This window comes from Callithrix jacchus, chromosome X, assembly GCF_049354715.1.
Source record: "Callithrix jacchus isolate 240 chromosome X, calJac240_pri, whole genome shotgun sequence".
Classification (NCBI taxonomy): Eukaryota; Metazoa; Chordata; class Mammalia; order Primates; family Cebidae; genus Callithrix; species Callithrix jacchus.
The window spans coordinates 133,089,610-133,233,788 of record NC_133524.1 but is presented as its reverse complement, the minus strand read 5'-3'; the positions used below and the strand labels follow the sequence as shown (position 1 = coordinate 133,233,788).

Genomic DNA, 144,179 nt, shown 5'->3' with positions numbered 1-144,179 from the left:
ATAGGAGGAGAGAATTAATGAGGATACAGTCTGTGAATCCCAAGGGCTGGAGGTGAAAGTGAGTTATGACTCAAGGCAGCCAGAAGCAAAAAGAAGCCAACATACAAATCCTTAATGAGTACTGAAAATCAAGCCATGGAATCCAATTCATTCACTGTACCCACCAATAGCAGTGGCATGGAAAACGGAAGACAACAACTGGAATAGTAAGGAAAGAAGTTTGAAAGCTAATTGAGCAGGTCTCCAAGTGCTGACTGATCCTTAGAAACCTTAACTTGGCCTTTTGAGTGCTCCAATTTCCCATCCAACCTCCTCTCACATCATCCTCCCCTCTTCTAATGACATGAACACAGCAAGCACTTCCATATCTCCAAGGTTTTTCCTATGCTGCCCCGTCACCCGGAATGCCTTTCTCCCACACCTTCAGACTTTGATGATGAGCTCGTCTTCCAAGAATCAACTTAAAAATTGCTTCCTCTGTGAAGCCTTCCTCATCCTCTCCAAATTAGCATTAGTCACTGCATCGCTGTGTTGTCATAAACTTTACTTATATCCTTCATAGCATATAATTTATATGTTGCTTTGCAGTTATTTGTGTCTGTGTCTGTATCTCTTACTGATGTGTAAGCTCTTCGAGGGCAATTTTGTTTCGTCCTTATACCCAGTTCCTTGAGGATAGGGACTTTTAATCTCTGTCTTATTTATCATTGTGTACTCAGGGCCTGGCAAAGAACCTAGCACAAAGTGAAGCTCTTGATAAATGTTTATTGAATAAATGAAGGAATGATTATTGAAGGATGAGTTTATGAATAAATGATGGAGACAAACCACAGCATGTAAAACACCAAAACAGCAGACAGGGGAAAAAAATCTCTTTTATATAGACACCATCTTTTTCCAGAAAAAAATAATTGTGTGACTTGAAAATCATGTATGCCTGGATTAGGGAGGTGTTTGAAGAAGACAGCAAATGAGTGATTTTGTGGTAATAACTAATCTCTTGTTTTAGAGCAATAAGAAATAAAATACATCTTCAAAAGTTCATTATTTTTGGCTTTTTCACTCTAAGCAGAAGCACACCACCTTCAACAAAACAGTGATGCTCTCAGAGGAGCTAAAAAACACAGGATTCTGACAGACATGTTGTCCTTTTTCATTAATTTTTTGTTATTCCTTTCTCAGAGCTAACTGATAAAGGACACAGGTGAGAAAAAAATATCAAGTAGAGATAAAGAGAAGTGTCAAAAAGAAATAAAATTTCAAAGTAAAAGATGAAGTAATCTTTGCCCACTGAGACACACTATCAAGTGAGTCATATGTCCTTAAATCTAACAGCTACAAACGTCTTTTTTTAATTTTTATTTTTTTAATTATACTTTAGGTTCTGGGGTACATGTGCAGAACGTGCAGGTTTGTAACATAGGTATACACGTGCTATGGTGGTTTGCTGCATCCATCCCCCAGTCATCTACATTAGGTATTTCTCCTAATATTAGCCCTCCCTAATCCCCCCAACCCCTGCTGTCCCTCGCCTAGTCTCCTCACCCCGCCAGCAGGCCCCAGTGTGTGATGTTCCCCTCCCTGTGTTCATGTGTTCTCATTGTTCAGCACTCACTTATGAGTGAGAACATGTGGTGTTAGTTTTTCTGTTCTTGTATCAGTTTGTTGAGAATAATGGTTTCCAGCTTCATCCATGTCCCTGCAAAGGACATGAACTCATCCTTTTTTATGGCTGCATAGTATTCCATGGTGTATACATGCCACATTTTCTTTATCCAGTCTATCATTGATGGGCATTTAGGTTGGTGCCAAGTCTTTGCTATTGAAAACAGTGCTGCGATAAGCATACATGTGCATGTGTCTTTATAATCGAATGTTTTATAGTCCTTTGGGTATATAACCAGTAATGGGATTTCTGGGTCAAGTGGTATTTCTAGTTCTAGATCCTTGAGGAATCACCACACTGCCTTCTACAATGGCTAAACTGATTTATGCTCCCACCAACAGTGTAAAAGTGTTCCTATTTCTCCACATCCTCTCCAGCATCTGTTGTCTCCTAATTTTTTAATGATCACCATTCTAACTGGCGTGAGATGTTATCTCAACGTGGTTTTGATTTGAATTTCTCTAATGACCAGTGGTGATGAGCTTTTTTTAAATGTTTGTTGGTTGCAAAAATGTATTCTTTTAAATAGTGTCTGTTCATATGCTTTGCCCACTTTTCGATGGGGTTGTTTGTTTTTTTTCTTGTAAATTTGTTTAAGTTCTTTGTAGATTCTGGTTATTAGCCCTTTGTCAGATGGGTAGAAAAAGGAGTTGAAGGGGCTTATGTTGAGAGAGAGAGTGAATACAGGAATATGGCCAGGTGAGTTAAAGACAAAAAAAATCTGCAAGTCCACAACTCCATCAGAAAAGGAGAAACTTGTATGGACTAGGAACTAAAGATAAAGAAGTCACTGTAACTGAGTGTTGAAATTTGTTCTGGCCTTTCTGGAAATCAAGAAAATAATTCATGATGGGTTATAAATCTCTCCTTGTGTAAAGAAAATGTGTCACTGGGAGTAAATCATCAACTCTGAGCTATTTCTTCAGAAGTGAGAATGGTTTCTGTTTGAAGCCCTCCCCACTCGCTTGGCCAGCACCTCTGTGAGTCATGACACATACTGGCAAGGTTGGATGTGACGTTAGAATTGACAGAAGCTGAGAGGTCTACAGGGGACTGAACATGTGGCTCTTACTGAGCTGCTGAGTTGTGGACTCTGAAAAGTGGTAAGTAGGAAAGCTCCTCATTCCAAAAAAACCTATTTTTTAAAGCGAAAATCAACACTTAAAGTACAATCATCTAGATTATTTACCTGGGTTTCTTTCTTTTTTTTTTTTAAAGAAAAACATTGAGAATTACAGTCAAGGTTTATTTGATTTCTTAATTTAGAAAATCTTTTCAGAATATAGAGAAGTAATATTTAAACTTTTCTATTTGTTAATTAACTTTTCCCATTACCAATAACTTAAACCTAGTCCCCTCCTCCCCAGCAAGACAAGTTACAGCTAACGCTTAAACATTCATCTTCCTCTTCTAATTGTTGTGTAGGAGTAATTCTGTGATTCTGGAAGGAAACTTCAGTGAATAGATGAACGACTCTCTCATTTGCTATTTGGAAGTTATAAAAATTACAAGACATCATTCCATTATATTTCCTCATTTCCTTGTCATTGGGAAAGGTTCCAACCTCTCATCATATTAAAAAGCAATTATCAAAATGTTTTATTCCATAATAAGTTTGACTACTAGGAGAGAAAGTATTCAGAAATCAAAATAAGGGGATTCTTTTTAGCATATAAACAGGTGAGTCAACCCTCCAAATCTGAAAAAAAATATATATCAGTAAAGATTACCCTTGAAACCATCTATATTCGGAATTTGGTGTCTTTACTTTGGTGTTTCTATACTGCCTAATTCCCATTAAACTGTTGTAATCAGATTGTAGATGTTAGCTTCTTGCTGACTATGCAGGTTGATGGAGTTGAGTCACAGTTCCTACAAAAGTTAGCATACAGCACTATTCACCAAGGTAAGCTGGGCTTTGTTAGAAAGAATTGAGAGTGCTCATGCCTGGGTCAGTCAACCAGTAGTGGGTGGGCTCTGAAGCCACCACATGCACTGTGCTCAGGAGCTGGGGAGAATTACAGTGGGATTTAAAGATATGCCACCTAGCCCCTTTGGTAATAATTCTTAACTTTGTACAGAACCTTACAATTTACAAAGGATCTTCCTGTAAGTTACTGACTTTGATCCTTACAATAACCTAGAGAAGGCAGTAAAGTAGATCTTACCAATACTCATTTGATAAGTGAGGAAACCAAAGCTCAGAGGGTTTATGTGCCTTGCCTATAGTCAGTCATGGAGTTAGTTTAAAAAAAAGGAAGGCCTTTGATGATGAGTGCAGTGCTCTCTTACATCCTGTTGCTTTTCACATATTATCAAATGCAGGTGTGCACATAAAAGAGCCAGAGCTGAGTCAAATCACCTATAAAACCATCCACCTGAAGGATCAGTCAGAAAGGAGCAAAGGATAAATGGTAAGGTGGGTTGGGGTATCACCCATGGCCAAGGCTGCTGGACCATATGGCACATTTGTATGGATTAGAAAAGGTGCTTCCTTCTGATGCATATAGTCCTGAGGGTGCAAGTAGCTCACAGAACCCATGTGGGAACTGGAACAAATGGGGAAATATGCCCCCTCCACCCACTGGATGTGGCCGGAACCAGAGTGCAGGGCTTGAGTGAGCATGGTTTAGATTTCAGCCATCACTGGTTTCCTTTGCGGCGTGCTTTGGTACAAAGCATTTCCACATAACCATTCATGATGGTCCTGACTTAGATGACTAGAAGACCCAAGAATAGGCAAAGCTAGCTGGCGAGTTTGCTACTGGAAGTGTGGTTCTTGGACTAGTAGCATTGACTTTTATCTGGGAGCGCGTTAAATACACAGAATCCCAGGCCCCACTTCCAAACCTACTGACTCTGAATATGCATTATAATAAGTTCCCCCGCATGATTTGAGAAACCCTGGGCTCCAGTGGAAAAATAAGTGACGAGCAGAATCTCTGGGATTTAGAGCAATGTGAATCCCTGATTAGCTGTGGAATGGCAAGGAGGTTTGCCTGGCTGGAGAAGAGGGCACTCAGAGCACAGGTGAGCCCCTGCCCTCTAACGGCACTCTGATTGAAACTCAGTCTAAAGTCTAGCATTACCTTTTACTTTTCTTTTTCTTAAATATTTTTTTTCGAGACAGGGTCTTTCTCTGTTGCCAAGGCTGACGTGCAGTGGCAGAATCTCGGCTCCCTACAACCTCCGCCTCCCAGGTTCAAGCAATTCTCCTGCCTCAGCCTCCCGAGTAGCAGGGACTACAGGTGCATGCTACCATGCCCGGCTAATTTTTGTATTTTTTGGTAAAGACAGAGTTTCACCATGTTGGCCAGGCTGGTCTTGAACTCCTGACCACAAGTGATCCCCTTGTATGTCGGCCTCCCAAAGTGCTGAGATTATAGGCGTGAACCAGCGTACTTGGCCACCTTTTATTTTTCTTCCGTTACTTGATTTAACAGAAAAGGTTTCAGCCATCTCGGATGCAGGGAGCCCTACACATCTAAAACTCAGTATGTCACAGTCCATGTTCTCAAGGAGGTCACTGTCAAGAGATAATAAAGAGCATTCAATCCAGTGCAAGGAGCACCCCTATAAAGATGTACACAAAACACGAAGGGAGCACAGAGTACCAGCAAACAACTCTGCCTATGATAGTTGAGTTAGGTGTTGAAAGATGAGAAACTGCTCACACGGATAGAAGGACAAGAGTGTCTGTCTATTCAGAGGTGTCTATCTCCCTCAGTAAACTGTGGACCTTTTAAAGGGGGTCTGGTTTCATTTGTATCTCCCTCCCCTTCACCTATCTCAGGGCCTACCACAGTAGTGAATGCACAGCAGTTAATGCTTGCTAACTCACTGATGAACCAACAGACTGACTGAAAAAAAATGTGAATGAATGAGTTTGGAAAGAGAAGTCCCACAGACTACCATGGGAGATTAAAAGACCTTATAATGTCCCAGGAATTATGTGGTTAAGATCTACAGTTGTGCTCTGGCTGGAGAAATGAGGGAAAGAACTAAGAAATCGTGTACTGTGCTAGGGTTTCTTGTCTGAAAGAAAAATGTCACAATGAGACAGAGACTTTAAAAAATACACCTTGGTTAGATCTAAATAATTCTTAACAGTGAGCTGAGTGAGCCTGCAATCACAACTATCCTCTCCAAATGGGCCAAGTGGAGGGCACCGGGAAAGGCTGCTGCCAGGGAATTAAGCCTGATTTCTCCAACTCACTGTGGGGTTCCATGTTGCTTTGGGTAAGAGAATGGACATTTTTTTTTAACGGATTTCCATTACACAGAGCAAGACAAGAGTTCCCAAATGAAATCCAGTCGTTAGTCTCCCTTTTAAATAATCTGCATAATACTTCCAGAGAGGGGCAGAGGGAGGGGGTCACAGGCAGGTGAGCCAGGGACCTGAAGGGGCTCATTTGGGCCCTGTTAGTGCAACAAAGCACATTGTAACCCATCAGCCCCAGAGCCAGCCTCCATGCACTGAATATTCAGTTGCAGTGCATAACTGGCTTGGAGTCTGCGTATACTGTAAGTTGAATGCAGGTGACATTTTCAACAGTATAACAAATATATTTCAGAGAAGTAGGTTAGACTCTGTTCTTTAGTGTAAAAACGTTTATTGGGCATTCAGGGAAGGAGGCTAAGGATCTCAATGTAGTTAAAGTGAGTACAGGTGGTAGGGGCTTGGAAGGGGAGGGGAGATTTCATGTAAAAGATTTAGAGATCCTTAACCAAGCCCATGGAACATGGGGAAGAGGAGAGGAAGGATTTCAGAGGCATTTCAGAATTGAGGAACAAATTGAACGTGGGTGGCCAGAGATTGGACAGAACTGAAATTGACTCCCAGATCTCTAGTCTGGACACTGGCTGGGGGCTAAGGGGATGAAGATCATTAGTTTGAATATAAATATGTTTAGTTGGAGTGTTTATGAATAATGTAGGTGCTGATGTTCAATAAGAGTTGGAAATAAAGGGCTGGAGTTCAGTGGAGGGGTTTGGGCTGGAGATATAGATGTGAAAATTATGAGCATATTATAATGAAAACCACATAAGTAAATTATGTCTCCTAGGGAGAACACAGAGAAAGGAGAGGAGAAGACTAAGGAGAGGACCCTGGGAAAAGCCAACAAGAGCCAGGACAGAGTGGTATCAAGGAAGCTGAGAAAGTACAGAGTTCAGGATGGAGTGGGTTGTCAAGAGTTTGGGATGCTACAAGAGTTTGCAGAGGATCAGAGTTGAAAGGAAATCAGCAGATTAGTCAGTTACTAAGTCCTTGGTGATCTTCACCAGAGCAGTTTCAGCTGCACTGGGGAGGAAAGCTCTAAGCTGCAGGAGAAGAAAGAATGGCTGCAAAATGAAACACTGAAGACTACAAGGGGTTTGGTGATGGAAGAAAGAAAAATGAGTTGGTGTCTTGAGGAGGAGATAGATTCTCAGGAAGAACTTTTAGTATGCCAGAGGCTTGGGCATACTGACCAAAGCAGGACAGATTTGGGTGAGGGGAGAAAAAATGGCATTAATGGAGGTAGGTCCCTGAGGAGGTGAGGGAATAATGTGTCTTAGAAAGGAAAGACACCTTTTCCTTTGAAACAGGAAGGAATTAACAAATAAGCAAAGAAACACAATAGAATGTGTTGTTTTTCTCAAACAAATCAGCAAGAAAAAAAGATTCATCGAAAAGTTAACAAATGACATGAATAGACATTTCTCAACAAAAGATAATACAAATGGCCAATAAACATATGAAAAATGCTCAACATCACTAATTATCAGTGAAATGCAAATTAAAATCACAGTGAGATACCACCTTATTTCCACAAGAATGGCCATTACGAAAAAGTCAAAACCCAAGATAGTGTGGATGTGGGAAAAAGGGAATGCTTATTACACTGCTGGTGTGACTGTAAATTAGTACAACCTCTATGGAAAACAGTATGGAGGTTTCTAGAAGAACTGAAAGTAGATCTACCATTTGACCCAGCAACCCCACTACTGGCTATCTACTCAAGGGAAAATAGGTTATTATATTAAAAAGACACATGCCCATATGTGTTTATAGCAGCACAATTCACAATTGCAAAGATATGGAACCAACGCAAGTGCCCTTGACTGACGAGTAGATAAAGAAAATGTTTGGGGAGATGGATGCAGCAAACCACCATGGCACGTTTATATGTATATAACAAACCTGCAAGTTCTGCACATGTACCCCAGAACTTAAAGTATTATAAAAAAAAGAAAATGTGGTACACACACGCACACACCATGGAATACTACTCAGCCATAAAAAAAAGAACGAAATCATGTCTTTTGCAGCACCTTAGATGTAGCTGGAAGCCTTTATTCTAAGTGAAGTAAGACAGGAATGGAACACCAAATACCATATATTCTCACTTGTAAGTGGGAGCTGAGCTATGGGTACACAAAGGCATACAGAATAGTACAATGAACTTTGGAGACTCAGAAGGGGGAAGGATGAGAAGAGGATGAGGGATAAGAAACTACATATTGGGTGCAAGGTACTCTCCTTGGGTGACAGATGCACCAAAACCTCAGACTTTACCACGATACAATTCATCTATGTAACCAAAACAGTTTGTACCCCAAAAGCTATTGAAATAATTTTTTTAAAAAAATAATGTGTTGTTCAGAAAACATTTTTGTCAAAAGAAATACTAGCGCTTGGAGAATTAACAAAGAGGAGAGATGCAATCAGCCTCAGTTGTGTAAAAGAATAATTCCAAACTCTCACACCAGCCTCTTACCACTTATGCCTGATTAACACATGGCGCCCTAACAATTATGCATATCAATGTATAGTTGTCAGAATAACTTCGTTTTAAGATTTGATTTATTTCACAACTTAACTCTCCTTAGGTTTGCTCAGCTTTCATAAGTTGTAGTTATGTAATATTGTTTGTTTGCCATCTATAAAAGATTTTGAGAGCACTGGTTTAGGTAGGAGAAAATTAGTCAGTTTACTTCTATGACATTTAACTTGGCAATTAGGGAAATGAGAGAGAAAAAAAATAATGTGTATACAAGTAATAGAAAAGGAAACTTTACGTCCATGTCACACTCAAGAGATATGCTTGCTCATGGAGATGCTTGTCTCATTTTGAGAGAAGGTTGTGTTTTTGAAAAAACCTTTTTTGCTTTTTTCCCTAGACCTCTGGTAGTCACATGTAATTACTGCATCCTTGGGAGCACAAATGTGATGAAAGCTCGGCAGATGTGTTCTTCGGAGGTCATCCTGTCAGAAGTGGTCTGATGTGCACTACAGCAAAACTTATTCTGTGATTTGTTTTGCTCCTCCACACAATGACTCATCTCTTTGTCTGAGACATGGAAATCTGTATGGTTTTAAATGGTATCAGAATATACTTTTAACTCTAGCATAAACATTATTAAAATAATGGCTACCATATACTGAGCGCCTACTATGTGACGGATATGGTACATGTATTAGCACAGTATTCAAAAACATTTTATTGACAATCTTTTTAATTCTTTCAGTAATCCTAAGAGATGAGCAATTCTACCAATATATTTTTTATGTAGGAAAAAATTAGGCTTCATCCACCAGTTGTTTCCCCATTTCTTTCTTCTTATTCACAGCAAACATCGTTAAAGCATTGTCTCTACTCTCTGTCTCCAATTCTTTCTTAGAGCCATTCTAGTTAGGCTCTTGCCTGTACTAGTTCACAAATACTGCTCCGGTTAAGTCACCAATAACCCGCTCATTCTCAATCTGTAAGTTGGCTTCAAAGAAGGGCTCAGGGCACCCCTACTGATAACCACTGCTCCATGCTGCCATATGATGGAGTCATCAAGGGCATGGGCTTTGTTATGTGAGAGGCTGGAATTTGAATGCCAGACCTGTCACTGTGTAACTAACTTTTGGCAAAAATACCTAAATTTTTTAATTGAATCCAACAAACATTTATGAGGGCTGCTATATGCTGGGTACTGTTCTAAGTGTTTGTGGGTAATAATCTTCCTTGACCCAGAAGCGGCGTTATAGACATTGGATTACTCCCCACTCCTTCACACGCTTTCTTCACTTAATTTCCAGGACATCAAAATCTAGATTTTCCTCTAACTTCACCAAATACTCCTTAGTTTCCTTTGCCAGTTGTGTTTCTTTTCTGACTATTTTATTTTATTTTATTTTTTATTGCATTTTAGGTTTTGGGGTACATGTGAAGAACATGCAAGACTGTTGCATAGGTACACACATGGCAGCGTGATTTGCTGCCTTCCTCCCCATCACCTATATCTGGCATTTCTCCCCATGCTATCTCTCCCCAACTCCCCACCCCCCACTGTCCCTCCCCTATTTCCCCCCAACAGACCCCAGTGTGTAGTGCTCCCCTCCCTGTGTCCATGTGTTCTCATTGTTCAACACTCACCTGTGAGTGAGAACATGCAGTGTTTGATCTTCTGTTTTTGTGTAAGTTTGCTGAGAATGATGGTTTCCAGGTTCATCCATGTCCCTAAAAGGACACGAACTCATCATTTTTGATGGCTGCATAATATTCCATGGTGTATATGTGCCATATTTTCTCTGTCCAGTCTATCATCGATGGACATTTGGGTTGGTTCCAGGTCTTTGCTATTGTAAACTGTGCTGCAATGAACATTCATGTACATGTGACCTTATAGTAGAACTATTTGTAATCCTTTGGGTATATACCCAGTAATGGGATTGCTGGGTCAAATAGAATTTCTATTTCTAGGTCCTTGAGGAATCGCCACACTGTCTTCCACAATGGTTGAACTAATTTACACTCCCACCAACGGTGTAAAAGTGTTCCTATTTCTCCATATCCTTTCCAGCATCTGTTGTCTCCAGATTTTTTAATGATTGCCATTCTAACTGGCGTGAGATGGTATCTCAATGTAGTTTTCATTTGCATTTCTCTAATGACCAGTGATGATGAGCATTTTTTCATATGTTTGTTGGCCTCATGTATGTCATCTTTTGTAAAGTGTCTGTTCATATCATTCGCCCACTTTTGAATGGGCTTTTTTTTTCCTTGTAAATCTGTTTTAGTTCTTTGTAAATTCTGGATATCAGCCCTTTGTCAGATGAGTAAACTGCAAAAATTTTTTCCCATTCTGTTGGTTGCCAATTCACTCTAATGACTGTTTCTTTTGCTGTGCAGAAGCTGTGGAGTTTGATTAGGTCCAATTTGTCTATTTTGGCTTTTGTTGCCTATGCTTTTGGTGTTTTGGTCATGAAGTCCTTGCCTACGCCTATGTTCTAATGGTTTTGCCTAGATTTTCTTCTAGGGTTTTTATGGTGCCAGGTCTTATGTTTAAGTCTTTAATCCATCTGGAGTTAATTTTAGTGTAAGGTGTCAGGAAGGGGTCCAGTTTCTGCTTTCTGCACATGACTAGCCAGTTATCCCAACACCATTTATTAAACAGGGAATCCTTTCCCCATTGCTTGTTTTTGTCAGGTTTGTCAAATATTGGATGGTTGTAGATATGTTGTGTTGCCTCTGAGGCCTCTATTCTGTCATTGGTCTATATCTCTGTTTTGGTACCAGTACCATGCTGTTTTGATTACTGTAGCCTTGTAGTATAGTTTGAAGTCTGGTAATGTGATGCCTCCTGCTGTGTTCTTTTTGCTTAGAATTGACTTGGCTATGCAGGCTCTCTTTTGGTTCCATATGAAGTTCAAGGTAGTTTTTTCCAGTTCTGTGAAGAAAGTCAATGGTAACTTGATGGGGATAGAGTTGAGTCTGTAAATTACTTTGGGCAGTATGGCCATTTTCACAATATTGATTCTTCCTAACCATGAACGTGGAATGTTTCTCCATCTGTTTGTGTCCTCTCTTATCTCTTTGAGCAGTGGTTTGTAGTTCTCCTTGAAGAGGTCCTTTATGTTCCTTGTTAGTTGTATTCCTAGGTATTTTATTCTCTTTGTAGCAATTGTGAAGGGCAGTTCGTTCTTGATTTGGCTCTCTGTTAGTCTGTTGTTGGTGTACAGGAATACTTGTGATTTTTGCACATTGATTTTGTATCCTGAGACTTTGCTGAAGTTGCTTATCAGTTTCAGGAGACTTTGGGCTGAGATGATGGGGTCTTCTAGATATACAATCATGTGGTCTGCAAATAGAAACAATTTGACTTCCTCCTTTCCTATTTGAGTACCCTTTATTTCTTTTTCTTGCCTGATTGCTCTGGCTAGAACTTCCAACACTATACCGAATAGGAGTGGTGAGAGAGGGCATCCTTGTCTAGTGCTGGATTTCAAAGGGAATGCTTCCAGTTTTTGCCGATTCAGTATGATACTGGCTGTGGGTTTTTCATAAATAGTTTTTATTATGTTGAGATACGTTCCGTCAATACCTAGTTTATTGAGGGTTTTTAGCATAAAGGGCTGTTGAATTTTGTCAAAGGACTTCTCTGCATCAATTGAGATAATCATGTGGTTTTTGTTTTTGGTTCTGTTTATGTGGTGAATTACGTTTATAGACTTGCATATGTTGAACCAGCCTTGCATCCCCGGGATGAATCCTACTTGATCATGGTGGATAAGCTTTTTGATGTGCTGTTGCAACGGGCTTGCCAATATTTTATTGAAGATTTTTGCGTCCATGTTCATCATGGATATTGGCCTGAAGTTTTCTTTTCTTGTTGAGTCTCTGCCAGGTTTTGGTATCAGGATGATGTTGGTCTCATAAAATGAATTGGGAAGAATTCCCTCTTTTTGGATTATTTGGAATAGTTTCAGAAGGAATGGTACCAGCTCCTCTTTGTGTGTCTGGTAGAATTCGGCTGTGAACCCATCCGGACCCGGGCTTTTTTGGGGTGGTAGGCTCTGACTTCTTAATATTGTGAGGCCTCAGGACTCAGTTATTGGAGTTCTTCTCTAGATATATTACTTCCCAGGCAGTCTCATCTGAGCTCATGACTTTATAGGCCCTATAACTCCCAAACTTATATCTCCAGCTTGAACTTCAGACTTCCTACTTAATATCATCTCCACTAAAATTTCTTTCTCTTGCTTTATTTCTCTCTTTCTTTCTCCCGCCTTCCTTTCTTCCTTCCTTCCCTCCTTCCTTTCTTTCTTTCTCTCTCTCTTTCTTTTTTTTTCCTTTCTTTCTTTTGACAGAGGCTTCACTCTGTCACCTAAGCCAGAGTACAGTGGCACAATCTCAGCTCACTTCAACCTCCACCTCCCAGGTTCAAGCGATTCTCATGCCTCAGCCTCCAGACTAGCTGGGATTACGGGTGTGAACTACCATGCCTGGCTAATTTTTGTATTTGTAGTAGAGACAGGGTTTTTCCATGTTGGCCAGGCTTGTCATGAACTCCTGACTTCAAGTGATCCAACTGCGTTAGCCTCCCAAAGTGCTGGGGTTACAAGTGTGAGCCACTGCACCTGGACTTCAACAAGGATTTCTAATAGGCATCTCGATATGCCCAAAACACTGCTCCTGATCTTTCTCCACAATGAAAAAGTAAGAAAGCATTATATGCATATATCATAACATCACTTTGTACCCCATCAATATAAAAATTATAATTTGCCATTTGCAGTTTTTTAAAGGGTAAGAACAAAGGAAAGTCTGCTCCAAACTGTACCCTTCCTCAGATGTAGGTAGTGTCTTAATCCTTGTGGATATTCTTGACATCTTTCTTTTTCATTCACCATACAGAGGGTATCATGAAATCAGGATGGATCCAACTTCAAAAATCCACAAGTCAACCATTCCTTACCACATCCTCTGCTACCTCCACATTTCTTGATCTCAACAGTAAGGCTTCTACCTACTACAGATGGCCATGTGACGAGTTCTCTTTTTCCCTGTACTCAGGTGTCACCTTCTCAGCAAGGCATACCCTGATCACCCTGTTTGATACTGCAGCCTGTGCCCTCTCTCTGCATTCTCCTGTATGAGGACCCTGCTTGACCTTTTCTTTAATCGATGACACTTACCCCCTCCTTGCACATCACAGTCTACTTATTTATGTTAATTGTTTGTCATTTATCTCCCCCTCTTAGAACATAGGCATCAGAAAGGCACAGATTTTTATCTGGTATGTCCACTACTGTATTGCCTAAGCACCTGGAACAGTTCTTGGCATAAAATAGACCCAATATGTGTTTGTGGGATTGAATTAGAAAGCTTAAGTATCTTGCCAAAGGCTGCTTACACAGTGTCAGGTCTGGTATTCAAAATCCAGTCTCTCTGATACCTAAGCCCATACCCTTGATAACTTCATCCTATGGCAGGATGGGGCAGTGGTTCTCAGCAGGGGTGCTCTGAGCCCTTCTTGGAAGCCAAGGAAGCAATATATTTTTGCTACAGTCAAGCGTGTAAATATTGTGATGACTCTCAGAGAATATTGAGTTGAACATGTCACTCGATATACTGAAGTTCAACTTGATGTGGGGAAGAGGTATGCAGCAACATAAAGTAAGTGTCCAGGGGAGGGAGGTGGAGTGTGGATTTGTTGTTCAATGGGTATAAAGTGTCAGTTATGCCAGATGAATACGTTCTAGAGGTCTGCTGTATAACATAGTGCCTATAGTTACCAATATGGTATTGTGCACTTCAAAATATCTTAAGTAGGTAGATCTCATGATATGTGTTCTTACCACAAAAAGAGAGAACACACAAAAAATGTGAGGTATTGGATATGTCTATTACCTCGATTGTGGTGATGGTCGAGTTGGTGTGTGCATATGTCCCAGTTCATCACATTGTACACTTCGAATATGTACCATTACTTGTATATCAATTATACCTAAATAAAGCTGTTAAATTGGTTGCTTTTTTAATTTTAAAAACTCAAATGTCGCAAAACACTGTCACACAGGTATGCAGAATGAATGCCTGTTCTCTTGCCTCATGGGTGTATAAGTGAGCATGGTTAGGGCAGGCAAGTGTTCTATTTGAACTATGACACAAGGCCAAGGCATATTGATAAACAGCAATTCTTTGCTAGGTCCTGTGAGATTGTTACATTGTTAGAGTACAATAGAGATGACATTATTATTATTATGACTGAGTTGTTTATTGGGTTTTTTAAATCCTTTGAAGTATACTAACAAAAAGTCTAATACTCAACATTGAGTCAGAGGGTTTTTTTTTTTTGTTTTTCAGATGGAGTCTCACTCTGTCACCCAGGCTGGAGTGCAGTGGAGCCATCTCAGTTCACTGCAATTTCCATCTCTGGGGTTCAAGTGATTCTCCTGCCTCAGCCTCATGAGTAGCTGGGCTTGCAGGCATGTGCCACTATGCCTGGCTAAATGTTTTTGTATTTTTAGTAGAGACAGGGTTTCACCATGTGGGCCAGGCTGGTGTCAAACTCCCAACCTCAGGTGATCCACCCATCTTAGCCTCCCAAAGTGCTGGGGTTACAGGCATGAGCCACTGTGCCCAGTCAATGTCATAGGTTTAAAAAATTGTTTAGCACCCTTGGCATGAGGTAAACTTTACTGACTTCAACCACCCTTCCCCCATGTAGGCAAGGCAGGACAGCACAACTGTTTCCTGCTTTTATTTCTAAATTTAAAAACATATATGAATGATGCAGAAACCATAGAATGGATTTTAATTCATTTAAGAAGCAAACAACAACAACAACAAAACAACCACAAAACCAGTGAGATTTTTCCTGAGAGGGTATGCATGGTACACAGGGGAAAGAGTAGTAGATTTCCAGAAGACCTGGGTCTAGTCCAAGCTTTGTAACAAGATGTGTGACTTTAGCCAAGTCATTTCCTTCCCAGGGTCTCAGTTTCCTCATTCATAAAATAAGTGATGGGGTAAAAACTAAAAATAGAACTGGTATATGATTGAGCAATCCCACTGCTGGGTATATATCCACTAGAAATGAAATCAGTATATTGAAGATATATACCTGCACTCCCACGTTCATTGCAGCGTTATTCACAATAGCCAAGATATTCAAAATATCTTAAGTGGGTAGATCTCATGATATGTATTCTTACCACAAAAAGATAGAGCACAAAAAACTTGGGAGGTATTGGATATGTCTATTACCTTGATTGTGATGATGGTCAAATGGGTGTGTGCATATGTCCCAATTCATCACATTGTGATAGGGATCAACCTAAGCATCCATCACGTGAATGGATAAAGACAATGTACTATATATACATAGTGGGATATTATTAGTCCTTAAAAAGAAATAAAAAATGCTGCCCTTTGTGACAGCATGGACAAACCTGGTGACACTATGCTAAGTGAAATAAGCCAGACACAGAAAGACAAATATTGCGTGATATCACTTATAGGTAATAGGGTAATCTAGGAGTAGACTGGGTTAAGGAAATGGGGAGATGTTAGTTAAAGGATATACATTTTCAGTTATAAGATAAATCAGTTCTGGGGATCAATTGTACAGCATGGTGACTATAGTTAATAATACTTGAAGCTTAATAAGAGAGTAGACCTTAAAAGTAGATTGAAACTATTCTCACCACACAAAAAAGGTAACTGTGTAAGGTGATGAGTATGTTAATTAGGTTGATTTTGGGAATCATTTTACAATATATATATATATATATCAAAACATCACACTGCACACCTTGAATATAAATTTTGATTTATCAATTATACCTCAATACAACTGCAAAGAAAGCCTACAAATCATGAGGTGAGGGGTAGCCCTAGATAACCTGCACACTGTCCTCCAACACTGATCCTATGTGGGCAATTTGTTATGGGTTGAAGATAAAGATGTTGCTTGAAACAAAATGGACCAGAGGTTAGAAAAGCATTTCAATTCATTTATTTATTTCTGTATTTAGTTAGCGCCTTAGGTGCAGAGGATTGAGTTAATCAAACTCGGCTCATGGAACATTTATCATCATTGATAACTTGCTTGATTGATTTATTCCCTGTCATCACCACACTTCACTCAAATTCTCCTCCCTTCCTCATTAGTAACTATTCTCTTCCGCTTAATTATGATATTTTTGTTTGCATCTGTTCTTACAAAATATGTATTATCATTTTGAATGGATGTCTTTTGAAATTTCTGTAAATTTGTATTGTGGTATTGTGTTATAGATATTATTCTGCTTCTTGCTATTCTTTTTTTTTCTTACCCAGCACTATGTTTTAAAAATCTATACGTGTTTCTCTATGTACAGCTAATCTCTTATTTCCAATTTCTGCTAACTACTTGAAAATGTGTGTCCACCACATTTGCCTCTTCACTCTCTTAGTGATGGATGCCGGATTGCCTTCAACTCTCTGTCACCACAAATAATGCTGCAATGAGTGCATTCCAATTTAAAAAAGAATTGTAGGTGAGGGTGCGAATAGGGAGCTGCTTCTGAGCTGTGACTAGAATGACGAAGTGCTATGTTAGGGTTTCCTTTTCTCCAGCATGCTGTGGAACCTTGGGTAATGGAATTAAATCCAAGTGCTTCAGCTGGGGCGGTTATAGAAGTTGGGCTCTTGTGGTGTCAAGTAATTGTGCTACTGTTTTTTTCACTGAATTGACTAGTTATTTGAATCAGTTAACCCATTTGATGAGGAATTTTGACACTGTGTAGATGCTCCACCTCTGCCCTCACTCACAGGGGATGATCCCACACAATCTCTCCAAATCATGCAGACCATGGCCTCCGACCTCAAGTGGATCTTTAAGGAGACCTACAAATGTTTCTGTTTCCCTATATATCACTTCCTCCTGTTCTCTATAGCAGCTGTTTTAAACCTCTCCATCTTCTCACTCTCTTCTCACTCTCAGCAGGTTGCCTCACCTCCTACTTCACAGAGAAAATGGAAACTACCAGATGAGAGCTCCCTTAAATTCTGATTGCCAAATCCATGTTTTTTCCTGCATCCACACCCACCCTTTCCTCCTTCCTTCCTGTTACAATGGAGTGCCTCACCTTCTAAGAGGAATCGTTCCATCTGTGCCGTGAACCCCATCCTCTCCTTCCTTGTTCTATTGGCTAAATTATGCCCCCTCAGTATTTCAACCTTTATATTTCCGCTGGCTACTTCCCTTAACCATGTAAATATGTTCATCTCTCTCTTATCTTAATACTACATTTTAAAAACCTCTCTCAACCTCGATCTCCTCTACCAGCTTCTGCATCTTAGTGGCTAAATGTATTCAAAGAGCTACACTGCCCTCTTTTCCTTCCTCATGACTCAACCTCTTAGATATCACCAAAATTTCCTTGGCTTGCATGGGGCCCCATACCTCTGGTTTCCTTCCTACCTCTCCAACCATTCCTTCAAGATGTCCTTTGTAGGATGATCCACCTTTGGCTGCTCCTCAGTGTTCCTCATTTCTGGGCCTAGTTGCTTCCATTCTTCCTCTACGTACTCCCCCTCGGCAATCACATTCACCCTAAGGTGGCTTCGATTACCACTGATATTGCCAAAATCTCCATCTCCATCCCTAACCACTCTTTCCTCCTCCAGACTTAGATATCCAACTCCCTTCTAGACATCTCACCTGAATATCCCACAGGCATCTCAAAACCAGATTTCCAAGACTGAATTTATCATCTTTCTCAACAAACACCCTTTGATTATTTTCAGTTACTATCTCAGGGAGATTCATCACACTCCATATATTCTGATTATTACTAAATTTTAAATTACAAAAGTTATAGATACTTTACAAAAATTAAAAATATACAAAAGTATGTAAAATAAAAAGTGAAAGCCTCATCACTTCTTCTCCCCAGAGGTAAATTGCTATTAACAATGAGGAGTGTGTCCTTACTTTTTTCTGTGTATAACTATGGACATGTATGCACACACAAAGTTTTGTTTTTACACATACTTTATCATGCTACATGTACTGTAGTGAAAATTTCTTTATAGCAGAAAAATATATTGTGGATATCTTTGAATTCACAATCAAATTGATATAACTTCTTCTTAGCTGCATATTATTCCATGCTATAGGTAGCCCACATTTATTTAACCCTTCTGATATTGAAAACCTTTAGCTTATTTCTAGTTTTTACTATTTCAGGGTTGCACTGAATAACCTTGCCCATAAATTTTTAAATTGTTGAGCTAGGATAGAATTCTATAAGTGGAATTTCTGAGCTAAGTTTATGTACATTAAAGTTTAGTTAGACATTACTAAAGTGTGCTTAATAGCTTGAATGGGGATTTCCCTCTACTTTTAGACTGAGAGACAGCACACTATAATAAGATGCATAAAGTACATTTTTAAGTGGGCAACTGAATGAATCTTTATATGTGTATTTAGCTGTGAAAGCACCATTTCCAGCCTCCCAGGAGGCTCCCTTTTAAACCTTCTCAGTACAGACCTCTCCCTGAGAGATCACCACTATTCCAATTTCTATAATTTGTGTGTGGCTTCTTTGATTCAACATGTTTATATTTATCCATGTTGTCGTGTGTGTCCATAGTTCAGTTTTTACTGCTCTATAGTAATCCATTGGAAGAATGTCCCACAGTTTGCTTATCCATTCACCAGTTGATGGACATTTTGATTGTTTCTGCCATGTTGGCTGTCATGAATAAAGTGGCTATGAACATTTGTCTGCAAATATTTTGGCGGACACGTTTGCATTTTACTAGGGTGTACATGCCTAGGAGTCAAATTGCTGGGCCATAGGGTTTGTTTAACTTTCTTAGAAACTACAGAACAGTTTTCCAAACAGGCTACACCTGTTTGCCCTGCCGCAGTTGTATAAATAGAAACCTGCTAGCATATGAAAGTATCAAACACTGTAATATTACTGCACACATAATTGTCTCCCCAAATAATTTTAGGAACTGTCTGTCTTGTTCAGTACCTCAAACATAGTGGATTCTCAATAAATATTTGTGGAATTAGACTAGTAATTAAGTAGTTACTGTTTGTTATGCTTCAAAGTCTCTACCCACATTCACCCAAAGGCAGCAAAACACATTGCCATGTGTGTACCTATGCAAATGTCTTGCATGTTCCACACATGTACCCCAAAACCTAAAATGCAATAAAAAAATAAGAAACTGCATTCTCTCTGCACCTCTGATTTATAAGGTGAGTAAATTCTGTAGCAACACTACAAGTGCAATAATGTATATGAGTGTGCTGAACACATAAGAAATACTATTTTTCTCTTAAAAAAAAAAGTCTCTACCATACAATTTGAACAAACTGTTGTAGACACGGATGTTTCGTTACACCAAGGACACCTCATTTTCTTGTGGGTAGGACTGTGGCCTTTACTTCATTGTATCCTCTGTGGAGATGAGCATAGAAATGGGCACAGAAGAAGTGCCTGTAATGACTAGCATGCTGGACTTGGTGAGCTACCAGATTCAAAGACTGCCAAGCCTCTCTGAAACCTTTACCTGCTCACATTTCTGGACTCAGGTCTAGAGGAGGCAGAGAGAAGAGAAAAATTCTCTTCTATTCCTCACTAGCTGCACTGTCACCATCCCCAGTTTCGTAGGTTTCTAACTATAGATAGTTTTCACCTTCAAAATGTTAGCCAGCTCATTCATCTATCTATCTATCTATCTATCTATCTATCTATCTATCTATCTATCTATCTATCTATCTATAATTAGAAAACTAACTGTCTATAGTTAGTTACAATCTATCTATAGTTAGAAACCTGACTTCTCAGGTCCACTAAAGACCCAGATCATGCAGGGTAGGAAAGTGTGATCCATGATAAAGTGTATCTTTATGTCTCTCCTTCTGAAAGGGCCAGTGCATGAAGATTTGATATAGCCTGTTACACTAGGTCTTTATTCTTCCCCTGTAGCTGTCTCTAAAGTTCTCCATTCCTCTGGGAATTTGTGAGCTGAGGATGTAAAAAAAGAAAAAAAATATTTCTTGCATGAACTAGGCTAGGCTTTCATCAAAATTCACTGCAACTCAGACTCATTCCCATTTCTAGTCCCATTGCTGCCCACAACCAACTGAGCATGATGAATGAGTTGGCTAACATTTTGAAGGTGAAAACTATCTATCTATTAATCTAACCATCTATCTAGCATGTCCCCAGATTTGAGTGTCTTCACTTTATTAAAGTAGCATATCTTTCAATCTTGCCTCCCTTCACATCTAAGTGAGGAGATGTAAACAAAAATCCTTACCCTTGTTTCTACGATGAATACTAGGTTAACATAAGTAAGTTGTGGAAACTTGGGAATTTGCCAGTCCCAACTTTTTGTTTAATTTACATTATCATTTACATAGGACTGCATATATTAAGGAAAATCTGTACTTTTCTTATGCATTTAGATGCGATGAAGTTTTTTTCAATATTTGAAGTTACTACTTACTATTGATTTCTTCTGCCTCTCCCTTTTTAGGAATCTCATTTTGTGAACATCAAGCCATCAGCCTGGTAAGATAAAGAATGGAAGTAACACTCCTCCTAGCTTTCCTTCTCAGACAAGAAAGCACTCCTTAATCAGAGCTAAAGGAGCCTGGAAATTGGAATCATAATATATTTTCAAATATTTAAGAAAGCTCATAAAAAGCTTTATGAAAAGCACCTTTAAAAAGTTTAATTTAAAAATGCCCTTTCAAGTGTAGATACATAAAGGTATACTTTATAATGAATCACACTTTCCCAGCCTGCGTGATCTGGGTCTTTATTAGACCTAAGCAATTAAGTTGCAGAATGGAGATTGGGGGAATATTTCCTAGTACTGGGGCTGAAAACGTGCTTGTCTGGAGAGACATGGCAAGGTGACAATGTAAGCAAACAATGAAGCTCGTTTTCATATATTGGTTTTTCTTAGAGTGAGGCCAACTTGTGCACTCAGGATCTCTAAAGATCACCTTTTCTAACCGCACTCTTATCTATTATTCTGGGACGCTTATCTTGAACTCTTCAACTCTCTCAGCACATCCTGATTCACCTTAGCCTTAAAACACAATTAGTGAACACCTGAATGAGGCCTCCGCGTAGGGGAGAGATCTACTCTTCCTAGCACTATGGCACCCTCACTGAAGAAGGATGCTACTGAATTAGCCATTCGTTCAACCAAAGTATATCCAGTCCTATATCGTGTGAGGTGAACATATGTGGGTTTTTTTTTCCTACCTACTCATTCATTCCTAATAGCCTACTTTCTTTTTGTAGAATGACTTCTCCCTTATTGTGGATATTCTTGGCGGGATGGTAAATTCACACTTCTATCCTACAACAATCAAAAGCAAAGTGCTCCTGAAGATTTCTCTGCCACATCCCTCCTCTCACTGCTCAGTAGAGCACAAAATTTAAGCTCAGCTGATTAGATGCAGGCTCACAGGACTTTGAGTTTTAAGCTAGTAGCACGAGCATAGAAGAAATTACTGTTTATTCTTTCCAGTAATGGTGCCCATATGAGTCTCCTCTACTGCTAGGAGACAATCACTATGGTTACTGCTTTGTAGACCTCGGTCCTTTTTCAAGCCCTGATATTTTTTTCTTCTTTCTTTTTTCTAACAACTTTTAAGTTCAGAGGTATAAGTGCAGATTTGTTATACAAGTAAACTTGTGTCATGAGGTTTTGTGGTACAGATTATTTCGTCACCCAGGTATTAAGCCTGGTACCCATTAGTTGATTTTCTGATCCTCTCCCTCCCCTGACCCTCACTCTCTGCAAGTTCCCAGTGTATTTTGTTCCCCTCCATGTGTCCATGTGTTCTCATCATTCAGCTCCCACTTATAAGTGAGAACATGCAATATTTGGCTTTCTGTTCCTGCATTAGTTTGCTAAAGATGATGTCCTCCAGCTTCACCCTTTTTTGTGGCTACATAGTACTCCATGGTGTATATGTATCACACTTTCTTTATCCAGTCTATCATTGATGGGCATTTAGGTTGATTCCTGTCTTTGTTATTGTGAATAGTGCTGCAATGAACATATACATGCATGGGTCTTTATAACAGAATGATTTATATTTCTTTTAGTATATACCCAGTAATGGGCTTGCTGGGTCAAATGGTAGCTCTGTCTTTATATCTTTGATGAACATCACACTATCTTCCACAAAGTCAAGCCCTGTTCTTTAACTTTCCCATAAATGTTTTGAATTCCCAAAACACTTTCAACAAGTTCCCTTGGTTAACTAGAATTGACAATAATGCCAGCTCAAAGACATTTGGTTTCTGTGGCTGGCAACCAAAGAACCTAGAGTGAAACACTGTGCTAGGTACTGAGAGTACAGTGGTAAACATGACAAACAAGGTTATTGCCCTTATGGAGTTTATGTACTAATGGAAAGCATAGGTTTACTCAGCACTAAGATAGCAAACCCTAGATGAAGAAAAGTCAGCATTGCTTTCCTAAGCTCATATATTTTAGACCATCCATTCACTCATGCATGTGGCAAATATTTATGGAGTGTCTGTGAGTTACCAGACATTATAAGTATAAATTTATCCATTCCATTTGTTTTGCCTAATCAGCAGAGGTATAATTAGGTCTTTCCTTCATTTCTCCAAGCTCCTTGTGTCCCCTAAATGCTTGAAGGTCAGGACCAGAAACACACCATAGCCTTGAGCTATTAGAGATACAAACCTTACCTTCTTTTAGCCTTCTTCCCCTCCCCAACCTTCCCATATTCCTGGGTGCAGGGGAAGTGGGCCATCACAGGTGGGCACTGTCATCCTTGGGACTTTGGACAAAATGATAAGGATTAGGATTCTGGGCAGGAGCTTCCTCAGACTTGCCTCAGAGAGAGTCTAGTCATTCAGTGTTCGCCACTTGCCACAGAGTACCCAGTGTGCAGCAGAGAATGAAAAGTCCATGCCCTGAAGCTCCAAAGGGCTGTGTAAATTTGCTGATCAACGCTTAATAAAGACAGTTTGTGGTATTAAGAAATAGAGTTCTGTCTTATTCAAACTGCCACCCCCCCCCCACACACACACCATTGGCTCCACCTGGAATACCCCACTCTCAGCCTGACTAAATCCTCCATGACTTCCTGCCTATAAAGCACTTTTCTTTTATCATATCCTTGTTCTAATCACATGCTATTCCAGTGTGTGCATCTGGCCTCTCCAAGTAAACAGTAAGCTGTTGGAGGTAGTGGCCTAAGTATGATGTGTCAGTATCTTTCCCTCCATGTCAGGACTCAGTGAATATTTGGCAGTTGATTGTTGATTGAAAGCAGTCCAAAGTTTCTAGGGTTTTTTTTTTTCCCGAAATTACTTGGGTCCATCTTGACACAAGTGTCAGCCATTTCGTGTGCCCAGGAAAAACAAGCCAGAGGATGCCAGCAAAATATTTAATCAATGTTTTCCCTGCAATGTTCAAACTGCCTTTGAAATGGCAGAAAACCCAAGTTTCCTAATTAGCAAGGGGTGTCATGGCAGGAATCATGAATTTTTCTATAAAATAATGTTTCTGTTCTCAACAGTCTGTCAGGTCATTAGAGATAGGCTGTACATTTATCACTCCAGCAGCAACAGAACAATCAAGGTTTTATTACTTGTTGAACATAAATACAATCACGGGCATTTTCACAGCCAAAATGATCCCCAAATCCAACCACCTGCAGACTGCATTTATTTGTAAATGTGCTAAGTGCAACCAAGTCTTGCTCTTAAATCTATTTTTGAGTGAAGGTGACTTAATATCGTCAGTTCAAAGACATATAACATTCAAGATACTTGGATCATTATTCAGCTTAGCCCCTTCACACACACAGGCATACAGAAAGACGACAGACACACACACATACATGCGCACACACATTCACTCCCTCACCTTCTCCTACCAAAATGTACACATGAAGCCACATGGAGAAAAGTGGATTTGACTCTGATGGCAGACATTCAGGGACCTGAGGGCCAACCTACTTTTTTATATTATGTGAGATGATAGGGGGGACAATGGAGGCCTAGGAGCTTTATACCAGGGACTGGCACCAGTGCTGCAGTCTGTGTGGTAGTCAGCATTAAATTTTGCTTAGAAGATCAATGTGATAACTTTAATGGGGTAGACATGGTAGACTGGGGCCATGAGGGGATGAGTGGTAAGCTGATGGGGATTTGAAAGAGAAAGAAATGAAAATGTATTGTGTTACACTATGCTAGAACATTTTCCGACCTCACCTTATTTGAATTTCACTTCACTTTTAGGATGCATCTATGATCATTATTACATCATGAGGTTGCACATCTAGAAAGTGACAGAGCTGGGATTTGAACCCAACTCTGCTATCTCTACAGCCCACTGCATCATACATACTCACAAGGGTTCTGGGGAACTTGATTTTTGGTATTGAAATGCAGGCATTTATCTTTCTTACTGGAAGGGGCTGGTTATCTTTATTTATTTATGTATTCATTTATTTATTGCTCCAAGCAGTAATATATCCTTTCAATACAAGATTCAAAAGATACAAAGAGGTATATGGTGAAAAGTAAATGCCTCTTCCTCCTTTGCTTCTAGACACCTAGTTGAAGGCAACCACTGATACCAGTTGCTTGTGTATCCTTCCAGAATGTTCTCTCTTTACTTATTTCTACCCAAGGACAAATGTGAGCAGCACACCTGACTGGGAAGCCACAGAAGGGAAAGCTGGTGAAATCCGTCTTCATTGTTCACTCTGTTGCCTTTGGGTGGCTCTTCTTGCCTCTGTCTCCCCACTGTTCTGCTCACCCCTATCTCGTCTTTCCTTCCTAGAGAGAACCACCAGCTTTGAACAGTTTCTGTTCTGTTTTAATCCTCAGGACCCTGCTTGCTGTTCCCTAAGGGGGTGTCTTGGCTGAGAAATTCACCCTTACTAAGGAATTTGTGGGTGTCTGTGGATTGATGGCCCACCCTTTTCACAAAACATGTTTGCATTTTAATAAGAGCTTCAATCAAAAGTATGACTTGAATAATGGGGATCTGAAGGTGCTTTGTCATAACAGGCCAACAGGGCAGAATATTTTTTCCAAAATGTATGACCTTGTGGCTCTTCCTATTTACTTCCTCCGTGGGTATCAGGCCTACTGGGTATCCCGAAACTGACCACCTGAAATTGTTTGGCTTCCATGGCGGGGCAGTAAGGATCCTGGTCTTGACTTTTTTTTTAAGTACACTTAAAGTTTTTAAAACACAATTTCCGATGCTGTAGACATTTCTCCTCTAACTATAGCCTGAAATCTTATCCAAAAAAGAAACAACTATAATGACAAATAGGAGAATGATTCTGACTTTAATATTTACCAAATGTTATCTTATTCTTCCCCTTTTAAAATAATATTTAAAATACAAGGTTGGAGCAGATTGTTTCACAAATTCAACATTTTCCCCAGTCAGGGGTTGGGAGGAGGCAACTATCTCTACTGGGATTTATTGAAAAATTCTGTTTGTGAATGGAATTCCTTTTGGGATTTTTGTTTTGCTCTGTATTATTAAGTTTTTTGATTTCCATAGGTTTCTGGGGGAACAGGTAGTATTTGGTTACATGAGTACACTCTTTAGTGGTGATCTGTGAGGTTTGGGTGCACCCATCACCCGAGCAAGTATACACTTGGAATTCATTTTAATTTCCACAGGTGTTATATTCTTTTTATATAATTAGGCACAACTTCACAACTCAAGGAGAGGAACAGTAGGTATCTTTGTCAAAGTCATCTGCAGTAAAGAAAAAAAGAACATTTTCAGCTGTGGCATCAGGGATTTTGCATGTAGTAGAGGCAGAAGAAAATTTCACTAAATGAAGGAAAAAAATAAAGAAATTAGAAGAGAAGAAAAGGATGCGGTGCCTTCTTTGGACCATTTTATATGAAACTGGGGTGAATTAATTCATCCTGATAGAAGTGTTCGGGCAACTAGTGCCTATCTTCTTCCTACATTGTGAATAGCAGGCAGCATTATTGACCTTAACCTTAACCTAGAAGAGGATATTTATGCACAAACCTTGGAGGCCTTCAAGAGGAGATGATGTAAAATGCAAACACACACACCTATATCCCTTACGGATTTGATATTCTTGCACTGAAAGTTTGGCTATTTCCCAAGTTTGAGAATGCCTGGTGGTACAGAAGGCATGATTTTTCACTCTCTGCTAATAGAATCAAGCTTCTGGCTGCCACCAATACAATGGTAGCACTCAGATTTCAGTTTTAGAGCCTGTGGCAGGTCTACCTGCCCCACTGGCTCAGTTAGTCTCAACTGATGATCACTTTAATGCTGGTTTTCTAGGTCTATTGATTGGTAAGACGCCATCAATATCCTGGACATGGTATTTGCTAGTGATCCTCTGAAGCAAAATATGTACACATAGGGTTGCATATTTGCTACTTAAACATTAGTCCCCAGGAACATCAAGAAATCCAATATTAACTAACTCTCTTGAAAAAATGTTATTTCCCAACCCGCCCCAACTCTTATCTACTAAGGAGTTTCCACGACCCATGCCTTGTCTATGCCATGCCATCCCAGTGCCTTTATATGAGCATGAAGATATATTCACAGGTTAGTTGGCCAGTATGATAAATGAAAGGTTTTTTTCATGTGTACCACTAACTGTTCCATACAAAGATGGGAGACTAAGACTCTATACACTAGTCAACCCCAGCCTAAACTGGAAGATAACGTTGCCTCTTACACAGTCCTGAAGCTGGCAGGCACCTTACAAATTATCCATTCCAGTTCCCTCATATTAAAGGTAGAAAAAATGCAGCTCCAAGCAGAGAAGTGATGTGCTCAAGGTCACAGAGTGACTGACAGAGCTGGAACCTGAACCCAAGCCTTTGAACTCCAAGTTTAATGGTTTTTTTTTAAATCCACCATGCTGCTTCCAGATTGCCTTGGACGTAGACTTGGTTTTTGGAGCCAACATAAAGAAAAATACTAGTGGATGAGGCAGTCCTACCTCCAGCACTACAAAGGTGGAAGAATGACTACAGCCAGGCCACCAAAGTGTGTGTGAACTGGAGTATACTTTGGTCTTAAATAAAGGCAACCAAAGACCACTGCACCATCATCTAATTAGAAGCACACACGCAGAAAGAATCATCGTAATATCAACCTGAAGTTCTTCAGTTCTTGCTCACTTTGCCTTTCTCTTTACCTTAAACCTGTAAGCCAATCCTTTTCCTACACTTTCTCTTCTTATATAATTAGGCACAACACCCCGACCCCAGTTGAACATCTGTCTCTGCTTAGAAATATGGAGTCCTATGGAAGAAGTTCAGCACCTAAGAATGATGTGTATCTCTGAGAGTTTCCTCGGTAGGTATAATAGCCCTGAGAGCCAGAAGACCTGAGTTCTGGCCCCAGTTCTACTGGCTGGTTAGGATGGGCTCAGTGACTGTCAATAAGGCATTTTCCTTTTCCCCAATTGAGGTTCCTCTACTGTAAAATAAAGGGATTGGACTAGACAATGTCTAGGTTCCTTCTGGTTTCAACAGTCTGTGACAATTGTTTTTAATTACTCATGAATTTTCTAACCTCCCATCTCTTCTTTCCTCTATTAGTCTAACAACACATTTATACTTCGTAAATTTACTGGGCACAAAAACACCTATACATGCTTCTGTACACATTTCTATGCTTCTACATACACTTTCTCAGTCAAGAATGAGTCGAGGCATATATGTGCACATATGCATCTAGTTTTGAAGAGGAAGTATCATCCAAGACTCAGTATGTGGTCTCACGTTAGTTCAATACCTCTGGAATATGAATGTAGACAACACAGCCTTTTTCTTACCATTTGGAAAGCTTATTTCTGAAGGTGTGCCTTGCACAGAGCCTAAAGATTTGAAAGTGGAGCTAGTTGCAGTTGACTTGAGGGATGGTATCAACAGTTTGTGCTCCAAGGTCTTCTTTAGTCCCTCCTGTTTATAGCCAATGTTTATCCGACATCGGCTGCTCCCATCTGAAATGATACCAAGAAAAGTTAAAAATATAAAACTCATCAAATTCTATACTTAAAGTAGTGAATTTCATGATGTATGATTTACACATCAATAATGTGGTTTAAAAAAATACAAAGCTCGATGCACAATGTTCATTCTGGGTACCTCAAGGAGTCAGCTTTTTTGTGAAGTTGTAAGAAGTAGGTTTGTACTGTAATGTGTGGTACAGGAAGAGACAATTCACGTACCAAGGATGCCTGCTTTTCCCAGAGCACAAGGACCAGAAGATTACTAATATGGCCGGCGTAAAGTGGGGAATGGTGGAATCTCAGTGCTACTTATAGAATCTTAGAGTTCAAGTGCTGCCTTCCCTAAAGAAAATGAATTTGGCTTTACTGAGACTGGGAGAAGCTGCCTGAATTGGATGGAAGATCCTTTTGATACATAGAACATCAGTTTGCCCGTACTGGAAACATTCTCAAGGGAAGCACCAGCGTTAAGAGGCAACATCTGAGTTCAGTACATCCCCCAGTGTGTGGGCCATCAGTGCACCTGTGCAGCCCATTGGACATGCATCTCAGGAATGCTTATAAGTTCCCTCCATCTCCACCACCACTCCTTGCTTCCTACATCCACTCAACCCACTGTTGGCTACCAGCCAGAAGCCCCTGAGACCCAGTGACTGGAACACAGTAGGCACTCACTCAATGTTCTTTTAATTGAATTGAGACTGATGTGACAGTGAGGGTAAGCAATCCAAGGAATCTGGGCCAAAACAAAAGCATCCCTAGTTTAAAATATGGCCTAAGTCACATCCTTTACTTAACTTCATTCATCTCAGTTCAAAAGCACAAATCATTTTCATGACATGGAAACAGCCTGTGTTTTGATGCTGATGCTGTATGAACTCAAGTTAGGAGACAAATTAATCTGATCAGTTTTGTAAAACATGTAAAATTCAAAACTTCATCCAAACTGACATCTTACCAGAAGAGTTATCCAATCGCAACCACCCACAACAGAGGTGAATCTGCCACTGCTCCCGCACACTCTCCTTCATCACACAGTGAAACACAAAAATGAGGAATCCTAAGCCAGGAGAAGAAGGTCAGTCTTTTTCAGTTTCTTTCACGTGCTGTCACCAATGCCCTGACTCAGGCCCGCTTCTATCACGAGAAATACTGCTTTCAAGGAACCTCAGGGCCATTACTGGCTTTCTGATCTTGTCTTTGTAGCCTCCCTCCCAAAGGCAAAATGGTCTGTATCAAGACTTCATGTCAACTACTGCTTTGCCCCTGCGCTGTCGTTCATCCTAGAGCATGAGAAGTAAGGTAGCCCCGCTCTGAGATTGCTCTCAATGATCCCAACATCCTGTCCTACCACTGACATCCTTGTGTAGTTTCCTTCCACATTGTACCAACAGAATATGGTAGAAGGGATGGCATGTCACTTCCAAGATTAGATTATAAAAGACATATTTCCCTCTCTCTCTCTCTCTCTCTCTCTCTCTCTCTCTCTTGCTCTCACTCTCGTCACTCTGAAGGAAGCCAAGTATTTTGTCCTGAGAACATCCTGGCATCTCTATGGAGAGGCCCACATGATAAGGAACTGAGGCTTCCAGTCCACATTTCCCAGCCTCAGTCAAGTTTTCGGATGACTGCAGCTCCAGATGACAGCTTGACTACAACTTTACGACAATCCCTGAGTCAGAAACACCCAGTTAAGCTGCTCCTGAATTCCTGATCCCCAGACACTGTGTGAGATAGTAAATGTTTGTTGTTTTAGCCTGGTAAAATTTGGGGGTAATATGTTACATAGCAATAAATAACTATTACACATGCTTTTTGGCATAATGACACCATGTTGAAACCACAGATTTGGCCCTCAACTTCTTATGCCAGCCCTGATTTTGTCCTGCAAGTGGGAGGGAGGGGGCTGAAAGTATTTGCCAGCAATGCTGGCCATTTCTCATTGCGACCCTCTAAAATCTCTCCTTGGAAGATAAAAATATGATTTAATATTATCTTGGCTGGGTGTGTTGGCTCACTTCTGTAATCCCAGTACTTTGGGAGACCAAGGCAAGTGGATCACTTGAAGCCAGAAGTTCAAGACCAACTTGGTCAACATAGAGAAACCCCATCTCTATTAAAAATACAAAAATTAGCTGGGTATGGTGGCACATGCCTGTAATCCCATCTACTTGGGAGGCTGAGGTACGAGAATCACTTGAACCTGGGAGGCAGAGGTTGCAGTGAGCCAGAATTGAGCCACTACACTCCAGCCTGAGCAATAGAGCAAGACAGTCTAAAATTAGATTTCCTGCAGTTGGGGGTAGAATTGGCAGAAATAACTCCTGTCAACAGCCTGACTTTTATTCACGGTCCATTATAAAAAGTCTTTATCCACAAAGCCTTTCCAGATGCTTCAAACTGAAACTCATTTTTCCCACTTCTGAACTCTTATAACATTTTGTTTCTTGTATTATTTGCTATACTTAGCCATGTAATTATTTATCTATTTCCCATTTCTCCACCTAGCTGTTAAGTCTTTGAGGGCCAAGATCCGTTTTCTTTTCATATTTATGTCATTTTGACCTTGGTCTTTAGTACACTAAGTGCTGCAGCTCAGTACATATTTGTTGATTCAAACTTCAAGGCACTTGATACGCAAACTCTCACATCCATCTACAACATAGTGATAACTTCTTGAGGCTCAAAATATTTATTTTGACCAAAGTGCAGTTTGGAAACCTTTATTCTCTATACAGGTTTAGATTGCCTCTACATTGGTCAGTAGTCCTGAAGGAAAACCATTAGTGTCAGGGAGGTCTTAACCCATTGCAAACTGAGCACCAGTCAATTGTAAATGTTCCCTAAGCAAATTTCAGCCAGAGCACTACTGGAAGTAAAGAATCTTAACTGAGGCCAGTGACAGTCTCCTGCCATTCTGTCCGGGTTTGACTATACCTCCCACCAGCACCATGTCAAGTTTGGGAGGCTTTGTTTTAAGAGGAAGATGGCAAACAGAAGTATTCGAGAATACAGTGAAGAAAGATAGTGATGAACTTGAAGAAAAGCTGAAAGAGCTGGGGTGCTGTATCTAGATTTAAAAACAAACAAACAAACAAAAAACCTTGGAGTGGAAAACATAGGGTGAGAAGAGATGTTAACTTAGCCACAGATCTCAAAGGGCTGTCATGAAAAGGACAAATTAGGCTTGTATCTGTATGTTTGCCAGGTTAGAACCAGGAGCAATGGAAGAAAGTTCCAGAGCAACCACGTACTAACAAATCACAGCTAGTGTTTATTTAGCAATGAGTATATGATAGGAATTATACTATTAGTCCCATTTTTATAGTTGAGAGAACTCGGAGTTGAAGAAGCCTAGTAAACTTGACCCAGGTCACAGAGCTAACATTGAGCTGCCAGAACCAGGCCTGAATGCAGGAAGTCTGACTAGAGAGCCCAAGGGATAAACTGCTGTACTTTATACTAGCCTCAGCTAAGGAAAACTGGTACCACATCAGAGCTAATAAGACGTTAAACGCGGGCCTGGCGCGGTGGCTCATGCCTGTAATCTCAGCACTTTTGGATGCCAAGGCGGGTGGATCACAAGGTCAAGAGATCGAGACCATCCTGGTCAACATGGTGAAACCCCATCTCTCCTAAAAATACAAAAAATGAGCTGGGCATGGTGGCTCATGCCTATAATCATAGCTACTCAGGAGGCTGAGGCAGGAGAATTGCCTGAACCCAGGAGGTGGAGGTTGCAGTGAGCCAAGATCGCGCCATTGCACTCCAGCCTGGGTAACAAGAGCAAAACTCCAGCTCAAAAAAATAAAAGTAAGTTAAACGCTTTGCTTTATGGAATGGTGAGTTCTCCGTCCCTGGAAAGTTTCAGAGGCAAGTGACTTCCTGTCTCTCGATGTGAAGTTTGATTGGAAAGATCTTGGCTCCCTAGCCCCAGCCCTGAGACTGTGATTCCAGGTGGGAGGTAGCAATCTGGAGGCTAAACGGAATGACATGTCTCGCTAACTTTCCCAAGGGCTTTATCTCCATGGGTAACCAAACAACTGCGGTGACAAATTCAGCAGCTTTCACTGTTCTTCTGAGCAGCAGCCACCTGGAAGGCAGTGCAGCACCCCAAGGAGAGCAAACTACAGTCTCAGAGCAGGCAAAACTCCTCCAGTTTCAGCATGTACAAGGGGTGACAGTGACATCAAGCACCTGTTACTGCTCTGATTTCTTGCATGGTGTTTAGTTAGCTTTCAGACTTAAAGGTTATTCTGTGAATTGCAATGAGCTGCCTGCCAGCTCTCCCCCTCTGCCTGACAGCCTTCCTTTTCCTTTCCAATAACAGATTGATCTGCTTACTCACCAGAAAAACACAGCCATGAGGGAAGATGCCAGGTTTTTGTCACCTGCATTTTTATTTGTCCTCCTTCACAAATAGCTCACCAGGAGCATAATCCCGCTTGACCGCAGGCCACCCCCATCCCCTTCAGCCAGCATTGCAAGCTTGCCATTTGTCTTTTAAATGGCTACTTCATTCACTGTTCCACTGCTCATTTTGGAGGTTATTTGGGTCACATTTTGCGTGCGTGCGTGTGTGTGTGAGAGAAACTCTGGGCTTTGAAAACACCTTTGCTACAAGATGGCATATTCTGTCTTCTACGTATTTTATGCAGGATTGGCAAGACTTGGTGCTTGATGGACATAAGGCATATCTGACAAAGACAGCTTGGCTCTGTTGATGCTGGATCTACGGGACTTTGATTTTAGTTTTCAAGAAATACCCAATTAGAACATGTTGGTGGGAATGCAAATTAGTTCTGCCACTGTGGAAAGCAGTTTGAAGATTTCTCAAGGAAATTGAAACAGAGCTACTATTTGACCCAGCAATCCCATTATTGGGTATATATCAAAAGAAAATAGATCACTCTACCAAAAAGACACATGCACTCTTGTGTTCATTGCAAAGATATTCACAACAGCAAAGACATGGAATCAAACTAGGTGCCCATTAATGGTGGACTGGATAAAGAAAGTGTCTACATAGTCACCATGGAATACTACACAGCTATAAAAAAGAATGAGATCATGTCATTTGCAGCAGCATGGATGCAGTTAGGGGCTATTATACTAAGCGCATTAATGCAGGAACAGAAAACCAAGTACTGCATGTTCTCATTTGTAAGTGAAAGCTAAATATTGGCACACGTGGACATAATGATGGCAACAATAGACAACTGGAGATGCCTAGAGGGAAAAGGAGGGAGAAAGTAAGGGTTGAAAAGCCATAGGGTACTATGCTCACTACCTAGATGATGGGATCATTCATACCCCAAGCCTCAGCATCACATGATATACCCAGGTAACAGACCTGCACATGTACCCCCTGAATCTGAAATTAAAATTGAAAAAGGGAAACACCCTATTAAATTCTGCTTCTGTCCATGCAGGCTCCCTCCTTAGATGCTTCTTTCCATTGTAAGAGTAGTTTTGAAAACACTCCTGCCCTCCATTTTTAAGCTCAAAATTGCCTTGCTTTCTTTAACCTGTCTTTCCACAAAGTGAGTATATTTCTCCTCAGAATCAGTGAGCGAAAAAGAAGCCTGGAGTTACCAAGTGGAGGAAGTCTTCACGGGCACCTGGGTACTAAACCATTTCCGTGGACACTCTACACCAAGCCTGGTTAAGTTCTTGAGGTTAGAGAATCAAGTTAGAGTACTGCAGTGTGGGCCAGGCAGTTCTGTCCAGAAAAAAGGTGTAGAACCATCACCAGGGCCTCAGTCCTACACTAGAATACAACCTTCAGTTCTACACTAGGATTCAAGCAAGTGCCAGCAGCCTCCAAGGGAACTGAGCGAGGGTGGTATGGAGCGATTCTAAACATTCTGTTCCTACTACCAGAGGCAATAAAAATGGCACGTGAAGGAAGAACAACACACTTTGTGACTTCTTACATTCCAGTTAGAACATGGCTGTATAAAGTTGGCAGCATCTGGTGGGACAGAAAGTTTCCATTAATCCATCTCACTGCTCTAAAATGAGATGGTTTCTTGAGTCATAAAACATAAATGCAAAAGCCATGCCTTCTGCTTCACTGCTTTCCCATCTCCCTGCAGCACTTTGCAAGTGCCTGGCATATAATACCTGCATGCCAGTTAATTTTTCCCAAGGCCCCTCAGGGATTAACAATGACCACAATAAAGGGTTCAGAGGTTTGTAAGACACTACATTAAAACAAATTTTTAAAGGCATTTTTTTTTTCATAATAGAGCTTTTACCATGCTAATGCATATTGTGCTATTCTAAGAACGGGGGGATGTATTTGCCACATTTCTCAAAGTTATTTGGCCATAGAACCTTTTCCTTGCGGGAGCATCCCATGGGACCATTAGTATTGAAAAGAAGGGCTTATTAATGAAAAAAATAGTGGAGAGTGTGAAGGGAAACTAACTCAATGAAATGCCAAGTTGACACTCAGCCTGTCCCAGTAGCCAAAATGGACCAAACTTGAGGATAAAAAAGTTTGGGGTAGAATCAAAGACTCCCACAAAATCATTTTGCATGCCTCTTCCCCCCAATATTTTTAATAGGCAAAATCAGGTTAAAATGAGCAGCAGCAATTATTCAGATTTATATGAACCACATCCCTACCTTTTTCTTTTTTCCTTTTTTGAGATGGAGTCTCACTCTGTTACCCAGGCTGGAGTTCAGTGGCACGATTATAGCTCACTGCAACCTCTGCCTCCTGGGGTTTGAGTGATTCTCCTGCCTCAGCCTCCCAAGTAGCTGAGACTACAGGCGCACATCACCATGCCCGGCTAATTTTTATGTTTTTTAGTAGAGACAGGGTTTCACCATGTTGACCAGGCTGGTCTCGAACTCCTGACCTCAAGTGATCCTCCCGCCTCAGCCTCTCAAAGTGTCATGATTACAGGCATGAGCCATCGCTCCTGGCCCCTAGCTTTTACTACTCATGCCATCTTTTGTCTACCATTTCGTCACTTCATTGATAATTTGTTCATCTCATCGGAATAAAGGAAAATAATTAAAAGATCTCTAGGGCCTTTAGTTCAGGATCATCTAATTCGACCAATTATGGTAACTTTTTGAAGATTGTTATAGCAAAATCAAGGCTAGAATCTTGGCCTTTCCCACAGCCTTTGCTTTTAATCTTCATTCCTGTATAATTCTATGATCGTGTAGCCTGGCTCTTTCCCAAAATATTAGGATATCAGATGCAGATACAGCCTATGGGATCAAAACTTTAATGTTTCTGCTTTCCAGTTAATTACAACGTTTAGCTGGATTGTGTACCTCAAAATGTCAACATTAGTGTGAATCTGTACATTTTCTAGCACAATGTGTTGCTACAATGAATAGTGTAAGAAGTGTTACCAATCAGTGTTTGATACAGACATTTTCAACTAGCTAAAGTTGGGTTAGCTATCTAGGCTTCTCCCTATACCCTTGAGTTAGAGAGAGTGAGCTGTGTGTGCATTTAACGAAGACTAACATCTAGTTAATGTTTCCAATGGCTGCCTATTAACTCAATGAGAGCAGGGGTCTCTTGAGCATTTTCTTCTCTTTTCACTTTGCAACAGGTGAGATTATTTTCAAAGCAACAAAAGCTTTGCTGGAGGTGTAGCTGGCCATGGAAAAGGCAAAAAAGCAGCAGTTACCTTGCAAAGTGTTAAAAATAGCAAAAAGATACAAGAAAAAGATTCTCACGGGTCCCCAGGCAAAAAAGGCAAACCCCCAGGTGAGGCCAAGTAAGAATGTCAGGCTTGTTGTGCCTTTGAGGTCATGCAGGATCATCTTCCGCCGAGTCTTCTGGCTTTGGGATTTCACAGAATTCAGTTGAGCAAGAACAGTGCAGAACATGAAGAGATTCATGAGAAATATGAGGCAAAAATAAGCCACCACTGAGATGTAAAAGATATAATCATCTTTAATCCAACAACTGTAAGAAACAAAGAAGACTATCATGAGAAAGGGAAACAGAAAGTCCTATTTCTCAGAGACTGAAGATCATCTATTCAGTTTATTTCACCCTAAGGGTATCTAGCCTTAGATGAACTAGACAGAGTTCACTCACACCAACTGGAGGCAGAGCTGGGACAAGAACCTGAGCCCCAGTTCAGGGTTCTTTCCAACTCTGACTCAGAAATCCTAGAGGATGTTTCTGCCCTACATATGCAGAAACCTCTCAGGCTAATTCCTTAGGAAACTATTTTCTTCGTTAACAGCAGAAAAACAAATGATGTATTTTTTCCCAAAGAGGCTCTCTGATGCCGTGCTCCCCTCACCGCCTCTGCACACCCACCCAACCACCTTACACCTGAGCTCTTATTTGTAGGATGAAATCTACTTCACATGGTTAATATCACAGTGAAAGGACGTGAGCAGTGAGTGGCTTTTCTGAATGCTGTATCAAACAATGGTGAGATTATGAAAGTTAATGAAAATGCAACAAAAACAGCATAGCTCTAGGTGTACTGCTTTAAAATATGATGTATTTGGATGACAAATGTAACACTGGCCACGAAATTGATTAATGACTCTATAGATTTTATTAAAGAAAAAGCATGCAGTGCCTCACATGAACAGATACTCCATTTAATAGCATTTGCAATTACTGGAGGCATTGTCCCTGATTTTTGAACACAGACAAGCTTGACTAATTTAACTGTGTGTCAACTTAGTTGAGCTCTCTTTTCTAAAGCCAGAAAAATCTCTTTTGGTCATGTTGTTTATATTGGTGTGGATACTTTCACATATGTGTGAGTTTTTGTGTGTGTGTTGCAAACGTGTTAAAAATATTTAATTTTCCTAATAGAGTCTGATACCTAGGGTTCCCTGAATATCATTGACATCCTTAAAGTACGCTGTAGAAAACTGTTAAAAAGACATAGTGTTGTATGTTTGGGTAGAAAATCACCTCCAAGATATATTGTTAAGTGAAAAGACCAAGTTGCCAAACGGTGTATATCTACCATTTGGGTAACAAAGTGTGCGAGAGAATATTCATACAAATTTGATTGTTGGTAATAAATTGGTAATATGAATTACCTGAAGGAGGGAAACTGGGTAGCTAGGGGTTGGAGAGGGGGTTTACCTTTCATCCTCTACCCTGTTGTACATTTGGATTTTGTTCCATGTGCATGAATTACTTCAAAATATAATTTGAAGAAAAAAAAACAACTTTGGAGCTGCCTGCCTCTTACTAACAAGTCACATCTGAAAAGTCTCTTTTGGGAAAAAGTGGAGTTGATTTTGTTCTGGTTTTGCTTTCGCTCTTGCTTTTGATGGTTCAAGAAGAATCACCATTAGGTAGACACTGGGGGCCTTTTAAGTCACAAAACAGGCAAGGGGGAGAGGATGGAGGGGGAAATGAGAAGGAAGGGAAGAGAAAGAAAAGATAACAAGGAATTTTAATTAGAAAGGATCTGCTGCAAAGGGCAAAGTAATTTTGACCTCCTGGAAACGGTCATCTCAATATGAAAGACGGGTGAGTCTTGGAGCAGGACCTCCCACTGGATTCCAGTCCAGTGGGAGAGGAAATCTATAGTGGAAGAGAACTTGATAGGCAATGATAAGAAGAATGGAATAATCCGAAGTGTAAAATGAGATTGTGCAACCTAAAGGACCACAGGGCAACTATCTACACACCTGTAAAAGAAGGTTCCGAAGAGATGGCGTGAAGTGAATTGCTACTCTCTTGTGGTTGTGATTGGGAGAACTAAAGAGATGAGCTTATACGTCAAATGGGAAGAAAAGGAAAAACATGAAAAGCAACAAGAGAACAACAAAGCAGAGGCTGTTTACAAAGGAAAGCTGTTCAGTTTTCTTCAGGGACGATCTTTGTTGTTGAAAGGTAAAAAATGTTTTCCAAATCATCTCAGAATTTCCTTGTGGTGGACACTAACTCCTTTCAATGACCTGATGTGTGAGTTTTGTAATCATAATAGCTGCCAGTTATACAGCATTTACCATAGAACAGGCAACATGCTGAGCAACTTACATACATGTTATTATTTTAATTTGCACAGGACATTAAGAGGAAACATTATTTTCCCCATTTTCCAGAGTCTGTAATTGAACTAAAAGGTAAGGTAACTTGCCCAAAATCATAGAAGACCTGGGCAACTAACCGTTACATGAATGTGGCCTTGACTATGTTTAGGACAAAAGGGCTTAGGCTAATTTCATCCTGAAGTCAGGGTCAATTCCAATCCCAGGCTGACAACACTTTACCATACCCTGCTGGGTCAGAGCCCCGCCACCAGAGAAGCAGAGATGCTGGTACTTACAATGGAGTTGTTGAGCTCAGAGTTCCATACAGATCTTCATTCACACTGACTATGATTGCCACCATGATCGCTGGGATTCCTACAGTGGGAGAGCCAGTCAAAGGTATTTTAACAGGTAGCAGGGAGGGACCCTAATCAATGACTGTGGTGATGATCCATTAAGACACTGTTTAAATGAGCCACAGATGTGCAGGCATCAAAATACCATTGTTTGCAAAATGTTTGTGAATTCTTCCAACTTAAACATTTCTAGGACTTCTCCAATCTGCTAAACTACACAGCATGCCAATGGCTCTAATACAACGCCCACTAGTTATTAAAAATAGCTCAAGTGCCAAAAAATCAACTTGGCAAAAGAAGTATCTAGTTCATTGGAATGCACGTTTGTATCGGGCATTTCTTCTCCGATGATGAGCCCCTAATTTTCACTCCCTTTCCACATCGCCCACTTCGTTCCCAGTAGCTTTTTGTCTAGGTCACCTTAGGGGAAGGGCACAGGCAGTCAGCTCCAGCCTTCAATGCTTTTTTGACAGGGAAGCTGTTTCCACACTCGTTACTAGTTTGACATTTTGACTAGATCGACCAGTTAATGACCACTCAATTCGGTCAGACTATAATAAAGCAATCAGTTCAGTCAAAATGGTCAAACGTGAGGAGAGTATAGACACAGGGTTTAAAAATCCAATTTCACGTACATTTGCAAAACTTAAATGATTTCTTTATCTCTCAATTGTATTTCTCCTAGACTAAGAGCATACACCTACATACATTTTAAGGGTTTTGTTACATTTCCAAAGCTGTTCCAAAGCCCAGAACGCCAAGTATGTTGAAAGATCCTCCACTGTCCCCTTCTGTGATAAACAGGATAGTCCCTTCAAATCTGTATGGCCGTCCCCCAGCACAGCACCTAGAATGCTGCTGCAGATATTCTTTAAAACACCCCCTGAAGTCTGGAAGGGAGGAACAGAGGAAGGTCTCATATTTAGGATAGAAGTTGTGTGGCAGTCTTTAAGCTGAGTTTACATATTGAAATTGTTTTTAAATAATCCCTACTGTCTGTTATTTTTAAAATATGGAAAAATCTACTGTATTGGACAGGAATTCATTAGGGTGGTGCAAAAGTAATTGCGTTTTTTGTCATTAAAAGTATAAACCTTTCCAACAGGTTGCTTTGGCATTCATAAGGCAGAGCTTCAAACATAAACAGATGCTAATATCTATTTTCCTAACAGTTGATTGCCTTTGTCTAATATTGAAGTGCTCTGAAACTCCCTGTAGCGGGACAGCTCAGCTGTGGCTCCCTGGTGACCTTGCATGTATCCACATAGACCACGCAAGTAAAGCCTTATCTGAATTTGGACCGTGTGCCCTGCAGTCCTCTACACATTTGAGAAGATGGGAGGCCTCTGAGGAGGTGCTCTGGGCCATCTCCTATTCGCCTCCCTATCTCCTACAGGAGGCTGTCAGGAGACAGCTTCTCATCCATCATCTCCCAGGGTTCTGGGGAGGTGTGGGCCTTTGTACCCTGCCCCTTCAGAATAGGGCTGCGGAATAAAAAATAGCATCACTTCCATTTAAAACTAGCTCCTCAGCTACAGGGAATCCTAAAACTCATGGACAAAAGGGCAGTCATCCATTCCCTTTTGTTTTGGTGGTGTTTTTTTTTTTAGTGTCGGGGACAAGAACCTGAGAGCTGGCACTTTTAGGTACCCTTCCTTTCACAGTTTATGTAAGTAATAAACTGAACCTAAGGGTGGCTCATTGTATCTTTCTTTTTCTTTTTTTTTTTTGAGACGAAGTCTCACTCTGTGGCCCAGGCTGGAGTGTAGTGGCGCCATCTTGGCTCACTGCAACCTCCGCCTCCCAGGTTCAGGCAATTCTCCTGCCTCAGCTTCCTGAGTAGCTGGGATTACAGGCATGTGCCATCACACCCAGCTAATTTTTATATTTTTAGTAGAGAGGAGGTTTCACTATGTTGGTCAGGCTGGTCTCGAACTCCTGACCTTGTGATCCACCCGCCTTGGCCTCTCAAAGTGCTGCGATTACAGGCGTGAGCCACCGAGCCTGGCCTCATTGTATCTTTCTTTACTGATTGAGCCAGTCAGGCTCCTCAGCTTGTGCAACTCAAGGTTTTCCTGCTTCCAAGTACCAAGCTTTAGCCTTTCCTGCCTCTCCTTGTAACCCAGGAAATGTGCGTGAAATCAGATCAAAGAGATAAGAAGTGAGTCCTGAAGGAAGGGTTTGAAAAAGAAACTGGGAATGAGTGATGATGAGGGAGAAGGAAAGCCAGGTTGGAGTGATATTTACAGTCCTTTCTTTCACAATTGGCTGTATGTGGCTTATCTTTATCTGCTTTTTGGATTATTCATGAAGGCTCTTCCACATATTTCAATCCTCTGATTGAATCAAGATAAGGGACACAAGGCACCAAGGGGAGTGTATCGACTGCTTTTGGCTCTGTGTTTCTGATGGATTTCAAAGTGTACTAAAACAAGCTTTTAGATTGTGATCTGTTCAGTAGTTGCCTGTCTCTGCTCCCCATATTAGCCTAGATAATAGCACTGACTGTATCCAGTGAAAGCCTGTACTATGTTAATGAACTCATTAAAGGGATGGGTAGCTAATTAGGAAGCTGTTGTCTGCACAAAAGCAGTGGAAGATAAAATCTATGTTCCTATGTACCCTAGGTATGCTACTTAATATACATCTCCTACGCATCTAACACATTTTCTGAACCCCAAATCTGGCTTGAATACACAAGGGAGAGAAAGGAAAGGAACCAAGCTGACCATGTCAGTTAGAAATACAAGAAAGCAAGCCAATGACATGACATTTGTGTTTGAAAAGATCTACGCTGAGGACCATTCCTGGCTTCTTCCAAGGGCAGCAGTGATCACCAGTCATAAGGTGTCACGAGAATCAGGTTCTGGGTGACCCAGCACTCTTTTACCCATTTCAAGTCCTTTCCCTGTTCTTTAAATAATATGGCAAGACCATAGAGGTTAGAAGTCCAAACTATGGAGACAAACTCCCTGGCTCAAATCCCAGCTCTCTTGCCTACTAGCTGTGTGAGTTGGCAAATTACCTCATCTTTCTGTGCCCGGTGTCCTCATCTATTAAATGAGAATAATGATGGAATCTATCCTATAGAGATATTATGAGGATTACATGCATATGTAAAGCACTTAGAATAGCATTTAGCACATGTAAGTGCTACCTAAGTGTTATCTGTTTTATTAGTATTTGTTGTGACTGTAACTTCTGTAAAGGAAGAGTTAAAATCTGTTCACTACTGTAAAGCCAGCACTTAGCACAGCACACAGTACTTAGTACTTAGTACATTAAGTACTAAGTAAATATTTGTGCATTAACTCCTCACCATAAAGGCTAAGCATTGAATTTATAGAGCAATACATGAAGAAAAAAAGATACATGACCAAATACCAACTAGGCAATCCTTAATTTTTTGCCTACGATATTACCAGAATCTGTCTAACAGAGCTAGAATTAGAAAGACACACAGGCTTAAGACAGAAATATCAAAAACAATGGCAGATATACTTACCCCAACCAACTAGACAAAGTTTAAGGATATAATTTGGAATATATATGTTGAAGACTTTGACTAGAGCAAAATACATGTGAACCGCCTCCAAGCCCATCCAAGTCAACGAAACAAGCAGGAAGTAATGAAGTGCCACTGCAGCTGTGATACAAACTCCCACTTTCTGAAATGATGACAACCAAGAATTGACCAGAAATACCAGGTTTAGCATCAGCAGTGCTGTGCACAGGTTGATCAGGATTTTGGCAGGATAATCTTTTCGAAGTTTGCTAAAAGAGAAAGTACAATATTTAGGTAAAGTCTTCTTTTTTTAAATTAAACATCACCACATCTTGCCTACATAATAAGTGAAAGAATAAAAGAATTACTCATCTTAGCCTATACGTCCTAAATTTCAAAGTCCCTCATCCTCTTTCCAGGTAGAATCGAAGTATAATAAATATAGTGACCTTCACTAACAGAAATAGTAATAGCCTCTCTCAACTAGGCAGTCCCTTTTTTTCTTTTTATCTTTTAGAAAAAAGGAAGAAGTTTGCCGGGTATTATGATTCTATCACCACTGCTTCAGTAGGTTTGAGCTAGCTTTACCAAACAGCGGGATGACCACAGAAGTTTCCTTCATGTTTCTACCATTCAATATCACCCACCAGAGATAACCAATTCTCTCACATTTATCCCCATAAATTTTGACTGTGTTTGGAACTTTATGTAAATGAAGCCACACAATATGCTGTCTGATATTTCTTGCTTCCTTTGCTCAATTCTGTGTCTATGAGATTTAGATATTATGTTGTATTGTATAGCAGTAATTCATTTTTTCTGCTGTGTAGCATTCCATTTTACAAATATATCACAATTAATTCATCCAAACAACTGTTAATGTAAATTGGGTTTGTTTCTAATTTGAAGTTACTGTGACTGAAACTGCTATAAATGTTCTTGTTCATATCTTTCAGTGGACATATGTACTCATTTGTCTTGAGTATATATCTAAGAGTGAAATTTCTGGGTCAATAGCGTGATACATATTTATATTTAACAGGTGTTGCCAAAGAATCTTCCAAAGTGTCTGAACTATTTTACATTTCCATCAGCTAATGTATGAGTTCCTGTTGTTCCACATCTTTGTTGACACTTGCTATTGTCAGCATTTTTAATTTTAGCCATTCTGGTGGGTGCAGAGAAGTACATAACTGTGGTTGTAATTAACATTTCTCTGATAGGTAATGATGTTAAGAACTTCATCATATGCTTATTGGCCATTTGGGTAAAGGTAAGCCTTAGGTATGGATATTCTCCTTTGTGAGATGCCTGTTTAAATCTTTGGTCCGTTTATAAATTTTACTGTCCTTTGCTTTTTGATTTGTGAGAGTTATTTATATATTCTGCATACAAGTGTTTTATCTGATATATGCATTGTGAATATGTTCTATGTATGGTTTGCTTTTCACTAGCTGAATTGTGTCCTTTGATTTAAAAAGTTCTTAATAAAGTATACTTTATGAAATTTTATTTTAGGGTTGGTGTTCTTGTATCCTAATAGAGAATCTTTTCTTATCCCAACTCTCTTGTTTTACAAAAATCTAATTATAATATTTTTAAAGGAGCCTTGATGTTTTGTTTTTAACCTGTCCACTTCATAATCTAATGGATCTGACTTCTTCCTATTGTGATGTGTTCATGAAATTAACAAAGTTACAATGGCAATAGCATCCATCAAACCAAATTAAGCTTACTCAGAGCAAGACTGTATCAACTTACTGAAAAGCTATGTATGTCAGCAATGCAACTCCCAGGAAAATGGAGGAGATTCCACATCCGGTGTATGTTATAAGCGCTAATATCTGTTCATTGACTGTATCCACTGTAGACCTGGATAAATCCTAAGGAACACAATGTGTTGTGTTTTACACATTCACCAGAGCAAGTTTATGGTAAAATGCTTCCAGTGCTCACTAACAAGAGGTTCCCAGGATGTATAACATTTCTGCCATAGCTCTTGTAAAACAAGATTATGTGAATGGATAAGACCATATATTGTTTGTTGAATATGCCTAGTCCAACTGACTGCATACAGGGCATGGAGAGCCATCAATAACGTTCAAAGAACATTTAGTTCTTGGTTTCATTGTCACTAACATGCTTTACATTTAAAATACAACCAAACTAATAGATGTAAATTTTGGATACAAAGTGAATCATTATCTGAACTGAGCATCTCAAAACACTACGCAGAACAGCAACAAAAAAAAAAGGTCTTTTTCTTAGATCATAAACAGCTCTTTGCAAAATTAACAAACAAAATTGACCTTAGAGATCACATAGTTCAATCATTTCTTAATTAAGTACCATTAAAGATCTGGAACGACATGCAAAATTAATTAAATATATGTGTGTACTGGCTTGAGAAGAAGGTTCGTAGCCTTCATCAGATGATTAGAGATTCATGACTCATAAAAGGTTAGGAAGCAGTGTTTATTTTGGTAGTTCTCAACCAGGAGTGATTTTACCCTTCTCCCAGGGACATTTGGCAGTATCTGGAGACATTTTTTGGTTGTCACAACTTAGGGGTGGGGGTGCTATTGGCATCTAGTGGGGAAGGACCAGGGAGGCTGCTAAACATTTCACAATGCACAGAGCAACTCCCCACAACAAAGAATTATTTGAGGCTGGGCATGGTGGCTCACGCCTGTAATCCCAGCACTTTGGGAGGCCAATGTGGGCAGATCACAAGTTCAGGAGATCAAGACCATCCTAGCCAACATGGCAAAACCCCGTCTCTACTAAAAAAAAAAAAAAAAAAGCAAAAATTAGCTGGGCATGGTGGAGGGCACCTGTAATCCCAGCTACTGGGGAGGCCGAGGCAAGAGAATTGCTTGAACCCGGGAGTCGGAGGTTGCAGTAAGCCAGGATTGCACCACTGCACTCCAACCTGGAGACAGAGCAAGACTCCATCTTAAAAAGAAAGAAAGAAAGAAAGAAAGAATTATTTGGCCAAAATATCAACAGTGCCAATATTGAGAAACACTGGTATACTCCAGTCATTCACATTCCAGAGAAAAAAAATGTAAGATCCAAAAGAGGGAAACAGCCTACCAAGATCACATAGCTGGTTAGAGACAGAGCTGGAACAAGAACGCTGGTCTTTTTTTTTTTTTTTTTTTTTTGAGACAGGGTCTCACTCTGTTGCCCAGGCTGGAGTACAGTGACCTGACCATGGCCCACTGCAGCCTTGACCTCCCTGGGCTCAGGTGATCCTTCCCACCTTAGCCTCCTGAGTAGTTTGAACTATAAGTGTGTGCCATCACGGCCTGCTAATTTTTTAAATTTTTTTGTAGAGACAGGGTTTTGCCATGTTGCCCTGGCTGGTCTCCAACTCCTGGGCCAAAGCCATTCATCCACCTCAGACCCCAAAGTGCTGGTATTATAGGCATGAGCCGTGGTGCCGAGCCAACCCCAGTCTTTTGATTCCCACTGTAATGTTCCAGCCAATTCGGAGTGGAGCTGAAAAAAATTATTACAGTTTAACAAGTATCAATTGAGTACCATTTATTTGTTGAATAGATATAGTTAAAAAATAAATATAAAACAAACCCGCAGCTCTCAAAAAGTTAACCATTCTTTGTAGAAACAAGTCACATATGACACATTCAGATAACAGTATGTAATAAAGTTACCTAAGAAATCTAGGAAAGTATTCTGATGTGGGTAGAGAAGAAGGAATATATTTGAGAGTCATTTGGGAAAAAAAAACTCAGCAAATACCCATGGTTCTTAAATTTAAATATTTTAATGATCAGACCCTTTAATCCAGCAATTCTGTCAACTTATCCTGAAAAATACTTACACCGATGTTTGAAGATACATGAGTAAGAATGTGTATTAGAGCAGTGTTTATAATGAGAAGAACAGCAACAGCTAAAATGTCCACCAGTCAGGGGTGAGTTAAATTCATTGTGTTAAACCCAAGCAATGGTACACTATAAAGGAATTTTAACAATTGAAGTGTAATAGATAGATACATATTTTCCTGAAAGTTGTGCAATATATACTGTTAGATAAAAAACAATTGGTAAAAACTGTATAAACAATTTGATACCATGTTTATAAAACAAAAACATATATTAATATATACACAGAAAAGAACCTAAATGAATATACATGTTAGACTGTTAAAGGTGGTGACCACTTGGGAGGGAGGTTACAAGGACCTGTTTTGCACTGCTGGAAATTTGAAAAGCAAGCATTAATTTTTTTTTTTTTTTTTTTAATGGATTGGAGGTTTCAGTGGGACGGGAGAATCGCAAGGAATCAGGTGTTCAGAATAATGTATTGAGTAGAGGTGAGGAACTAGGATGTTAAAAAGTAAAAAAAGGAGAGAAGGAGAGGAAGAAAGAGGAAGAAAAAGAGGGAGAGAGAACAGGAATATTGCTTCATTCTAAAAATGGGTATTAATAATGGCCGATCAATATTTTGTGTATTTAAAATGGAGAACTCTATAAATATTTATTGAGTTTACTTGTTCCAGATCTGAGTTGAAGTCCTGGATATCCTTATTAATTTTCTGTCTCGTTGAGTCTAAATCTCGTTATGGGTCTTATGTTTCTGGGTATTAAGATCTCTTATTGTTGCATTGATCCTTTTACCACTGTATCTTTGTTGCTTTGAAATTTATTTTATCAAATGTGAGAAAATAAATAAATAAACAAAAAGCAGGAGTTGCAATTCTCGCAAGCATTAATTTTATAAGGAGAAAACTAAATAAATATTTGTCTCAATCTGCTGTACTTTGGATGAACAAATTGGTGGGGGGATTTTTTTCCAAATGCATACCATTTCTTTATAACTTAGTTCACACATATATTACTGGTCTAATAAAAATTGTGAAACCTCTATCCAGGAATGACTAAGAGACAACTCACCATTAAGACTCCAAAATGGGTGAGGTGGTCACACTGACAGATTGTGTAATTTACGTTTGTTTCCTTTACTTTACAGCCTGACGAATTCCATCCGCCCAGCCCATCTGTAGGAGACAGAAGGAAATTTCAAAGCAATTTTGTTTTTCTCAGAAATGTTTAACTTTTCATTATATGCACCATCCAAACGTGTGTCATAATTAGCATTATTTGCTAAGACAGCAAGATTAGGGGTATAATTGAACACTGAAATTAAATTAAGTCTAATAGACTAAATTGACTTTTGGGGAATTTCATAAATGGCATAACTTCTCCAGCTCTCACTTTTCCTGTTCTTGTACCATACTTCTTTAAATGAGGACAGCCTCTAAACATGAACAAGAGTCCTGCCACCATACTACAGTGACGAGTAAAGACTGTTTTTATTTATTTTTTTTTCAAGTAGACAATAAGTAGGAAGCAGACAGATCTAGAATCTTTTTAAGGACATTGACATGTGGAATATAAACTGACACTTGAGCTTACTCAGAGGGACTGGAATAGACATCTGAAAACCCAGCTGAACCCCCAATTCAAAGGGTCTCAAGTGATTTGAACCAAAGTCTGATCATGGTCCGGAGCTCAACAGGGCTAATAAGAGACTCTGCTCTACTTGACACCTGGCTAGTTTCTTCTGAGCACACTCAGGGTTTAGAACTAACACCAAACCTCCATAACCTGAGATCTCAGGTACTAGACCAGATTTAGCGTAGAACTTCCTGAGTGGCACTAGACCAGAGGGGTTATCCAAGGGCAGGCAGCTGAGTATGATCAACATTTGCCCATCTGGGATAATGCCATAGGTTCCAGAGGTTCTAGATCTACGGGGCAGAGGGGCAGGGGCAAAGGGTGACTTGGGACTATCCCAGCAATTTGCATTAATGAGCATAAAGGTCAACTTACTAAGGTTGTAAGGGACAAAGCTAATCACTTTATAGAAGTTTTATCCTGAGAGACTTGGAGGGGATCAGGAAAGGGCAGTGTTATTTTTGTTTTTCAGAAAGAAGTAGCATTCTTATACCCCAGGGAGCCAAATGGGAAGAGAATTTCTCTTTTATCCCAGAATTTTGAGGATAGTGAAAAAGGGAAAGGTCCTAGGCAGAGTTTCCACAGGCAGAAGGACTCCTCACTTAGACACTCCTGGCGTTCTTGAGGACATTGATGCTGTGTGGAAATTCTCTGAGATTCGGTGATAACCCCGGATATTTCCAGTGAAGATGGCAGGCCTCAGAGCACCCCAGTCAGCAACGACCGTTCCCAGTCTCTTTTCCTACTGTGTGTCTCCAAAGACTCATGCTTATTCATCAAATAGGGTCCCTAGAGACCAACCAAGAAGTTTAATCTCCTCAATGAAAAGATAAAAAGACTGGGGCCCAGAGGGGGTAAATGGCCTACACAAGGTCACACAGTCAGTCTAAAAGAGTTGAGGAGAAAAAAAGGAAAGGAGATCACGGATCTTGCAAAAGCCCTGTGGGAAAGTACAGATAAAAAAACCAGGTATTCATTCCTCAACTTTTTTCAAAAAGCTCAAGGCTACTCTGCTCTGGACCTTCCAAATTTTTTCTTCCAACTTTGCTTACCCTCGAGTTGTATGATTTTTCTGATTTCCCAAATAATTGTCTTTGGGGCTTAAGATACTTATCATAAGCTCCTATAGTCTTCAGGAAACTGTAGGTAAGGAGCAATTAGTTATTGGGCATGATTGGAGTGCTGTAGTCCCAGAACGAATTGAGAGATCTTACCTACTAAAAAGGAAAGTTGTCTTAATTCCCGTGCCCTAGTTTGGTATAAAAATCCTATCCTATATCTTGATCATTCAGAATGCTCTGTAGGGTCTGACAAGACAGTAATTTCAGCACAACTCCCTTCCATTTAACTGCCAAGTGGGAAAATGGTCTGGGGCAAAGTCAAAGTTGCTAAAGAAAATACTTACTATTGTTCTCAAAATCCCAAAAGGCGCAGTGAACTTGACCATAATTCTGGGGGAAAAAATCAGAGGTAAACATCTTGCCTGTGATAGTTACCATATAGTCACTTACATACACGTGTGTTTTCTTCTTAATATTTTTTCACATGGTAGTTATGCACACACTCACATGCACACACACACACACACACACACACATTTGGGCCATTTGTAAATTGGTTTTTAGACTAAGTCCACTTAACTCTGGATTAGAGAAGTGAGGAAACAGCACTGCCTGGTGATCCCGTATGTCCTTTAAAATATTTGATAGTATTAAAACTTGCCATGCTCCCTTCTGGTACAAGGTCATGGATAGTCAATGCAGGACTGATGTGTTCCTTACAGAGCTTTGGAATTCAGGGCTCACCTCTGAGATCAAGCTTTATGGACGGGCCCCATTAGCCCTACAGAACGTTCCTAAGACCTCACTGGCTCCTATAATCTCCAGGAAACTGCGGGCAGGAAGCAAAAGTTATTGGGGATAATTGAAGTGCTGTAGCCCAGACCAAATTGAGAGATCTTACTTATCTAACACGTTTCATTTGGTATTTGTTTCTTTAAATTTCCTGTCCCTCTCTTCTCTCTCTTTTTTTTTTTTTTTTTTTTTTTTGAGACGGAGTTTCGCTCTTGTTACCCAGGCTGGAGTGCAATGGCGCGATCTCGGCTCACCGCAACCTCCGCCTCCTGGGTTCAGGCAATTCTCCTGCCTCAGCCTCCTGAGTAGCTGGGATTACAGGCACGCGTCACCATGCCCAGCTAATTTTTTGTATTTTTAGTAGAGACGGGGTTTCACCATGTTGACCAGGATGGTCTCGATCTCTTGACCTCGTGATCCACCCGCCTCGGCCTCCCAAAGTGCTGGGATTACAGGCTTGAGCCACCACGCCCGGCCCTCTTCTCTTCTTTCCTTCTAGACTCAAGAGCAGTGAAAAGTATGCTGAACCATATGATCTTTTAGAATGGGAACTGAGAAATCTATTGAGACTTCATTAACGTCAAATAATGAAATCGTCATTCATTCTTGTTCTTAGGCTAAATTCGATTATTTAGTAATATATACCTTATGTTATGCCATATGACTATACTTTTAGTCCTTTGGTGATAATTCATACATGTTTTAATGTTCTTTATGGAAATTCAAATAATATAAATGTTTAGGTTTCTTGTAGAGGAAACCTGTAATAAACCTATGCCTATATGGATAAAGGTCACACAGCTAGTGAATGACAGGGGAGGGATACTTAATAAATATTGGTTTAAAGGCAACAAACTAGAATGTACCTGGCTTGCTAATTAACAGTGCCAAAGTATCAATTATTTTGAGTGAAGTTGTTTGCCTCACTCAAAAATAAATGGAATCACATGTCATTTAGTGTGATGGGACAACCAAAAGTTCCAGTCACCACCCCACCCATGTGTCACAATGCTAGAATGCCCACCATTCCCTATTACTTTAGGATGAGGCATTATTTCTAAAAGGTTCCAATTATAACACACCTTTTGCTACCTGGAATGAGACATTCTTCACTAAGCATTAGAATCACATCTGTTAATTAACAAATTACTTTTAACAGAAAAATCCTGACGAGTTCCTGAGGCCATTTGGTTTTGAGCTAAAAATGGATATATTACCTGGTTTCCTTCAATATGCTGCAGAGTGATGACCACTGGGTCAGCTAAGTTTTGAATGAACATATCTGAAACGCTGGCACTAACAACATATGTAGTTAATGCTTTAGTGACGTTTTTGATCTGCAGATAAAACATAAGAGGAGTTCAGGTCCTAAATTTTTAATTACTTACATATTAATAATCAATCTGGAATTTTGAAGTGCTACACACAACATTAGGTACAGAATGTGGAAAATAAATGTGCAAGCTAAAGTCAGATGTCATTCAGCTCATCTCCTGTCTTCACATAAGGTCTCTATTATACCAAGCTAGAACAGTTCATTAACGCATCCATCCAACCAAACATCTATCTAGCACTCCTTGGTTTTGCACCTGCTACTCAGTACTGCGCTAGGAACAAAATGAAACTATTCTCTATTTTGATAACTTTCTGGACATTGACATTTCACAACGTATCCCAGTTCTAACTCTCAACTATTTTTGCTTACTTTTAGGGAGCTCCTCTGTAAGAAACCTAAATCCATCATTTGTAAGTTATATACCACTTCTTGTTCTATTCCGACAGAGATAGAAGCAAGTTTATCAACACCCAGTTTGAAACAAATCTCAGAGGATAGTCATTGCCTTAGGTGACTGTGAGCTCTGAGGCCAGAGCCAGGGATTGTATAGCCTGGTATTCCTCACATATCCTAACACACAGCAGGGGTCTTGTGCCCATGGTGAGCAAATTATTATGTGCCTTTCATGCACATGACGTGTGCAGTCCTCACTGAAACCACATAAGCATTTTTCAGATAGACTGAGGCTTGAGTGGCTCAGTGCCAATATGGATAAAGGTCACATAGCTAGTAAATGACAGGGAATGGATGCTTAATAAATGTTGTTTTAAAGGCAACAAACCAGAATGTACCTGTTGAGAAGTGGGGCTTGCTAATTAACAGCGCTAAAGCACCCCAGGCCAAGGGTCCAGGATGCAGGTCAGCTGAGAGGCTGCCTTTTCTGGGGCACAGGCACATGTGAAGAGGCCAGAGATAGGGCTGGTGACACCAGACAAGAGGGAGAGGAATAAAAATCTCTGAGGACTTCCCCAAAAAAGCCTAGAGGAGGTAGGTGAGCCCAGAGGATGTTCCTTGGAGATCCTGCTGGGCCACTTGTAGAAGATGCTAAGGCTTCATATTTCTGAAGAAACAGTGTGCAGTCCCTACTACCTACCCTCCACACCTGAGTCCTGCAGCCTGCAGTAGTTGCGAATTTAGCCTGGGGCTCCACTAGGAGTCTACCCCCTTCCTGTTTCTGACCTGTTCTGTTCATTCAAAGCCAGCCTGATGGGTTAGTGCTTCCTTCCCAGCAGAATTATCCTGGGGAAACCTGATTTAGAGATGGGCCAGTAGCAAGATATAATAAGAAGGGCCCTGCTGACACTCAAAAGGCCAAGTGCTAACCCTAGCTCACTTGTTCCTCCTAAGCCCCATTACTCCTTTTCAGTCCATTGGTGACACTAGGAAAGATGGCAGAGTAGATGTTATTTAACCATCCTCCCAACTTAGTCTAAGAGACAGTTTTCTGTAGTGAAAAGGCCAAAAGAGGAGACACACACTATGAGCCAGAACCTAATTAGCCTTTTCTCTGGTCTCATTTCCCTTACTATAAAATGGTAGTCATGCCAGGAAAGGGACTGAACCTTCCTCATCCTTCAACCCTTTGCACTGTAGGCTCAAGTTTTCCCTGTTACACCTCTGAACTTTTAGACAAGCTATTCCCTCTATCTGAAACTCTCTTCCCTCCTTCTCTTTGCCCTATTTCATCTTTGAGCTCCTACTCAAATTCAGGGCTTGGCTGAGACCTTTCTCTCAGTGCACTTTCCGGATCTCCTAGAAGAGTGGCAGAGCCCCTCTTCTGTGCACCCAGAACCCCTGTGCCACATTGTAACCACCTGTCTCCCTGAGAATCACAGATAGTGGAGGCGTGAAGGAGGAGACACATATTATCCAAGAGTGGTGCCTTATCAACAGTTTCTGTGGACCAGGCATGGTGGCTCACACCTGTAATCCTAACGCTTTGGAAGGCAGAGACAGGAGGATGGCTTGAGGACAGAAGTTTGAAACCAGCCTGGGCAACAAACTGAGACCTTGTCTCGACAAAAAATAAAAAAATCAGCCAGGCATGGTGGCGAGCACCTATAGCCTCAGCTACTTGGGAGGCTGAGCCAGGAGAATCACTTAAACCCAGGAGTTCAAGGTTACAGTGAGCTGTGATTGCACCACTACACTTCAGCCTGGGTGGCAGAGCAAGATCCTGTTTTTAAAAGACATCAACAAACAAACAAACAAATTTCTAAGGTTATATGTCATAATGACTTAAGATTTTGATCAAAATACGTTAGGGGAAGCAGCGTTAGAGCAAGGCAGTGATACTTTGTGATTCAAGAGAAACAATTAAAGAGCAGCACCATTTATAAGTACTCATTCCCCAATAACCAGTGACAGATCCCAGCCTCAGGTCACCCCTTTCAATGTTTAGGTCTCTGCTCTCTTCCACCGAACTGGAAGTTCCATGAAGGCAGGCACTATGTCTCTTGCTCAGCATTGTATCCTTATCATTCAGCACAATATAAGACACACAGAAGGAATCAAGTAAATAGTTGGTGAATGAATAAATGATAGAGTGAATAAATGAACAAATTGTGGCACCTTCAACAGATTCCTTCCCCTCTCCTGGTCTCAGTGGCCTCAATATCCATTTTACCTTTACCAATGAAGTGATGGGATGACATGAGTTAAGAGGGCCCACCCTTTCAGCTCTGAATTTGATGGCAGGCTAGTTCCAATCCTTCTTCATCTGGTACTATGACGTCTGCAGGCTAATTTTGGCAAAGCATCTTTAATCTCTTTCAGTGGAAAGTGTTAGTGAATAAAGATGACTTATTAAGTGTGATGTCTATGCAAAACAAGTTTATGTCTTATTCTATGAGACAAGCACGGCCCTCTGAAGAAAGGAGAGAAATTAAGACCAAAATAATGGCATTTCAGGTGACACAGAGAAATTGTAAGCCTACCAAAAGGTTCAGAGTGTTATGGACCACATTTTTAATTTTATTAAAATGTTTTGCCCACTAAATATTTTGTCCAGGAGGCAGGAAGGAGAGCAGAGGCTCGCTTACTCCAGGCAGCCATCCTGGGTGGGATTTGAGCTAAGGCTACAGGAACAAATAGAATTTAGATAGAGAAAATTGAGGCTGGAGAACTCCAGGGAAACAGAATGTCTTATAGACACAGCTGGAGGTGACATGGTATGTTTGAGGTGGCATGTGGTATGGGTATGTGCTATATTTTCAGTTGGCCCAGTGCAACCTCCCACAGAAGAACTATGAATATTTGACCATTAGAAATTCGTTCCTCATCATTCTCAGCAAACTGACACAAGAACAGAAAATGAAACACCGCATATTCTCACTCATAGGCGGGTGATGAAAAATGAGAACACATGGACACAGAGAGGGGAGTACTAAACACTGGGGTCTATAGGGGGGAAAGGGGAGGGCCAGTGGGAGGGGGAGGTGGGGAGGGATTGCCAGGGGAGAAATGCCAAATGTGGGTGAAGGGGAGAAAGCAAACAAAACACACTGCCATGTGTGTACCTATGCAACTGTATTGCATGCTCTGCACATGTACCCCAAAACCTAAAATGCAATAAAAAAAAAAAGAAATTCGTTCCTTTGGATAGCCTCTTTAGAAATGCAAACACATCTGGGAAAACTAATGTATTGACTTCTTAAATACATGAACTTTGAAGTCAGATAGCCTGGGTGTGATTCCTAGCTGTGCCATTTTATAGCTATGTGGCCTTGGGAAAAATTACTTAACCTTTTTGTATCTTAGTTTCTCATTATTAGTAGATGAAATAACAAATGTAAATATTAGCTATTAATGATATTTATTGTCTTCAACTTCATGCAAACTCTGATTACTGTCTTCCCAATAGCTAGATGAGACAGAGTGGTCTGAACGAATAGCCTTTTGTTAGGTAGGGACCTAAGACAGGATAATAATAATAGTAGAGCAAACACTTATGGTACTTATGTGCCAAGCAGTATTGTAAACACTTTAAATGCACTAACTCCTTTAATCCTTCAGTTGCTTTTTAAGGTGTCCTTATGACCCTATGCTACAGAGGTTCAGTGACTTGCTTGAGGACACACAGGGAGAATATGGCATCGCCAGCTTTAAACTCAGCCAGAGTCCACACTCTTCAGCGTCACATCATGCTGCCTCTGTTTTCTAGTGGGTGAGGACTGCAGCCTTTAGAGAAAGTTCTGTGGGGGCTGTGGGAAGTAGCAGCAAATGCCTGTAGGCAAATGTCCTTCTGGATACCACCCAGCTTCAAAGGAATTGGCCCAAAATAGTGGACATGTTGGCTTTGAGGAGCCAAGGGAGATTTGGGAGGCAAGCACTGACAAGCCAAAACATCATTTCATCAGGAGAATTCGCTGTTCTTTTCTGGCTTTGAAATATATGGAGACCTCTGTTTAGCCACCAGATAATCCAGAAGGTCCCTTCCAAAGCTGAGATGCTGTGAAAATTAAAAACTGTAGAACATCATTAAAGTGGACATTGATTCATGTTAAAGGGCAGGAGTTGTGCTGGAAGATTTGTGGAATCAATCAGACAACATTATAAACAAAACATCATGAAAATAGCAAGAGTTCATAATTACAATGAGTCACCATACGCCAGTTCATCACAGTTACCACAGGCAAGAATTTACCTTAAAGAGTGAAGTTTGGCCAAAGAAATTAAACAAGATCGTTTGTAAGTTGCTAAGAGGAATTCTCCCCATCAGTGATTTAGGCAAATATATGGAAGCCAAAATCCTTCCCACAGGGACATTGCCTAGGAAAATCTGCCAAGAAAAGTCAGAAATGAAAATTGAAATCTTCGTTCATTATAATGAAGTCCTGCCCACCTTCCACCCCAGCTCAGCCTCAGAATATCACTCAAAGGGCTGAAAGGTGGGAACTAGCTCCATAAGCTATATGGTATACTTTTTGCACACATGTGCACATCCACATGCACGCACACACACACACGCACACACATACACACATAGAATCACAAGCCAAGACATGATCCTGGTACACATAGACAGAGACAAACATACATCATCTTGTCCTTTGTAAGCCTAATCCCGAGGTTATCTCCCTTTGATCTCCTTTCACCTGGATAATAATAGAAATGAAAGGGAAAAGACAAATTAGGTCATTTGCCCTGATTATTAGAAATAAACCAGTCTTGGAAATCAGGCTACCTTCCTCCATATAGTAAAAGGAAAAAACAAAACAACAATAAAAAACACAATACAATGGGAATAGGGATTTGCCTCATTGTTTATGGAGCAATGCTTTGGTTGAAAAGTGAAGCACAGAAGTGAGGCATTAGCTCTACTAAGAGCTACATACCCACAGCTATGGTTTGAATGTGTCCCCAAAAAGCATGTAATGGAAACTTAATCCCCAATGTGACAGTAACGGGGGCAGGGGCACATTGGGATATGTTCAGGTCATGAAGGCTCCACCGTGTTGAATGGAATCATGCCAATTGTAAAAGGGCTTAAGGCTGTCAGTTCAATCTTTTGTTCTCTCTTGCCCTCTCTTTGCACATCTTCCATTGGATGACACAGCAAGAAGGCTCTCACCACAGGTGGCCCCTTGATCTTGGACTTCCTAGCCTCCAGAACTATGAGCCAATATAATTCTGTTAATCAGAAATTAGCCATTCTGTGGTATTCTGTTACAGCAGCACAAAATGGACCAAGAAATCCACTATCAGAAGTTTTTCCTGAGTTGACTGGTAATAGTATTTGACAAGTACTGGAACATTTTTGAGAGTCAAAAAGCGTTGTTAATAATTACACTAAGTCCACAGCCATAAATCTGGACTCTCACAGACAAAACAGGATAGGTATACACACTTAACTGCATTCTCCCATTTAATCTGTCTATCACCTCTGAGAGGTATGCTGTATTATGGCAACAGGAAATGGGTTAGAAAGGTTAAATGACTTGCTTAGAGTCACGCAGCTGGGATGCTGCTGCACAAAGATATATGTGATTTGGGGCTCACTTTTTAAAATTATGCTGCCTCTCAAGTTGTTATTATCTATCTGGGTGTATAATGGGGGGGCTAAAAGTTTATCATACTTCTAAAAATGACTTGTAGAATTAAAAGCCCTATGGCTCTTCACTAAGCAGAAATGAACTCTTCTAGGACAATCAAGTACCATGGAGAGGTCATGATTTAGCTTCAATATGTAAGCAATTTGGTACCAACAATACAATTGGTGTTGTTTGGTTTGTCTCTCCACCAAGATTTATGATTGAAAATCCTGTATGTAAACAAAATACACTGGGAAGTCAACATATGCTTCAATATAGCTAAGTAACTCTTCATAAACTCAACCCTCTGTCATATCAAAATGCAAAATAACAATGACTTAAAGGCACTGGAAAATTACCAAAAGCAGACAGTTTCTGGAGAAGAGGAAACACTTGGAAAAAGGTAACATCACAAGGTGGGGTACCCGTTTTTACAGTTTGTAGGCTGATGCCAGGCTGAAACTAATGCTGTGAAGGACATCTAAAAGTCTGATTTTTTTTTAATTGCAGTCTTTGTGGAATGAAAAACCAGAAAACAGAAGTCAGGCCAACCATAGCCACTGGGAGGTGATGGGAATTGGAGTGGGGACATCTAGAATGAAAAGCGGGATCAAAAATTTTGAGTACAAACTCTGCCCAAATATCTGCCTGAGCTCTGGACCACATAGGTACAGGACAGACTTCCACTAAAAATTAAGGAAGTAAACTGAGATTTGAACTGCCAATCAAGAAATAACATCTACAGTATATTCCAACCAAGTTAATTTCCTGTTAAAACAAAAATCTATAATCTACAACAAAAATCTATAATCTACAAGGAAATAGAGTAGAATCTAGAGTGTTCACAATGTAACATTTGTAATACCCAGGACATAATCCAAAATTACTCAATAGGTGAAGACATATGTAACCTATTTTTTAAAATCCTTGTCTGTTAATTCTAATATCTGGATCATCTCAAGGTTTAACTCCTTGAGATGATCCAGATATTAGAATTAACAGACAAGGATTTTTAAAGCAGCTAGAATAACTATGCTGAGGTATTTAAAAGAAAATCTGTTTGCAATTAATGCCGAGAGGAAACAATAGGAAAAAAACAGAAACAAATGAAATAGAAATTCTAAACTTTCAATATAATATTAGAATTTTAAAAAATAATTTTTATTGTCTGTACTTGTTATATAATATAGATAGATATGGAAAGGAAAATGGTCACTATAGTAAAGCAAATTACCTTATCCGTCATCTCACAGTTACCTCTTTTTTTGCTTTTGTGGCAAGATCAGCTAAAATCTACTCATTTAGCATGAATTCCAAAAACAGTACAATTTTAAAAATTGCACAGGATGGCTTCAATAGTAACATGAATACAACAGATGTCTGCAGATTTAAAAGCAGATCAATAGAAATGATCCTTTCAGAAGAACAGATAGTGAAATGACAGCCTCGAGGTACATGTGGCGAAGTGTCAAAAGGACCTAATGAAACTCCAGAGCTTCTGCACGGCAAAAGAAACAGTCACTAGAGTGAATCGACAACCAACAGAATGGGAAAAAATTTTTGCAGTTTACCCATCTGACAAAGGGCTGATATCCAGAATTTACAAAGAACTCAAACAGATTCACAGGAATAAAACAAACAAGCCCATTCAAAAGTGGGCAAAGGATATGAACAGACACTTTACGAAAGAAGACATATATGAGGCCAACAATCATATGAAAAAATGCTCATCGTCACTGGTCATCAGAGAGATGCAAATCAAAACCACATTGAGATACCATCTCACGCCAGTTAGAATGGCGATCATTAAAAAATCTGGAGACAACAGATGCTGGAGAGGATGTGGAGAAAAAGGAACACTTTTACACTGTTGGTGGGAGTGTAAATTAGTCCAACCATTGTGGAAGACAGTGTGGCGATTCCTCAAGGCCTTAGAAATAGAAATTCCATTTGACCCAGCAATCCCATTACTGGGTATATACCCAAAGGACTATAAATCGTTCTACTATAAGGACATATGCACACGAATGTTCATTTCAGCACTGTTTACAATAGCAAAGACCTGGAATCAACCCAAATGCCCATTGATGATAGACTGGATTGGGAAAATGTGGCACATATACACCATGGAATATTATGCAGCAATCAGAAATGATGAGTTCATGTCGTTTGTAGGGACATGGAAGAATCTGGAGAACATCATTCTCAGCAAACTGACACAAGAACAGAAAATGAAACACTGCATATTCTCACTCACAGGCGGGTGATGAAAAATGAGAACACATGGACACAGAGAGGGGAGTACTAAACACTGGGGTCTATTGGGGGACAAAGGGGAGGGCCAGTGGGAGGGGGAGGTGGGGAGGGATAGCCTGGGGAGAAATGCCGAATGTGGGTGAAGGGGAGAAAGCAAACAAAACACACTGCCATGTGTGTACCTATGCAACTGTATTGCATGCTCTGCACATGTACCCCAAAACCTAAAATGCAATAAAAAAATAAAAATATAAAATAAAAATTAAAAAAAAGGTCTTACATACAAGTAATTGGAGTCTCAAAAGGAGAGGAAAGAGAAAATGGTGAGGAAACAGTATTTGGTGAAAATTTCCCCAAATTCAGTAGAAGGTGTAAATTTACATATTCAAGAAGCTCACCAAAACTCTTAGCAGAGTAAGTACGAAGAAAAAGATGTCCAAGCATATAATAGTCAAACAGCAGAATATTAAAAAAACGTTAAAAACAGCCCAAGAAAAATTACACATTATATACAGAGAAACAAGAACTCAAATGATTACTGATTTCTCTTCAGAAAACATAGAGGCCAGAAGAGAGTGAAATGACATCTTTAAAATGCTGGGGGCTAGGGGAAGGACTTGCCAATCCTGAATCCTATAGCAAACAAAAATATCCTTCAAGCATAAAGATAAAATAAAGACATTTTCAGATAAATACAAACTAAGAAAATTCATCATGATCAGACCTGCACTACAATAAATGCTAAGTGAAATTTTTTATGCTGTAGAGAAATGATACCAAATAGAACTGTGATCTTCAGGAAGGAAAGAGGAGCATCAAAAATAATACATATCTAGGTAAATGTAAAAAACCATATTTTCTCTTTTTTTTAAGCAACATAGGACTTTTCAAAGCAATGACTGTAACATTGTCTTGTGAATTTTAGGATCTTGTGTAAAATATATGTGTGACAATTATAACATTAAAAATAGGGAGTAAAAATTGACATGTCTGGTTTAAAGTTTCCACATTTTACATGAAGCAGTACAATATTAACTCTAAGTAGACAGTAAAAAAATGTACAAGTATATATTATAATCTCTAGAGCCACCATTAAGATAACAATGCAGGCGGGTCATGGTGGCTCACGCCTGTAATCCCAGCACTTTGGGAGACCAAGGCAGGTGGATCACTTCAGGTCAGGAGTTTGAAACCAGCCTGACCAACATGGTGAAACCCTGTCTCTACTACAAATACAAAAAAAAAAAAAATTAGCCATGTGTGGCGGCACACACCTGTAGTCCCTGCTACTCTGGAGGCTGAGGCATGAGAATCTCTTGAACCTGGGAGGCAGAGGTTGCACTCAGCCTAGATCATGCTACTGCACTCCAGCCTGGGTGACAAAGGGAGACTTCATCAAAAGAAAAAAGAAGGAAGAGAAAGAGAGCGAGAGAGACAGACAGAAAGAAAGAAAAGAAAGAAGAGCAAATACATATAATTAAAGAGTCAGCAAGCAATTAAAATGCAACTGTAATAAATGTTAAAGCAAGAGACAACAGGAAAGAAGGTACAGAGGAACAAAAGCCAGAGGGGTAGACAGAGGGTAAGGTAAAACGGTAGTTCAGATCCAAGCCCGTTAATACTTACATTACATGTTAGCAAACTACACGCCAATTAAAAGTCAGATATTTTCAGGATGGATAAAAAATGAAACACAAGCTACATGCTACCCACAAGAGGTACACTTTAAATATAAAGATAGCTAGAAAGCAAGTGGATATAAAATATATATATATATATATATACCTTTTAGAGTAACCATAAGAAGGCTTGGATGACTTGGTTTTTTATATTAAAACCAGACAAAATAAACTTCAAGACAGTATTAACAGAGATAAAGAGGTATATTTAATAATGTTAAATAGGGTTAGGGATAGGATTAGTGTTAGAAAGACAAACCACGGTGGCTCACGCCTGTAATCCCAGCACTTTGGGAGGCCCAGGCTGGTGGATCACGAGGTCAAGAGATCGAGACCATCCTGGTCAACATGGTGAAATCCCGTCTCTACTAAAAACACAAAAAAATTAGCTGGGCATGGTGGCGCATGCCTGTAATTCCAGCCACTCAGGAGGCTGAGGCAGGAGAATTGCCTGAAACCAGGAGGCAGAGGTTGCGGTGAGCCGAGATCGCACCATTGCACTCCAGCCTGGGTAACAACAGCAAAAAAAAAAAAAAAAAAAAAAAGACAAACCAACACAAATGTGTATGTGCTTAATAAAAGAGCCCCAAAACAAACAAAGCAAAATTTGGAAGGACTAAATGGAGAAATAGACAGTTGTACAAAGTTAGCGATTTTATCACCTGTCTCAACCAGAGAACAACTAGAAAAACATCAGTAAAAACAAAGATGATTAGAACAACACTGCCAGCACCTTGACCTAATTGCTATTTCTATCGAACAACTGTAGAATGCACATTTTTTTGAAGTCCATGTGAAACATTCACCAAATAGATCACACACTGAGATACAAAGTAAGGTTTCTGAATCAGCGTCTGATATATGGTACGCTGGTTTCTCCCACAGCCAGGATTTATGGTTCTAGGACTCAAGGGGTGGAAGGGGAAGTGGCACCACTCACCATCATCTCTAGTGATCCACTAGCAAAATTTTTGCTTCCTGTTCCCATGACATTACATTCTGCTTGCCTAGAGGTCTTAGTTCCAGAGGGAGGAATGCTGCCACCAGTTGACATAACATCGGTCCCCTTAAACTGGAAGATTGCCACCTAGACACTTTGGGCTCCTCTTAAGTCAACAGGGTAAGGAGGGAGTTACAGTGTTGGCTGGGGTTGACTGACCCAGACTATCAAGATGAAATCAGTCTACTACTCCACAATGGAGGTAAGGTATGTATGAAATACAGGAGATCCATTAGGGCATCTCTTAGTATTACCATGCTCTTGACTAAGGTCAATGGGAAACTACAACAGCCCAATCCAGGCAAGACTACACATGGCCTAGACCCTTTGAAAATGAAGCCTTGGGTCACTCCACCAGGAAAAAAACCATGACCTGCTGAGGTGCTTGCTGAAGGCAAAGGGAACACAGAATGGGTAGTAGAAGATAGTCTTCAATACCAGCTACGACCACGTGACCAGCTGCAGAAACAGGGACTGTAATTGTCATGAGTATTTCTTCCTTCTTTTATTAAAAACATGTTTGTGCATGTATACACTTGTACTAAGAAGATATCTTCATTTTATTTCCCTTTTCCTTTATCATGTGACATAAGATTTATTGACTTCATATCAACACTTAAGTATTGTTAATTTTATATAACAGTGTTTGTGTTGGGGATTGGTGCATTTCTGGTTGCACAAAGGATAGTTGTATTACGTTAAGGGTAATTATGACCTTATTATTGTCTGTATTTGAAGATTATGTATGTGTATGGGCTCAAATTGGAAAAACGGTGGACTTGTGATGGCTAATACTGAGTCAACTTGATTGGATTGAAAGATACAAAGTATTGATCCCAGGTGTGTCAGTAGGGGTGTTGCCAAAGGAGATTAACATTTGAGTCAGTCGCCTGGGGAAGGCAGAGCCACCCTTAATTGGGTGGGCGCCTTCTAATCAGCTGCCAGCAAATATATAGCAGCCAGAAAAATGCAAAAAGGAGAGACTGGCCTAGCCTCGCAGCCTACAGCTTTCTCCCGTGCTGGATGCTTCCTGCCCTTGAACATCACATGCCAAGTTCTTCAGTTTTGAGACACAGACTGGCTCTCCTTGCTCCTCAGGCTTGCAGACAGCCTATTGTGAGACCTTGTGATCATGTAAGTTAATACTTAATAAACTCCTACATATATATATACACACACACACACACACACACACACACGTATATATATATATATATATATATATATATATATATATCCTACTAGTTCTGTCCCTTTAGAGAACCCTGACTAATACAATAAGTTTCAATACATTTAAATGGATTGAAATTATAATAAGTATATTCTGTGACCAAAATGAAATAAATGATAAATCAGTAACAATAAGACATCTTAGGTTGGGTGGGGTGGCTTATGCCTGCAATCCCAACACTTTGAGAGGCTAAGTTTGAGACCAGCCTGGGCAACATGGCAAGATCTCATCCCTATAAATAATTTTTTTAAAACTAGCCAGGTATGGTGACATGCATATGTGGTCCTAGCTACTCAGGAGTCTGAGGTGGGAGGATCACTGCGGCTACAGTGAGTTGTGATTGTGCCACTGCACTCCAGCCTGGATGACAGAGTGAGACCCTGTCTCAAAAAATAATACTAATAAAATACCTTAGATAGCCCCAAATACCTGGAATTTAAACAATACACTCCTAAATAATCCACAGGTTAAAGAAAAAATAGTACATATTTTGTACTGACATAATAAAAATACAACATACAAAAATTTGTGGGCTACAGCTAAAGCAGTGCTTAGAAAGATATTTAAAGCTTTTTAGGATTACGTTAGAAAAGAAGAAAAGTCTAAAACCAATGATCTATAGATCCTCATTAAGAAGCTAGATAGGCCAGGCAGGAGTCGTAGCTCATACCTGTAATCCCAGCACTTTGGGAGACTGAGGCAGGAGGATGGCTTGAAGCTAGGAGTTCGAGACTACCATGGGCAACAAAGAAAGACCCTGTCTCTACAGAAATAAAAAGTCTAAAAATTAGCCTGGTGTGGTGGCACATGCTTGTAGTCCCAGCTACTGAGGAGGCTGAGGTTGGAGGATCACTTGAGCCCAGGAGTTCAAAGCTGCTGTGAGCTATGGTAACACCACTGTATTCCAGCCTGGGTGACAGAGAGACCTCATTAAAAAAGAAGAAGAAGAAGAAGTAGCTAGGTAAAGACGATAAAAATAGAACCGAAGTAAGTACAAGAATAAAAGTAATAAATATAAGATCAGGTATCAAAGAGTAGAAAACAAGTAATAGGGAAAATTAACGAGGCCAAAAGTTGGTTGTTAAAAAGGATCAACGAAATGGAAAAATCCCTATACTATCAAAAATAAAAGAGCAAAAAAATTACCAATATCAGAAATGAAAGAGGGTTTATTACTATGAATCAGAGGTTGACAAATGAATCAGCAAGTCACACCCTTCCTAAGGCTTTTTTTTTTAATATTGCTCTGAGCTAAGAATAGATTTACATGTTGTTTTTAGGTTTCTTTCTTTTGATAACAGGGTTATTGAGACTTTACTCTCATACCATGTAATTCACCCATTTAAACTATACAATTCATTGCTTTCAGCACATTCAGAGTTGTGCAACTATCACTACAACTAATTTTAGAATATTTCCATCACTTGCAAAGGAACCCCTGTATGAATAATGAACAAAGTGTGGTAAATACATACAATAGAACATTATTCAGCCTTTAAAACTTAGCAAATTCTAACATGCTACAACATAGATGAACCTTGAAGACATTTTGCAATGTGAAAAAAGCCAGTCACACAATGACACATGTTGTATGATTCCATTTATATGAGGTACCTAGAGTAGTCAAAATCACAGGGACCAGAAGAATTGTGGTTGTCAGGAGCTAGGAGAGAGCAGAACGGGGACTTGTTAGTCAACGGGTCAGTTACTGGGAAGGCTGGCCTCCCCAGTAGCTTTGGGAAGATGAACAACATTGTGCAGACATATGGTGGTGACAGTTGCACAACATACATTTTATTTGTAAAAGCTTGTACGAAGAAAGAAGCAGAGGGAGAGGAGAGGAGAAGGGAGGGAAGGAAAAGAGAGGAAAGCAAGGGAAGGAGAAGAGAGGTGAAGAGAGGGAGGGAGAGGATAGGAGAAAAGAGGGAAGGAGAAGACAGGAGAAGAGGGGGAAGGAGAGGAGAGGAGAAGAGAAAGAAGGAGAGGATAGGGCAGGGGGCAAGACGAAAGGAAAGCAGAACAAAAATAAAAACATAAGAACATTCAACAGTCACCTGTGGCTTGCAAAGCCTAAAATATTTATTATCTGCCCTTTACAGAAAGTTTGCTGACTCCTGCTATAAATCCTATAGATGTTAAAAAAATAATAGGAAAACAGTATGAACTATTGCCAATAGCTTGACAAGTTAGATGAAATAAACTCTTAGAAAAATACAACTATCCAAAAACTGACACAAGATGAATCAGAAAATCTGAATGGCTCTATAGCCACTAAATAAATCTAGTTTGCTATCAAAAAACTTCCCACAAAGAAATCCATAGCATGTGTATACCTATGTAACAATCCTGCATGATCTGTACATGTATCCCAGAACTTAAAATATAATAATAATAAAAAAGAAAAAAAAAGAAGTTTCAGGCCCAGAGGGTTTCCTAGTGAGCCCTATAAAGCATTCAATGAATAACTCTTTCTGAACATAGAAGAGGGACCACTTCCCAACTCACTTTTATGATATTGCCAAAACCTTTCTAAAGTCTGACAAACAAATCACACAAAAAAAGCGAATTTCAGACCAACGCTCTTCATGAATGTAAGGGCAAAAATACTTCACAAAACATCAGCACATAGAAAATAGCAAAAAAAACAACCACAACAACATGATGACGCATCATGACCTGACAAGTAGGGTTTCTTCCGGGAATGCAAGATTGGCTTAATATTTTAAAATCAATATAATTCATCAAATTAAGAGAATAAACATGAAAGCCAGGTGATTACTTCAAGAGGTACAAAAAGAGCTTTTGACAAAATTCAACAGCATTTTTTTTCCAGGAAACTTAGAATAGAAGGTAATTACCTCAATCAAATAAAGGACAACTTTAAAAAACAAAACAAAAACACCAATAGTATTACTGTAATGGTAAAATAGCGAATACTTTTTTCCTAATATTAAAAATAAGACAAGGATGCCCACTTTAACCACTTCCATTCAACATTTTATTGGAAGTATTAAACATCAGAATAGGCCCCCAAAAAGAAATAAAAGGAATAAAAATCAGTAAAGAATAAATAAAATTCTCTATTGTCAGATAATGTTGGCTTGCATAGAAAGTTCAAAGGAATCTCTAAAACAATTTCTAGAAGCAATAAGTGAATTTAGCAAGTGAATAAGAAACAAAATGTGTTTGTGTGTATATATATATATATACATATATAGCATATAATATAAATAATAGTATATATTTCATATGTAATCAATTGCATTTTTATGTAATGGCAGCAAATAATTGGAATATCTAGTTTTAAACTATTTCATTTTAAAAATACTTAGGAATAAATTTATCAAAATACATGCAGTATCTCCCCACTTAAACTACAAAAGATTGCTGAGAGTAATTTAAATAGAACTAAATAAATGTTCCTAGATTAGAAGACTCAATATTACTAAGAAATAAATTCTCCCAAAATTGATCAGTAGCTTCAACTCAATCTCAGCCATAATCTCAGCAGGTTTTTTATACAAATTGATCAGCAGATTCAAAAATTTATATGGACATGTAAAAGGCTTAGAATAACCAAAGCAATCTTGAAAAGCAACAATGTTGAAGTATTCAGACTACCTGACTTCAACACTTCAGGAACCAAGACGACCTGGTAATAACATAGAGCTTACAAAACAACAACAACAACAACAAAACAGAACATAATAGGAAAGCCCAGAAATAGCCTTACATTTATACAACTATTTGACTTTTTGTCAAAGTTACCAAAGCAAGCCAATGGGGAAGGAAAGGTCTTTTCCATAAATGGTGCTGGAAATGCTAGATATCTACATAAAACAAAATAATCCTCAACTCCTACCTCATGCAATACACAAATCAATCAATCAAGTTCTAAACATAAAAGCTAAAATCATAAAGCTTCTAAAGAAATGCATAAGTCTTCATGACTTCCTGATAGACAAAGATATCCTAGACAAGTCCTATATGGTTATCCATAAAAGAAAACAGAACTATAAATTAGACTTCATGAATATTAAAAAAATTTGGTGAGCATTGTGACACATGCCTGTAATCCCAGCACTTTAGTAGGCCAAGGCAGGGGAATTGCCTGAGCCCACGACTTCAAGACCACCCTGGGCAACAAAGTGAGAGCCCCATCTCTACAAAAAATTAAAAAATTAGTCAGGCATGATGGTGCGTGCCTGTGGTCCCAGCTACACATGAGGCTGAGGCAGGAGGATAGCTTGACCTCAGGAGGTCAAGGCTGCAGTGAGCTGTGTTCAAGACACTGCATTCCAGTCTGGGTGAAAGAACGAGACCCACACTCCAAAAAAATAAAAAAATAAAAAATAAGAAAGTGAAAAACTGCTCATCAAAAGATATTATTCAGAAAATAGACAAGCCATAAGGAAAACATTTTCAAAACATTTATCTGATAAATTGCTTGTATCCAGAATATGTAAAGAACACTTTTCAACTCAGTAATAAGAGGGATGCTTACTTTTACCATTTCTTGGTACTGGAGGTCCTAGTCGCAGCAATCGGACAAGAGAAAGAAAGAAAGGGCATCCAAATTTGAAAACAGGAAGTCAAGCTGTTGCTGTTCACCAGTGATATGAACGTATATCTAGAAAGCCATAAAGACTCATCCAAAAAGCTCCTACATCTGATAAATGAATTCAGTAAAGTCTCAGGTTACAAAATCAATGTACACAAATCAGCAGCACTGCTATTCACCAACACTGACCAAGCTGAGAATCAAACCAAGAACTCAATCTTTTTTACAACAGCTGCAAAATAAAATAAAACACTTAGGAATATACTTAACAAAGGAGGTGAAAGAACTCTACAACAAAAACTAGAAAGAACTGCTGAAAGAAATCATAAATGACACAAATGGAAACACATCACATGCTCATGGATGGAAAGAATCAATATTGTGAAAATGACCATATTGCAAAAAGCAATCTACACATAATGCAATTCCCACCAAAATACCATCATCGTTCTTATGGAACTAGAAAAAAATTCTAAAATTCTTACAGAATCAGAAAAGGCCCACATAGCCAAAGCAATTCTAAGCAAAAAGAACAAATCTGGAGGCATCATATTACCCAACTTCAAATTATACTGCAAGGCTATAGTTACCAAAACAGCATGGTATCAGTATAAAAGTAGGTATGTAGACAAATGGAACAGAATAGAAGACCCAGAAATAAAGCCAAATATTTACAGCCAACTGATCTTTGACAAAGCAAATGAAAACATAAAGTGGAGAAAGGACGCCCTGTTCCAAAAATGGTGCTGGGATAATTGGTAAGCCACATGGAGAAAAATGAAACTGGCTCACCATCACTTGAATTGCACAAAAATCAACTCAAGATGGATCAAAGACTTAAATGTGAGATCTGAAACCATAAAAATTCTAGAAGATAACATTGGAAAAAACTCTTCTGGACATTGGTCTAGGCAAAAAACTCATGACTAAGACCCCAAAAGCAAATGCACAAACAAAAACAAATAAATGGGATCAAATTAAACTAAAAAGCTTCTGTGCAACAAAAGAAATAATCAGCAGAGTCAAAAGGTAATCCACAGAGTGGGAGAAAACATTTGCAAACTATGCATCTGACAAAGGACCAGTATCCAGAATCTACAAGGGACTCAAACAAATCAGCAAGCAAAAAACAAATGATCCTATCAAAAAGTGGGCAAAGGACATATATAAGCAATTCTCAAAAGAAGATAGACAAATAGCCAACAAACATGAAAAAATGCTCAACATCCTTAATCACCAGGGAAATGTAAATCAAAACCACCGTGAGATACCACCTTACTCCTGCAAGAATGGCCATAATTAGAAGGCCAAACAACAATAGATGTTAGCATAGATGTAGTGAAAAGGAAACACTTTTATACAGTTGGTGGGAATATAAATTAATACAACCACTATGGAAAACAGTATGGAGATTCCTTAAAGAACTAAACTTAGAACTAACATTCCATCTAACAATCCCACTACTGGGTATCTACACAAAGGAAAAGAAGTCATTATATGAAAAAGGCACATGCACACACATGTTTAAAGCAGCATAATTAACAGTTGCAAAGATATGGAACCAACCTAAGTTTCCATCAAACAAACAAGTGGATAAAGTAAATGTGGTATATATACACCATGGAATACTACTCAGCCATAAAAAGGAATGAAATCATGTCTTTTGCAGCAACTTGGATGGAGATAGAGGCCATTATTCTAAGTAAAATAACTCAGGAATGGAAAACCAAATATCATATGTTCTCACTTATAAGTAGAAAGTAAGCTATGATGAGGACACAAAAGTATAAGAATGATATAATGGATTTTGGGGACTCAAGGGAAAGGGTGGTAGGGGGTAAAGAATAAAAGACCACATATTGGGTACAGAGTATACTACTCAGGTGACGAGTACAATAAAATCTCAGAAATCACCACTTACCTATGTAACCCCAAACCACCTGTATCCCAAAAACTATTGCAATAAAAAAGGAAAATACCCAATTTAAAAATGGGCAAAATATTTTTAACAGATACTTCACCAAAGATATACAAATAACTAATATGAGCAGGAAAAATTACTCTACATCATTTACGACTCTCGAAAACACTGTGACAGTTTCTAATACATTTAAACATATACCTACAGGCCGGGTGAGGTGGCTTATGCATTTTGGGAGGCTGAGGCAGGTGGATCACTTGAGGCCAGGAGTTTGAGACTGGCCTGGTCAACATGGTGAAATCCAGTCTCTACTAAATATACAAAAATTAGCTGGGCGTGGCAGTGAGTGCCTGTAGTCCCAGCTATTTGGGAGGCTGAGGCAGGAGAATCACTTGAATCTGGGAGGCAGAGCTTTCAGTGAACAGAGATTGTGCTACCACACTCCAGCCTGGATGCCAGAGCAAGACCCCATCTTAAAAAATAATAAAAAAAAGAAATAATAAACATACACCTACGTGCCAGCTATTCCATTCCTAAGTGTTTATCGAAAACATATGGTCACATGAAGACTTATACACAAAGGTTCATAGCAGGATTATCCATAATAGCCAAACTGGAAACATTCCAAACGTCCATCAAGAGGAGAATATACAAGGAATCTGTGGTATACCCATTCGATGGAATAGCATTCAGCAATAAAAATGAACGAACTACTGAAACAAAAGGATGACTCAAAGAAAAACCATTATGCTACATGAAAGAAGCCTTATAAAAGAGAATACATATTGTAAGACTTCATTTATATAATGTTCTAAAACTGGAAAAACTATGATGGGAAAAAAAGAAGAACAATGATTGGCATTGCAGGCAGTAGTTTCAGAGACTGACTTGCAAAGGGCACAAGGGGCTTTCAGAGGAGATAGTAATATTCTAGATCTTTTTTAAAATACAGAATCTTGCTCTGTTGCATAGCCTGGAATGCAGTGGTGCAGTCATGGCTCACTGCAGCCTTGATCTCCTGGTCTCAAGTGATCCTCCCACCTAAGCCTCTCATGTAGCTGGACCACAGGCACGCGCCACCGTGCCTGGCCTTTTTTATTTTTTGTAGAGATAGGGTTTCACTATATGGCCCAGGCTGGTCTCAAACTCCTGGGCTCAAGTGTTCCTCCCACCTTGAACTCACAAAGTGCTGGGATTACAGGTGTGGCACTGCACCTGGTCAACATTCCATATCTTAATAGAAGCTTGGATTACGTAGATGTATACATTTATCAAAATGCAGAGGGTGTATACTTAGGATTTGTGCATTTTCTTATATGCAAATTTTATTAGTTTTTAATTGTAAAAAAAAAAAATCTCAGCCGCGCACTGTGGCTCACGCCTGTAATCCCAGCACTTTGGGAGGCCGAGGCGGGTGGATCACAAGGTCAAGAGATCGAGACCATCCTGGTCACCATGGTGAAACGCCGTCTCTACTACAAATACAAAAAAATTAGCTGGGCATGGTGGTGCGTGCCTGTAATCCCAGCTACTCAGGAGGCTGAGGCAGGAGAATTGCCTGAACCCAGGAGGCGGAGGTTGTGGTGAGCCGAGATGGCGCCATTGCGCTCCAGCCTGGGTAACAAGAGCGAAACTCCGTCTCAAAAAAAAAAAAAAAAAAAAAATCTGATCTCCGAAATCGTCTTGAGCAGGATTGGCAGCCTATAACCTGTCAATGGCTAAGGTAGGATGATATGGTGGAAAGGGCCCAGGCTTCAAAGTCAGACAAACATAGGATTGAATTCTGGCTTAGCCATTAGACTATGTGTTCTTGGGCAAATTACTTCTCTGTTTCCTTATCTATACAAAGGAGACAGTAGCACAATGTCCAACATATAATGTGTTCCATAAATGGTGGCCAAGGATAAACTGACATTTGAGATAATTTGGGGTCACAGAGCCAATCATTGCACAATTCACAGACACCATTCCAACCAAGGTGTCAGCCTACTAAAGATTATATATGAATCTTCCCTGGGATGTTTGCATTTCCATAAGGTCCCCTGAAGATTAAAACCTTAACAGAGTGTCCTCTCTGTCTCCCAAGGAGTAAATGAATGAAGACTTGAAACAGTGCTTGGCTGATTGGCTTTCAGTTCTCTGAACTGCACTCACCTCAGGATCTGTGCCTTCTTCGTAGGAGTGAATGCTGAAGGCCATGCCATCAAATGTGTGGTCCATCCGCAGCACAGCCAAAGCCAGCCCAGCCACCGTCAGATTTGCTCTCTGTCCAGAAAACTCCATCTTGTGACCAGCATGCTCAATTATCCTCAGAATTCTGCAAGAACCCACAGATGGAGAAGAGCATCCTACCCCTTAAAAGTAAAACCCACCTCCTTACAAGATTTCCTCATTGCAAGACTTTTCTTTGTGTTTTAATCACTATCTTTATATCACTTAGGAATTATTAAATAAGAGCACCGGCTTTGGAATCAGACAAGTTGATGTCTAAATCTTAGCTCCTCTCATATGTAACTGTGCGGCCAAATACAGTAATCTCACTTAGCTTCAGCTTCCTCACCTGCAAAGTCAGAAGTAATACTACACTCATCTCAAAAGATTGTTGTGAAAATTAACAAAATTGTAACATGTAAGCGACACCCTTCAGGGCCTCGTAAGACTTTATAAGAAGTTTGGATTTCATTCTATGTGTAATGGAAAGCCACTGAGTGGTTTTAAAAGCAAGATAAGGACATGATCTGATATATACATTAAAAGATTACCGTGGGTGCCATGTAGAAGATGACCCATAGAGGGTCAAGAATGGAGGCAGGGAGATCATTTAGGAAGTTTTTTGTTGTTGTTTTGTGTTTTTGAGATGGAGTTTCGCTCTTGTTACCCAGGCTGGAGTGCAATGTCGCCATCTCGGCTCACCGCAACCTCCACCTCCTGGGTTCAAGCAATTCTCCTGCCTCAGCCTCCTGATTAGCTGGGACTACAGGCGCGCACCATCATGCCCAGCTAATTTTTTTGTATTTTTAGTAGAGACGGGGTTTCACCATGTTGACCAGGATGGTCTCAATCTCTTAACCTCGTGATCCACCTGCCTCGGCCTCCCAAAGTGCTGGGATTATAGGCATGAGCCACTGTGCCTGGCCAGGAAGTTGTTATAGACAGTTTGGTGAGAGAACTAGGTCTAGGAATAGGGTGGTGGTGGTGGAGGAGATGAAGAGAAGTAAATGAATTCCACTGGAATATTTAAGGGATTTTATAAGTGGGTGTACAGAGTACATACAAGAGTTGGTTATTGATTGGCTGTGAAGTTGGAGGGAGGTAACTGGTACTATTGTCGAGTTTTTCACTTTAACATTGGTTGGATACATTTTATACACATTAAGAACACTGAGGGAGCACAAAGGTTGGGGAAATAGACTGGGGGTCTGGTTTGGGGTAACTGTTTACTTGAAAACTTGCTGTCACTAAGATTCAGTTAGAATTCAAATACATCCTTTCACAATGAATATTTGAGTAAAGTGACCCCATTGCATTGTACTAACTGAGCTTTCAATGTGTAACTACCTGACTTTTAAAATCGATGATGACTGTATGCCAAAAAATTGATAATATACACAGTCGTCCATTGATATTTTTGGGGGATCTGTTCCAGGACTCCCATGGATACAAAAATCCATGGATGCTTAAGTACCTGATATAAAATGGGGTAGTATTTTCATATAGCCTATGTACATCATTGTATATTTTAATCTCTAGATTACTTGTAATGCCTAATACAATGCAAATGCTATGTAAATAGTTGTTATACTGTATTTTTTAGGGAATAATGATGAGAAAAAAGTCTGTACTTGTTCACTATCAACGCAAGATTTTTTTAAGGATATTTGCAATCTGTGGTTGTTTGAATTCACAAATGCAGAATGCACAGATACAGAGGGCCGACTGCATTTTAAATCTTAAGAAATAATGTCTTTCTCCAAAGTATTAATACTTACTCATTGCTAACTTCATGCAGATCAGAGGCTGAATCGTTTTGCTTTTCCAAAACAACGCTGATTATTTGTAATATAATGTGGGTTAGGTTCATACTTATCTCATCACATTGTGAAATATCTGATATTTTAGAAACAATGATCTTTGTCTCTTCTTTATCCAGGGATGGGGATTCATTTATCAAATTTAAAATGTGCTCTGCAACATCCTCAGCATTCTCTGGGGAAAGAAAGTTGAGACATAAAAGCTGCATGACTTAGTCTTCTGCCATTCTGGTGTACTTCCTTCCCTTTAAAGAGTAAAGAGGGTGAGATGAGAATACTTACCAAGGTAAAACGTTTACAGAAGGAAAACGTTGGCCCTTTGTTTCTACAATAGATGTAGTCCCAGAAAGTAGAACGTAAGTCAAGTTTTTATTGATTAAAAAGTTTTCATTCACTAAATCCTTTTTCAAATGTACAGGGAACTCTTTTTGTCCCTGAAGAATTATCTTGAAATTTTATTCTAATTAAATTGAGACTTTTGAGTATTGGATTGTGTTAAGTAGATCTCATCTTATACTCAAACATCAACAAACACTCAGTCTATGTTTTCTTAATTAAGGGTGGTGGTTACATTTTCCTGTCAAGAACCATCAAACCACAGAAAAAAAGCAAATATGGACTACATCGTAATAAAAAGCAGTTAATTTAGATTTTCCAGAGAGTAAGAACAATAGATATTAACTCACTCGCTTTTTTCTTCACGTTTTACTATGGAAATTTGCAAGCATACACAAAAGTAGAAATAACAGCATAATGAATTTCCATGGTCCTCATGAATCACCCAACTTCAACAAGTGTCAACAAATGGCTAATCTCATTTTATCTACACTCCCACTCACCTTTTCCCCAACCCCAGATTATTTCAAACTGACATGATATTATTTTTATCCATAAACACTTCGGTATGTATCTCCAAAATAAAGGATTTTTACATGTCACAACCACAATAACAATTAAAATTAAATTTAATTATTAGCAATAATATTCAAAATCATCAAATATCCTGTCAGTGCCCAAAAGTTCCTGTCTCATAAATGCTTCTTCTAAATAGTTGTTTTGTTTGAATCACGATCCACTTTTAAAGTGAAGAGCTTTGTTAAATGAATACAGCACAAATTAGATTTTAGTTCAATAGAACACATATAAAGCTGAGCTTTCTTGTGGTGTCTTCCTAGCTTAAAGCAATCACATTCAAGTCCAATAACCAAAATATAAAAGAAAATGTTCAAAAAAATGCAATTTGTTAAGAAAAATTCCAGACAGAGCTAACACTCATAACGCACTTAACCCAGGTTATATTACAAATAATCAACCTGTTTCGGAAAACAAAATAATTCAGCATAAAATTCATCCCTTCTCTCTCTGTCTTTCTCTTCCTCCCTCTCTTTCAATGACCTGCATAGTTGTGCCTCCTCAAATCTCTCTCCTACCCCAAGCTCCCCACAACTTAACACCTTTAAAAGCCTACACACACTACCTTTTGCTTTCTCCTCCTCCTCCTTACATTCTTTCTTTATTCTATCCTTTTTTCTGCAAACTTTCTGTCCCCATCAATGTAAAATAAGCAATCATAACTGAGATCCTCTCAATTCTCCCCCCAGCCATTACCTCGATTTGTCCAATAAAGGATCACATAGGAACTGAGCTAGCAAAGACAGAGTTCTCCCTGAGGAGATGGGAGGAAGAGAGGTGATTGAACAAGGTTGTAATTGTTTTTGAATTAATATTTTGTCCCAGTTAACATCTATCTTCTGGTAAGTTAAAGAAACTGAGAAAATATTAAGACTAGGGATGATAGAAAAAGATAGTGAGCTCATTCACAGAACTTTCTACTGCTCTTATTAAATTGCTCAGACTGTTGAAAATGGAATAGCAAGAGCTGCCTAGTCATGATTTTGGGCCTCAGTGGTGCAATTTCACTTTCACGTAGTCCCTGCTGTGGCAGAATGAAAGTAAACAGCAGGACAATGGGAGACTAACTATACTGTGAAAAGTGATAATAGACTTTTTCTCTGGAGTTATATAGTTTTTAAGGAAAATTCAAGGTGAATTACACTCATCGTGTAAAAATTCCTGGTCCCCAAGCAAAAGCAATAAAGGGACTCCTCCTTTATTTATTGAAGAATAAATTGATCCTCATTCCTTGAAATACTGTTACAGTTAATCTGCCAGTAATTACAACATTTTAAATAATAATATCTGCTATTTACTGAGCAATTTCTATGAGCCAGTGTTCCAGGTTATCTCTTGCGGTATAACAAATCACCCTAAAACTTAATGGCTTAAAGCAACAATTTGTTATTATCCTTCATGGTTCTGTGTGTTAACTAGGCTCAGTTGAGTGTACTCGCTTGGAGTGTCTCACACAGTTGAAATCAGATAGCAGCTGAGGCTGAACACATCAGAAGGCTAATCTGGGCTGGATGTCCAAGAGGGCTAACTCACGTGTCTGGCAATTGATGCAGACTAGTCAGTTGGGCTGTTGGCTGTACTCCCTACACATGGCCTCCCACAGTGGTGTAGGCTCAGTAGGGTGCTGGGTCTGGCTTGTGATGTACTGGAGCCAGCTTGTACCAGCTAATGAGAACCAATTGTTAAATTTTCAGGAATTTTGTGAGCTAGTTGTTAAACATGGCCATTATTAAAAATTAAATTATGTAAACCTACAATTGCATAAATTATACTTTAAAATGATGATACTCAAAACACTTCACTTCCCAATTATTTTGCTATATTTTACTAATCTATGCTCTTGTGATTATTTACATATCTACTGTATCTGTGCAAACATCTCTTACCAACTTTATAGTTCAGTGACTATACATTACATTGTAGTTTGTATGCAGCCATGGAGGAGATGGTATTATACCATGAAAACTGGCAAAAGCTACAAACCAGTACCTTCCTTGGGTAGAGCTTGTTGTTAAATATTTTTCAGCACACCACTGTTTGAACTACTTACAGCATGGTGGCTGGCTCTGAGGAAGCATCTCAAATGAGAGTGTACCAAGAGAAAGGATGCAGAAACTTTCAGTCCCCTTAAACGTTAGTCCCATCATTGGCAAAGCCATTTCTTCCAAATTCTACTGGGCTAAGCAGTCACAAGCCAGCCCTGATTCAACTCCCAATTGACAAATGAGTTGGTGGGCATTTTGGAGACAGGATACAACAGCAAGGCATTATATGTGTTTTCTCATCTATTCATCACAATAACCTTCATATTAGTCATGAAAGTACTCACATTATCCCTTTTAAATAGATTAAGAAGTTAAAACATTGAAATAATCTAACCTAGTGCTAACTCCAAAGCTTGAGCTCTTCAGTATCACTTTGTGTAGCATCTTTGCCTTTGGCCCTTTTCTCCACCATGTTGGGGGTTGGAACAGCTGTGCTTTGCAGTCTTCCTACCTGACCTCCTGGGAATTCCACTGCTTTCTCAAGGTTGGGCGCGGTGGCTCAAACCTGTAATCCCAGCACTTTGGGAGGCCTAGGTGGGTGGATCACGAGGTCAAGAGATCGAGACCATCCTGGTCAACATGGTGAAACCCCGTCTCTACTCAAAATACAGAAATTAGCTGGACATGGTGGCGTGTGCCTGTAATCCCAGCTACTCGGGAGCCTGAGGCAGGAGAATTACTTGAACCCAGGAGGCGGAGGTTGCGGTGAGCCGAGATTGCGCCAATGCACCCCAGCCTTGGTAACAAGAAGTTAAACAACAACAAAAAAAAAGCACTCACTATCCTGCCCCAATGGTGGAATGTGTTTGCTTTTCTAATTCTTCTAGACAGTCCTCAGGAGAGAGTTTTGTGAAAAGTTCTAGTCAACGTCACTAGAGCCTGATGCATCTTTACTGTCATGGAGGTAACAAACATTGACCACAGAAGAGAACCCCAAAAACTTTGAAATAACAGTACCTTTTCTAACTCTGTGATGTTAAAGAATTAAGAAAAATGAGTATTTAAGTGAGAGAGCTGAAGAGTTTTTCTTCAACCAAGATATCTAATGCTTGTCAGCAAGATTGAAAGCAAAAGAAAATATATTGTTTCAATGTGAATACATTTTCTTTCTTTCTTTCTTTCTCTCTTTCTTTCTCTCTCTCTCTCTCTCTCTCTCTCTCTCTCTCTCTCTCTCTCTCTCTCTTTCTTTCTTTCTTTCTTTCTTTCTTTTTTTTTGAGACGGAGTTTCGCTCTTGTTACCCAGGCTGGAGTGCAATGGCACGATCTCAGCTCACCTCAACCTCCGCCTCCTGGGTTCAGGCAATTCTCCTGCCTCAGCCTCCTGAGTAGCTGGGATTACAGGCACATGCCACCGTGCCCAGCTAATTTTTTGTAATTTTTAGTAGAGACGGGGTTTCACCATGTTGACCAGGATGGTCTCGATCTGCCGACCTCGTGATCCACCCTCCTCGGCCTCCCAAAGTGCTGGGATTACAGGCGTGAGCCACCGCGCCCGGCCCATTTTCTTTCTTTTATATTGTATTCATTGTTCATTAAGCCCCTAATTTACAAGTAGAATAGGATTCTTCCAAAGATAATAAACTCAATAATTTACTTTTCAGTTATATACATTACAATCATCATCCAATTGTTCTTTAACTCCATGGTAGTTTTCTAGATATAAAATGACTTCTCACAGTCAATTTTCTAAAAATCCCAACAACAATTCTGTTGTGGTTATGACTGTTTGTTAACTTTTTCTTCCACAAGAAAAAATTCTATTAACATGTCTAAAGAAAATGTGTCACTCAGAAGGAGGGAGGTCAGCGTGAAACACAAACTCTCCGTCTTTCTGCCCATTCCCTTCAAGCTGTAACATTTCCTATTGCCCTGACTCTTGGTTTCTGATCTAGAAATCATCAGAGCTGTGTTTCCTTTTCTCATTCTTCTAGATAGTCCTCAGCAAGGATCTAAAACTTGCATTCTCTGTAAGGAAAACAGGTCTGAGAAGTTCACTGCCTCAAGGCCAATTCCCTGGCCCTTCTGCGAGGTACTGGAATGCCTGTTCCTCAATTTCTGACATTTCACTATGGGAGGGACCCATTTTATGTAATACAGTCATGTCTAGCAAGTTGTCTATGAGGAACAGATTCAGTGTCTGGTGAGAGCTCATTTCCTGGCTCATAGACGTCCATTTTTTTCACTGTAACCTCACGTGGTGAAAGGGGCAAAGAAGCTCTCTGGGGCTTTTTTTATTAGGGCACTAATCTCACTCATGAAGGCTCCATCCTCATGACCTAATCACCTCCTAAAGGCCTCATCTCCAAATGCCATCACATTGGGGTTAGAATCTCAACGTATGAATTTTTGAGGCACACGAACATTCACCCTATAGTATATGCCTCACCAAAGGAGACATAAAGATGGCAAATGTGCATATGAAAAGCTATTCAACAACATATGTCATTAAGGAATTGCAAATTTAAGCAACAATGATATACCACTACACACCTATTAGAATAGCCGAAATCTAAAACACTGACAACACTAAATGCTGGAAAGGATGTGAAACAATAGAAACTCCCATTGCTGATGAGAATGCAAAATGGCACAGCACTTTGGAAGGCAATTTGGCAGCTTCTTACAAGACTAAACCTACTCTTATCATACAATCCAACAACCACACCTTTTGTTCTTTACCCAAATGAGTTGAACACTTAACATCCATACAAAAACCTGCACACAGATGTTTATAGTAGCTGTATTCATAGTTAACAGAACTTGAAAGCAACCAAGACGTCCTTCAGTAGGTGAATGAGTAAATAAACTGTGGTACATCCAGACAATGGAATATTATTCAGTGCCAAAAAGAAATGAGCTGCCAAGCTATGAAAAGACATGGAAGAAATTTAAATGCACATAACTAAGTGAAAAAAGCCAATCTGAAAAGACTGCATACTGTAAGATTCCAACTATATGGCCTTCCGGAAAAAACAAAAACACAGAGATAGTAAAAAGATCCGTGATTGCCAGGGGTTGGGAGGAAGGAGGGATGAATAAGTGGATGTTAGAGGACTTTTAGAGCAGTGAAAATATCCCATATGACACTGTAATGGTGAATTCATGTCATTATACATTTGTCCAAACCCACAGAATGTACAACAGCAAGACTGAACACTAAAACTATGAAGTATTGGTGATAACAATGTATCAGTGTAGATTCAATTGTAACAGATGTACCACTCTAGTGGGGAATATTGATGGTGGGGGAGTCTGTGCATGTGGTTGGGGGAGGGTATATGCTGGAGCTATGTACTTTGTGCTCAGTTTTGCTGTGATTCTACAACTGCTCTCAAAAATAAAGACTATAAAAATTAACAAAATAAAAAAAAAGTTTTAGCTAGACTGACCAAGATAAAAAAGTGAAGGTACAAATTACTAAAATCAGGAATAAAGGTGCTCTGGGAGGGCATTACTACCAGCCATAATCTAAAACACGGACAATAATCATAAGTGTTTACAAGGATGTGAAGAAATTGGAACCTTCATACAGAGTTGGCAGAGATGTAGAATGGCACAATTGCTGTGGAAAACAGCTTTGCAGTTCCTCAAAAAGCTAATCATAGGCTTACCATATGACCTAGCAATTCTACCCTTCAATGTATACCCAAGAAAATTGAAAACGTATGTCTACACAAAATCTGTACGTAAATGTGCATAGCCAGATTTTTAATAATAGCCAAAAGGTGGAAAAGAAATGTCCATCAACTGATGAGTTAATAAGCAAAATGTGGTATGTCTATATAATGGAATATAATGTAGCCGTAAAAATGAATGAAGCAATGATACATGCTACAACATTAGATGAACCTCAGAAACATTAAATGCCCCAAATAGGCACAATTCATAGAGACAAAAAGTAGATTAGTGGTTGCCCAGAGCTGGGGTTGGGGAGAAATGGAGAAACTGCTAATGAGTACAGGGTTTCTTTTTGGGGTGAAGATATATTCTGGAATTACTGATGATGGTTGCACAATCTAGCGAATATCCTTTTAAAAATCCACTAAATTGTACACATTAAATGAGTGAATTTTATGATATGTGAACATCTCCATTAAAAATATCTAAACTATATTGAGATATCGATCTCTGCTTATCAAATTACAAAAAGATCCAGAAGTCTGATAACAAAATGCTGTGTTGATGGAGGAATTGTGAAAAAGGCACTTTTAATACCTTGCAAATGGGAATCTAAAATGTTGTAAGTATTACAGAGAGCATTTTGACACCATCAGAAGTATGATTGAGCCAGCAATTCCACGTTCAAGGATGTGTGCTTTAGGTATACCCTTCTTTCCCAAAATTGTGACATATGTGTAATATTCTTTGAAGCAGTGAGGTTTTTATTTTAAAGAGGTACTCTTTATTTTGAATCTCTTTTACCTTATAATATGAAATATGCTAACAGTGTCACAAACCAAAATAAAAGCCAACATGGTCTACAAATGTATTTTTGAAAGAAATGCAACCTTCTAGATTAGCTGCTTAGGCAATGCCATCTCTAAGGCATCTTATACAACATCAAAAATGGAAGTTCTTTTAAAATATGTTATACTATTTTCCCTACAATAAAAAAACCACAAAAATAGTTGTACAGTCATGCTTTCAAAGAAAAATGTTACTAACAACCTAAATACTCATCCACATGAAACAGGTTAAATTGCTAAATTGTGGCACATTTATTGTGGTATAATACCATGCAGCAGGGGAAAAAGAATGAGGAAACTCTTTATATACTGAGATTATATATATTTATAGACAATAAATTTATATATTTATATATGTATTTATATATAATAAACTCTGCAATATACTATTAAGACAAAAAAGCAAGGTGAAGAATAGTGTGTATAGCATTCTCCAGTTTGTGTACAAAAAGTGAGGGCGAGTATATGTGGATGTATACATATACATGCCATTATGAATGCATAAAATGTCTCTGTGGATAGTGACTGAATGGCTGAGGTCAGCAGTGGGAGAGACATGTTTTACATATACTCTTTTTGTTTTTTGAATATTGAACTCAGTGAAGTATTACCTATTAATTTCTTAATTAAAATTAATAAAAACAATAATTAGCCAAAAAAGTAAAATAAGCCCAGGCGCGGTGGCTCATGCCTGTAATCCCAGCACTTTGGGAGGCCAAGGCAGGTGGATCCTGAGGTCAGGAGTTTGAGACCAACATGAGACCAACATGGTAAAACCCCGCCTCTACCAAAAATATAAAAACTTAGCCAGGCATGGTGGCAGGCACCTGTAATCCCAGCTACTCGGAAGGCTGCGGCAGGAGAATTGCTTGGACCTGGGAGGCAGAGGTTGCAGTGAGCCGAGAACATGCCATTGCACTTCAGCCTGGGCAACAAGAGTGAAACTCAGTCTCAAAAAAAAAAATGTATAAAACAAAAACAAACAAAAATCACTGAAACACTGATAGTCCTAACATCTCATGCCCCATCACCACCTCCACCAACATTAATCATCTTGGTTCTGAAATTGGATTTTCGTAAGGTAGATTTTCCTAAGTGATGTTTTCCTATGCTGTCTTTGGTTTGAGGTCAAGTAGGCAAAGTAATCAAAGTTCCATAATTTGTCTTATATGTACAGAACAATCTTACCATCACTTATAGTAATATTAGCAAGATCCACAATCTTGTCAGGAAGTTCTTGAAGCAATTTGCATTGTTTAAACTTTGGCTTTTCCCACTGAGATTTGCCTGTGTTGATGCTGATTAAACTGAAAAAGAGAGAAAAGAGCTTTCTCATCAGAGGATGAGGCAAGGATAGTCTTAAAGCAAATGGTAACGGAACGGGTGTATCCTTGGCGTGCCTTCTCCTCGCCTGTCCCCAGCCTCCTGGCATAGTGAGCAAAGGTGGGAGCCTAGTACTACTTTGTGAAATGAAGCAATTTTGCTATTAGGAGCAAGTGAATCTAGAATCAACATGTGGGAAAGGGGAAGCGGGATGGATAAACAGGCAAGGGAGATGGGAATGGGGCATGGCAATGTTCCGCTGGCCAAGAGTCAAGGCAGAAATACTGCTCCTCTAGACATGACTCTTTACTCTCACTATCCCTTCTTACCCTTTTTAAAGGAGAATTTCCTGTTGGAATGTGGTCTCTATCTCAGCATATTAACTGACTCAAAACAATTAGTATAGAGTCCTCTACAGCCCATTTTCCTTCATCATCCACCCTCCCCAAATTTAAACCAGTTCATTTCGGGAGGCCGAGGCCGGTGGATCACGAGGTCAAGAGATCAAGACCATCCTGGTCAACAAGGTGAAATCCCGTCTCTACTAAAAATACAAAAATTAGCTGGGCATGGTAGTGCGCACCTGTAGTCCCAGCTACCTGGGAGGCTGAGGCAGGAGATTTGCTTGAACCCAGAAGGCGGAGGTTGCACTGAGCCGAGATCGTGCCATTGCACTCCAGTCTGGGTAAAAACAGCGAAACTCCGTCTCAAAAAAAAAAAAAAAAAAAAAAAAAAACCAGTTCATTTCAAGTCAGCTAACACATTTATTGAGCACCCACTCTGTTCTAGGAATGTTAATAGGTAGCACAAACAGGGCAGGGTTTCATCGGTCCCTCAAGGAGCTTGTAATTAGGGGGTTTAAAACTCGAAATGTAATTACTCGAGACTTAGGGCAAATATAAGATGAAAAGCTGTAAAAACAAAACTGAATCTACCAAACCACCAAGGAAAGAGATGTTACTTTCAGCATTTGAGCTTGGAGGACAAGGTAGAAAGGACAGAGGTAGAGAAAAACCTCTGTCCCCAACCCCAAGAAGGGTAAACAGCACAAGCAGACAAAGAGACACTAGGAAGCTTCGCTCATTGAGCTCAGAACAACAAATGGCCTTTTTGACTGGAGTGTACGGTACAGGGAGGGAGAATGAGTGAGGCAGCAGGAGAGGAAGCCCATGGTCTGATGGACTATATTGAGGGGTTTGGACTTAATTCTTGGGGCAATGTCAAACTGGAGCAGGACGGTGGCATGATGGCAGCCGTACTTCAGGAAGATCACACTGGCAGCAGCGTGGGGTACAGTTGGTGGAGCAGGCAAGGTGTACCATGCAGTTAGATAGCAAGGAGACTGCTCTAAGAGTGGGCAATAAGGGCTTGCACCAAGGTAGTGGCAGTGGGGTTGGAAAGGAAAGGCTAGATGTGGGCTCTGACTAGGACCGTCAAAGCTGCAGGAGTTGCCGACTGATTAGACACAGGGAGGAGAAAGAAAGTCCTTGAAGTTGCTTTCTAAAAGAGGGCTTTTTAGCTTCTGTCAAAATCTGCTGCCCCTCTAGTCTTGCCCACTTAAGTTAATGGCATAAACCATGAACAGCAGAGAGTAAGAAAAGAGGGCTGATGATTTTAAAAAGGAAAATGATAAAGTCAACAATAGAAGAGTGATTTAGTAAATTACTATGGCCCATCAACTAGTTTCCAAGGCCATTTTCTTTTAGATGAACATTAAGATCATGAATGTAAAACATGGAAAATGTTTGATAAACCACTGAATGGAAGGGTAAATTGCATTATTGATATGAGGACAGTGATTACCACTACATAAAATTTAAAGGCATATGGAGAAAGGCTAGATGAAAAAAATACATGCCAACCTAAAAACAGTTTCGTTCAGGCAGTGGGGGTATGGGTGAATTTTTCTCTTTTGTCTTCTTGAATTTTCTTCTGGGATGATGGGTAACTTTTACCTTTTGTCTCCTTGAAAATTTTTCTTATTATGTTGGATGTGTATGTTCAAACAGGTCCAAAAGGTAATAGACAGAAATATTGGCACTAGAGATGGAGGAAGGGAGCACGCTCAGACAAATGACATAGAAACATGTCCCCAATTAAGCAGATCTTTGTGTATCTAAATTAGCAATTAGAACTTGGCCTGAACATACCAGATTCTTGTGGCGTTTCCATCCTCATTTTTTATGCATCTAGTTTGGGCTGTCTCTGTAGGGTTGGTTAATAGCCACTTATATGTCCCTTTGTATTTAGAGAGGGTTTCATCAGCTTTGCAGTTTCCAGGCTCTACCGAGAAAATGAATGCACATTTTAAAGGTCAAGAGTCACTGAAAAGTATTACGAACATCCATTATTAAAATTACTATATAACAATATAATATAGTAATATATTATATATTATTATGAATGTTATTACTATGCTGCACGTGAAGATCAGCAAATTAAAAAGCAAACGTTTTCTACCTTGACATTTGGACCAGGACTTATTGAAAATATCATTACATGGAATGTTTTTTTATTAATAATAAACCACCCAATATAACTGCATATTTAATCCTTTTCATTAAAACAGCCAGTTGATGAGAGAGGTTTTTCTAAATTGTTTTGTAGAGATGGCTTCTTGCTATGTTATAGAGACTGGTCTGAAACTCCTGGCTTCAAGCAACCCTCCCATCTCAGCCTCCCAAAGATCTGGGATTATAGGCGTGAGCCACCTCACCTGACACTGTTTTGTCTTGTTTTTAAAACAATACATATGAATTGAAAAAATTCAAGCCACACATTGGAGTGCAGAGTCAAAAGTCAAAAGCCCCCACCTACCAGCTGCCCAGCTTCTGAGATACCCACTGTTATCAGTTTTATGTCCAAAGACGAGACTGTAAGCCAACTTCTCTCTCTGGAATGGCCCCCTTCTTAATGGACTCTGGGATAGATTTTGTTTTAGTAAACTCAGTGTATCTGAAATTATCAATATAGACAGGGGAGGTCTGTTTTGTTTGTTTGTTATATGAGGTTTCACTGTGCCACTCAGGCTGGAGTGCAGTGGTGTGATCATGGCTCACTGCAGCCTCAATCTCCTGGCCTCAAGTGATCCTCCTGCCTCAGCCTCTTGAATAGCTAGCACTACAGGTGTGCATCACCAAGTTTAGCTAATTTTTTATTTTTGTAGAGACAGAGTCTTGCTTTGTTGCCCGGGGTGGTCGCAAACTCTTGACCTTAAGTGATCCTCCTTAAGTGCTAAGATTATACATGTAAGCCACTGCATGCAGCCTGGGGCTCTGTTTTTGATGTTGGTGCTGAGGGACAGGGCAAACTTCCACAGACAGCTGCTAAGGCAAGGTTTGGCTGTCACATGAAGGGAAATGTGACCTGGGCTAAGTCTATATGATAAGTTCCTAGTTTTTACTGAGCACTCGCTGGGTTTGATGACCCTGATTCTGGAAATCTTTCCCTCAAGTGTTGAGAGTGGTGTGAGAAGTGGCCCAGCCAGCTTTGCTCAGCCGTCTCAGTCTCCATTCTGAGTAAGGGTGAAAGGTGCCTTCCTCTCACTCTTAGGACACATTTGTTAGTGTCATGTACGTGGTGGACTCTGCCTGTGGCTTCAACACGTTTCTGCCCTCCATTTCACTCTCACCCCTGCACCATCCCAGGCTGCCCTCTGATACTTAATCTATTGCCACGGATTGTGCATTCTGATGCCTGTGTGTGTTATCTGGCATTAGAGCTATGTGAGTTCAATGATTTCTACAGCAGTCTATTGGGAAAAAGGAACAAAGCTGTACTGGGAAGGAGGTGGAGTGACCTTTTAGTCTTTCACTTTTACCAGGAAAGCTTTGCTAATCAGAGAATGCCCATGATAGAAATCTGGGACAGTACCCAGATCACTTGCCAAGATGTATAATATGGCTGAATCAATCAATAAATTAGCAAATATCTATTGGGCATCTATTGTGTGTTAATGAGGAAGCTCTTTAATTCTCTGAGTATTTATGCAAGAGAGAAAACTCTCCCATTCTACTGATGGACTGACCATTGCTAATACCCAGAGCTGACCAGAGACTTTGGTAACTCCTCCAGCACTCTGTTCTTCCATAAGTTCTTAAAGGTAGAAAGGTCATCAGATCAAGTGGGTACCAAGAATATGGAAAGGAACATAAAGATGACTTCTCTCCTTTTGGAACTCAGAATCCTTAACCAGGCATACATTATGACTTTTGTAATAAAAGAAGTAAATTTGTGGCCGGGCGTGGTGGCTCAAGCCTGTAATCCCAGCACTTTGGGAGGCCGAGGCGGGCGGATCACAAGGTCAGGAGATCGAGACCATCCTGATCAACATGGTGAAAACCCATCTCTACTAAAGATACAAAAAATTAGCTGGGCATGGTGGCTTGTGCCTGTAATCCCAGCTACTCAGGAGGCTGAGGCAGGAGAATTACCTGAACCCAGGAGGCGGAGGTTGCGGTGAGCTGAGATTGCGCCATTGCACTCCAGCCTGGGTAACAAAAGCAAAAAAAAAAAAAAAAAAAAAAAAAAAAGAAGTAAATTTGTACTGCAATAGCCACCCCCTAAAAAATTACCTAGTTTTTTCACTGCAACATCTTCAGAGTTTACTAATAACATCAATTGATCCTGTGTGAAGTTTCCGTGCGTGAAGTTGCCACATATTTTACTTTTGATTTTGCTAATCAATTCAGAGGATGCTAAGGAAGAGCTGGCTTTTATGATGACCTGACAAACACAGCTACAAATCAGAATAAAAAAGAAAGATTGTTGGAGTTATGTCAACGAAGTGCAACTTTGCCTGCAGTGCTGAAATTCTGTACCGCTGATGTAATTGGTAGTTCATAAATGTCAAACATTTTACAGCTATTAAGTGGACCATCCTAAGAAGTAATGGAAGACAGCATACTGAAATGTTCCGATAATTTTCTCCTATCCAAAACAGACAATGCAAAACCTACTTTCAAAAGAATGGTCAGAAATGTATTCATTGTGCTGAAATTGCTAGCCTTGAGATTTCTCTAAGAGTTTGTAATAATTAAAAGAGAAGATGGAGTTCTCATTATTTCAGATAGAACCTTTTATTCTCCTGGTCTCCAATTTCCCCGTCATTAAGAAAATAGGGCAAAGAGGCACATGATGCTCAATTAGTCTATAAAGAAGTGTTCTGAAGAAGGCTCACTTCTATAGTAAGTAATAATGATGATAATGATGATGGTAGTAGCTAACATTTGTGAAGCTCTTCCTCCACATGTTCTCACAACAACCATATGAGGTAATGCTATTATTATTCCCATAATACAGATGATGGAACTCAGCCTCAGGGAGGTAACGTTTCCCATGGTCACAAAGGCTCAGTCTTTATGACCACTAAAAGATCGCTGACGAAAGGTTAGGGCTGTCCTTGACTTCATCCTCTATGCTCTATAGCAAGATCCTCAAATATTCTGAATTCCTTTAATATTCCATTAAGAAGCACATTTCGGATTTTAAAAACTTACCTATATCTTTCTTCCATTTCCATTTGTAGATACAGCTTGTTGAAGAACATATTTACTAAGTGTCCTGCCAGCTGCAAGTTAGACATACCTGCGCTTGCTCAAAACTTCTCTCTATGTCTGATCTAAGTGATGTCTCCCCCTCCCCTGATCCATATTTGGTGAAGTCCCTGCTCATCCTACCTCCTTCCTTTGGGGCCTATCTCTTCTCAGCTTTCATCTTTCCAGTCCGCAGAGGAGTCTTCATTTTAAACCTCTCCTCCTGCTTGCAACAGACCCTCTACTCCATTTCAAAGACCTCTTCATCAGTCTTCTTTGGCTATATGTTCTTCCTGATGTGCATCGAACACATCAACAATAGCCAGCATTCTTGGAGGAGCTGGACCACGAGTCTGAACAGAACTGAAGCTACTTTCCATGTTGTTGCTGTTTCCAACTTCTCTGTTAAGTATTTCATGGACCTTTTTGACCACGGCAAACACTTCACTCCCCTGACCCAGACTATGACCACCCCATTTTCTCTTCATCGCAAAGCGACAGCAGGCTGGCTGCTAGGCTGTGCCATGACCAACCGAAACAACATATTTCATGAAGGCAAGGGCCTGATTACAGCATCTGTGAAATAATCGTTGGGTACTTTGATCTCCTTCTGACAACTTTGGCCATCTGGCCATACATATGGAATTAAATAGAAGGAAAATCAGAACTAAATGTACCCGCTATTAATAAACTCAGTTCCTACCTGTATGGTACATAGGAAATCGTAGCCATTCCTTGTCCTCTCTGTTCCAGCTAATGCAAAAGAAAAGTTCATAGTGACTGAAATCTTTAAACAAATGTCACAACTGAGTACAGGGATTATTGTTAACAACAATTAAATAATTATGCTTTACATTTATGTAACCCATGGCCATCTACAAACTATCTTTAAAAACATCAATGCATTTACTCCTCACACCAACCCTGTATGGTGGGCAATGCAAGGATTGTCATCCTGTTTTCTACATGAGGAATCTGAGTCACAGAGAAGTTAAGTGGTCTGCCCAATACCACACAGCTGACAAGTCACAGAACTGGGAGCAGAATCCAAGCCTTCTGGATCTAGATATTAACATGCTCTTGACACTATCAAACATTTACTATGTTCTAAGCCCTGTGCTAAACACTTAACATAGATTATCTCATTTTATCCTTCCAACAGCCCTCATCTTACAGATAAGGAAACTGTGGCATGGAGAAGTTAATTAAGTTGCCCAAGTTCTCGTAGGCTGGAAGTGGGAAAGCAGGGGTTCCAACCCAGGCAGCTTGACCCATTATCACCAAAAGGATTTTATACCCGTTATTGACAGGAATTTTAGTTATGTTATCTATAATGTGTTACGGCAAAATTTCTGACTCAGCTATTTACAGAAAATATTTTTAATGTCAATGGATAATTTGGAATGCACTACAGGCTTTTTGTTTTTTAAGAGACAGGGTCTTGCTCTATCACCGAGGCTGGAGTGCAGTGGTGCAATCATAATTCAGTGCAGCCTTGAAATCTGGGCTTATGTGATCCTCACACCTCAGCCTCCTGAGTAGCTGGGACTACAGGAATGCATCACCATGCCCAGCTAATATTTTTAAATTATTTTTTGTAGAGATGGGGTCTCTCTATGTTGCTCAGACTGATCTTGAACTCCTGGCCTCAAGCAATCCTCCCACTTCGGCCTCCCAAATCTCTGGGATTACAGGTGTCAGTCATTGCACCTGACCCCTGTACAGTGGGCTTGGTTGTATTCCGTATCATCAAAATATTTAAGTCATACTTAAGTATCTAAAAAGCTGTGTGCTTGTTACTCATTTTAGAGTGTGCTATTGTAAAGTTTTGAGGCAGTGCAACAAGAACTGAGAATTGGGGCAAGGATTATGGGCGATAGTTTTATCACACTCTGGCTTCAAATCTGGACAAATAGAGGGTGGATTTGTTGTGTGAATGCCAGTCTTGCAAACAATTGTGTCACTCTTGGAAGAGCTAGGCTTTTTTACAAGACATCTACAACTAAGAAATTCATTTACCATTTACAATCCTCGAGTCATTCCACACTCTTGTAGACCAGAAAATGTGCCTCAAAAAGCTGCCAAATGGATAGTTCAGAAAAGCAGGAGATGGTTTTCTTGATGGCTTTTTATGTAAACCCCAAAGGAAGTAATGTAATTTGACCCCCAGTTGTCACAACAGAACCTCGCCTGATAGTACACACTTGGGTGGAAGAGCTATTGACTTACATCTAATCAGGCATAGATAGGTCACAAGTAGATTCATTCTGAAAAATTACTTACAATAGCTTCATCCATGACCATCTCTTCCTCTGAAATGTCCCTGTATCAAAAGCATTACAAAAGTATAGGAAAATGAAATATAGAATGAAATATAGTACCAAGTATACAGGGTACAAAATCAGGAGAAAGGCAACTCTGAGGCAGAACAGTAGACTCCTCCCAGCTTGAAATTCAAATAATGCTGAGGCTCCAGAGGAACGCTTCCAAAGGGCTTGCTTATTATGTGCACACCAAAATGGTAGCAAACCTTTGACTTAGTAACCCTGCGTCCAGGAATCTATGTCATAATGGTAACAGCAAAAGTGCATAAAATGTACCAACAAGTAGAAGTTACTCAACTGTCCATCATTAGATCACTGGAGGAAAACATCATGGCACAACATATAAAATAACATATAAAAGAATTCTCTACTGTCATTAAAACAAATGAGCTATATCTGCATGTATTGGCCTGAAAAGGCATACATGATGTTTATTATAAAGCTTGAAAAGAAAGTTGTCCAACAGCATGTGGAGGAAAATCTTATTCTCTTAGTAAATACAGGAAAACAAATCTGGAGAAACCAATAAAATAAGCCGTTAACAGGAGTTCTGGGAGGGATGGGAGAAGACAAGTATTCAGAGATTTTTACTATCATGTTGCATATATTTCTGTGAAGCTCTAAGATTTTACAATGGTCACATGTAACTTTTATAATAAGGAAAAATAATAGACACAGTTTTTCAAAAGAATGTTGTATACCTGCAGACATCTCTAGTTTTGTTTTAGTAAGTTATGGACTGAATGTTTGTGTCTGCCCAAAATTCGACGTTGAAGCCCATTCCCCAGTGTGATGATATTAGGAGGTGGGGCCTTTGAGGGGTAATTAGATCATGAAGGTGGAGCTCTCATAAATGGGATCAGTGCCTGTGGTGGTGATGATGGTGGTGGGGGGGGGTGTGCATGTGTGTGTGTGTGTGTGTGTGTGTGTGTGTGTATACACATATGTTTTCATCCACAGTTCTTGGCTCATAACTCCCATAGCCTTTGTTACAGTCTTTTGTTATAATGTTGGGTGTGCTAGGCCTCAGACGCTGGCTGCAGCAAACAGAATCTCTCTGATCTTCTCCCACCTTCTTTTCACCTGCCCCAAGGCAGAACTCTAATCTTTCTTCACCTTTCTGATGATGAGTCTTGAGACCCTCTCCAGACAGAGTCCTGCCTCATATGAGACTCGGAAAAGGAATGCTGACATAATGATGCTTCCATAAAATCCCAAGGAGACTGGGTTTGGAGAACTTCCCAATAGCTCAACACATGGAGGTTCCTGGAGGGTGGTGCACACAGGGAGATCACAGAAGCTCCATGCCCCTTGTCCCTTACCTCGCCTTACACATCTCTTCATTTGTATCTTCTGCAGTATTCTTTACAATAAACCAATAAACATAACGTTTTTCCTGAGTTCTGTGAGCCACTCTAGCAAATTAATCAAATTCAAAGAGGGTGTCACGGGAACCCCAAGTTGAAGTCAGTTAGTCAGAAGTTCCGGAGGCCCGGACTTTTGATTGGTGTCTGGGGTGAGGGGCAGTCTTGGGACCTGTGAGATCTGAAGCCATCTTCGAGAGGATAGCCCCAGAATAGAACTGAAGTAGAGGACAACCAACTAGTGTCAGCTGCTTGGTGTATTGGGGGTAAATCCCCACACATTTGGTCATAGAAGTCCCCTATGGCGATTGTTGTGTTGGTATGACAGCAGAGAGAAAAATTTGAATTTTTCTGAAACAGTGCTCTTATAAGAAGAGACAGGAGAGCTTTCTCTCTCTCTGCTCTCTGCCACTTGAGGACACAACAAGAAGAGGGCAATCACCAGACACTGAACCTTCCAACCCTTGATCTTGGACTTCCCAGTCACTGGAACTGTGAGCAATAAATTTCTGTGATTTAAGCCATCTAGTTTGTAGTATTTTTGTTATAGTAACTCAAAACTGATTAACACAATAACCTACCATAGATTTACCTCCATTCATTTATATGAATATTCTTGAAACTAGTAATACTTGTATGAATTAATACTTGATTAATAATTAATAATTTATACTCAAATATGTAACGGAAACCAAAGTCCCAGTGTAGAGGAGACAGGCAGTAGCATTTCATGTTTTAAAAATCAGTTTACCACGGCTGAACAGAGCCATGCCAATTTTCCAAAGAGCTTCTGCCAGGTGTCCCTTTACAGAGGACTAGTGCAGGGAAAGAATACAGGGAGTATTTCCCAAGTAAGCAATTGCCTTTGCCCTATTTTCCATAATACTACTCAGCGTCTGCCCACTTCACTGCAATCACTTTTTGAAATTTGTGTCCCAAGCAAATCTTGGACTAGTCAACATTCTTGCTTTAGACATTTCAAGTTGACTTTGGAATTTCCCATTTCTGAAAGTGAATCATTTTATATTAAAAGGCTGTATAAATCCTCATGCATTGTCCATCATCCATAGCATTTCAAGGCATGATTTTTGTCTAAGTCACAGAATCATAGAATCTTAGAGATGAAAGGGGCATTAGAGGTAACTCAGTCTAACTGCACAACTTCTATTGATTTTCTTTTGTTTTATTCTCCCATTGACTTTATGCCCTACAATAGTAATACAATGTTTTTCCTCATGCCAAAGAGAACCTACTCAGGAAAAAAGATGCAACTAAACATGTGGTAGCCCTAAATCTCAGACACAAACATAGGAAATCCCCTCCAGATAGGAACAGACCCAAAATGCCCTCAAATTGCCATCTGACCCTCAGTAAATGTCATTCACGTACCTGCTTGTAATTTGGGTTTTCAGATTAGCAAGAAAAAATTCACTGTCCTGAAATATAGAATTCAGCTGTACAAGACAAAAAAAAATCAGTGTTAGTATTTTGCTCCTCTGGTTTAACCGAGCAAAGTCACCTGAGATGATGTGATCATTAGGCTGCACTCATTATTTCAGCTGGCTCAACATTTCCATCTGCTCCACAGAGTTTTCCAATTTACATTTTACCTACTGTTATGGGTTGAATTGGTCTTTCCAAAACTCAAATGTTGAAGCCCTAACCCTGAATATGGTTATATCCAGATATAAGCCCTTTTGGGACAGAATTAAGGTTAAATAAGACCATGAAGGTGGAGCCCTAATCCAATAAGACTGGTGTCCTTATAAGAAAAAGAGAGACCAGGGATGCATGTGCACAGAGGAAAGGTCATGTAAGGACAGAGGTGAGAAGATGACTATCTGCAAACCAGGGAGAGAGGCCTCACCAGAAACCAGCTCTGCCAGCACCTTCCTCTTAGACTTCCAGCCTCCAGAACTGAGAAAATGGATGTCTGTTGTTTAAGCCACCCAGTCCATGGTATCTTGTTCTGGTAGCCGGAGTAGACTAATACACCCACCCATTTTCAAATATTCATAACCATGTCATAGACACTTGAAAATAAGTGCTGACAGGAAAAGAGGGGAAACAGATATGATTATTTGCTGTTGGGAGATGGTGCAAGTTGGTGTCACCTATCTGGGAGGCCATTTAGTGACAGCTATTTAAATGTGAAAGGTTCACATCCTTTCATCTACTGATTCCAATTCTAGGAATTTATCCAATAAAAATGTTTAAATGTCCCAAAATTTATTTCTAGGGAATTGTTTTCAGCATTGTTTCTTTTTTAAACATTTTATTTTTAAAGAAGACAAGATCTTGCCATGTCGCCCAGGCTACTCTCGAACTCCTGGACTCCAGCAATCCTTTTGTTTCAACTTCTCAGAGTACTAGGATTGCAGGCATGAGCCACACTGTCTAGCCCAGCATTGTTTCTAAATAGAGAAAAAGATAGAAACAATTTAAATGTCCACCAATGGATTAAAAAAAAACTATAATACAACCATGCAATGAAATCCTATCGTCTGGTAAAGTGTATGATTTGCATTTGTCAGCATGAATACATGCAAAGGTACATAGCTAAGTGCAGAGAAGGCGGAACAAGTTGAAGAATAGCATAACTAGTACAATTACAATTATTTTGTAAAAGAACATACACGCAGCAATGTTATAATATGCATAGAAAAAAATCTAAAAGAATGTATCTTAAACTATTAAGCGGAGTTAATGCATACGGCAGTATTAGAGAGGACATTTACTTTCTGGGCCTTAGAGGTCAATATCTGATTTTTTTTTGCAGAGAGTATGTATTAGTCATATCAAAAAAAATTAAGAATAAGTAAAACATTCATCGTGTTGGAAAGAGAAAAAACAAAATGCAGAAAACAATAATACTTAAATACAATGGCATATATTTTGTTATTACTGCTCTCCCACTTTCCCCAAATAGAAAAATTTGACCAAGACTCAGAATTTGTGTCAGTGGAGGGAAATGTACAGATCTCAACAAATGAAAATAATAACATTCCATAAAGGCTTTCAGCACTGGCACTATGAAAGAGAGATTGCATACATTCTAGTGTTGCTTACAGAATAGACAGATTTGCAGCAAAATCCAAAGTCAACACTACTTAGCTGTGAAATTGATTATTGGTAGAAAAAAGTAAAGCCTGGTTTTAATATACTCTGTCATATATCTATATATATCTATAGATATATATTCACATATATTTACATATACCATAAATATGCAAAAGATTATTTTACCCAATTTTCTGTAAATTCATTTATAACACTGGTAATAAGGATTCTTGGCTCTTCAACAAAGACAGAGAAGCTCATTTCAGCATTGTAGAAGGAAACTGTAATTAAAAATAAGGAGGTTAATTTTATTCATTTAGTTCAAAAAATTTGACTTCTGTAAACTGGGTGAAAAGTGTTCTCTGTTTTAAAGTAAACCAAATAATAATGTCTCATGCCTAAACTTAGCTGAATTTAACTCCAAGGCCAAGAACCAACATTTTTGACTCCATATCAAAAAGGATGTTACCATCCCAATTTTGCTCTCATTATTTGGGCACTTCCTTGATTTCTAGTTGCCAGACACTCCACAAATCTCACCAGTTCTCTACTCTCATTGGCCAACAGATTTCCAGTCCACTCAAAGGCCAAGCCGAACATTATCTCAGAAGATGATTTGCCCTGAGAAAATAACTGTTTTTTTCTTCCTGAACTTTGTTTTCTGCTTTAGGTTTTTCTCTTCTTATTTCCCTCTTGCTCTTGTGTATCCTTTCAAATTTCTATTGTAAAATGTTAAAGTTGCAGGAGGCCAGGTGCAGTGGCTCGTGCCTGTAATCCCAGCACTTTGGGAGGCCAAGGTGTGTGAATCATGAGGTCAGGAGTTCAAGACCAGCCTGGCCAAGATGGTGAAACCCCATCTCTATTAAAAATCCAAAAATTAGCTGGGCGTGGTAGCAGGCACCTATAGTCCCAGCTATTTGGGAGACTGAAGCAGAGAATTAGTTGAACCCAGGAGGCAGAGGTTGCAGTGAGCCGAGATCGCACCACTGCACTCTAGCCTGGGTGGCAGAGCGAGACTCTGTCTCAAAAAAAAAAAAAAAAAAAATGTTGCAGGAACATTCAAAATGTGAACAACATGAAAGCCAAATATTCCCTGGCCTTGGACAAGCTCTGTTAGCCAGCTGCAGGTAGGGTTTGGAGAAGTCTGAGACCTGCATAAAAGGAATCCAAAAGGCAAGATAGGGTATCTTCTGGTGTTTTTTTTTTCTGGTGTTTTCTGGTGAGTGGTCAGCATGGTCAGACCTAAGGCCATATGATCCTCTTACTGGGAATGGATAAAGTTCCTAGTCCATGTGCACATTGGCAGAATCAGAGTCAGAATGTCAAGAACAAAACAGGCGGAAAGGAGGATTCAAAATTGCCATGCTGAGTGAAAAGATGCATTTGCATTATATTTCAGTAAAGCAAAGACAAGAAACATGGCTAGAGAATTTTGTATTTGGACAAGGCATTCACTGTACCCACTGTCTGAAGGAGATAAGAAACATCTGCACCTTTTTTCATTCTTTTCTGTCTTCCAAGAACTGGCCACCTTGGAGAACACATGACCCATAGAGCATAAATTCTGTTGGGGCTACACCACATGCATTATGGAGCAGTACCTGTGGACTTGGTGGCAATAGGCGAAGTCGATGCTTCTGTAGATAGAAAGGAAGGTGTGGCATCCAACCTCGTGGTCTCAAAGAAGGACAATATTGGTGAAGACACAGTTGCTGTAGAAGGATGTATCACCCCAGTGGATAAGAGTGGAAATGAGGCTCCAGGAACAGTGGATTTAGTAGTCATTATATTTAGGAGGGAGTCCAGTGTGGGCTTAAGAATAATTAAAGTAGAGAGTGATGATGCAGCTGGAACTCTGCTCCATGAAGATGTTGTTGTAGAGCTAGGCAGAGGCATGGAACCAGTGGATACAGTGTGGTCAGTTGTAGAAGGTGACATGCTCTTTCCACTGAAGGATGAAGGATGAGGCACCGTCCTGGGGTTGGCAGTTACTGTGGTTCTGGAGAATGCTTCAGGGTGTGTGGAAATGTACACAATGTTATCTGTGACTTTTATAGACATAGGAAAAGAAGTTGGGAAGCCAGTAGTGATACCACCCAGTGTAGATGTAGGAGTGCTTTGGGTGAGTATGGTGCTTATAGTAGCAGGGGGTAGTGTTGTCAATTTAGTGAATGAATGCACTGATATCATGTCAGATGTCAGAAATGTTGATTTTGACACCTCTACTGTAGAGGAAGTCATAACATGAGGGGCATTAGACACAGTTGCTGAAGGGGAGCCAGAAGGGAGACTAGATAAGAGCCATGTCAGAATGGGTAAAGTAGTAGCCTTTGAAATTACAGATCCTGAAGTGGCACCAGAAAGATTCGATGAGAGTGTGGTCCCAGGAGTTACAGATGTGGTCATTTTCTCAAATGTGTGCTTAACGTCAGCCAAAGTGCTAGGGTTAGCTCTTAAAGATGTTGATAGTGAAGGGTTTTCAGAAAGCCCATAGGTAGGAAGAATTCCTGACGTAGGAATAGATGACATTGCCATGACATCTTTAGATACTAGACCAGTCTGAGAGGCAGTGAATGTTGACAGAGTCCCAGGAACAAGGTGTAGAGTCTCTGTTTCCATCTGATTGGATGTAGGTACATGAATAGTGGTGGAAATTGGAAACTGAGAACCTTCGGCTATGGACATGTTCCAGGAAGTCATAAGCGGAGACTGGGTATTACTAGATGTGATTCTTGTTCCCAGAACTGGAAATTCAACCACTGGGGATGTGGGAGGAGGAGAGGTATTTGGGGTAGAAAGCTCAGCTTCGGTACCATGAGGTAAATGAAGAAATGATGTCAAAGAGGGTGGTGTTGTGCTGGGTGGGGTCCATGGAGGGTATGAAACAAGGGTATTCAAAGATGTGGCATGGTTTGTTAAGGAAGTCTTTTCTGACGAAGAAGTCATCTTTCCTGTATTAGAAGAAAGGTAAGTGGTGGTCATTTTAACACTTTTTGTGGGTCCAAAAGTACTCTTAAAGCTAGTCAGAGATGGGGAAACCTGAATATTGGAGGAAGTATGGACACTATCTGCATGAGTAGGTGAAAGCATATTTTCAGGAACAGTGGTTCTGGAATAAGTGTTGGTGAGAGCTACCTCTGTCCCACTGTTCACCATAGACAGGGAGCTGTCAGTAATCCCAGATAATATCTCGAAAGTTGTAGCCTCATCTGCTTGTGATGACTGTTGAATTGCTGATAGAAATGGTGAAAATGTGGTTTTTGGAATGGAGGAAATAGATCCAGTGTTCTTAGATCTGAGTAGAGAGAAGGCAGTGGTGCCTACAAATGGAGTCACTATCCCAGCCATAATAGTGGTTGGAACGGTTTTCACAGAGGGCAACGTTGACTCTGTTGGAGAGAAAAAGGTTGTAGGTGTGATCCTGGAAGGTACCGCTATCATTTCTGTAGTGAAAGCAGAAGAAGCCCTTTTGTTTTGTGAAGAAGGCCCAGCATATGTCACAGGTGTGATATCCAGTGTTTGCATGGTCATAGTAATCATGGGGGTAACTGAAGACAATAAAGTAGAGGATGACTCAACTGTTGTGGAAGTGTCAGAAGAGACTGTTGCAGGAGTGAAAGCAGAGTTATTAACTGGCATTGAGGACATCTCAGACATGGGCCCAGAAGTGACTGTGCAGGGACTTTTCGAACAACCTGGATGCATTGTTTTAGAAGATTTAGTTATTGATATTGCCGGAGTGTCAGAAACTTTTGTGGAGGTGAAGGCAGTTACATTAACTGGCAATGAGGACATCTGGTAAATAGGAGTGGATGTTGCCATAGAGGCTTCTTTATGAAGTGTTGTACGTACATTTGGAACAGAAAAGGCTGTAGTGATCCTGTCGGAAAGAACTGTAAAACTGTCATTATATAATCCAGTTATGGAAAGAGACAAGGACTCAGGGAAAGTCTGTGTGCTTTCAGAAATGAAAGAGGCAACTGAAGTCACCTCAGGTTGTGTACTAAGTGAAGGCAAGTGTGAAAAAGTTGTATTGATATCCATAGCATCTGATATTCTGGCTGAGCTGAAAGTTGTGGTATCTACAAATGAAGTTTCCTGGCTGTATGAGATAGAGTGAGTCACATAGGTGGAGTTTGCCATCATTTCCACCGTCCTGGGAGTATATGCTGAAAGGGCACTCGTGCTTTCTTTTTCAGGAGACAAAAGAGTGGTGGTTGTCAGAGCTTGTGAGGGGAGAGCTGTTTTCCCAAGACTGGTAGACATTTCTGGAATGTGAACATCTACTGTGTTACTTGAGGTCAAGCTAGGTATAATCTGTGTGCTTACAGAAGTGGGAGATAAAGCCGAATTTCCATCAGAGGAAGTCCCAAGTGGAATCTCTGAAGGCAAATATGTTTGGTGACTGGAAATTTTTGTGGTCTCAGAAAATCCTGTATCCAAAGATGGAGTATCCTGGGAGTATGAAATAAAAGAATTATTTGAAGAGGACATTTCTGCCATCTCCACAGTTCTAGGGTTTTTTCCCAGGGAGATGGTCATCTGGTCTTTGTCAGAAGATAAGATAGAGGTGCTAGTCACCAATTGGGTGGACATTGGTGTGTGTACATGATATGTGGCAGACTGAAAAATGTGACTGTCTACTGAAGTAGTAAGCTTATTGGCATAGGTGTGTGAGGGCGTATTCTCATTAACAACAGAGGTCTCTGTGGTGCCAGTAGTTAACCTGGCAACATCTCCACCACCACTGAAAGTATACGGGAAGCTGAGAGCATAGGTAGAAGTCTCTTCTACTTGAGATATGGGTTGAGTTACTTCTAGTGTAGACATAGTTGAGATCACAGGAGTGGAGGACGCAGTAGCAATGTTGTCAGGGGGAGGTTTTGAGCAGAGAAGAGTGTGTGTAGACGGGGTTACTGTATCAACTGAGGTGGAGGAAAGGGTGGTCTCAGCCTTAGCCATCACATGAGTGGAGAGACTCAGTGAAGAAAATGGAGTTTCTGTTAGAGAAGGAACTGCCATGGATGTCTTCTTGACAGAGATTACTGTGGCCTTTGAAGTGGTATAAATCGAGTCTCTGTGGGAAGGCACAATATCACTGATTGTGAAAGCAGTCTGATCCAATAGTGGTACCAATGCTGTGGTCATTGTAGCTGACGATAGATTTGAGACATCTGAGAGCATAGATGTAGAAAAAGCTCTGGCCAGTGTAGAAGGCTCAGACATGGTAACCTCAGTTTCCTGAGACACCACAGAACTGCCATTAACTGGCAGTGAGAACCTATGAGTAACAGGCATATGGGTTTCTGAGGAATGAGCAGCTGTAGGCTGTGGAGGTAAGATATCACCAGACAAAGATGTAACTGTCCTGTCTGTAGGGGTAGTAGGGAAACTGGTTTCTGATATCCTTGTGGTAGAAGCACCCAGGAATTCACTGAATATATGTGTGCTTCCAGAAGTGAAGGATCCAGCTGAGGTCCAGTGTGCTGCATAGGTGTGGTTGGAATTAAACATTTCTGTTGTTTCATTGTATGAACTCCCAGGTGTGGTTTTCACCAATTTTGTCGAAAGCCAACTTTCTCTCACCTCAGTTGGTGCAGTTTTATTATCCAATGGGGTAGTCAGCTTTTCTATATCAGGAGAAGAGGAAACAGTGACAGAAGCTGTCACCATTTGTGCTGATTCATCTGTCACTTCCAGCATTGTTGAAAATGGAGAAACCCCAGTTACTGCTGCTATAGTTGATTTTCCCATAAGATAATGGGAAGTTGCTTCTTTTCTTGTCACAGTGGCTTTAAAGCTTTGCGTTGTTGCTGACCTTGGTACAGGAGTTGTTGTATCTCCAAATACAATTGCATCACTTATTTCTGTTTGTGTGGTCTCAGAAGCACTTTCCTCAGTAGAAAAATTTAGTTGAATGTAAGGAAGAGTAGATATTATATCTACAGATGGAACAACAGTCTCCCTTGATATTGAAGGAAGTTCATTTGCAGGTTTTGTAGGCATAGGGATTGTTTTTAGTAGTAAGGTGGTAAATTTAAACTCAGGCAGACTGGTCATGAATGTCAATTTGGATAGAGCTGTTGCATATGTGGCTGTGGTAGCATCAGTGGTAGTGGTACCCTCGTTCTCTGGAGATGCTTTCAGTGGGGTGATAATATTAGTAGTTGTGGATACATGTTCTTCATGAGTAGTACTCTCATGAAATGCTGGTGTGAAATTTTCATTAGGCACAAATGTGAGTATGGTGGTTGTGTTCTCAGATGTCAGCAGGGTCTGGTCTGGCCTGGAAGTCCAAATTGTCTCATTGGTGAAGAACTGATGGGCATCTTCATCAGTTGTTGATGTGGGAACTGACCCGGGTGCCTTGGATGCGGAGGCTGATCTAGTGGAAATCAAAGTAAGCATGTGTTCATCAGCTGTAGGTGTATTCTGGGTATAAACTGGTCCTGTGGAAAGCATAGTATCAGCCACTGTAGGTACAAGTGTCATTTCAGGAGTTAAGGCTGTATGTGTATCTTCGGCATCAATAACAGTCTGTACAGTCTCAGTCCCAGTAAATGAAGAGGATGTTAAGAAAGAAAGAGTCTTAGAGGAGGTCTCTTTAGACATGGATGTAGACATGCCATCTGCCACTCTGGGTAAAGAGACATCCTGAAAATTTGTAGATGTCAATTCTGTTTCAGCTGTTCTTGGGGCAGGTGTGGTTTCAATAAGTCTAGTTGAGAGAGTTAATGAATGGGCTGTAAATGCTATTTTCCTGTCAGTTGTTGCCAATGGAGATGATGTCTGGTTTTTAGGAGATACAGAATCTACCAGAGAAGCTGTGGAGATGAGCACAGACTCAGGTGGGAATGCTGATAGAGTCCCAATCTGAGTAGCTGCAGGCGAAGTCTTTTCCACCGTCAACAAAGGTACAGTTTCGGCTGCTCTAGATTCAGCAAACTCCTGGCCAGCTGTGGAGATAGAGAGTGCCCCAATATTTGTGGATTTTTGTTCGAGACAAGATGTTGTAGACATAGATGTTGACTCAATAGTTGGAAATAAAGATGTTGTCTTCCTAACAGCCCACTGAGATTTAATTGCTGAAGTTGTAGATACAATCAAATTCTTGGTAAATCTGGATGTGGATAGGAAATTAGAAGGTGTAGGCGGTTGAAAGATTTCAGTAGCCATGGCTTCAGACATTTTTGTTGTCTTTGTGTTTGCGGAAGATGGGGATTTTGTATTTTTCATGGAATTGGTAGTAGTATCTATGGATATACTCTGGTTAGGCGTAGAGATGGCTGCTGAAGTTGATAAAACATCTACTGCAAATGTAGCTGTCTCAGCTACCAGTGTCTTTAAAATTTTTTGTGCAGTCATTGTTTCCAGAGGTGGAGATGTTGTATTGGAATATGATATGGTTGTATAATCAGTTGCAAACATAGGTGTGCTTTGAGACAACACTGTGGAGGAATGTGCAGTATTTTGTGGTTTTAGTCCAGTAATTTGAGGTGGAGTGGTCATATCTATTTGTTGTGAAAGAGTTGTACTTCTTTCTTGAATTGTCGTATTTTCAGGAACAACTAAAAAAAAATCAGAAAGAATGTGTTATTTCGGATTCGGCTTTTGAAATCAGAGACAATTCTTTAAGAAAGGGCTCTATAATTTCTTTTCATTTTGTGAGACAGTATCACAGATATAATCAAATGACGTGATAACTTGGTTTTCCATAAGATAATTTTTTACTTTCTACAGTCTCTATGTGGCTCTCATAGCACCCTGATTAAGTAACTGGTAAGAGGACATCCATTTCACAGTATCTTCATAAAATATATAAACATTCCTAAAAAAAAGGATGCATGCTACAGTAGTGCATTGATTAAGAACATTAGCTTTGGGAAAGGATCCAACTCCTTGAAAGACACAGCTATAAGAACTCAGTTAAGAAGAAACAGATAACTTGAATAATCCTGTATCTATCAAAGAAATGGAACTGTGTAGTTTAAAATATTCCAAACAAGAAAAATATACCTTAGATTCAAATAGATTAGTTTTAAATCCTGGTTGCATCACTTTCACACTCATTATATAACCATGGACTAGTTGCTTAACCTCTCTGTGCTTCAATTTCTTCCTCTATAACATGACGATTATAATAACACCTATCCTATAAAATTGTTAGGAGATATAAGTGAATTAACGTGTGTAAAACACTTAGCATAGCTTCTCATATAGAGTAAGTGCTCAAAAAACAGTTGACTTGGACTTGGCCAAATTTCTATCACTCATTTAAACACTAGGTTGAAAATTTTTTAATCAGGAACCCCCAAATTAACATTTATTTAGTAGTAGTGAGTTGAAAATACTCTTTTCGTTGCTTTCCATTACACAACACAGTCCTGCAGTCTCTCCTACTGCTCTATCCACTCATTTTTAGACTCATCCTATTTTACCTGACCAAGGCTTTATCCCAGGACCTCTTCTCTTTTCACTGTACAGTTTCTCTAAACCTAGGATTTCAACCTATACACAGATAAATCTCAAAGTTGTATCTCTTGACACAGATAAATCTCAAAGTTACATCTCATGACCCTATCTCTATTTTGAGCTCCACATTTTTTATAACCAATTGTTTACTTGCTATCATCTCTTGGATATCTCATTAGCACCTCAAACTCAACATGTCCAACTTGAACTTACTTATTTCTCTCCAAACTGGGTCCTCTTCTGATATTCCTTCAGTGAATGGTCCTACACTATCATACATTAAATTATGCAAACCCCAACTCTCTCTCTCTCCCTCTGTCTCCTTCATTCTCTCTCTCACCTGCCATAGCCAAACCATAATCTTGTCCTACTGCTCTTAGCTCCTAAATATCTCTTGGCTCCCCCAGTTTATCTCTATCTCCATCACTTACCACTCTGACCAGTAACCATGATCTTTTACTTGGAATACTGTGATAACCTCTCAACTGAACTGTTTGCCACTACTCTTGGGCCCCATCTAATCTGTTCCATAATACAGCAGAAATGATCTTTTTAAATGCCAATCTGATCCCTCCTCTTCCCCCCACCAACACACACACGCGCGCGCACACACACACACACACAGAGTTCTCTTTGGTGGTTTCTATTGCTCATAGGCTAAAAAGAAAATTTATTTGCAATAAATCATATAAAGCTATGCATGATTTCCTCCCTCTGTATCTCTCTGTCTCTCCAGTCTCAATTTGTGCTAAGTCCCCTCTGTTTTCTTTTAGTTTTCCTCTTTTTAGTTCTCTAATACTTGGCATTCTTTTTCCCATCACAAGACCATTCCCCACCACAAGACCATTGCATGTGCTATAACCTCTACTTAGAATGTTCTTCCCATCCTTCCTCATCTGAATAACTTCTGATAATCCTTCAGTTTTCAGCTCATGCATCACCTATTCAGGGAAGCCTACCTTCCCTGACTTCCATGACTAACTCACATCAATCTATCTTAGGCTCTTATGACACCTCATACCTCAAGGACCTAGAAATAGATTCTTCATGTAATGCGTCATAGCTGGAGCTTTACATTTGTTTGCAGGTGATTTTTAATGTCTCTCTTCCTTGCTAGACCATATTGAGAGTCCTCATCTTTTGTTGCCCACCATTGTATCTTTAGTGTCTACTATTCCAGTGCCTGGCACATGGTAGATGTGTAGTATCTATTTGTAAGCTAACTGAATAACTGAATGAGGCTTGGAATGATGAGAGAGCAGTGTGAAGATTCCTAACCCTATATCTACTAGAAAGGAAAAATTGGCAAGGTATGGTAACAAAGAGGTTTAAGAGATAAAGAAGACATAGAAATCTCAGAGAACTCAAAGTTTGCTTCAGATCAACTCAGAAAATAGTGGTAAAATTCATAAAAACAGGAAAATTAGGAAAGCAGCCTCACTCAGAAGAAAAACACCCAGTTCAGACGTGGATAAGTGGAATTTCAGATGATAGTGAATATCCAAGTGAAAATGGTACATAGTAAAATTCAGGGCTGAGTCATAATCTTTCTCCAGTTCAAATCACCCAAAATGAAATCGTCCATATTTACCTTGGGGAAATCAGTATTTTGTATTTGTCCATCTGAGAAGCATATTACCTATGATGTAGGAATAATTGTGGTAGTAGACAATATACTGATTTGTTTCACTGTCTAGAGCAGTAAAATTACTTATAATTTGCATATTCAGAAATTCGGAGGTATGTGTAGATTGTCCTTTAGGATTCTGTGGCCATTAGCAAGTAGAATGAGTAACAATCCTACAATTGACTATACAGATGAATTGATAAAAGTACACACATTTATAGGGGGGATGTCAAAGCTATATAAAAAATATTTTTCCACTTAATTTTATGACATTTTTCTAATTATCAAAGATCCACATTATGTTAGGCCTTATCAATAAACTGGTATATTTCAGCAGCCAAATGTATAATTCAAGCTTTATGCTCTCAAATTTGTCCATAACTTCAAGTGAAAGGAGAATTTTTGGGATCTTGGTTTCCAATTTTGTGGATGGGTTTACACCAGCCAATTGGCTTAGCAAACCTCTGTGAAAGTGTCATTTCTAGCGCATTTGAGGAGTGTGGAATCCCAGAGCCTGAAATCGCTCTATGAATGCACTAATTGTTGAGAGAAGAGTTCACAATTCCTTCTCCTTTACAAAAGATTAATGATTGAACTGAATTCACTTTCTTTCTCTTCCTTTTAAAAAATTTTTATTGTACTTTAAGTTCTGGGGTACATGTACAGATCTTGCAGGATTGTTGCATAGGTACACACATGCCATGGTGGTTTGCTGCCTCCATCACCCAGTTACCTACATCAGGCATTTCTCCCAATGCTATTCCTCCCCAACCTGTCCACCTCCTACTGTCCATCCCCTAGCTCCCTACCCCCAACAGACCCCAGTGTGTGATGTTCCTCTCCCTGTGCCTATGTTTTCTCATTTTTCAACACCCGCCTATGAGTGAAAACATGTGGTGTTTGGTTTTCTGTTCTTGTGTCAATTTGCTAAGAATGATGGTTCCCAGATTCATTCATATCCCTACAAAGGACATGAACTCATCCTTTTTATGGCTGCATAGTATTCCATGGTGTATATGTGCCACATTTTCTTAATCCAGTCTATCATTGATGGGCATTTGAGTTGGTTCCATGTCTTTGCTATTGTAAACAGTGCTGCAATGAACATACGTGTGCATTTGTCTTTATAATAGAACAATTTATAATCATTTGGATATATACCCAGTAATGGGATTGCTGGGTCAAATGGAATTTCTATTTTTAGGTTCTTGAGGAATCACCACACTGTCTTCCACAATGGTTGAACTAATTTACACTCCCACCAACAGTGTAAAAGTGTTCCTATTCCTCCACATCCTCTCCAGCATCTGTTATAGCCTGCTTTTTTAATGATCGCCATTCTAACTGGCATGAGATGGTATCTCAATGTGGTTTTGATTTGCATTTCCCTAATGACCAGTGATGTTGAGCATTTTTTTCATGTTTGCTGGACTAATAAATGTCTTCTTTTGAAAAGTGTCTGTTCATGTCCTTCACCCACTTTTGAATGAGTTTGTTTTTTTCTTGTAAATCTGTTTTCGTTCTTTGTAGATTCTGGATATTAGTCCTTTGTCAGATGAGTAGATTGCAAAAAAATTTTCCCATTATGTTAATTTCCCATTTATGCTAATGATTCTTTCTTTTGCTGTGCAGAAACTCTTAAGTTTAATTAGATCCCATTTGTCTATTTTGGCTTTTGTTGCCATTGCTTTTGGTGTTTTAGTCATGAAATCCTTGCCTATGCCTACAACCCGAATGGTATTGCTTAGGTTTCCTTCTAGGGTTTCTATGGTGTTAGGTCTTATGTTTAAATCTTCAATCCTACAATACCACTGATTTGATAATGGAAAAAAAGAAAAAAAACTTCAATTCATCTGGAGTTAATTTTAGTGTAAGGTGTAAGGAAGGGGTCCAGTTTCAGCTTTCTGCACATGGCTAGCCAGTTTTCCCAACACCATTTATGAAACAGGGAATCTTTTCCCCATTGCTTGTTTCTGTCAGGTTTGTCAAGGATCAGATGGTCACCTTTTTAGGAAAACAATAAAACACTAAATACCACAAAAGCCTACGTTATCTTCACTGATGCAGCATTTAAAGAGTACTATTGCAGTAATCCATAAGTAATGGAAAACTCTTTTAGAAGACAAGGAATGGGAGTTAGGCATGGTATTTTTATCACAGCAGGCTGAGCCATAGATGTAGCACTTGTTATTAACACTTCCAGTAAGCATCGCAAAAAGGAAAATAAGATTTAGAAAAATAAAAACAAATGAGTTGAGCTAAATTGCCAGGCAGGTTCACTTTAAGTACCAGAGAGCTCAAGGAATAATGCATCTTACATTGCTCCATTTTAACCTAAAACCTGGATTTGCATATTTCAGCAAACCTTCCATTAAATGTTTCAGATGCAAGTTTCTTACAGAGGGTCTGCTGTATGAATTTTTCCCCTAAAATCTTTATTAATAAAGACTAAAGTCTTCATTCATTAAAATCTCAGAATTTTAGAGCCAGGACTTGGAGATTATATTCATTCCTTTCATATAGAGATGAGTCTCAGAGAAGTGCAGTGTTGAGATGAGATTTTCAAAGAGGAAAGATTTAGGGAAGAAATTAGACAGTATGTAACAATGCCTCAATTATCCAACACTCATAAATATATGCCCTCAATTTACATGGAAACACCCCTATCCCAGGAGACAGAAAGAAAGTGACTCTATCAGAAGGTACCAAGAAGAAATAAAGTTAGATACTAAAAGCCAAGTTCTGCAAGTGCTGAACAATGTAAGAAACAGCAATCCACCAAAACAGTAAGACAAACCTTAGAGGACAGCATTGCAATGCTAACCTAAAACATCAAGGTGAACTTGCTGGCCCAGGAATCAAAACTCAGTGGGGATCCCAAATTGTAGACATCTCCTGATATAATATCTGCCTTGAGTAATCATTAATATCCTAGATAAAGACAATTCAGTCAAATGATTAGTAGCTTTTTAGAACCAGGATCCATTGGAATTAAGATTCCTATAAACTTTAAGTCTAGAAATTAATTACAATGGGTTGGCATTGAAAATGTTCTTGAACATTCAAGATCATTTTGTATAATGTAGGCTGATACTGAACATACATTTCTTTGATAACTTCACTTGTTTATTGGTGACCTTATTGTCTTAATCTGTACATACTTTTGTTTTTCTTAAATTCAGTAATTCAGGCTTTCTGTGCACCTATCATTTCTAATGAGTGAGTTCCACTTTACTTGTGCCTCATCAATCTTTCTCTTTTCCCTATATGTGGTGGGGAATTTTTATCCTAAATGGCACACTTATCTCCATTGAATTTAATGCCTGTCCTTCTCAGAAAAGAAAATGTTGTAAGTGAGTAAGGTAGTTACAATGCCAGTGATATTATCTCTGTCATTTTGTTGCACCCTATCTGTCTATACACACACACTGAAGAGCTTTTACTGCCCAAAAACTGATGTTAAAAGCAAATGCCGACTTCTCAACTGAACAAGATGGCATAAATCCACTTTTCCCTGCCCCTCCCTAAAGGGTACAACTATAACTCCTTGAAATTGTTCAAGAGACAACCAAAGGAGAACTACGAAAGGTGCTAAGAACAGAACAAACTGGTTTGGGACCCCAAGAGTAAAGTAACAACACAGTGGCAGGCATCTTCTCCCTCTCACCAAACTCAACATAAAATTGTGGCCCAGGCCCTATGCTTCCCAATCTCCAACCTAGCAACAGAAGTCAGTCCGAGTAGGCTCATTCCCCTTCTGGATCAAATGGGAGTCCCTGTGACAACCTCAGGCAAGACTGATACTCCAGCAAGGGGATTGACTAGACACCTTCCTAACAATAAGCAACCAGGAGAAGCAGTTTCCTTCCCTACCAGGCCTGAGTCTCCTCTGTCCACCAAAAAACACTGGCTGAACAGAATCTAGTCTGGGAACACTATTTGTTTTTACCAACCCAAAGTTCTCCTTGCCCACTTGGAAAAACCAAGGCAGACAGGCATAAGAGGAAAAAGGGAGCCAGTAATAGCAAGTGGCCTGATCCAGGAAGTCTCTTTGTCCTTGTAGTACTGAAATTCCTCTCCCTCACCCAGAGACACCAAAGGAGTCAGGAGAAACAAGAAAAAGGGACTCTCCAGCAGCAGGTGGCCACATCTAGGAAAACTAGCCCAAGATTTTCCTTTCCTGTCCAGAGACTAGGTGAAGCCAAGAGGCATTGGTAGGGGGATGACCCCACATCCACCCCCCACTGAGAGACAGCTGGAGGCCTGGCCTGAGGAGATGCCTTCTGCCCTCAACTCAAGCAGCACCAGCAGAGACAGGTGGGAGCCTCAGAGGCACCAGATAAACCAAGCAAGATGAAACAACATCACAAAAACTCTAAAAATTAAGTTGCATTTGGAAGCACGCCCCACAAAAATGGACCAAGACCTGTGTGCTAAGCCTAAACAGGATGACTGTGACTAACTGCTAAAATAAAAGATTTGAATAAGACCCAGAATCTCCTAACATAATTGATGAAATGTCCAGGATACAATCTTTTAAATTACCTGTCATACTTAGAGGCAACAAAATCACAACTTGAATGAGAAAAGATAATCAACTGATGCTAAAACCAAGATGAATCAGACACTGGAATTATCTAACAATGATTTTAAAGCAATCATCGTATAAATAATTCTTCAAGCACTTACAAATTCTCTTGAAATGAAAAAAAATAGAATCTCAGAAAATAAATTAAAATTATTAAGAAAGAACCAAGGTGATGGGGTTCATAGGTACAGCAAACCACCATGGTACGTTGACTGGGTAACAAATCTGCACATCCTGAACTTAACACTTGAAAAATTATTTTTAAAAAGAACCAAATGGGACCAGGTATGGTGACTCATGCCTGTAATCCCGGTACTTCGGGAGGAAACAAGGGCAGATCATCTGAGGCCAGGAGTTTGAGACCTGGCCAACATGATGAAACCCCATCTTTATTAAAAATACAAAAATTAGCCAGACGTGGTGGTGGGTGCCAAGTACTCAGGAGGTTGAGGCACAAGAATCCCTTGAACTGCGGAGACAGAGGTTGCAGTGAGACAAGTTCGCATCACTGCACTTTTACCAACACAAAGTTCTCCTTGCCCACTCAGAAAAACCAAGGCAGACAGGCATAAGAGGAAAAAGGGAGCCAGTAATAGCAAATGGCCTGATCCAGGAAGTCTCTTCGTCCTTGTGTGACACTCCAGCCTGTGTGACAGAATAAGACTGTATTGGAAAAAAAAAAAAAAAGGACCAAATGGAATTATAGAATGAAAGAATACAAAAGGAAATTTTTAAGAACAGCTGGATGGGCTTAATAGTAGAGCAGAGATGACTGCTCTATTAGAGCAGCTAGATCAGGTAAACTTAAGGATAAAATAATAGAATTCACCTAATCTAAACAATACAGAAAAAAATGGACTGAAAAGAAAAATGAAGAGAGCCACAAGGACCTCTGGGACAATAACAAAATATCCAACCTTCATATTACCATAGCCCTAAAAGAGAGGAGAAGGACAATGTGGCTGACTATATATTAAAAAGAAATAAAGGCTAACAGCTTTCCAAATTTGACAAAAAACACCAACCTAAAGATTCAAAAACTAAACAAATTCCAAGCAAGATAAAAGCCAAAGAAATCTGTGGCAAGGCACATCATAATTGAACTTTTGGAAACTAAAAGACAAAGAAAAAATTTTGAAAGTAGAAAGAAAAAAAAAACATTACTTATACAAAAGCAACAACTTAAATGACAGATTTCTCATCCAGAACCAAGGAGGCCAGAAGGAGCTGTAATAATATTTTTCAAATGCTGACAGAAAGGAATTGTTAGCCATGAATTCTATATCCACCAAAGCTATCTTACAGGAATAAAGTGGAAATGAAAACATTCTCAGACGAAGGAAAACTAAAGTACCTTGTCCCTAGCAGACCTATCTTTAAAAGATTAAAGGAATTACTTCAAACAGAAAGGAAATTAATTTTTGAAAAAAGAATCTTGGAGAATTAGAAAAAAGGAGCAAGGGAAAGAATAAAAATATGGGTACATAAAATAGATGATCCTTTTCCTCATGAGCTTTATAAATCATATTTGATGATTGACACAAAAATTGTAACATCATCTGATATTTAAGAGAACAAAATTTAAAAGTGGCTGGATACGGCAGCTCATGCCTGTAATCCCAGCACTTTGGGAGGTCAGAGCAGGAGAATTGCTTGAAGACAGAAGTTCAAGATCAGCCTGGGCAACAAAGTGAGACCCTATCTCTACCAAAAATTAAAAAAAAATAGCTGGGCATGGTGATACACACCTATAGTCTTAGCTACTTGGGAGACTGAGACAGGAGGATTGCTTGAGCCCTGGAGTTTAAGGTTGCAGTGAGCTATTATCATGCCACTGCACTCCACTGCACTCCAGTCTGGATGACAGAGTGAGATCCCTTCTCAAAAAAATATCTAAAAAGTGAGGAAGGTCAAAGGACCAAAATGGAAGTGAGGTTTCCATATTTCACTCAAACTGGTAAAACATTTACAACGGTAGGCTATGGTAAGTCACATCTTCATATTGTAATACAAAGACCAACCACTAGGAAAACTATACAAAGAGAAACTCAAAACCCCATGAATAAATCAAAATGGAATATTAAAGTATGCTCAAGTAACCCATAGATTGCTGTTTATAAAAAATGTGCTTCGAATATCATCATATAGGTAGGTTGAAAGTAGAAGAATGGAAAAATTATACCATGCAAGCAGTAAGTTTAAGGAAAGTAAAAATGGCTATAATCATATTCTCACTAAAGCAGAGTACAGAGCAAGGGAAATTACTGGACCCAAGAAAGGACACTACATAATAATCAAAGCATTGCTCCACCAGGGAGATCTAGTGATCTTAAATGCATACACATCAAACAATAGAGCCTCAAAATTCATGAAGCAAAACTGATGGAGCTGAAAGGAAAAATAGGCAAATCCATAATTATAGTTGGGAATTCTATCACCCCTGTCTCAACAAGTGATAAAACTAAACAGAAAATCAGCAAGTATATAGAAGTTCTGAACAACACAATGAACAGACTTTCGTTGACACAGAGCACTCCACTCAACAATGGCAAAATGTATATTTTTTGAAGCACACGTGGAATATTCACCAACATAGACCATATACTGGGCCATAAAACACACCTCATTAAAACAAACTGAATTTATAAGACTGTTTCTTCTGATTATTATGGAATCAAACTAGAAATCAGTTACAGAAAGACCATGGAAAAGTTCTAAACAACACACTTCTGCATAATCCATGAATAAAAGAAGACATTTTAAGAAAAAAAATTTTTTAACATTAAATTAAGTAAAACTAATTATTTTAATAAAATTTAATTTAATTTTAAAAATTTGGGAGATGCAACTAAAGCAATGCTGAGAGGGAAGATTATAGCACTAAATGCATACATTTAAAAAGAGGAAAGATCTCAAAACAATAGTCTCAGCTCCCACCTCAAGAACCTAAAAAAAGAGCAAGATAAATCCAAAGCAAGCAGAAGGAAAAATAATCCATACCACAAAGGAACTCAATGAAATTAAAAATAAGAAACAATAGAGAAAAATCAATGGAGCAAAGCTGATTCTTTTTTTAAAAGTCAATAAAATTGACAAACTTATAGCAAGACTGACAAAAGTAAAAAGAGAAAAGCACAAGTCACCAATATCAGGAATGAAACAGAGAATATCACTGTATATTCTGCAGCAATTTAGAAGATAATAAGAGAATATTATGGATAAGTTTATGCTCACAAATTCGGTAAGTTAGAAGAGATAGACAACCCCTCAAAACCCATAAATTACCAAAGCTCTATCAAGAGGAAATAGACAATGTGAATAGCCCTATAGCTATTAAAGAAATTAAACTAGTAATTTAAGAGCCTTCACAAAAGAATCTCCAGGCGCAGATGATTTTGCTGGAGTTTACTTTCAAGGAAGAATTAACACCAATTTAGAATCTCTTCCAGAAAAGAGGAGCAAACACTTTCCAACATGCTTTATGAAGCCAATGTCATCCTGATATTGAAATCAGAGACAGTAAAAAAAAAAAAAAAAAAAAAAAAAAAAGAAAAAGAAAACTACAGACCAGTATCTCTCCTGAACTTAAATGCAAAAGTCCTCAACAAAATATGAGCAAACTAAATAAAACAATGTATAAAAATAATTATGCACCATGACCAAATGTTATCTATTCCAAATATGCAAAGCTGGCTAAACCTTTGAAAAATCTATCAACATAACCCACAATATCAACAAGATAAAGAAGAAAAATTATATGGTCATATCAACTCATTCAAAAAAGGCATTTGACAAAAACTCATATCCCTTCACAATCTCTCAGCAAGTTAAGAATAGAGAGGATTTAGCAACATGATAAAGAGCATCATCAAGAAACCTACAGCTAACATCAACTGTAATGGTGAAAGATTGAATGTTTTCCAGCTAAGACCAGGAGCGAGGCAAGGATATCCACTCTCACCACTATGATTCAACATGGTACTGGATGTTAGAGGCACTCCAATCAGGCAAAAAAAAAAAATAATAAAAAATTAAGGAACTGCAGATTATGCAGTAGTCTACATAGAAAATCTCAAGGAAACTTCAAGAAAATTAGTTCAGAATACAAAATCAACACATGAAAAGCAATCGCATTTCTATGTCCTAAAAACATGCAGAAACTGAAATCAAAAGCACAGTGCTATTTACAATTGCTCCAATGAAAAATGAAATACTTAGGTATACATTTAACAAAGCATGTGTATGTTGAAAAATCACAAAATGCTAATGAAATAAATCAAAGAAAACCTCTAAAAATGGAGAGGCACACTGTGTCATGGAATGAAAGATTCAACATAGTAAAGACGTCAGTACTCTTCAAATTGATATACAGATATAATCCAATTCCTATCAAAATTCCATCAAGGTTATATGTAAACAGACAAGCTTAGTCTAAATTTTTTTTATGGAAATGCACAAGTCCTAGAATAACTAAACCAATTTTTGAAAAGAAGCATAAGGTGAGAGGAATCACTCTACCCATTATTAAGGCTTGATGTAAAGCTATAGCAATCAAGATAGTGTGGTACTGGCAGAGGGATAGACACATAGATGATTGGAACAGATAGAAAACTCAGAAATAGACACATACAAATATACTCAACTGATTTTTGACAAAGGTAGAAAATCAATTCAATAAAGCAAGGATAACCTTTTCAACAATCACACATCCATAAACCAAATAAATAAATAAAACCCTCAACCTACATCTCACACACCTTACGTAAAAATTGACTCAAAATGGACCACAGACCGTGTAAAGTACAAAACTATGGAATGTTTTGAAAAAACCTAGGAGAAAATCTTTGGGATCTAGGGCTAAGCAAAGAGTTCTTAAACTTGAACACCAAAAGCATGATTCAAAAAAAAAAAAACCAATTAATAAACTAGATTTTAACAAAATTAAAAGCTTTTGTTCTGTGAAAGCCCATGTAGAAAGGATTTTTAGGCCCAGTGTGGTGGTTCATGCTGCAATCCCAGAGGCCAAGCTGCGTGGATCATTTGAGGTCAAGAGATCGAGACTGGCCTGGCCAACACAGAGAAACCTCATCTCTACAAAAAATGCAAAAATTAGCCGGGCGTGATGGCACGTGCCTATGGTCCCAGCTACTCAGGAGGCTGAGGCACATGAATCCCTTGAACCCGGGAGGTGGAGGTTGCAGTGAGCTGAGATCGTGCCACTGCACTCCAGCCTGGGCGATGGAGCGAGACTCTGTCTCAAATAAATAAAACAATAAATATAAACAAAAAGAATTTTTAAAAATTTATGGCCTAGAAGGAACATATTTTTAAACTTTTGAAACTCAACAATAAAATGAACAATCAGTTTTTTAAAAGGGCAAAAGACATGAACTGACATTTCACTGATGAAGACATGAAGATGGCACATAAACACAGGAAAAGATGTTCACCATCATAAAGCATCAGGGAAATGCAATTTGAAAGCACAATAAGATATCACTACAAATGTATAAGAATGACTAAAATGAAAAATAGTGACAACACCAAATGCTGGCAAGGATGCTGAGAAACTAGATCCCTTATACATTGCTGGTGGAATGTAAAGTGATACAGCCACTTTGTAAAAGTATTAAACACTTTGGTAAAAGAGTCTGACAGTTTCTTATAAAGCTAAATGTGCAAACAGTTTGGAGGTTCCTCAAAAAACTAAAAATAGAGCTACCATATGACCCAGCAATCCCACTGCTGGGTAAATACCCAAAAGAGAGGAAATAAGAATAACAAAGAGATATCTGCACTCCCATATTTATTGCAGCACTGTTCACAACAGCTAAGATTTGGAATCAACCTAAGTGCCCATCAACAGATGAATGGATAAAGAATATGTGGTACATATACATAATATAGTACTATTCAGCCACAAAAAAATGACATCGTCATTTGCAACAACATCAGTGGAACTGGGAGTCATTATGTTAAGTGAAATAAGCCAGGCACAGAAAAACAAACATCACATGTTCTCATTTATCTGTGGGCTATAAAAATCAAAACAATTGAACTTATGCATATAGAGAGGAGAAGGATGGTTACCAGAGACTGGGAAGGGGGAAGGGTAGTGGGGCTCTGGGGGCAAGGGGGTGGATTAATGGGACCAAAACCAAGTTAGAAAGAATAAGACCTAATATTTGATTGCACAACAGGGTGACTATAGTCAGTAATAACTTAACTGTACATTTAAAAATAACTAAAAGAGTATAATTGGGTTGTTTACAACACAAAGGATAAATACTTGAGGGGATGGATACCATGATGTGATTGTTTCACATTCCATGCCTATATGAAAACATCTCATATACCACACAAATGTGTACACCTAATATGTACCCACAGAAATTTAATTATTTTTTGAATTAAGAAAAAAACAAAACATGCAACTACCATATAGCCAAGCTGTTGCATCTTTCCCAAAGAAATAAAAACTTATGTTCACAAAAAAAACCTATACACAGATGTTCTTAGCAGGGTTCTTTTTTTTTTTTTTTTGTAACAGCAGAAAATTGGAATCAGCCCAAATGTCTTTCAACAGTTGAATGATTGAATAAACTGTAACATATCCATACCATGGAATACTACTCAGCAATGAAAAGGAGCAAACTATTGACACACTCAATAACCTGGATGGCTCTTCAGAGAATTATGCTGAGAAAAAAAAAGCAATCCTAAATGTTGACATACCGTGTGATTCCATCTATGTAATATTGTTGAAATGATACAATTTTAGAAATGGAGGACAGATTAGTGGTTGTCAGGGGTTAGGTCTGAAGCAGGTAGGGGGAAAGGGTGGGAAGGAAGTGGGTGTGGTTATAAAAGGTCAGCATGAGGGATCCTAGTGGTATTAGAACTGTTCAGCATCAGTATGCTGGTAGATACACAAGTTTACCCAGGTGGTAAAATTGTATAGAACTTAATACACAGAAACAAGTATAAGAAAAACTAGACAAATCTAAATAAGATTGGTGGGTTGTGTCAAGGTCAATGTTGTTTGTTACACTATAGCTTTGCAAAATGTTACCATTGGAGGAAACTAGACAGAGTGTAGAAGAATTTCCAACTGCATGTGAATCTACAGTTATTTCTCATTGAAAAAAATTCAGTTAAAAAAAGCAAATGCCCAGCCTAGGAAACACAGCAAGACCCCATCTCAAACAAAAAAATTAAATTAGCCAGGCATGATGGTACATGTCTGTAGTCCTAGCTACCCAGGGGGCTGAAGCAGGAGGATGGTTTGAGCCCAGGAGGTCGAGGCTGCAGTGAGCTCTGATCGCACCACTGCACTACATCCTCGGCGACAGAGCAAGAACTTATCTTAAGTAAATAAATAGCAAAAGCCCATACTGTGCTTGAGCAATGATTGAATATCCATTCACATTGGACAGAAGCCGTGAGGTGAGGCCTCCATCTTTGGAGGATCACAAACATGATTTGCCATATTCACTTTGTTCCTGTTTGTGAACAAGTGATCACTTGCACAAATAATTTGCATAAGCCTTGCTGTCTCTGTATTTTAAAGTGGAGATAATCCATGTTAATTTACAGGGGTCTGCGGGCTTAATTGTCATTTGCTCTTTCACTCTATACAAAATTGTATTATTGTAATCATTGGGAGCTAGAGAACAGAGGTATAGAGTAGCTGAATATTTATGAGGCCTTTTGTTGCAGATGTACCTGCCAACAGAATGTTAAGTAGAACATTTGCTAAGGTTCCAAATTCTGGTTGTGATTTCGGTATATCACCTCATATTAAATCTACGTGTTGTTCTAGCCCACATATTGCATCTGGTTTTTCTTTCAATCAGGACTTCTATAAATATAATTCAGCATTTGATTAGATTTGTGAGAGATAATGGTGGCCAGAAACTGCCACAGACAGATCTGTCTGTGGGGTAGAAAAAAATATGAAATGAGTATCTTTAAGGTGAAAAGCTAACTTTTATTTTCAAAGTGGTGTCTGCATTCAGTTTCCAGGCAAAGGCATGAAAAATGCTGCGATAGAGAAACAGGCTAGGGCTTCTATCTCTGAGTCTATAGGAGAATGTCATCCTGTGAAGGAGAATACAAATAAGAAGGCTTTGAGTGACTACAAACAGCTCATGCTTACCTTTCGTGATGAGAAACGACGGTTGCACAGAGAATTGATGTACGAGGGCAAGACCAAATTGCCTTTTAGCTAGTAGAGCCCATTACCATGGAACCTTTCCTATCAGAGCTGATAATTGGCCAGAGGAATTAATAGTGAGCCAAACGAAGGCCTTTATAAAGGACAGACCATATAATCCATCTCTGCATATTTTAAGAATAGTCAATTCATAAACTAATTCAAAGCAGCTGGAACATTAGACCAATTAATAAACCTCAGCAAATCAACGACTCCGCAGATATAGGTATGCTATGCTTTGATACAGTGTAGATTTCCCGGGATGAACTCAACTCAAGTTATTTCATTCTTTTCGATAGAAGGGATTAGGGGGAGGTGGGGAGGGATAGCCTGGGGAGAAATACCAAATGTGGGTAAAGGGGAAAAGGAAAGCAAAGCACACTTCCATGTGTGTACCTACGCAACTGTCTTGCATGCTCTGCTCATGTACCCCAAAACCTAAAATCCAATAAAAAATTTTTTTTAAAAAAAGAAGGGATTTCTCAAATGTAAAACTAAGAGGAATTTAATCTGCATGTATTTGGAAGACTCTTCCTCTTCATACATTCAGAGGTCAAAAAAAAATCCTTTGCTTGATCTTGTGTCTGAGTTGAGATTAAGAAATTATGCTCACCATACCTTGAGAGGAACTTTAGCTTGTGATAAGATCTTTATGGTTGCTTCAAGATATTTCTGTCACCACTTATTACTTTTAAAAACCCTGTAGACTTTTGTCATAGCTAGAAACTAGAAACAACTTAAAAGTCCTTCAAACAGAGCTTGTCGAATAAATTGTAGCATACCCCTTTTCTTTCATACTATTCAGCAGCCTCCCCCAAAAAGAACCAGATAGATTTATATTTTCTGATATGAAAATACCTCCAAAAATATTAAATTTTAAATAGAAGCAGAAAAGAATGCATATAATGATGAACCCAGCTGTGAAAAGAGAAAAAAATTACATGTAAATTCAAGTTTTACATTTTTTCCGCAAGGATATATAAGAAATTATTAACAATCATTACTTTTGGGGAGAGAAACTTAGGGTAAACGATTGAAGTGAAAAGATTGAGACTTTACATTTATACTTTTGTGTATTTTAAAATCTTTTAGTGTATATATCTGGTAATTTTACTTTAAGAGATCAACTTTTAATGAATTGTTACATTAATAAAATAACTAGTAAAAATGATAAATCTATTTAAACTGTAACAGCTTGTAGGCTTTTACTGAGAAATTCTACACTTAGGAACGTGTTGTATAAAACTGCAAACCTAAGTGTACCGAGATGTATGTATGAGGAATTTACTATAGCATTATTTGTAATTGCAAAATATTGAAAGCAACTTAAATGCCCATCAATGATGGGTTAGTCAAACAAATTATGTTACACGTAAATTATGTTACATGGAATATATGTAGCCTAAAACAGATCTAAATGTACTTATGTGTCTGTCCATGATAGTATTGAGTTAAAATAAATCAAGTTCCAGAACAACATATATGTATATATTATTTTTGTTTTTTTGAAGTGTACACACTCATGCATATATATGCACACACTTATTATAAAGCCATGGAAAAAATTTTTTAAATAGACACCTCTGTGAAGAGGATAGTGAAGGGTAGGCGCTACTTCATATTTCATACGCTTTTGTATTGTTTAAATTTTTTTATTCACAAACACATGTATTGCACTTGTGCTTTTTAAAAATAAGGAAAAGATGCTTAAAAACTACTTCAAAACTAAATTTCTAATGACTAGAAATTTTACTGTTATTATTTATCACCATGTTGTTTAATATTCCAAGACATCTCCAACTACAGTGAATACTCGTTTATTAAATCCAGGTAGGGCTCATGTTTTTCAGTCAATGTTCCCCAAAAGCCTTGTTCTCATGAGTAGATATAGATATAGATATAGATAGATAGATATAGATATAGATATAATTTATGTGCAAATAGATTTATCGAGATTTGTAACCTAGCAATGTGCTCATTAAAATTTATTTTTTAAAGGTCATAATCCTTCTATGGACGATAAATATCAATTTGTTAGGCAAAAGCTGAAGCTAGAGATGTTGTAATCACTCATATTTATTCATATATTGCCCCCTGTGTCCCAGATGTCATACAGCCAAAATCAAAGTAGGAGAAATAACTATGGTATTTTACAGATCCTTCAGTGGTGAGGCAGGCAGTGACTGCAGCTAGTAGCCTAATTTCCCCAGGTAAATTATTAGACCAGCAATTACCATCAAAAGAAGCTTCTAAGACATAGTAATATCACATAACACTTTGGGGGTCACAGACTCATTTGAGACAGTCCTGTATGGTATAAGGTGAAAAACATGGGCTTTGCAACCAGACCAATCTGTTCAAACCCCAGCTTCACTATTTATTTGATTGGTGACATTAGGCATTTACCCAATCTCTGTGAGCCCCTATTTCTTTTCTATAAAATGCCTGGCACACAATAAAAACTTAGTAAAAGGCACCAATTACCATAATACCTTAACATGTGATGGAAACTATAGACTGCACCCTCAGAAAAAAAATATCTGCCCTGTATTTTTAGGGTGTTGTAATTTCAGTGGCTTTGTCCATTCTTTCAAGTCCATTCTGGCCCTCAGATTAGGAACTCCTGGTCTAAGATTTGAGAAGAACACTTTAAGAGATCTGAATAGTAGAAAGAACATTTATTCCTTTTTTTTTGTTTGTCATTTGAGGTGATAATTTGTTTGTTTTGTTAGATTGTGCATTATGACCACCAGGATTCAATCAGACCCAGAGGATTGTTGTCCATTAAAAAGTGTATGAAAGAGGTCAGGTGCAGTGGCTCCACCTGTAATCTCAACACTCTGGGAGGGTGAGGTAGGCAGATCACTTGAGGTCAGAAGTTCAAGATCAGCCTGGCCAATGTAGTGAAACCCTGTCTCCACTAAAAATACAAAACGTAACCGGGCGTGGTGGCACATGTCTGTAGTCCCAGCCACTTGGGAGGCTGAAGTAGGAGAATCACTTGAACCCGGGAAGCAAAAGTTGCAGTGAGCCGAGATGGCGCCATTGCACTCCAGCCTGGGTCTTGCTGTGAGACTCTGTCTCGGAAAAGAAAAAAAAAGTGTATAAAAGAGCAAAATAAAAGAGGATTGTCTAGTACTTTAACACAGCAGTTAGATTTAACTACCCATAGAGTGGCAGGAAAACGCATGGCCATTAGCTGGCCAGATTAGGTTTTCAAAGACCACTGCTGAGCACATGGATATAATAAGGCCATACTTCTGGTTCCTTAGATCAAAGACAAAGTTACCAGAAACTGCTTTGGGTGAGCTGTTTAGGCTTAATCTACCAGTCTCTAGCTCATTTTTGTAATCAGAGCCAGCTAGAAATATTCTTTTATTTTTAAGTTCTCAGAAAGGAGAAAACCCAAATACCTTTGAGTAGTAGCACAAAGGAATAGCTTTCCTGTTCCTTTGCATTGGTCTCATCTCAGAGAAACAGAAATATCCTGGAATATCCCTTTGCCGTTAACTCAAACAGCATCCAGACTGTTGGTGAAAACATATCCCCTTAGTCTAAGAGAGTCCTTTTAGGCATGGAACTAGCCCTGGTTCCTTTCCTAAAAGCTTCCTCCTGGAAAGAAAAAACCTGTAAGAACAGTCAATAATACTTCTCCAAGAATAAGTATTTCGGGAAATGTGAAAAAATCTTGTCTTGATGCTATTATCACTGACTACCCGTACTAAAGACTGCTGCTGCTGATAGCGGAGAGGATTGAATTTGAGAGCAAAGTGGGATTATGCAGAGAAAATCAATGTTATCCTTCCTCCTCAAAACTAGAGAGGAGAGAAATACAGGTGCAGTTCCAAGAAGCCAGTTTCCTTACAAGAACTCCATTCCGAACAGTTCTCCAATGTTACAATTGCTCTCACAAGAAAAAATGAATTGGTCTATAACTACCATTCCCCACTAAAAGGAACGGGGACGCCTTAGTAAAATGACTGCTCCTTGGGCTGAGCAGAAAAAGTACAAGAAGAGCCTGGAACATCTTGTTGTGCCAGAGAATAAGAAAATGCTCCAAAATGATGGGGAACCTGTCAAAAGGACACAGGAGCCAGATTGAAGTACTCTTACTGATCAACCCTGGGCCAACATCGAAATAAATGAGAGTAACAGACTGTAACCCATTGAATAAAATGAGAATCCAGGAGTTCATGTTGAAATAAATAAACACATAAATAAGGTTGGGCATGGTGGCTTACACCTGTTATTCCAGAATTTTAGGAAGCTGAGGCAGGAAAACCACTTGAGCCCAGAAGTTAGAGGTTACAGTGAGCTATGATCATGCCACTTCACTCTGGCTTTGGCAACAGAGTCAGAACCCATGTCTTAAATAAGTAAACACATAAATATGGAAGAAGAAAAAGCTCTTTCTTACAATAGAATGCCAACTAATAAATGTAAAAAAAATGGAATTTTAAAAATCATTATTTTGCAAACATCACAGTGATTCCTGAATCAGGCAAGAAACATGAAAAGATGTAAAACCTATTGGGTGAAAGCATGGTAAAAAAAGGATATTTACATAACCTCCAAATATCTCCCCAGAAATTACCCAACAATTACAACGGAAAAAATCATAACTACAGTGGAGAAATATGACAGACGTCACCAAAATCAACTGATCAAACTTATGATTATGAGTAATGAGACAAATTGTTACCAGGTGTCTACTGATGCGATGCACTGAGAAAAATATGACACCATTTCTGTGGTATTCTTACCAAAAATTCATAGCCTAAATCTAATTATGAGGAAATATTAGACAAATATAAATCGAGAGACAAAATAAATGGACTGTATGCTGAAAATGTCTAGGTCATGAAAGACAAGGAAAGACTGAGAATCTATTCCATATTAGTCTAAAGAGACACGACAAGGAAATATAATGTGTGATCCTGAGATGGATCCTGAGCCAAGCAACAAAGAGTTATAACGGAAATTACTAGGAGAATTGGAGTCATTACAATTTTAAGTTAAATATGAATGTGAACTGTGAATTAGATATTAGTATTGTATCAACATTAAATTTTCGGATTTTGATCATTATAGCATGGTAAAGTAAGAAAATTCCTTATTCTCAGGAACTAAACACTGAGATAGTTAGAGGTAACAAAGAATTATGCCCTAAACTTACTCTCAAATGACTTAGAAACAAATAAGTGGTGTGTGTGTGTGTGTGTGTGTGTGTGTGTGTGTGTGTAAGGAGGGGAGAAAGGAGAGAAATTTATATAGATAGAATAAGTCATATGGGAAAGTGTTAAACATTTGTGAATCTGGGTAAAGAGTATATAAGTTCTTCTATTCCAATCTTTCTATAAGTTTGAAATCATATCAAAATAAAGGTAAAAGAAAACAGTATGTGCTCCACATTAAAAAATGATGACAAAACTAGCAACCTAGGGTCACTGGGAGCAGAGGAGTACCACATCAACACTACCCTTGCCAAGGAAAAAAGTTCGTAAGTTACTCACAGCAGCGCAGTGTCCTGTCAACAGTTGGGATGATCTTGTTGACAAGCCAAACGTCTTCTTCCCAGCTAACTACATTTCCATCTAAACACTTCATAAACTCTTCATTTTCCAGGATGTGGTCCCAGAGTTGAAAGTAGTACAAGCTTCCCGGAAAGCTGGGCATCACGCTTTTAACCTCGCTGCTCCCATTCCTGAGAAAGTGCCCTAGAAACAGAGTCCCATGAGGTGTCAGGTTGTGTGGTTGATCCATCACTACCAGTATCCTTTCTTTATTCAGGAAGAGTTCTAATTTGCCTTTCACACCATCCCATATCAAGCATATTGTATGCCATTGAAATGAAGCCAGGGGGTGACGGATGTAAAAGGTCTTTCCCAGTTTGTACAGTATTAGCTGCTGATGGTCTCCTGCAAGTCCAAGATCTATGTCTTCTCTGCCCAGGAGGGTTTTTTTAGTAATATAGGAGAAGGCCATCCAATAGCTTGAGTTGTCATCCATGAATACCAGATCAATGCATGCTGTGAATCGGCTGAGTTCAGGAATGGTGTCTATCAGGCTTACATATGTGTCACCTCTTCCCAAAAAATCCAGCTTTTTTCCTTTTAGTGAAAGTGTATCTGTCCAAATTTGGGGGAGGGGAAAGAGAAAACAAATGAAATTTCTGTTAAAATTGTTTTATTATATTTGGCAGTATAGTCAAATCCGGATTATACAATATAATTATGAGTCAATACTGGTGCAAATAAGCAAAAATAGTAGATGTACAAAAATCATCTCTATTTGACATTAGCATGTGATTTTTGTTTTGGCAGAAGAGTTTCTTCCTAATTATATTTTGCCTGGACTAATACGAAAAGTTAGATTAGAGTTCCCAGAGCGCACACCAGCTGTACAGCTTGGAGAGGCAGTAAGAAGTGTGTGGCTAGTGAAGGGGTGGGGAAGAGGCCAAGGAAAAGGCAGCTTGGAATTCAAATTTGCTACACATAATCCTCACTCATATAATCAAAAGAGAACTATTTCCGCCCACCTAACTGCCTTATTATATTCATGGTGCAATAGCAATTTGTTTCTCCAATGCCTTTCCCTGAGCCAAATGATCTGATTTATTCTGTCTCTGGGGACTGCTTCTCACTGAAAAGCACTGACAAAGACCTGAAGAATGACCAGCTGGACAATACTGAAACGCTGGGATTTGTTTGTACTTGGGAATGGAAAACATGGCACTGCCCTGAGTGCATCCTGATGCCCCCTTCTGTCTCCTCACCAAGGGTGCTGCAGTGGTTTTAACGTGCTCTAGAAGGCCATAGACCCCAGTTACCATTGGCTCTGGAGTCAGACAGCCTGGGTTGAAATCCACGCCCTGACACTCATCAGCTGTGGAACTCTGAGCAAGTAACTCAACCTCCTGATAACTCAAGGTCTGCTTCAGTGAAATGGAGATTTGGGGCCGGTGTTGTATGCTCGCCCAACTCTAAGGACCACCATTCATATTATAGTCTATGCCAGACAATAGCTTCTCCCTAATGACCTTACAAGATTATTTGAAGATTAAGTGAGATGATGTATGCAAAGCCTTGTCAAACACTGCTGAAGGACATGTCCATTAGGTACAGTCTTTTGGTAAGTAATTTGGCAGTATCTATGAAACTTTACATTGGATATGCCCTTTGTCTCATAGGAAGCTATAGATGAGTGATGATCCTATCACCACCACAGACCTTACACCTCCAGGCTACTAGGAAAATATCTGAGGATTATCTAATTATCAACCTAATTTTATTGCCAGCACAGCCTAAGCCAGAGATACAGAGCTTTGTGGCAGATTGGAATTGTAACCACTCCCTGAATTGGAGTTGTAATGTTGGGACCACCATTCTAAAACAGTGACAGCCATAACAGAACACTACAGAGGCTAGCAAAAAGTAAATACTTCCCTGTTTCTGGGAGATGCCTCCAAATGAAAGCTTGCAGATATTCTCTGACCATATAGTATTCGCTCCCTCCGATCCTCTAGGGGACATTCTCCAAAAGCAAACAAACACATGCATATGCCTGCCCCCCCACACACTCACATACATTCCACCTGCATCACACACTCCCATGTGCAGGAGTTCATACTATACACCTGCCAGGGAGTTATTTCTGAACTGTCCATTGATGAATGAGCAAATGCTTATTTCTGTCCCTGGCTTATGCGATTATATTACTTTATCATCTTTTGTGTGGCTAATAAATCAAGAGTTGATCCCACAAGACAATAAGTAATATGAAACTCAAGTCTCAATTGTTCGTTAACTGTTTTCTGCTCGGCCCTCCAAAATGATGTCAAATACATTTTTTTTAAAATAGTAAAACCAGTAATAGAACTGGTTTTATGGTGAGCATAAATCTCCAGGGCTTACTTGTACCTTAAAAGAGAATATAGCATAATCTCATATGGTTTGCAAGGCACTCTCCTCTCTGCAGTATACTAATTTAGTTTTTGATTGTTTGTTTTCAGAGGGGGTCTCATTCTGTTGCCCAGGCTGGAGTACAGTGGCATGAACATGGGTCACTGCAGCCTTGACCTCCCAGGTTCAAGCAATCCTCCCACCTCAGCCTTCCAGTTAGCTAGAACCACAAGTGCATGCCACCACGCCTGGAAACATTTTAAATTCTTTTAGAAATGGGAACTCACTATGTTGCCTAGGCTGGTGTGGTCTCGAACTCCTGGGCTCAAAAATCCTCCCACCTCGGTCTCCCAAAGTGCTGGGATTACAAGTGTGAGACACCATGCCCAGCCTGCAGTATACTAAGTTAAAACCAGTTGCCAAAAGATGAGAATGAGCAATTTACAAAAGCAGAAATATAAATGCCAATAATATAAAAAGATGCCACCTTACTATTTTTAAGCACAAATTAAAACAATAAGGAGACGCCATTTTTGCCTACTTGGTTGATAAAATTTTAGAAGGCAGAATATCCGGTGTTGGCAAGCTTGTGGGGAAATGAGTCACTCTTACACACTGCTAGTGGGAGTGCCAATTAATAGTATTTTTCTGAAGGGCAATTTGCCATTATCTATGACACTCTTAATTGTATATAATCGTGTGCATACTTTTCACCCAGCAATTTCACTTCTATCAATTCATTTTAGACAGATATACAAATAGACAAAGATGAGAGTACAATGATATTTATCGCAGCATTGTTTATAATAAGGAACAATTGAAAAACCTGTATATCTATCAATAAGGGACTATTTAGGAAAATTGCTACCTCTATACAATGGAATGGTAAAACAAACAAGATAGGCCTCTATAGTCATGGAGAGATTTTTAAGGCTTACTATTGTGTGAAATGGGACTTACATTAACTGCAGGTGCAGTACTATTCTATTAAAAAGTAAAAGAAAAATATGTAGGTAGTATGCCCATAGAAAATAGTCTGGAAGAACACGTATTAAACAATTAAGAATTATTAGCTTTAGGTGTGAGATTTAGGAAGATTTGTTACTTTCTTTGTTACTTATTTCAGTATGCTTGCATGTTTTACACAATCATGTATTACACTTATAATCAGCAAAATAAAGATAAATGAATGGATGGATGGATAAATGAAGGAATGGCTGGAGAGATGGTTGAATGAATAGACAGGTAGGCAGATGGATGGATGGATAGATAGATAGATGATATATAGATAGATATATAGATAGATAGATAGATAGATAGATAGAATCACTGGGGCCTTAACATTCTGCAAATATAGGTAAATTCTGCTTAGACATATGCAGAAGGGGGGTATAGTGCAGTCTAAAAAGTCAAATTTGAGTCCCAGTTCTGCCCTTACTAGCTGTGTGAACATAGGCAGTACGTGCCTGTGAAAGCTCTCAGCAGTGTCTGGCACATAGAGAGCACGATATAAAAGTTAAATAAATAGCTCATATCACTTCTCTGTGCCTTGTTCTTCCATGGTAAGATGGAAATAAGAACTGCCTACTTTACAGGGCCATGATTAAAGATGATGCAATCATAACCAACATTTAGGTTATATGTGTGAGAATGTTTATAAACCGTGAAACCCCATGTAAATGTCAGTTGTGATGTTTGCCAAGGTCACTCTCAGAAGCCTCTTCCTTCCTCCATGATCTCTTTTGCACCCTCACACGTGCAAGACCATCAGAGTTGAGCCCTACTGCAGCCTCTGGGCCTCCAGCAGGGCTCTGAGGAGGCCAGACTGTGACAAGGCAGAGAGGGGCTTTGCCCTTCTGTTTGGCCAGGCAAGCAGCATTCTCTGCCGGGCCTCTCAAGGGCCTGCTTCAAAGGCCACTTGTGTCTTTGCATATGATTTCGGTATCCACTGCAGATGTCTGCTTAGATGCTGCCATCTGTTCCCTGGCAATCTTCAAGTCCAAATGGCATGATTGCTCCCCTGAAGCGTGTTCTCTCTTGATTTGGCTCCTCTGTGTCTCTTCGCCTCTATCCACTGTTTCCTTTTACTTTAAATGTCATTTATTGTCTTCCTTAACTTTTTTTAAGAGGTGTTTTCTTTTCCACTATAAAAGTGATACTGTACATGTTTTCTTAAAGAAAAAACTGAAAACTATTAGAAAGTAAAAAGATGAAAACAAAGCCAGCCAGAGAGTCCCACCACCCAGAGATAATCACCATTAACATTTTGATATATTTCCTCAGTTTTTCTTCTGTACACAGGCTTTGCTTATTTTTGTGAGGCTGAGATCATATTATAAGGAAAACTGGGTACCCTGCTTTTCTCACTTAACATCATAGCATAACTGTTTTCCGTGTTAGGGAAAACTCATCATAAATCTCACTTAAATGACTGTTACTGCCCTAGGAGTGCCAAGCACCATTTTATTTGTACTGGGAACTTTCATGTAACATAAAATTTACCATTTTAACCATTTTAAAGTCTACAATTCGGTGGTATTTAGCATATTCATAATGTTGTGCAACTATAACCATTATCTAATTCCAGATCATTTTCATCATCCCAAAAGGAAACCCTGAACCCATTAAGCACTCACTCTCAATTTGCCCCTCCCCTGCAGGCCCTGGCAACCACTAATCTGCTTTTCGTCTCTGGATTTGCCTATTCTGGACATTTTATATAAAGGGAGTTAGACAATATGTGTCCTTTTGTGTCTGGCTTCTTTCATTTAGCATAATGTTTATCCATGCTGTACCATGTATCAGTACTTGGTCCTTTTCCATGGCTTAATAAGATTCCATTATATGGATATATCCCATTCTGTTTATTTATTTATTTATTTGAGACAGAATCTCGCTCTGTCGCCAGGCTGGAGTGCAGTGGTGAGATGTCAGCTCACTGCAACCTCTGCCTCCCGGGTTCAAGCAATTCTCCTGCCTTAGCCTTCCAAGTAGCTACAGGCATGTGCCACCATGCCACGAATAATTTTTGTATTTTTGGTAGAGATAGGGTTTCACCATATTGACCGGGCTAGTCTCAAACTCCTGACCTCGTGATCCGTCCACCTTGGCCTTTCAAAGTGCTGGGATTACAGGCATGAGCCACAGAGCCCCACCTACATTCTATTTATTGATTCACCTGTTAATGGACATTTGGATTGTTTCTACCTTTTGGCTATTATGAATAGTGCTGCTATGAACATGTATGTCATTCACTTTGTTTGAACACATGTTTTCATTCCTTTGGGGTATAAACGTAAGAGAAGAATCGCTAGGTCATATAGTAACTCTATGTTTTACTTATGAGTAACAGCCAAACTGTTTTCCACAGCAGCTGTACCACTTTATAGTCCTACCAGCAATGTATGAGGGCTCCAATTTATCCACATCTTAGCCAACACTTGCTGTTTTCCACTCATTATTATTATTGTCATCCTAAAGGTATGGAGTAGTGTCTCATTGTGGTTTCGATTTGTATTTCCCTAATGACTGATGACATACAGCATTTTAAAAAAATACGTTTGTTGCCATTTACATAGACTCTTTGGAGAAATATATATTCAAGTCTTTTGCCCATTTTTAGTTGGGTGGCTTGTCTTTTTGTCCTTGAGTTGCAAGCATTCTTTGTATTTTCTGGATACTAGAACTTTACCAGACATATGACCTGCAAATATTTTCTCCCATTCTGTATTGTCTTTTCACTTTCTTGATAGTGTCTTTTGATGTGTAAAATATTTTATTTTAATGAAATCCAATTTATCTAATTTTTCTCTTATTGTTCATGCTTTTGGTGTCATTTCTAAGAATCTATTGCCAAACCAAAGGTCATGAAGCTTCTCCCTTATGCTTTCCTCTATGAATGCTATAGTTTTAGTTCTTACATTTAAATCTTCCATCCATTTTGAGTTAATTTTCATGTACAGTGTGAAATGGGGAGGTCCAACTTCATTGGCACAGAGTAGGCCTTTTGTAGCTGTTTAATGAATAAATAGCTGTGTCCTGTATTAGGGCACAGAGTTGGAGGCTAATAGGTAGGCAGATGGAGTGCTGTCCCTCGTGAAAAGGTATCAGGGATAAAGCATCTGGCATAATAAGAAGTTCTGAAGTGTATACTGAACTTGTGCTCTGCCCTCTCTTTTAGTGAACTTTTAGCAAAAGATCAAGGGAGAATTCTCTCCCCCTGTCAGACCCCAAAAGTAATAAATACATTCATTTTAAAAGTCAGTGAGTAAGGCTGGGCATGGTGGCTCAAGCCTGTAATCCCAGGACTTTGGGAGGCCAAGGCGGATGGATCACCTGAGGTCAGGAGTTTGAGACCAGCCTGGCTAACATGGCGAAACCCCAACTCTACTAAAAATACAGAAATTAGCTGGGCATGGTGGTGGGCGTCTTAATCCCAGCTACTCGGGAGGCTGAGGCAGGAGAATCGATTGAACCGGGAGGCAGAGATTGCAGTGAGCCAAGACAGCACAATTGCACTCCAGCCTGGGCAACAAGAAAAAAACTTCATCTCAAAATAAAGAAATAAAATAAATAAAAAGTCAGTGAGTAAAAGGATTGAAACTCTAAGCGATAGACAATATGAATGGTTTTTTTCCAGCAAAATCCCTTTGTTTTCTGCTGATTACAGCATCAAGTAACATCAGACATACACAGGTTTTTCTACCCTTTCTTGGAAGGCAAAGTTTCTCCTTAAAATGTTCAAGTGTTTCAAAGCTTGGGGGACTGTGATTCCAGGTGCACTGTCCTGCACCACCTTCAGGGAAGAGGACAACTGAGGTTCTTCCATTGTCAGGCACTCTGGGCATGATCTGGTCACTGTTTCTGCCCCATGAGGTAACCTGCTTCCCTCTAACCCAATGAGCCTGCCAGAGCATCAGTGTCTGCATCATTAGTTTGCTAGGGCTGCCATAACAACATACCACTTACTGGGTGGTTTAAACAACAGACATGTATCATCCCACAGTTTTGGAGACTAGTAGTCCAAGGTCAAGGTGTCAGCAGAGTTGTTTCCTTCTGAGAGCTGTGAAAGAGAATCTGTTCTATGCCTCTTTCCTAGTTTCTGGTGGTTTGCTGGCAATATTTGGTGTTCTTTGGCATGTAAGCACATGACTCCAATATCTGCCTTCATCTTTACATGGTGATCTCCCTGTGTGCATGTCTGTGTCCACACTTTTTATTCTTATAAAGATAGTAGTCATATTGGAATAAGTGTTTACTGCAGTGTGACTTTATCTTAACTAATTACATTTTCAATGATCCTATTTCCAAAGAAGATCACATTCTAAGGTACTGAGGGTTAGGACTTCAGCATATGAATGCTGGGAAGATACAACTTGACTCAACACTGTGTAAGGTTCAGAATCCAGCTAACCACCTGGTAATACCCATCAGAGCAAGGTGAAAAGGCAGAGCAGATTTGAGGAAAAGGGCCCACTAGAGGCACCAATTGTATTTATACTTTGAAGAATCTGGCCACTCTGAGAGTGACCATGACTGCCTCATCTGGGAAATGGCACTCATAAAAGGGCAGGTGAGCAGATATTCCCCTGAGCAGGGAGTCTTCTGGGTCTTAGAATCACAATTCTTGCAAATCAATGTTCTGGAGCACTGAAAACCTTTGTAGACCAGGCTCTGGTCTAGCAGCCCCATGGCTGTCTGAGTAGATATAATCGATAGGCACCTGATACTGGGGAGCTCTATTACCCACACCACCATGGCCATAGTGTGAACACCACAAAGAATCAGAGTTACTATCTGCCACTCACTGCCCACACTTTCCACTGGTCTTGTAACCAGGCTAATCCTTAGATAAACAAGGCCTAACAGATATAGAAGCATCCAACCCTGAGCCTCATTTGTGTCACCAATCACCAGGCACAGAGTTGTTCAACACATCCCTTCCTATAGCACCCAGGCTGCTGACTCCATATGTGGCCTGCCAAGAGTTCTTGGAATAGGAAGCAGAGGAATTATCCTCACATAAGTCATATGATTGTTCCTTCAAATCTTGGATTCAAGGCCCATGTCTCACCCCAAAAAATAGATGTCCTTACTCACAAAGTCAGAAGCTCCCTGAAAAATTTATTTACTCAAGAGCAACAGTCACTGAGCATTGACTATGTGTCAGTGTTAGAGTGCAGTAATAGAGTGGACGTAACACACAAGGTTCCTGACCTCATCAGCTTACATTCCAGAGACAGACGCAGTCAATAAACAAGTAAAGGAAAAAACACAAATTACATATAGTGCTCTGAAGGAAACTGACAGGTTGAGTTAGATAATGGGAAAAGCAGAGATGAGGGGAAAAAAAATGTCCACATTATGTAGGATAGTTAAGAAAGGCCTCTCTGAGAAAGAGTCATTTTAGCTTAGTCCCAAGGGATGCAAAAAGAGCCAGGATACAAACATGTGGAATAAGACTGACCCAGACATGGGTAACAGTATGTGCAAAGGCCTTTTGGTGAGACTGTGCTGGGCATGTTTATGGAATAGCAGGAAACCAGTGTGTCTGGAGCAGAGGGAGAAAGAGGAAGCATGGTAGTAAGTGAAGCCCAAGAGGCAGTGGGAGATCACATCGTGTAGTGCTTTTTAGGTTTCATTAAAGAGTTTGAATTAAATTTTAATTTTGAGAGAAACTTACTGGCAAGTTTTAAGTAAAAGAGTGGTATGATCTGACTTGATATATTAAAGGGTCACTCTGGCTGCTGTGAGGAGAATAGACTGTCGCAGAGCAACAGTGAAAGTAGGGAGACCATTAGGAGGCTACTGAAGTCATCTAAGAGAAAACATTGGTGGCTCAGCTCATGGCAGAGGCAGTTGAGATGATTATAAAAGAGAGAGAGAGAAGAAGAAAAAAGAAGAGAAAAGACAATGGTCAGATTTGGGTTGTATTTTTGAGGTGGCACAAACAAGACTTGATGGATTAGATGTGAAGGGTGACAGAAAGGAAAGATGACAGATGGACCCTATATTTGCATAATGGAGTGTGCAGAGGAGCCATTTCCAGAAGAGGAAGGACTGCTGATTATTACCTGGCAGTGAAATTACTAGTCCCTCTGCTTCCCTACCAAGATCTCTATGTTGTGACACTAATAGTTCCCATAAGCCCAATCTTGATAGACCAACTCAAAAGTACCTAGGTAACAAAAATCCAAGCTGAAGATCCTAGAAGCCCATCTACCTCTGGGAGATGAACAACATGGGGAAAACAGCATTTCAGACCTACTTTTCAGCCTGTGCAACTCCCTATCAATATTCTTCTGTCAATGAAGGAAATTTGTACAACTTGCTAGCCTGACATAGAGTATGATGGTCAGTCGCCTTCCTAAATGACATGCTCAAATTCAAACAGGCTATTATACGAGCCTTTCTCATCTGTCCTATGATGGACAAATGTGCTATGCCTGTGCCAACTCAAGGAAATATGTACCTGAAAAAAATTAAAAAGAAAGAATTTATGCTTCAGAGTCTAGAAGGCATAATTTCCCAGCTGAAAGGCTTTGAGTGTTGTCAGACAAAATGTCTGTTTTTACACATGAAAAGATGCTTATGTTAATAGTCATAGGGAAAAGCACATCAAAATCACAGTGGAGTATCAATTCATTTCCAATAGGATGGCTATGATCAAAAAGACAGACAATAACAAGTTTTGGTGAGGCTGTGGAGAAATCAGAACCTTCATACACTGCTAGTGGGGATATAAAATGATGCAACCTCTTTGGAAAATGGTCTGCCAGCTCCTCAAAATGTTAATCATAAAGTTACATATGACTCTGCAATTCCACTCGTAGGTATATTCACAAAAGAAATGAAAGTGTATGTCTACACAAAAACTTGCACACAGATGTTCATACAGCATTATTCATATAGGTGAAATGTAGAAACAAATCAAATGCCCATCAAATGGGGACTGAAAAAAATATGAGGCATATCCATACCATTGAATATTATTCAGCAATAAAAATAAATGAACTGCTCATGCATGCTGCACATGGATGAACCTTGGAAACATTGTGTAAAGTGGAAGAAGCCAGTCACAAAAGGCTGCATATTGTATGATTCCATTTATTTGAACTATCCAGAATAGGCAAATTCATAGAGCCAGAAAACAGGTCACTGATTACCAAGGCCTGGAGTACTGAGGGAGGAATGGAGAGTATTGGATTTCTTTTGGGGTTTATGAAAATGTTCTAGAATTAGATAGTAGTGATGGTTGCACAACTCTGTAAATATACTGAAAACCATTGAATTGTATACTTTAAAGGGGTTCATTGTATGGTCTGTAAATTATATTTCAATAAAGCTGTTATTTTATTTTATTACACAGGGTTTCACTCCCATTGCCCAGGCTGGAGTGCAATGATGAGATCTTGACTCACTGCAACCTCCACCTCCTGGGTTCAAGTGATTCTCACGCCACAGCCTCCCGAGTACCTGGGATTACAGGTGCATGCCACCATGCCCAGCTCATTTTTGTATTTTTAGTAGAGGCAGGGTTTTGCCATGCTTCCAAGGCTGTCTTAAAGTCCTGATCTCAAATGATCCACCTGCCTCAGCCTCCCAAAGTGCTGGGATTACAGACATGAGCCACCAGACCCAGCCCCATAAACTGGTTTAAAGCAAATGTCTTTTCTCAAAGGACCAGTCTCTACAACCTTCTAGAACAGTGCTATCTAATAAAACTTTCTGTGATAATGGAAATGTTCTGCATTTTGCACTGCCGAATATGGTAGCAACCAGCCACCTGTAGCTATCGAGCACTTAAAACATGGCTTGTGTTACTGAGAACTGAATTTTTAATTTAATTTAATTTAAATTGATTAAAACTTAGCCACATGTTGCAAGTAATTATCATATTCGACAGCTCAACTCTTGAATTTATACAGAAATTTAGTTTCTACTCAAAGTTTATCCTCCACTTCTCCTTTCTCATGGAATTAGTTTCTCAAGAAAAGATAGACCAGGCAGGCTTGCACATGTCTATAATCCCAGCACTTTGGGAGGCTGAGGTGGGAGGATCACTTGAGCCTAGCAGTTCAAGACCAGCCCAGGCAACATAGCGAGACCCTGCCTCTATGTAAAATTTAAAAAATAAAAATTTTCAAGGAAATAAAAGATAGGGCTTTTCCTGAACCGTGGCTATACAAATATATTTTACCTCTACACTCCTACTGTGTCCTGACTGCCCTGACCTAGTTTGTCTCTATAGCATAAGGACTGATTTTCTCACATGGCTCTTCTAACATGGCTTTTTTGGGGCTCTCCTGTGTCAAAGGGATTCCTAGTCAGGTTGTCTCTGAATATGTGAGAACTTCTCAAGAAAGTTGATTCCAGTGCAGATTGACTAATTGACTATCCAATATAGGAGCAAAAGGTACTGACTGTAGAAGCTAGTTGCCTCAAAATGCCAGCCTCACACCTCAAGAATGTCACAACCCCAGCCTCCCACCTCAAGAATGCTCCAGAACACGTTACACTCTTTCAGACAGCAAAGCCTGTCATACACCATTTGGGGTGTGTGTGTGTGTGTGTGTGTGTGTGCACATGTTATGAGCAAGACCTTGGGACAACTACTCCAGCCCTATGTCTTCAACCCAAACCTACCCATATCCATTACACAGCCAATATCCAGCATCAGTAAGAGGAAAATCGTGTTATGGACTGAATGTTTGTTTCCTGCTCCCCTAAAATCCTATGCTGAAGCCCCAGCCTCTAATGTGTTAGTATCAGGAGGTGTGGCCTTTGAAAGGTAATTAGATTTACAGGAGGGCAGGAAGGTGGAGCTCTTATGATGGGATTAGCGCCCTTACAGAAGAGGAAGAAAACAGAGCTCTCTCTCTCTATCAGCCTTATGCGGACACAGAGAGAAGGCAGCTGTCTGCAAGCCAGAAAGAGGGCCCTCACCGGGAATTAACTCATCTGGCACCTTGATCTTGAACTCTCAGCCCCTAGAACCATGAGAAATAAAGGCCTGTTGTTTAAACCATCCAATCTGTGGTATTTTGTTTGCTATGGCAGCCTGAGCAGACTAAGACAGAGCACTAGGAAACCAAGTCCCACTTACAGCCTAAGTCCTAGGACCTCTTCTTTCATGTATGCCTTATTTTTTACCTCCTGCTCTGTTCTACAACTATTCAGCTCTTGACCTCAGTCTTCGTCTCTTCTTTCTGGTTCTGCTCACACCCCGTAGACTTTATTACAGATTTGTTTCTCCTCCTCAACCCTTGATATTCTTCTGTGGAGACAGTTTGCTCCACACTCTGGCTCCTCCCAGTGAGAGCATCTCTGAGTCAACCTCTGCTTAATCTGGCCTTAATCTCTCCCCCATAATGACCATCACAGTTGGGAGGCTGGTGATTCATCTGGAGCCTGAAGGGAACTGAACCTTAGTTATGCTGTTGTTTCCAATGACAGGGTCTTTTTTTTCCCCAAGAAGGAAGTTATTAACTTCTCAGGAATCAAAGAACAATTATAATTAAATATTTGATAACCTGAAAATAAAACTTATTTTGACTCTTGAATTTGAGGCTTAGTCTGGAAAACCTTGTGATTACTTTAAAGTGATCTCTGCAGGTTGAGGACCTGCACACATCTAACATAATTTTCACTGACCAATACAAAAATTAGCCAGGTGTGGTGGCAGGCACCTGTAATCCTAGTTATTCAGGAAGCTGAGGCAGGAGAATTGCTTGAATCTGGGAGGCAGAGGTTGCAGTGAGCCAAGATCATGCCACTGCACTTCAGCCTGGGCAACAGAGCGAGATTCTGTCTCAAAATACTACTACTACTACTACTAATAATAATAATAATTTTCACTGACCAGTGATGTTCCTCACAAACCCATGAAAACTTTTCAGTACCACATACTCTTCACTTTTTATTCCATGACTATTCCTATATTATTCTATTCTAGATTGCTCTATTCCATGCCCCATAGCCCTTTACAAAAACCCGAAAGCATTCGTGTCATATACCCCACCACCATACAGGTGTTGAGAGTTTTTATCATTTCAAAGTGCATGAATTCATTGAAGCAGCACATATGAACCAAGTGCCTAAACTGTGTGTCAAAGCCTGTGTTGAATGCATTGGATAAAGAAGTGAGGAAAATACAGTTTCTTGCCCTTGAGAAAACAGGCAGAGGGAAGATAAATCAACTCTTTAGCAGGTAGGCCAAGCCAGGTGACAGAGTTGCCGCTGTATCCCGTAGGTCCCATTTCAATCTCTATTATAAAAAACATGATTTTCCATCAGGCTCTGCATGCAGCAAGAAGCCAGTGTTTGCTGTTAATGGTGATGATGATTTGGTATTTTTGCAGATTAGCTCTCATACCTGAGGACCCTTCAAATGAAAAACCAGGTCAATTTCATCAGTCATTGTCACTCACTGGCATTCATTACCTTTTAGGTAAACACTTATGTGCTAAATGATCAATGTTACCAACAGAATTTACTTAATGTGGACAAGATTGCAGTTTACCAGCACCTTCTCCTGAAGTCTCTAAATTATCAGCTACTTCAATGAACCATCTTATTTATCTATGCATTGCAAAACAGAGACAAATTCTCTTCATTCCTGTCATAGAGTCTAGGGAAGCTCTGGGTGCTTCCAGAGCACATGACCATTGTCATTACGAGTCTGTTACCAGCTGTCTGCACATCTCAATTTCCCCATTATTCTATGAGTCTTGCCATGTACCTATAATGGAAACAGAAAGATGATATCACAATGCTTCAGAGGGCTTTAAATAAAGCATTATGAAAGAGAGGAAGCAGCCCAAAAACATCAGGTGTGCATTAACCACCAATGGCATTTCAGAGTTGCTTTAAGAAACGTCAAAGGCATCAATCCAAACTACTGCCTGCTTGAGGCCAGTTCTCCATCAGTGGTACAGAATACTGAATGAATTGATTCATTTATTGAAGCTTCAGCTTCTTCTGTAGCCATATTGACCAAAAGGTGGCCATTGACAAGCAACCAAGCAAATCTTCACTGGTAGTATTTTTCAAATGGTTTATTTCTATAGCCTTCTATATACATGAGACATTGAAAGAGACAAAAAGAATACATTTTCTTACCTGAGAGAAAGATAAAACTCGACATGAGAATCACTCCATGAAGCCTCTGATATATGATGCGTTCTTTCATTGTCTAAATCTGTTTAAAAAGTCAAAAATATGCCCAGCTCAGATTCAGAAAAGACAATTTCTAAGTGTATGTGACCACACTTCTCCTTTGCATTCCACCTAACATTTTTTCTTATTGCTTAAAATCATGTCAGCCAGCCACATGACAGGCATTTAACTGAGTTATCCAGCCTGACTGAAACCTCACTGATGGATTTAGCTGTACACTAGCTCAATACATTTTCTTGAATTACTACTATGTGCCAGACACTGTGTTGCCCACTGGGACTACAGAGCTGAGAAGACAAGACACAGATATCTGCCATCATAGGACAGTTAGCCCTGTTGGGGGGACAGAAGTTAAATGCATGATTACAAAATGTGAGGCCAGGAGCAGTGGCTCATGCCTGTGATCTCAGTACTTTGGGAGGCTAAGGAGAGGGAGATCGCCTGAGGTCAGGGGTTTAAGATCAGCCTGGCCAACGTGGTGAAACCCCATCTCTACTAAAAATACACACACACACACAAAATAGCCTGGTGCGGTGGTGGGCACCTGTAATCCCAGCTACTCTGGCGGCTGAGGCAGGAGAATTGCTTGGCCCTGGGAGGTGGAGGTTGCAGTGAGTCGAGATGGCACCACAATACTCCAGCGTGGGCAACAAGCGCAAAATTCTGTCTCAAAAACAAACAAACAAAAATATGATACGTTCAACCCTAATGCACAGGCTTCGGTTCAATTACTTGTACTTGTAATGATCCCAAACTTCTTGAAGGAATGTTATTCAAGAAGACCTTGGTGACAAATCATTTGTATTTTTAAAACAGATCTGTTTAGAGAAATCTAATCACCATTTCATTACATTCACCCAGCTTCTCTCCTTAATTAATTGTAACTAAAGCTTCTTATGTGGAAAATGCACTGAAAACTCCCTCTTCTCCAAACAAAACTGCAAATCCTACTGAAACATTACAGGAACCTGGCAGTGGGGTGCTGATGAGCATTTCTGATTTTAAATAAAATATACTTCTGAATGATTTACTACTGATTTGAAAAATTTCCTTTCCTATAGGATAATGCAACATACTGTATTTCTTTTTATCTCCAAGTGGGATTTGGAGTGAATAGACCCACTTTACATTTAACGTAACAGAAGCCAATTAGGAAGTCAAATGAATCTCGGGCTTGCTATGAACATCACCCATTAATCAGGCTCTTCATATTTACCAAGTATTCTACTGCCATTATCATTAGAATAATAAGGGAATTTGTATGAGTTGGATGGATTTTCTAAACTATGAGCTTAGAAGTAAGGGGGTGTCTAAATCTTTTATGACTTGCAAAATGAAATGCAGCTTAAATTTATAGTGCTATAAGAGGACTAGGCTGAGAATCAGTAACTGGCTGTGAGGCCATACATATTTCTGTTCCTTAATTTCTCCGGGCCTCAGTTTCCTTATCTGTAAAAATGGAGATAATAATCTGCCTATTTCCCAGAGCTGCTCTCAAAGAGGATCAAATGAGATGATATTTCAAAGGCAATTTTCAAAGCATAAAGTGCTATAGAAATGGATATGATTGCTATCTATAAAATGGAATTTTCAGCAGCAAATAATCCAATTTATATTTTTCTTCCATTTCCTCTAAACTTTTATAACAACTTCAAGGTATGTTTCAGAAACTTACCTAGTGCCCCAAATACAAATCATGGGACATTTACACAACAGAATACTATGCAACCATTAAAAGGAATAAGGGCTGGCATGGTGGCTTACACCTGTAATCACAGCACTTTCAGAGGTTGAGGCGGGCAGGTCACTTGAGGCTAGGAGTTCGAGAACAGCCTGGGCAACATGGTGAAACCTATCTCTACTAAAAATGCAAAAATTAGCTGGGCACGGTGGCACAGCTACTCGAGAGGCTGAGGTACAAGAATCACTTGAACCTGGGAGGCAAACGTTGCAGTGAGCTGTGTTCATGCCACCGCACTCCAGCCTGGGTGACAGAGTGAGACTCTGTTTCCAAAAAAAAAAAAAAAAAAAAAAAACAGGAATAAGTTAAGGCTATATGTAAGGCATGAGAAGGTGGGTTGAGGAAAGGGAGTGGGGCTTGAGGACTTTTTCATACCATTCTGTACTGTTTGATTCTTTTACAAAGATCATAAGTTAGTAACATAATTTTAAAAATTAAAGGAAAGGAGAAAGGGAGAGAGGAAGGCAAGAAAGACAGGAAGGAAGGGGAGGAAAGAGGAAGGAAGAACGGGAATTAAATGTTTCCTTTTTACTTATGATTCTGAACTGTTTGCTTTTACAATAAGCATACATTACTTTCACAATTTTGAAGAAAACGTAAAACGAAGGAATGAGGCAAAGTAAAGAAAGAGGAAAAGAGAAAAAAATGGTGAGGATTAAAGACTTGAGTTTTATACCCCACAGAATTACAAGCAATTTGGTTATTTTATGATGAGTATTTGTTACTTTTGTGATTCAGAAAAAAATTAAAGGAAGGAAGTGGAGCGAGAGAGGGAAAGAGGGAAAGAAGGAAGGAAAGGAAAGAGGGAGGGAAGGAGAGAGGGAGGAAGTGAGACACTTACCTGAACACTGGACTCTTTTAACTTCCCACCCTGAAATGACCAGATCTGGCCTCTAAATTCCTATGTTTGATGTGAAATGAAAGGAGCACAAAACAGGAGACTCATTTTCTGCTGGCCATGCCTCAGTCACCTCCTTTTCTGCATCAAACCAGCCTCTCTGCTCTTAGCTTTATGGGGCTTATTGATCCCGGTAGATCCTCTTTTTGTGGCTTGTATCACGTCATGGGCTGCTCTTCTGAGCATAAAATCAGCATGGGCAAAGTTCTCAGATTATTACAACCCTGCAATAACCCATTAATTTGAGGGCTGTCTCCCAGTTTTCACTAAGGATTATCTTCAGCTCCTAGTTGATTATTGCTTTAATTAAATTGGATATATTAAATGGATACTAGCTTACCTGACTAAGGCTCATTTCACTTCATTGAGAAAGTGGGGAGGAGGAGGGGTGGTGTTCAGAACTATGAGCAGAAAGCAAAGGCCAAAGAGGCATGAACATGTTCACATCTCACTCCATCAGTAAGGTGAAGCCAGCTATTTACCGTCACTGGATATTTCTTTTTCAAGTCGCCTCAAAAGTAAATAGATTTACTGAAGTGGCTTTGTGTTCATCTCAAGAAGGAGATGTTGTTTTTGTCCCAGAAGGTGTCATTACAGCCCCTTAGGGGTGACGAAAGTATCACCAAATCCCATGGAGGATTCAGTGATGATCCCTGTCAGCCTCTGCACTTCATAGGTGAAGCCCCTGAGATCCCAAGGGTAGAATGACTCGTCCAAAATCACAGAGCTTGTGAAATAGAAAGCAGGAGCTAGAACCAAGGTGTCCTGACTACCAGATTAGTGCATTTTCCTCTTCATCTCATACCTTCAATAGAAAATTCAGTCTCATAGGAGGCTGAATCAACCCAGCTTAAGGCCAGGATTCTCCACATGGGAACAGAGAAGGAAGAGGTGTATTGGAATCATCCATGATTCACCACAAAACCCACTAACTGTGATCAGGGTAGTGAATAAGAACCTAGACTTTGCAGAAAGACAGGCTTGAGTTTGAGTCTCACCTGTGTGTCTTGTGGCCAGTCTCTTAACATCTCTGGAGCCCTTAGTGTCCTCATTTGTAAAACACTGATCATGGAACTCACCTCATAATACTGTGAAATTAAACAACACAACCTATATAAAGTGTTTGGCCCAGAGCTCAGCACCAGGTTCCAGCACCACTGCTCCTGTGTAGGACTCCACTGCTTCTCCTTTCCAGTATGCACAAGGCTTAGGTTTTGTGACCTGTCCCTGACGTGGGGCCACACAGCCTACAAGATGATGTGGAGCCGTTACTGAGAAACATCTTGACACTTCCCTGGCATGGTTTGTATTTCATACCATGCCTGCTCATTGATCTGTCTCCCGCACAACACTAAGCTCTGATAGGGCAGGAACTCCATGTTCTTCAGTGGTTCACATGCTGCCTGGCACATAGAAGGCGCTCAATCAATACTTCATAAACAATGCCTTTCTCCCTTATTAGAGTGTAAGCTTCCTGAGGACAGAGAAAAATATCTCTGTTTCTTCTGTGCCCTTCACCAGGAGTTAGCACAGTGTCTAATACATAGTAGGTATTTAATTAATGTTTGCTGAAATGAAGAAAAGAATTTAGAGAAAAATTATTCATATATACTTGGATATGTCATCAAATTTCTGTAGAAAAGAACCCTGGTAAGAAGAGTTGCTTCTAGAGAGGGAAACTGGGGGATTTGGGGTGGAAGGGAACCTCAGTGTTCACTGAACGTGCTTTTGTACTATAAGAATTGTAATCTGTGTGTGTGTGTGTGTGTGTGTGTGTGTGTTTTTCAAAGAAAAACATTGTATATTTTGTTAAAAATCCAACACAGCACAAACGAAAGAATTAACTAGAAAATTAAATTTGTACAAAAAAAGGGAAGAGGTTTGAACTCTTTTGTTAGGAAAACATTTGCCACCTGGGAGGGCTTCAGTGGGTATCTTCCATTCCCTGGAAGGTTGTAAGGAGAATGTTGACCATCTGCTCTCCGTATCTACAGAGAAGTAGCAAATTGACTGAAATTGCAGTGGGAGATGTGAGTCAGAAATAAATAAGTCATTATTGACAATAGGAATTGATAAGCAGCAGAAAAGGCTATCACAGGATATTATGAGCCATCCATGCCTGAAAACTGAAAGACCTAGATAGCCATATGGCTCTGCTGATTTACATGTCCTTTCACAGAGAGGGCTGAGCTGAGCAACTTGCTGCAACTCTGTCCCTGTTCCTAACACTAGAAAAGACCCTTAATCTGTTGAAAGTCCAAGCTGTCTTCATTCCTTCACCCTTTCCTAGTGTGAGCCTCCCACCAGGCCAATTGGTGGGGTGGTGATTTCCATACAACATGAACTAGAAAACCAACTATTGAATTTGGGGCTCTACCATAGAAACAGAAAAAGGGTCCAATGCTGGAGGAAAAGGCATCTATGCTGACAACTCCTTAAGAGATTTGGAAGGATAATTTTGATTATATTTGATTTCCAACTTAAAAACTACTACCCAACTCACTACCTGCTCATTGTCATTCCCATGCATACCTACATACTGTCACTACATATGTGGGCATTCCTTAACAGTGTGTAGTATTATTTTGCATAGTGATATTACATGTTTTTAACATCACATGGATTTGCCTACTTGCCTGCCTTCCCTCCTTCCTTCTTTCCTTCCCTCCTTCCTCTTTCTTTCTTTCTTTCTTTCTTTTTCTTTCTATTCCAGCATTGGTCTGCCTGTCACCCATGCTGGAATAAGTGGCACAATCAAGGTTCACTGCAGCTTCCCACCTCAGCCTCCAGAGTAGCTGGGACCACAGGCATACACCACTTGGCTAATGTTTGTATTTTTTGTAGAGATAGACTCTTGCTATATTGTCCATATGGTCTCAGATTCCTGGCCTCAAGCATTCCTCTCACCTTGGCCTCCCAAAGTGCCAGAATAACAGGTGTGTTACATAGGTATACATGTGCCAGAACTTAAAGTATAATAAATAAACAAAAAGGTAGTCATTCCACATAGAAAAAACTGCAGAGCTTCATATTTTCCTTAAATATTTTCAAGTACTGTAAGAACACACACACAAAAATAAATAAATAAAATAAAATGACAGGTGTGAGCCACTGCACCAGCCTCATGATTTTAAACATGCTATAAAAGGTGTCATACCACAAGACAGGCAGTACACCGTAGTAGCTAACAAAACAGACTCTGAAGCCAGACTCTTCGGATTTCCTAATGTCTCACTGCCTCACCTTCCTCATCTGCAACACGGAAATAATGATGATGATGCGTTAATGATGATGATGGTATCCACCTCTATTATTTGTATAATATCAATGAGATAATATATGTAAAGCACTTAGAACACTGTCTGGTCCATAATAAATGCTTTATTATTAGCTATTATTACCTATTCTTCTGCAACTTATGTTTCAAGCATAAGTGTTCATTTAGTCCGCAATCATTTGACTGCCCCCTGTGTACAGGCAGCATTCTGAGATGCTAGGGATTCAGCAGTGAACAAAACAGGCAACTCTATCTGCCCTCAAAAAGTTTCTGTTTTAAAGTTAGAACAGGTCAAATTAATGGGTAGGAGCCAGTAAGCAAAGATTCTGCATTTAATGTTGCAGCTGGGGGAGTTAGAAAAGGAAATAGGAACACTGCTACACAGTTGGTGGGAGTGTAAATTAGTTCAACCATTGTGGAAGACAGTGTGGCGATTTCTCAAGGATCTAGAAATAGAAATTCCATTTGACCCAGCAACCCCATTACTGGGTATATACCTAAAGAACTATACATCGTTCTACTATAAAGA

General features: G+C 39.5%; 1 protein-coding gene across 4 annotated transcripts; it reads right to left on the bottom strand.

Moving 5' to 3' along the window:
- Positions 1-25,782: 25,782 nt before the first annotated feature.
- Positions 25,783-140,496, bottom strand: ADGRG4 (adhesion G protein-coupled receptor G4). 4 transcript variants are annotated; one of them, XM_035288871.3, is made up of 24 exons: positions 140,317-140,496; positions 137,678-137,756; positions 123,170-123,784; positions 96,356-102,322; positions 94,941-95,035; positions 93,084-93,148; positions 90,290-90,329; positions 88,710-88,759; positions 87,047-87,210; positions 84,623-84,755; positions 82,338-82,456; positions 73,685-73,901; positions 71,850-72,012; positions 55,661-55,795; positions 50,897-51,016; positions 49,232-49,277; positions 47,263-47,366; positions 44,102-44,223; positions 42,341-42,609; positions 38,776-38,854; positions 36,145-36,425; positions 29,442-29,543; positions 28,307-28,474; positions 25,783-26,223 (listed from the first exon to the last, which is right to left on the bottom strand). In XM_035288871.3, exons 2-24 carry the CDS (start codon positions 137,745-137,747, stop codon positions 26,186-26,188), a joined length of 9,162 nt encoding a protein of 3,053 aa, XP_035144762.3. In that variant the 5' UTR covers positions 137,748-137,756; positions 140,317-140,496; the 3' UTR covers positions 25,783-26,185. The 4 variants fall into 4 exon arrangements, 2 of the variants coding, with proteins under 2 accessions (XP_035144762.3, XP_054106878.2); XM_054250903.2 differs by lacking the exons at positions 25,783-26,223; positions 36,145-36,425 and having other exon boundaries at positions 28,344-28,474; XR_008478841.2 differs by lacking the exons at positions 25,783-26,223; positions 28,307-28,474; positions 36,145-36,425; positions 44,102-44,223 and having other exon boundaries at positions 29,494-29,543.
- Between the last annotated feature and the right edge of the window lie 3,683 nt (positions 140,497-144,179).

What these genes read in the sequence shown, in the direction of transcription:
- ADGRG4 (XM_035288871.3), bottom strand. Translation starts at nt 137,747, where the DNA reads ATGAAAGAACGCATCATATATCAGAGGCTTCATGGAGTGATTCTCATG. An exon ending in TGACAGGACACTGCGCTGCT is followed by an intron (nt 102,323 to 123,169) that starts GTGAGTAACTTA and finishes ATTTTTTTTTAG; the next exon opens with TTGTTCCTGAAAATACGACA. An exon ending in CTGCATGAAGTTAGCAATGA is followed by an intron (nt 72,013 to 73,684) that starts GTAAGTATTAAT and finishes GGGTTCTTGCAG; the next exon opens with AATTCTGAGGATAATTGAGC.